General features: G+C 39.4%; 1 protein-coding gene across 13 annotated transcripts; it reads left to right on the forward strand.

Annotated features, from left to right (window-relative positions):
• The first annotated feature begins 2933 nt into the window (after positions 1–2933).
• Positions 2934–121466, forward strand: LOC106054289 (nucleolysin TIAR-like). Of its 13 annotated transcripts, none has more exons than XM_056018327.1 (17): positions 2934–3012; positions 3090–3121; positions 3254–3350; positions 23825–23920; positions 93059–93116; positions 102128–102161; positions 103437–103526; positions 108160–108235; positions 108554–108659; positions 108824–108916; positions 111225–111309; positions 111442–111580; positions 112603–112820; positions 113534–113643; positions 114720–114737; positions 115410–115477; positions 118386–121466. In XM_056018327.1, the coding sequence occupies exons 1-16, from the start codon at positions 3004–3006 to the stop codon at positions 115436–115438; spliced, it is 1290 nt and encodes a 429-aa protein (XP_055874302.1). In that variant the 5' UTR covers positions 2934–3003; the 3' UTR covers positions 115439–115477; positions 118386–121466. The 13 variants fall into 13 exon arrangements, with proteins under 13 accessions (XP_055874302.1, XP_055874309.1, XP_055874303.1 ...); XM_056018334.1 differs by lacking the exons at positions 114720–114737; positions 115410–115477 and adding exons at positions 117197–117229; positions 117387–117413 and having other exon boundaries at positions 2958–3012; XM_056018328.1 differs by lacking the exon at positions 115410–115477 and having other exon boundaries at positions 2958–3012.
• The last annotated feature ends 722 nt before the right edge of the window (positions 121467–122188 follow it).

The raw sequence follows: 122188 nt of genomic DNA on the forward strand, positions 1-122188 counted from the left end.
ATAACATCTATACAAGACATAACATCTATACAAGACATAGCATCTATACAAGACATAACATCTATACAAGAAATAACATCTATACAAGACATAACATCTATACAAGACATAACATCTATACAAGACATAACATCTATACAAGACATAGCATCTATACAAGACATAAATCTATACAAGACATAAATCTATACAAGACAGAACATCTATACAAGACATAGCATTTATACAAGACATAACATCTATACAAGACATAACATCTATACAAGACATAACATCTTTACAAGACATAGCATCTATACAAGACATAGCATCTATACAAGACATAACATCTATACAAGACATAACATCTATACAAGACATAGCATCTATACAAGACATAACATCTATACAAGAAATAACATCTATACAAGACATAACATCTATACAAGACATAACATCTATACAAGACATAACATCTATACAAGACATAGCATCTATACAAGACATAACATCTATACAAGACATAGCATCTATACAAGACATAACATCTATACAAGACATAACATCTATACAAGACATAGCATTTATACAAGACATAACATCTATACAAGACATAACATCTATACAAGACATAACATCTATACAAGACATAGCATCTATACAAGACATAGCATCTATACAAGACATAACATCTATACAAGACATAACATCTATACAAGACATAGCATCTATACAAGACATAACATCTATACAAGAAATAACATCTATACAAGACATAACATCTATACAAGACATAGCATCTATACAAGGCACAACATCTTTACAAGACAACATCTGATGACGACGACTCCCATTAAACTAAATTGATTTTTGGATTTATAAACTTGAATTTGTGTTGTGTAAAAAGAGCATGCATTCTCCTATAATTCAATACCAAACATAACATTTTCTGATAACAAACAAAAAAATTATTGAAGTTTAATCATAACAGGATAGTGAAATACAACTGAGCAAAACGAATAATACTATTGGAATGAGAAAAAAAAATGATTACGGAGAGAAATATTTAAAAAAACAAAACTGGAAAAGATATGGAAAATGAGAGTTCATAATATTTTGCAGCTTGGCAAGTTCTGGTGCTATGTATATATATATATACATATATATATATATATTATCTTCTGAAAGCGAGCAGTTTTTGTTTGTTTGTTTTGTTGATGTTGTTGGCCAGACATACTGAACAATATTTTCATAACAATCAGTTTATTGCATACACATGGATATAAAAAAATATAACAATAATTTAACATTAATATCTCCGCACCATGCGATATCATGCCGAGAGTCGGCCTAACAATACAATAATATCAGCAAGTCTCAGCGCAAATCAAAATAAAAAGCAATGAAAAAACAGAGATAGGGCAAAAATGGGAGAACAATTTTTAAAAAATCCTTATCTTATCTTATATGATACAGACGTTACTTCAAAAATAGAAGATGGGTACGTCCTACGCGTCATGCATTTAGTCATGCATATTAACCAATGACTTAAATTCTCTATCCGGAAGAAATAAAACAAAAAAATAGATAGACAAATAAATGAGAAATGGACCAACTCTCACACAAATTTCAAGAAAAACGATGCCTAATATAAGCTTTCCCGGCATGACCAACATATAACATTTGGTCTCAGAACCGGAGAAACAAAAAAAATAAAAAAATAAATATAAAAGCTAAAAAGTCCCAAGTGAGAATTGCTATTGTGAAGCATCACCAGAGAATGTCGACTATGTTCTTCAAAGCTGCATACCCTATCGAGAGGCCCGAACATGACACTGGCACCAAAAGCTCCACATATATAACAAAAACTATGTGGAGTGCGGCCGCTAGATCAGGAAACCATTGCGTAGTTTTTAGCAGATATATAGGACTTCAACATAAAAATGAGAACAAAGAAGAACTTCAATTTGAGATATCGGCAACACTTTTGTCCCGCACACGTCTTTTGTGTGTGAACATGTAGGGCTGTGGTGGTTGATAGTTTGTATTTCATATCACGTGATATTTGTAGGCCTACTGAAAATACTGCATTTTTATCTGCCTGGGTGGAACACTGGGGGGGGGGGGGGGGGGAGCGGGAGGCTCTTCGGAGTTTGTGTTTTTACATACACTATCTTTGTATTTTTTTTTTCTTTTTTCGGATTTCCCAATGATTATAAACTAAGTTCAAATACTCCCAACTTCATCAAAATTATCTTAATCAATATCACAGTAAATAAACAGATCACATGTAGAATCCAGAAGCGACAAAATCAAACGGAGAGATAGAGAGAGAGAGAGAGAGAGAGAGAGATGAGGGTCGGAGGAGAAGACAAGAAATACATTTTGAATATAACCCTTAAAACTATACTACTAATCAACTGCTCAATAGGCCTACTAAACACAGAGTTATGACCTATTTAGACTAAATTTTAGTTTTATCAGTAGACTTACAACAGATAAGAGTGTGTAATTTTTTTTTTTTGATCCCCACTGTCTCCCGGTAAAAGGAAACAAAAAAAATTACGTTTATCACGAAGAGATCTATCTATCAATGTAAGAAGAATTAAGGATGTTGATTGTTGGACGTTGTGCAGACCACACAACACCGTTGTTACCCGATGCAAATTTTAATATAAAAAGACGCCCACTGAAACAGTTAATCGACTTATAGCATTTTAACTAGATCAAGGTAATACAAATATATACATTTTGATAAAGAATATATAATACAATAATCACATTTAGAAAATATTCTAGATGCCTATATATTCCCTAGTTCCTAATTAGTTGCAACATTAAATCTTGATTTGAAAATATGGATCTTGCTTTGTTAAACTAAAGGATAATGTTTATGGTATTCCCGAAACGCTAATCTACTTTCGAAATCTCTATTGCTCTCGCTGTACCCTCGTTGGGGTCATTCCCATAATACACCTTGCGCAGGCGCAGTTCCCGTTTCGCGTGTATCGAGTCGCCATAATAATGAATCAGGTGTGTTTATTTTCATCTAGTTTATGCTATAAATACTTAAATTATCACATTCTAATTATTTTTATTTTACTTTTCAGAACATGTTTGACGAAAGCAACCCCAGAACACTGTAAGTATTGTCTTACTTTTTAATTTAAAACGTTTATACCGATCACTACTTCCTTAAAACTTTCGTATCTACCCTGTCTTGTTTTTATTTGCTTCTTCCGCTCAGAAATCTAATGTGTTTTTCTCTTTGTAGATACGTTGGAAACCTTAGTGAAAGTGTATCAGAAGAATTCTTACTGGCACTTTTTGGACAGATAGGAAGCTGTAAATGTTGTAAAATCATACATGAGGTAAGAGGGAAGTGATTAGTCTATATTATAAGTGACCCAGCACGATGATTTTATGAATCTAGCATTATCTCCCCTTGTCGATTTTGTTTTCTTCATCATTCATGGCTTAACAAAAAAGGTCTAAATTCAGATCTAGATTCTAAGATCTAGATCTAGTTGTAAACTTAAATTATTTTTTGAATATTAAATAATAACATACACTTGCTATTGGTCACTATTCCCCAATATTTATACTTACACATTTTTGTTTCTGTTAACACTAGATTGTGACTAGAATTTAGTTAGTAGAATCTTAGATTTAGAATTTAGATCTTAGTAATCTATCATTATAACTTACAAGTTGATAAAGTATCATAAAGTATATTGAATATTGAAAATTCTAAATGGACTAGTCCTGATCAGGACTTTATTAGTAGTAGTAGTATAGATTATAAAAATCCTTAGCCTGTTCTAAATGAAACAATATGAATACTTATCATCTACATCTAGACTATATTTGGGCTAAGTCAAGGTCCATTTATATAAATGGAAACTAAAAATAAAACAGACCATCTTTACTTTAATCCATCTTCTCATGAAGCTACTTTCCAGTAGAAACTTTATTGTAAACTTCAGTGAACTTTAGTCCCTTGGTTGTCTTGGCGAGTCTTGACTAGAGATCTAAGAATAATTTTTTGCATGAGAGCTTTGTCATTGGGCTAGCTAGAATTGGGGTTTATTAAAAGTAATAAAAGGAAAATTAAGATTTGTCTGAAATGAAGTGGATAATTAGCCTAGCCTATCTAAAACTAAGTGTTGCTGTTAATTTATTCTGTTGTACTAAAACCAGTGGACATGTTCACTTATTATCCTTTGAAATGGTCCCCTGCTTTAATATTGAGGCAGTCATAATTTTGAATCTTAATTTGATCAACAGTTTATATTGTTTTTGTTTTTTTTCTTGATTGGGATATCTAAATTCTGATCCAAACCGTAAATTTATAGATATTGTTATATTAATTTTTTTTTTGAAATAGGGATTTAAGGTAAAAGATATGGTTTAGTGGTGAAGAATTTTGTAAACATTTATTTTAGGACCTAAGTTTTTGGTTTTAGAAAGTGTTTTGAGGTCTTGGAGGTAAAATCCTTTTTTTTTTTGTTTGTTAAAAAAAAATCTCCTTTACTTTTATATATCAAAATAAACAATCCTATTATTTGGAGCACAATTACACTCAGTAGGATTGTCACATTCACTATAAATTATTTTAACTTTTGTGGCTTCTGAAAACTAAGAGCGTACACATTTTAAAAAAAGTAGAAGTGACAAGTGCTGTTGACGGAGGTGTTATTATTTCTGTTGAGAAGGTCGTTTGTGCTGTGGCTTGAGTTGTTGCTGTTTGTAGTCATGAGTTCTTAAATATGAGTTGTGAATTACACTCATAGTATCAAAATAGGGTATCCTACTGTATGGCACCAGATCTGAGGTGGTGACATACACACTCTCACAACAGTTTAAATAGAACAAGTTAATATGGTCTTTTAGAACACATTTTATTACAAAAAGAAGGGCACAGTCCATGTCTTCGGCTAAAGAAAACACTCAATTTCCTAAGCTTTACTACAAGAGGTCTCTCTTATCCGTTTGTCTGTCTCTAATCTATTTCCGTTCTAAGTTTTTAACGTACCTTCGCATCATTAAAGAAATCCCCTATTAGTCCCAACTTCTCTGTGTCTTACTACAGTAGTAGAACTACCACAGTTATCTTATCTTATATAATACAGACGTTACTTAAAAAAAGAAGATGATTACGTCCTACGCGTCATGCATTTATTCATCTTATATAGTAATTTTTCTTGTGATAGAACGAGACATTCCTGTCCAATGTAACGCAAGAAAAGGTAGCATTAGCTTTGGTGATGGAATAACCAGCCCATTTTCATTTGGCTCGCTTTTCTTCCATAGTTGAGGTCATTGGCTTTTCACTGTTCATAGCCTTCTTTGTCACAATTTCTCTTCACATGGTGTGGTCCTATTTGATTATGTCTTTCTTTAGTTATGTCTTTCCAGTAGTCAACATCCATTTCCACTGCTAAGTGGTTCTATTTGATTAGATCTGCATATTTGGGTGGATTTTGAGTCAGTCTTTCTTGTGCCCATGGCTTGTAGTCTACCTTTATTTCTAGTAAAAAAGGTATAACTAAAAATGAAAACAAATTCAACTAATCTTTATTTTATCATCTCCATAACTCCAGTTCTTACATAATATTGGTTTTAAAATTATATTAGTGTTTTATTTCTGTAGATAATCAAAGTTTTTATAATTTATGGGACAATTTTTATTCTTGTATCGGTTATTTTCCTTATTTTTCCTTTTGTGCACAAGAGTTATGACTTCTTTCTTGCTGCGACTCTTTCCTTGATTTATGTTAGTTACTCTAGAGGAAGGGTTCGTGTTGATTACAATAATCTATTTATGTATTTTGGCATTGCAAATATATAGGTTTAGTCATGTAATCTCCTGTTAGTAGGTTCACCTTTATTGATACCCTTCCTCCTATTTAGAAAAAAAAAACAATTGCGGGTCATAAAATGGTGGTTGAACATTTCTTCTGGTGATGCATTGAAAAAAAAAAAAGATTTCTGTCCTTGGGCCTTTTTTTTTTTTTTTTTTTATTAAGTTTTAATTATTTATACTGTAAAGGAAAAAGATATAATGTGCGTTTTTCTGATGAAAATTTGATATAGGTTTATGTTCATCCTTGTTACTGCCTCCAGTCAGGAATATGTTGGAATTATGATTATTTAATTGCTGAAAATTTAGTGATGTTCATGTAAAATAGTTATCAGTTTCCACTAGACTGGAAATTTGCATAAAAGATTTTTAACATATATTTCTGTTATCAATTTTGCCTTGAGTTGTCAATGTCTGATTCCCTGTTTGGCAGATTTTTTTTTTTTTTCATAGAACATTACACATTAATTATAATATATGCGAAGGTCCTTGAATATCTGGAACAGCTTTAAATTCTGAGTCTCTTTTCACTTACTTCCTAACAAGCTTACATAAATCACATTTCATCTAGATCTACTATTTTATCTTGATTAGTTTTCAATTCTTATCATCTATTTTTTTATATTCTTGTATGCATTTGATGATAAATAATTTTTTTTAACCCTTATGTCTGTTGAAAGTAAAGTATCTCTTTCAGACCATGCAATCTATAAGGCAGATGATGTAAATGTCTGTGTCTGTTGTTTTATAGGATTACAGCATTTCTCAACCTCTTAGGCATACCTATTTTAGTTATATCAAATTTATAAATTTGTATCTAACTATTGATCACAATGAAGAACATAAATTGTTCTTAAGATTGTTATTATTAATCCATTTCATTAAGAAATGTCTTTTCACCTTACAAGTAGATTTGATAAATTGAGATGTGTTTTTGCTTGAGGCTTATCCAATAAGATAAGCCCATAACGCTCTCTTGCATAAAATATTTTAATGTGGTTGTTCTTTGAATAAGTTTGAATTTCTCCAGAAGGATGTAATATCACCATGATTGCTTATTTATCTGAATCCACTATTCAAATCATGATGATCAAGCTCATTACAGAAGTAATTACTTGTGCCCATGAATATCTCTGACACTTCAGGTTTTCAGTTTCCACCTTTACTGACACTTCATTTTGCAATCACTCTGTCTGGCCAAAAAGTTTGTACGTTATTTCTTCGACACCCGATCTCTGATAAATTAAAAATTTTCACAAATATTTCTTTTACCTGACAACACAAGAATAAAAAAAATAACCAATTGGTTAACTATTGGTAATAAATTACTTTTTTTGGTATCTCAAACAAGTGATAGAAGTAGTAATTGACTGAAGCAGTGGTATAAGCTGAATTAGTCCCCTTTATATTACGCTACCGGCTGAGCACAAGTGAACACAAATATGAAATAGAAACAATAGATGACTTTAAAAACTTCCATGTTCATAGAATCTTTGCTAGCAGAGTGGTTACTGCATTGGCTTGAGAAGCCTGAGAAGGCTTTAGCTCACAAGTTCGAATTCAAATCGTTCCCTTTTGTTTGAAAAAAATACATTCAAAAACCGATCAGCCAGTGTAGATGCACAATTTGGAATTAGTTATTTGTTTCATAAATAGTGGAAGCTTTTTATGAATGTAGATTTAGCTTGAAGACATTTGACAGTTCCCTTCGTTATTATTAAACTTTTCACTATCAGCGTTGACTAACTTGTATTGTTGACCTTTTGCCTGTGTTTTCGGATTTCGTCATTTGAATGTTACATCCGTTTGACTTATCTGCATAATACACAGTGTGGAAGTGCCTAACACCCAGATTCCCTGTTTTCTCTCCCCCTTTCCAACTGGTCCAAACAAGTGATCATAGTATATTGGGAAGGCTAATAGCACGAAATTGGGCTAAACATAAACAATAGGTAAAAAAAATATTTCTAATCGCAGATTTATTATTGTTGGTCTAGATCTATTACAAATTTAATTACATGACTGACCCAAACTAATTGATGGACGCTTTTTAAAGAGGTAATGTGTTTGTGTATGTGCTAGAAGGATTCTGTAGCTTAAAATACAGGAAGTGGCTATTCTATCTCACCCCCCTAGCAGGCTAAACAGTGTGGATTGGACTTGAAATGGAGGGTGGATTGGACTTGAAATGGAGGGGTGTTGGGTCAAAAGTAAAGTTTGAGAAACATTGGATTAGTGCATTGTAATGTAGTCATTGAATGATTTGTTGTTTTTTTTTGGCTTTATGGAATAATTATGTATGACGTTAGTGGTAGCGCTTACACAATAAAGTTCATTGTTTTTCATTTAGAAATGTTGATATGATCGTAAAGTGACATTCAGTGCATGGATATAATGGAAGTGTCTTTCATCTAATGTGCTCTCGTTTTAGTTGATGGTAAATTTGGAGCTTGGAATACACACGATATATTACTTTACTAGGAATTGTTGAGCCTTATGACTTTGACTTTATTTTCAGAAATGAGACTATTGTTTTAAAATAAAAGCTTTTCTTCTTGGTATTGCTGAATTTGAAGTTTTAACATTGGTGTAGCTAGTGTTGCTTTGAAGATGAAAATATAGTTTCTAGAACATAGTAGAGAAATTCATTGTTCATTTTGTTGGTCTCCCCTTAAGGAAAAATGTTAAAAGATGATTTTTGTGTAGTCTGTCATGTCTAGATTTAAAGACCTAAAAGCGATAATGATAATCTTATTTACAATTGCTTTTATCAAATTCAAATATGTGCTAGAACTATTTTGGTCTTCTAGAAGCGAACCCTTTTTAAAAAAAATTACAACGAATATGCAAACTTTTTGTTTTTATAAGATAACACACCACTTTGAAACAGGATTAGAAAGTCATATGTATTTGTTATAATAATTGATAGAAGTGGAAATGAGGAATTCTTTTTATGACATTTATTAATTTTTGGGAAATTTTTTTTTTAAAGCAATTTTTATAAAAGGGAGTTTATAGGCTGTCTGTATGTTGTTTAGTGAGCCATTGTTTCTGAAACGGTGCACAACTGCTGCGGATGTGCAGAAAGATTAAAATAACTTTATTGCTAAAAGCCAGTTTATTTTAATAATTCATCATCTCATCAACTGTTTATATCTCAATTTTGTCTATTCATATATTTCTTTGATGACTTCTTCACTTGGATATTCCCAAATGGGTATTGAATCCTTTAGAGGGTGGACAAACTCAGATCCTAAACAAATACATGAGCAGCTTATTGAAATATCCACAAAGATGAAACTTAGAACAAAACAATGTTTGAACTAGTAGACCACAAATTCTGGCTTCAAAAACTTGGATATTCCCAAATGGGTATTAAATCCTTTAGAGGGTGGACAAACTCAGATCCCAAACAAATACATGAGCAGCTTATTGAAATATCCACAAAGAAGAAACTTAGAACAAAACAATGTTTGAACTAGTAGACCACAAATTCTGGTTTCAAAAAGTGTTTCCCATGTTATATCCTGCACTATGGGTCATTGTACAGAAGTTTTTTGACTGCCTTTTTTGGTAAAATTGCCATAATGAACGTCATCATAAATAAAAGAAACGGACTAGAAATGTGTGGTTGCTACTTATAAACATTGAGCCTGACACTCATAAAATCTCATTGACCTCATCATTCAATTTTTTCAAGTTTATTTTAAACAAAACCTTTGGTTTAACAAAAAAGGTTACTTTAAAACTGCTTTAGAGAGTGCTTCTTTAAACATCTGCATACAAGTTGTTTCTGAACTTTTTTTTTAAATGGGACAATTGGTGTGGTGGTGGTAATTAATGTTTCAACCATCTTATAGTTGTAAACATCTGAGATGGCTTAGGTTTGAACACAAGATTTATTTTTTTGAAATGCTCCACTTCTTAAATCAACTAAAAACTATGGCTAGACTCACATTTTTCCAAATGTGAAATCTCTCTTGGAAGATTTGTTATGAATATTTTAGTATAGCCTTGCAAGCTGACTTTTTTTTTAATGGCAGTAATATATTGAGTTGCTACTGCCTGCGTGTTGGTTTTACTGAAGTACTGTGGTGATTAATCAAGCTTGTGGACTTTAATAATTTAAAGTGGACACTGGGCATTGCTAGATAAGAAAGATAGTTTCAGACGTTGGCTTTTTAAAAATAGAAAAAAAATTAGCTGTTACTTTATTCTTTTTTTTTAATGGCTTCATAAATCTGGGTAACAGCTTGTTGGTCCTCAGAGCGTCTTAGGGTTCAGAAATTAATTTTCACCTCACCCCTTCTATCGGCCGACCCCATTGTAGGCTAGATGAAGTGTGGTGATGTTTGTAGGTCAACAGGTGTTACTACTTGACCAAAGTGCCCTGTGGAATAGGACAGATTTTGTTGGATGATAAGGTGTGCGCCTTCTTCTCGTGGTGTATCTCTCGTGTCACCTCGTCCAAGAGATGCAAGGCGCCCTCCCTATCACAGTTGAACGAGTAGGGCACTCCATGCTTTTATCGGAGACAGGGGCGGGACTGAATGTTAAAATCGGCCTTGGCTTTTCTAAATAATGCGGCCCACAACTTCTATGTCATTTGATGGACATCCATTTCTAGGTCTACCTGTCCTCAAATTCATTATGTTACGTTTGATATTGTATCGATATGAATACGCACTGTTAGCTCTATATGTTTATTTGAAATATAGGCCTTATGTTGCTTTTTAATCGCTAAGTGTGTAGGCCCTAAAAGGATGAAGCCTACTAGTAGCACTGTATACGAATGGAGGCTATTACATTATTACTGAAAATATGTTAACTTAAAATAGTATTGCACTGTAGAGTCTGTGAAAGATTTGTATTTAAACACGACGCTCAGATGGCCTTTTTATAAGAGAATATTATAAAACCTTCGATGTGTGCCATAAAGGCATCGATGCGGCTATTTCAGTAGTCCTACCGGGCCAATTAGTGTACCGGTTCACCGGGCATTTGCCCAAATGCCCATATAGCCAGTCCGTCCCTGATCGGAGACGATGTCTCAGCGAACAGGTCGGTTTAGGAAGGGGAAGGGGGGGGGTCACTCACTAGCGTCTCTTCTTTTGTGGATGAACTCACCCTTAGATGGTCGCTAATATAGTTTTTAAAGATTTATATGGCTTCTTTCGGCCATCATCGCACGCTATCTCCTCATTTTGCCTCGACCTTTTGTCCGTTTCGAGTTTCACCGTGCAGGGACAGCTATTACGCTAAGTACGGTGACTCTGCCCGACTATCAAGCGCGCCAAGGCTGATTTAACTTTCGCGTTGTTTCCCTTTATCTCTCAACCCACCACGAGCCCACTTGTACATTCACTTGTGTGCATGCTGTACTGTTAATCAAGTTCTATACGGTAATTGAAACTAACAAAGGAACAGGAGTTGTCTTCGTATCCGCTTTTTATCTGATGAACGAACGCTTATTGACTTTATAGACATGTATTAACGTGGCAGTGATTTCAAAATCTTTTGGTCGGGCCAACAGAAGCAATGTCTTTAATTTTCCCCATTCTTCCCCTCTATTTTTTTGTTACCTTTATTTGTAGATGGTTTTTTTTTTTTTTTTTTTTTTGTTCATCGGTTGTTGCTCTTCCATAGAAATGATTCATTTCTTAATCACCTTGTTATTTACCGTTTTAATGATTGACATTTTGATGCTGGACTGGTGTGCTGTGGCTTAGGTTTGCGCAATTATACTCCCTCTCCCTTTTCACCCCCCCCCCACTCTTCCCTCCCCTATAACTATAATGCGGGCTTACTTTTAGGATACATTTCCTGTTAGGTTGTCCCCCCTTTTATTTTATTTTTATCTTCGGTTCGCGTTCAAGTCTTTTTGATTGTGTGTCGAGTGATAGAAAGTGGATTTCCTCGCAGGATGACTTGCTCTTGATCCTGGCCTTGTGTTTGTCCTTCTTGTCAATATAAACCACCACCCAAACCTTTTTTTTTTCTTTCTGCCTATTTCACTAATATTAGCTTCTTAATTGACGACTTTAATACAGCCCTCACCCCCCCCTCCCGCGCGCTTCTGTCTTCTCTTTAGCAAGCGACGTGACATGTTTAAGCGGGGTCTAACTGGTATGTATGTGTTGATTGACACATGTCTGTGTTCACACGGACGGCTATTGTGTTGCATGCTTGCCTGGCTTTGTGTGTGTGTTAGGTCATTACTGATAGAGGATACAGCGTGTAATTCTAGACACGGTGTTGTGTGTGTAGACCTGGATGTAGTTTGGTGTAAGGTGCCGGCACTACAAATGTAATGGCTGCTCGGCTCTCTCTCGGGAGATTCCTCTCCACGTGGTCATTTAAACTTCCGTGTCGTGGTGACTGCACTCATTAGCCGTGTCGTATGCGTGTGTGTGTGTTTATTTGTGCCGACCGACGTATCATTGCGCTTACGCCGCGGAGGGGAAACGCCTCTCCCCCCCTCCTCTCCCGGCCCTTGTTCCGCCGTATCCTTGAAATGATCTAAGAGGGCTGTGTCATCTCTATCTGGGAGGGGTATAACTGGACCTCTGATACCGTAGTGACTCGATAATTGACTGCGCGTCTCCCCCCCTCCCCTCCTCTCCCACGATCTTTTCCTCACATGTTATTTGGACCAAAGGACCCATGTGTTTCTCTCTCTCTCGTAGTAGTCACGTATTATTAACACATGGCCTGGGCTGTGTAGATGTCATGTTTTGTTCATTCTTAATTGGACTCTAGGAATCGGTCGATTCTATGTAAACCTTTTGTTCAGTGTTCATCTCTAATTAGGCTAAGGGGATCAATCGGTTCTGTGTACATCTCGTCTTTCTAATTTTTAATTGGACGAAGACGTTCTAAGTAACTTTGCTTTTGTTCATTCTTTAATTGGACTAAAAGGCCAAGGGATCAGTCGTTCGAAGTAATATTGCTTTTTTTTTGTTTGTTTTCATTAATTGTTCAGTGTTCGAATCGGTATAGATGTAGATCTCTATGTAGATAAAAGGCTATTTCGAGAACGGACATTGGTTCACGAGTATGCTATCACTTAAAAAAAAAGTGTTTTCGAAGAAATCTAAATATCTGTATTGCGTATTTGTTGACACCAGTTGGTTTCTATTTCCTATCTATCTCCTCCTCACCGTTAGGCTTACGATCTTAGTGTTCTGTTAAACATTTCATTCTGCTCTTTGTTTGTTTTTTTTCTTTCTGAAATTTCGGTAAGATGGCATTTTTGTGTGTGTGTAGTTTCACACAATATACTACACACTAAGATCGGGTTACAAACACACTTGACTTGTGTGCACACACATGCACGCAGATTGAACGCTGACAGTTGAACTCTTTCCCATTAAGTTTCATTATGTCGAGAAAATACACATATTTTATTGACATTTCTGACATATTGTTCGAGGTAGATCAGAAGCAAGAACTGTTCAAGCCGTGCCTCCGTGAGACAGGGCCTTGCGCATTGATAGTATTAAAAAACAACAACAAACAAAAATAAATAAAACGAAATCAATGTTCGGATGTCAGGCTGTGTCCAAATCCGATCATAATTGTAATTAAACTTAATGGAATCTTTTATGGCTGCAATAAGAACTTGAAAGAACAGCGGGGTCATTGTTGATATATCGCTTCATTTGAAAGCAATCAAAAGTTGATGTCAGTAAACAACTCGAAGTTTTGTAAGCCCCTCAGAAATAAATGATGTCCAGCTAAATGTCAGCGTCACAGAAAATTCTGTGTAGACACTTTTCTTCATCACGTTCTTGGCCTGTTTAATATGGGCAGTCTTGATCTTCAAAAGAACTGCACCACGGCTGTCTCATTTGGAACGGAGTAAGGCAGAGTTTCCCAAACTTTTGACCTATGTGTCACCCGTTTATACGTTTTGTAATGTACCCCCCCCCCACTTAAATGTATTAACAGAACATAATAAATGACTATTTAAAAAAAAAAATTGCATAGTTCATGAGGTGCAACGCAAAGCTCAAAGTCTTCCCGTACCCCTGAGGGTTACGCGTACCCCACTTTGGGAAACACTGGTGTAAGGGTTCCCAATCCTGGAGTGCGACCCTGCAATGGAATAGCTGCTAGGCCTAGGTCGATTTTGTTTTATACTAAAGGGTCGTGACTAAAATGGCGAAACTTTTGAAGTGTAGACTCGTTGATGGTCCTCGTAAATGTATTCCCTGGTGTTTTGGTAAAGTGCAGGGGAAGCTAGTTGACATGCCAATCAGATTTTACATTTAGTTCTGCTATTCTGACATCTTAGATTTCATTCTTTTAATTCACGTCGGCTATTTCGACAATTGTTTCGAACCCAGCATCTTAGTACACTTATGTTTTTTTTTAGATTACTATTGTTGCTTTCTTGAGGTGGTATTTGTAATTCTCCAAGTTATTCATAGTTAGTTCAAATATGGCGGGACTCAGTTGTTAAGTGTCAGACAAATTGTAAAAAGTAATGCGCACCAAACTAATTATCAATTATAGGGGAGCTAATTGTGTACATCCATCACAGCAGACGACGTACAAGAAAATGGTTTATTTCAACCAAAATATATGAAATTACATCATCATCATTCGAAATTCAGGGATCAAACCTCCCTAACTTATGGAGATACATAACCATAACAAGTACTTTGGGGCAATGGAAACAAAAGAAAATGCCTTATTTCATAGATTTGCTTGGATATATAGTTCTGTAATTAATTGACCATTCTATTTAAAAAAACAAAACCAAAATAGTATTGCATTATTTCTAAAGATTATTACTTTTCTAAGACAGAAAAGATCCTACATTCGGGGCGACTTCCCTTACAGCTTGAAAAGAGTTACGTACATATCTATCTATCTATCTATCTGTCTGTCTGTCTGTCTGTCTATCTATCTATATATATATATATATATGTACATTTTTCACTACGGTACATTAGACATAATATAGTGGACTACATCCTGCACTCTGTATCATCTAGTTGGGAATATTATTTACATTGCCCAATAGTTATACGGATTGTAGGCAATGTGATCTTTCCTGTCTGTGTATTTACCTGACTTGGAAGACACCTGTTGTAGCAAAGATAGCACGCGACCTGTCTTTGTCTCACCCCGTTGTGTGTGTCGATACCTGGCTGTTGTATTGATTAGTACCGGTGATCTAAAAAGTATAGAAAATGGACCTTGGTTTATTGTCTGCCTTCTTATTAGCAATCTTTTTTTTTTTCAAATTGACATAATGTGCTAGGGTCACTTCCTGGAGCATAGCCCCAAAAATGTTGTCAATGATGGCGTGAAAGGACTAAAAGAGCTGTCTTCTAAACTAGTTTTTCTACTCGAGGAAGTTTTTTACCTTTACAAGCATTTTGTCAAGCACTTAGTCTGTAGGACCGTTGGGGCACCATGCAAGATTCGTTGACCGTCTTTCTCCATTCCTCTCCGTCTTTTGCCTTAGTCAGAACCTCTTTCAGTGGCAGATCCGTCCATTCTTTTACGTTGTTTTCCCATCGCTTTCTCTGTCTGCCTCTTCTTCTTTTTCCCGGTACTGTTCCCTGAAGGAAGGTCTTTGCGAGTTCCGAAGATCTTGTAATATGGCCATAGATATTTAGCTTGCGTGGAAGTTACTTGAAACTAAAATATTTGTCTGTAATTTATGAAAATTGTAGTAGCATTTCTTTTCGTCCATGATTTGATTTTTTTTTTAAATTTAAGATAGGATGGACACGTAGATCAGTCAACTCGGGACTCACCTCGTGTGAATAAAACAATAGTTGAAATGATGAATCCAAAGACATAGGGAGGGCACGTGATCTGCTTGAAGGCGGCTGCTGGGGTCTTGGTGTGTTCGTTACCAGCCCAGCCATTTTTTGTTTTTAATGTACGGGGAACAATTATCTTGTAAATCCCGGGCTGATCGGTTTGGAAGCACAGGTGTTTGAAGAGGCGTTGACATGTGAGTGTGTGTGTGTGTGGTGGGGGGGGGGGCTCACAAGAAAACAAAGTGGCTCAATGTGCGTGGACGTCGGCGCCATCACAATGATTACCAGCGGTTCTAATGCCTGGTCGTTGACAAGATGGTGTACTCTTTAAAAGGTCTCTCTAGATTATTGATAAGATGAACGCTTTTTTTTTTGTTCTTACTGTTCCTGTTCCTTGTAGAATTCGCGCACCTCAGATTTTCTAATGTTATGGGAAACTAGTGATTCTTTACACGAGTTTATATGAATTGCTCCACTGAACACTTAATGCTAACAGCGATTAAAAAAAAAACAACGACCTAATATTTTGTTGATGTCAACCAGTCTTGTAACTGTTGAGACCAGCTTGTCAGCGTGCTCAGGTCTTACCATAGCGCCAATATCTTTCCTTCATTGTGTAGGTAGGCGGCTTTTTTTTTCTTTTTTTTTCCTCATTGTGCATGTTCCCCTGACAATGCGTTCCGCCTCATAAGCCTGTGTGGCAGTTTTGTGACTAAGTCTTTTTTTTTTTCCGGAAATGGGGTGTGGTGTGTCTGCTGAAGGCCGTTCTAGGTGTTCTTAAGTTACGTCATTGTTTCTTCAACTACAATATTGAACCAGTTCTAGCAGCCTCGCGCTGGCCAAACCAAAACTTAGGAAACTTAGCGGTTGCTAGCGTTACTAGCATTAGCGCACGTTCCTGGAGTATTTGTAAGAACCACATTTTTGGAAAGGAAGGTTCTAACGATGTTGGCAGTTTTTTAAAAATGCCAAGACCATAATGGAATGATAAGAAGATAAAATGTCCATATTTGATATCCTTCTTCTCTCTACTAGGGCCCGAAGTGATGTTTCTTTGCTGTGATCATTGAGTGGGGGGTGAGGCAGTGGTGCAGACTATTTCTTCACCCTCATCATTCCTTTAGGGTCACTACAAGAAACAATCATTATTTTTCGTCTATTGTAGGAGATCATTGGTTCATATGTTTCGGATGTTCCTTCAGATTCTGACGATAATTACATCCTAGCCCAAACCTCGCGCAAAACAAAGGGGGGGGGGTGTGGCGGCGGGCAGGGTTTGAACCTAGGACCTTCGAGACAAGCGAACGACCGTCCAGAGCACATACCGCACGAACAGGCAGCCGTGAAGATGGTTATATTACGTTGGATTAATGTCTATAACATTTGGCATTCAGGTCATCAAGATCATGCTATCATTGTGTAATCATCAAACGTAGTTTTATTCTTCATGATTTGTTGAGCTCAAGGAGTTTGTATTTCTCATTTAGGACCTCATTAACACAGTTTGAGAACTTCGGCGTATTAAAAATGCTTTTCTTAAAGTGTGCCTTCAGATAATATTTCAAAGAAGTTGAAGCTGTAATTCCTCCGTCATTCGTTTACACCCACCTGTTACCGTCTTTAGTAGTCGTTGATGGCCTGAACACCTTTTTTTCCTTTGTCCAACGCTAGCTGTGAAAATCGTTCGAATTTTGAAAAGGACCTAAAAGTACGATCGACTGTCCCCACGTGAATGTTTATCTGACGCCACGGGGAGGTGGTGGGGGGGCACTGTGGAGCGCTAGGGTTAGAGAGCGATGGGTCAGTTGTTGCGAACTTCGATCACTTCTAGTCTAGCTTCCATCAACTCTCTGTGGGCATACCCACGTGAACTTGTCCCAGCATCAGCGCGCTCACCTCCCCCAGCACCATGTTTGGGCCAATCAGAAATAAATAACAATGGTTATATCCACTGCTAATCTACGACCCCCCCCCATCCTTTTTTTTCCCATCACCCCGTTTATTATTTCAGTTCCTGGGTCCCGTGTTGCAAGTGTGTCGTCGTTGCATGTGTACTGGTGTGCACTGCTGTGTTTGTGCGCGCGCGCGTATGGTCATATAGGCTCATTTAACTCACACTTAAACCATCGAGTGTACTACTCACGGCATTACTTCCTCTCGCTCTATTTGTGTGTGTGCATTTCAAGCGATCGCTGTCATACCCCCCACAAACCCTCCCCCCTTTTTTTTCTTGTGTAGTGGAGTCGCGGTGAGAACAGTTGTCGGTCCCCCATCAAGGTTTCGCCCACTAGTTTGTGATACATACTTTGTTTATAGTGGATTAACTGTGATACATCTTTAGAAACAGTAGCCATCTATTTCCATGGAGTACAGACCTGCGTACATCTATACAACTCCTGAGGTCCCTTACAGTCTGTATTATGTAAGTATACTCTGGCGACACTGTATTTATCAATTATATTGCATGATCGATTCCCCCCCCCCCCCCCGGTCCTTTATTGTGGTGTGTTTGTTGTGTCTCGTAGTGTTTTACGTGTTGAGACACTAGCATCAGCAGCACCCAAACAAAACGAATCCCTATGCTTACAGGGCGCCCTGAGCCTATCGAGAGGGTGTGGGGGTGTGTGTACAAGGACAAATTTTGTTTACTTGTGTTGGAGTTCTGGCATGCTCGGTGGCCGCTCACGTGGTGCAGCGTCCTCCCCCCCCCCCCCCTCGCACAAGAGGATTCTTGCCATTTCTTGAAAATGTCAATTTGAGCATAATGTCAGGCGAAAATCCCATAATTTGTCTCCACTTTTGTCTTCTAAATGAAAGAATGAAACAAAACAGAAAGTTCTGGCTCAGCCTGGCCGTGTAACAGTTTGAAAAACTAGTTTTCTATTCCAAACTATATTGATTGTTTCAAGTGATGCCAGTTGCCAAATCATATATGATAACTCTGTTTAACTGGTACATGCAACTCTTGAATACCATGATTTGACCCTCTATTGAATGCATCTCAATTTTTGATATGATTTGGAAATTTCTCATTTTATTTTACGCTAAGCCTGCAACTGACATAAATGAAAGTAATGTACTACTCTCCTCTCCCCCCCCCCCCTTTTTTTTTTTTGTTATTAGGTTTAAACTGTAGGATGGCTCACTTAAGTCATGTAGACCAGAGTACAATGAGCATGCTCTTTGATAGCAGCTCTTTATGATGATGGGTTTTTAGCGAATAAGCAACTACTCAATGAAGTCAAACCAAAGTCTAGCATAAGGGGAAAATCTTAAGTTTTTTAATTGAATTCAAAGCTAACAAATGAGTGAAACAAGATCCTATAAGATACTTAGCATCACTCGATCATCTCTAAAAGAAACACAACCTAGACGTGATTCTTATAAGATGGTCACAATATAGATAGCATCACGCTTTAATTTTGATATTTTGTACACGATACAATCGCTAGAAAAATGACAAAACAAAAATATATCACAAGAATGTGTAAATTGTTTCCATAAATGATATAATCACTGGATAAAGGAAATTATAACTAGTTAGATATTGCAAGATAAATATTATCATATAGATAAATATTGCAATGCTGATACAACAACCGCAAGATTATTGATATCTCTCAACAAATGATGTAATGACTACATGGGGGTAGAATCACTATTATCACAAAATAAATTTCACTCCAAAATAAATGTTATTACAGATTGTAGTTCTGTACAAGATAAATTATTGGATAATTGATAGCGCAAGAAACGTTTCTTTTCTTTTAAATAACAACACAGACAAAGAAGAAGAAAACAACACTATTGCAATTGTATTTATTTCCAATGCATTACAACTGATTAGTAACTAGTAATTCTTGTTATCTTGACAAACATTTCTTTCCCCCTTTACACCCACGTGACCATACACACACATTCACGTGTACACACACACACTCTTTCACGTACACACACACACATTCACGTGCACACACACACACTTTCACGTGCACACACACACACTTTCACGTGCACACACACACGCTTTCACATACACACACTTTCACGTACACATATACACACTCTTTTTCACGTGCACACATACACACATACTTTCACGTACACATACACACTTTCACGTGCACACACACACTTTCACGTGCACACACACACACACACACTTTCACGTGCACACACACACACACACTTTCACGTGCACACACACACACACTTTCACGTGCACACACACACGCTTTCACATACACACACTTTCTCGTACACATATACACACTCTTTTTCACGTGCACACATACACACATACTTTCACGTACACAAACACACTTTCACGTGCACGTGCACACACACACACACTTTCACGTGCACACACACACACTTTCACGTGCACACACACACGCTTTCACATACACACACTTTCACGTACACATACACACTTTCACGTGCACACACACACTTTCACGTGCACACACACACTTTCACGTACACACACACACACTTTCACGTGCGCACACACACGCTTTCACATAGACACTTTCACGTACACATATAAACACTCTTTTTCACGTGCAATTATACACACATACTTTCACGTGCACATGCACACTTTCACGTGCACACACTCACTTTCACGTGCACACACACACACACATTCACGTGCACATACACACACACTTTCACGTGCACACACACACACTTTCACATACACACACTTTCTCGTACACATATACACACTCTTTTTCACGTGCACACATACACACATACTTTCACGTGCACACACACACTTTCACGTGCACACACACACACTTTCACGTGCACACACACACACACACACATTCACGTGCACATACACACACACTTTCACGTGCACACACACACACTTTCACATACACACACTTTCTCGTACACATATACACACTCTTTTTCACGTGCACACATACACACATACTTTCACGTGCACACACACACTTTCACGTGCACACACACACACACTTTCACGTGCACACACTTTCACGTACACATATTTACACTCTTTTTCACGTGCACACATACACACATACTTTCACGTACACATACACACTTTCACGTGCACACACACACTTTCACGTGCACACACACACACTTTCACGTGCGCGCACACACACACACTTTCACGTACACACATGATAGAAGGAAACTTAGAATGAAACGGAAATACAAGAATGAAAATGACATTTCTACAGAGCAAAAAAAAACAACAGCAACAAAAAAACGTTCACAATTTGACTGATTTTTTAGTAAAACGCTTAAGGCGTAAAACAAGAAAACGTAAGCGAGAGAAGCAAGAGTATGTGCCAGGTGTGAATAGGTTAAGAGCGTATTCTCTCGACCACCCTGCTAGCGCCTGGAGCTGTGTCATGAGTCAAATCACTCAGATTTGTTGGAAAACGTTTGTCCCGTATCTTGACGGGTAAGGCAGCTAGTTGATCCTTGGGATATTGCATTCTAATATTAGTGTGTTTTTTTTTATAATTTTTATTGTATGTACACGTGTTCGTTGTTGAGTGGTCACTATCCACACCTTGTGATCTTGGGACCGCACAAATCTGTGCCTCAATGTCGTGTTGACAACTCATTAGATCTCTCACCATCTGGTACCTGGGCTTGTTTAACTCATTTACTCTTTGTGAGGGTGCGCGCGTTCGCTGGTGCGGAGGCTCGTTTTGTTAAAAGCCCAATGGCGGGCACGACTGGCAAATGTTATCGCGTCAATACCAGCTATTTGAACTTTCCTTACATTATTCATATAGCACCCAATGTTTGCAGAGTTGATCGATTCACCTTTAAAAGCTAAATGCTAACTTGCCCGAATGTACTGTCAGGCAGTTGTCTAGCGTAACTTTCAATATAGTTTATTCTTTTCATCCAATTAAAAACAACTTTCCATTACACCCTAGCCAACAGGGCTTTTGCAAGAGAAGATTTGAACCTCTCAAGCCCTCACTCAAATTGACTTTGATGATGATTACACCTTTGCCTATTCGGTTAGCATACTGGCCACAACTTTACTGGAAAAGTTTTACGCGAATGTTAATTTCTCAAATTCGGGTTTGGTGAAGACCTGGGTATAAGTAGGACGTGATGGTGATGTTGAAAGAACTTGTGTAATTTATAAGAGCATACAAAGCTACGAGACAGCATACAAAGCTACGAGACAGCATACAAAGCTACGAGACTGCATACAAAGCTACGAGACTGCATACAAAGCTACGAGACAGCATACAAAGCTACGAGACTGCATACAAAGCTACGAGACAGCATACAAAGCTACGAGACTGCATACAAAGCTACGAGACAGCGTATTGTTAGAAATGTTCCTCTTTCATCTTCTTTGGCTTGTCTTTCTACCAAGCCGACCTGGAAGATGTAACAATGGTGCAGCTCGGTGTTGAGTAATTAAGTTATTGTACCTGGTGTTTTGATAGCCATTGATGAAAGGCCCCAGTGTGCTTTGAGAAACGATGTGCTAATGAGGGCTACACGAATGGGAAGCTCTAGCATTAGATGCGTTCGATAGCTGTGTCAAACTAGGTGGCTTAGAATAACACAGTTGGAACAAACTAAAAATAGCTTTAGTCATCCCAAGAATTGTAATTAAAACACAAGTATCTTTTGTTTCACTATGATATAAATATATATATATATATATATATATATATATATATATATATATATATATATATATATATATATATATATATATATATATATAACTGTGTGGTTCTTTCACTGTCCATTACTACCGGTATCCATTTTGCTCAAACTAAACTTAAAATAATATAACTTGATGGTTAAGCTTGATGCTGTTACACCGACCTTCAGTATTCAAAATAGCAACAAGGCACCGACCTATCTCCCACGGTAACAAATACAATCAGACCATTTTTTTAAATGTTGTTTTGAGATAAGCTTAATTGTACACAAGCTACATTGAGAATGATAATTATGAATGAACCTATTGCACGATTTTATTTTTAAAAAGTACAAAATCGCGGTGATACATTTTTAATTGCTGGTTTTAGATTTCCTCTGATACAAAGTGTTGTCTCAGAGAATCATCCCTTGTGAGTCTCTTAAGTCTCAACTTCCCAGATGGGACATAACTTCCTGAATGTGGTATTAAGGAAAGTACTTAAACCAAAAGTAGGGAAAGTAAACGCAAAATAAAAACACGATTTTTGTCCCCTATGCAATTTCATATTGTTTGATACTTTGTATGTTATGTATGAAACTCAAAGGAAGGCCTTTTGTCTTTTTCTCAGTTTTTTACAAGGTTGTTTTTTTTTGTTTTGTTTTTGTTTACTGTAAAGTTGACCGAGTTGATCAAGCTCATTAAAGTTTGTCAACTCGTTGACATTGTGACAGAAGCATAGCTGTCTTAGTTGAACAACCGTTGATTCCTTTCATAATCTGTAATCAGTATGGATGTTTAGGAAATATTTTCAGTGCTAGCGTAGGGAAACTGAAGTTCAACTTGGTGTTAGTTTATATTTGATTGCTCTGGTTCGTAGGTCTACAATTATAAGTAAGATATTTACAATCATTTCAAGTGGAGATAAAATATTTGGCCCCTTCTCCTCTCCTTTGGATATTGAGATTGTTAAAACAGTTAAAAATAAACGATAAATTGTTGACCCCCTCCCCTCTCCTTTGGATATTGAGATTGTTAAAACAGTTAAAAATAAACGATAAAATGTTGACCCCCCTCCCCTCTCCTTTGGATAGTGAGATTGTTAAAACAGTTTAAAATAAACGATAAATTGTTGACCCCCTCCCCTCTCCTTTGGATATTGAGATTGTTAAAACAGTTAAAAATAAACGATAAATTGTTGACACCAAATGGTATGTCTTAATGGAGGTTTCGTGACCGGGGCTTCCATTTTGTTTTCTATATACAGATTACATTGCAACTTTTGTATTGCCTATTACATTTTTCGTGTGTTCATAAAACTACATACTCTCTTAGCACACTGTAGGAATGTTGTTGTGTTTTTTTCTTTTAATAAGTACCTTCGATTAAAAGCCATTGGAAAATACACCAACAAAAAAAAGTGCTGTTATAATTGTGACTAGCATGTAAGTGGCCCCAAGTGACTATGCACATACCCCCCAATTCCCAAATGATTGTGTTAAAACTGACATTGTTTTTAATTGTCCATTTCAGCCCGGTAACGACCCCTATGCCTTTGTAGAATTTATAGATGGTAGCTCGGCGGCAGCTGCGTTGGCCGCCCTCAACAAAAGAATGGTCATGGGAAAGGTAAGTTCAGTGTGTGTGTGCGTGATGAGTAGTCTTTAACACCAATCTACCACAAGATAGGTCTATCTTCCTGACCAATCACTTCTTTACCTTCCAGTCTTTGATAGTAACGCAGATGTATCTTTTGAAATATACTTCAACATCCAGCTGTAATCTCGTCCACATTCGAAATCTATTGACACACTTTGATACACACAGACAGGGCGTGTGTGTTTTGTGTGTCTGTTGCATGTGTGATGATTGTTTCGTCATGGAATCGTTTTGTCTTCTTTGTTGATTAAATCAACGTCTCCCATACTTCCATCAAAGTCACACACACACACAGTTGGTTTAATGTTTTTCACATGTTTGCAAAAATAATGACTATTGACACTTCACAAGAGTATATGTCACGTGTCAATACTTATTATTTATGCGAACATCTTTATCACAAATAGCCGTTTCAATCAAAGAGACAATTGAACAGTTTTTTGCAAACTTCTTGTTGCCGACTTCCTGGCGTAGTTTTTAACCATCCTTGTCTGTTTCCTGTCGCATCAAACTTTAGGTTCTATGTTCAAACAATCTTTTTAGATCAGGATGTGTGTCAACACCTTGTTGACTCTTTTTAGTGTGTACCACCAGTACCAACAGTCTCACCACCATTCAGAAATACAATTTTAATGACTATTATTTCCTCGAGTCCTAATTTTGAGATGTACATACTCTGTCCCACTTTAATGAACGTGTAAGCCTGACCTATATATCAAGCTTGCTTTGTGATAACCCGAGCCACCAAACTACTAGAGATGATGACATTGGTAGAGTAGAAATCCTAAACAAGATGTGACTGTGAAAGATCATTCACTTTGGTCGTACACAATTAGCCGGAGCTCTGATTAAAGACCTTTCTAGAAATTCCCCCCCCCCTTTTTTTTTTCCCACTCCATTCTTTGAAACCTTTAAGCAGCTCGTTGTGACACAGCTTTGGTTGGGCTCTTATTATACTTGAACTAATACAATGCCTGGCATATCCTTTACTTTCAATGTTTCCTGTTTGCGTGTTCTCTCTCACACACTGGAACAGACTTAATGTGCTCTTTTTTTTTTCCATTAGCGTGTTCTGGAGTTTTAATTTTTTTTTTTCTTTTGTAGAATGTTCTGTTTTTTTTTTTTTTTTCTCTTTGAGCAACCGGAATCATGAAACTTGTATTCATTCCTTCAGTTAGGGACCAATCGATACTGGAGACATCGAATTCACCCTGGATGCTATCCATATATGAAAGCACTTAAAAACAACTTTTGTTCAATCCGAAGATGAAATGCAGAATTATTTTAATTCAGTGCAAAAACATATTTTTTGTTGTGTCCTCTGGAAGCTTTTCAACCGATAGGACGAAAAAGGTTATAAAGAAAAAAAACACGTTAAAAATTCTAAATATTGAGTATTCAAACGGCCATTCATTGCCTCCCTTTGAAGACAGTTAATGAAAATAGATTGGATTATGTCCCTTGTCCCATTCATGTCGCTTACCACCTTCTCTCTTGTTAAATAATATCGTTATCATTCCGAGGCGGGGGGAAGAGCGGAGGAGGCTCGCGTTTATGGAAATTTAAACTGAGGAATGAAATGTAATTTAGGAAATATGCTATTTGCATGTCCCATAACTTGATTGATCTGTGCTGGCAATTAAATTATCAGGGATGTTAAATCTTTAGAGCGAAGTCCGGTTCTATCAGGCTGCAATCTTTAAAATCTCTTCCCCCCCCCCCCCCTTTTGAAACCTCCGTTGTGTATATGCTTTTGTTAAGGTTGTAGTGCTCTATATGTCCAGACATTATTAATTTTATAGTTTCAAGGAACAGATATTTATGAGGGGGAGAAAAAAATAGTTAGAGTAGAGGTGAAATGGCTTTGACATTTCAAATGTGATGTTTGTCTGAAAATAATATCACAGTAATCAAAGTTTTCTTATTTTCTATTTTACTGTAATATTTAATGTACCGTTGAGATAGTGTTATAATAGAAAAGTCAGTTGTGCTGCCCACAGTGAGCTTGGATCACTGGTTTTGTTGTTACTTTAAAAAAAAAAGGGGGCTGATACAGTTTCTCTTGCTTTAATGTAAGAATTACACTTGGAATGACTTAATATTGAGGTTGGTACGGACCAAGCAATTGTTTAGCGGGCGATCGCCTCCACCAACTTCCCATTTTCTCCTTTCCAGAGCGTGAAATCAATAGCTGTGTTAGTGACTTGGAGGTATGTCAGTGTGTTGAACCAGAACCCCTGGGAGCTCCTCTGGTTGAGGAATGGCTTGGCTTATGTCGCTAGTAGTAGATGATGAGGCTAGCAAGAGGGCGCAAGGGACGGGAGGAGGGGGGGGGAGCGAATGAGGCGAGTTTGAGCTCTCCTCTAATAATTATACCGATGGGGATTCGGATAAGTGGGGGTGGGTCGGTGGACAGAGTTTGTGTGAAGTTAATGAAATAAAAAAAAAACAAGTTGAATAGGGGAGAGCGCTGGGGGTGGGAAGGAGGGTGTGTAAAATAATGGTTATTGTCTGGAGAAATTCGATTGAATCGTGAGCTAACACTGCATATCATAAGTTGTCTCTAGGGGAGTATCGGTGACACGAGGACTTCCCCCTTGATGTTGGGCTGCTGGACGCCTCTAACCTAGTCAGTACAGAGCACTTGAATCACACTTGCAGGTGATGGCCCTACTGTACGGGCCAAGTCCCAAATGTTATAAGCTCGTTCACATTTATGGCTTTGTTAACCTTTTTTTAAAAAAAAAACAACTTGATAGTTGAAGATGGTGATATCAGAAGTGTTCTTCTGTGGGTCGGAGGTCATTGCTGACAGCAGATAACTTCAGCTGACGGCTTTACTCGGTATCTTTCCTTTTTGACCAGTGGTCAGAAGGCGAAGCTAATTATTAATGATGATTTTTAAAACTCTTATTTAAAACGAGTATTAATCATAATTGTTAAAATTTTGATTATCACCGTTTGCCCTTTACATTGTTTACTCGTTCTATGGACATAGCGGATGCCTATGTTAAATATACCCTTTTTTTTTTTTTTGGTTTGTTGGGCCCCCCCCCCCCCCCCGCCTATTCCGATGGGGAGGGCTGTTGTGTGGGTGGGTGTGAACTGGGCCCTGTCATGAATAATGTGATTTGGGTTGTCAGTGCTGTCCTAGAGCTTGTCTTGATTTAATGTCCCTGAGATTATTACACACATTGTGAGCCGAGTGGCTGATCCCTTCATACAGTCCGGGAGCTGGGCGGCAGAGAACCTCCACATCGAGACTGTCAGGAAGTCTGTTCAATACTACAGGTGCATAGAACAAGAGCTAGGCCTCCCTTTTTTTTCCCTTTGTGGTTCTAGTTTACAGTAGTCCAGGAATGGGTATATCTGAACTATACATAAGATGGAAATGCATATGTAACAAGCTTAATGTCTACATAAAGATCAATCAAATTAATACAGCTCTTGAAAATATGCATAGATTTGACCTACCAGTTATCCTCCATAGTTTGGTTGCCTGAATCAGCTCGGAATTGTTTTATGGGCACTTCTGTTTGTTTTGAACATAAGTAAAGTTAAAAAAGAAACTGTTAGCCCCTTGCCCCCCCCCGACCTATTGAAATGAGCAATGAGTTATAAGAACTGTTTTACAATAAAAAAAAATCAAAGTTTCGAAATGCTTTTAAGATTAAAAAACTTAAAACCAGAACTTAGTGGACTGTTGAGATTTGCCGCCAGTCAGTGCTGGGTATTTTAATAGTAACAAAATCGTTCAATTTTGAAGGTTTTCTAGTCATTGAAAACAAAATAGTGTGGAAGTCTAGGTCTAGATAGTCGCTGCAACTTTACCGTAACATAATGATAATAAATATGACGGCGACAACCCTGCCTAGGTGAATCTGATTTCCTAGTATTTATTCTATTCATTAAAAACAGCTGAACGAAGTCACTTAAAAGAAGTCGACCAATATTTTTTTTTCGTTGCCTAATGATATTGCACTTTTTTTGTAAATTTTGATCTAGAGCGTTGTATAGTACCACCCTTGGGTTGTACACAAATGTATCACGCTACACAGACAACGATGATCTACATTGATAGAACAACGAGTACCTGAGTACATTTTTTTTTTTTTTTGTAATTTGTTCCGGTTCTGTCAACCGCGAATATCTCCGCTTTCCGCTAATTATCATGAACAAGGAAATGATTGGCAATGATCTCTGGAGACGACTTAACGACAATAATAACATGTTAATGACTAAATGCAGTCCAACAACAACAAAAAAAGTGTATTGGGTTACTTTGGTCTTTTTGTTTCCACTCTGGTCTCCCCTCCCAACTATTAGTTCAACTGGCATCACGAACTTATTGAGCGTCTCTGTCTCCACTTAGTTGGTTTTTTTTAAAATCTCCCTTCAAGATGTTTTTGTAGGACGTAGGTAGCTGACATTAGATGTCATTAGATTCTATTACAGCCTGGCTAACGGCATTACTGAGCGAAATTAGCCTTTGACATTTTTTTGTTGTTGTTGTAGTGTTGTTAGTTTGTTTTTAGGTGGAGCTGAAAAAAAAGTGCATGCAACGTTAGTGTCACCGAGTGTGAGAGAGAAAGTTTTAGAAAGTCTTGTGTGCGTTTGGTGCCGTAATATGCAGATCTGTATGAACCAGTTCCATTTCAAGTTCCATTCAGTTATCATCATCACTTTTTGTCGTAGATTTGGTCATATGATATTTCCATGAGTATTTATTTTACACCCAGATTCGATTTCCTAACACGCGCTCATAAGCTTGTCTTTTCTGCGAAATTAACACGCGCTCCAAAATCAATCCATTGTGGATACGTTTGACATCAAGCGTCAAATTGCTCGCCCTTGCACTGTCCTGTAGGCAAGACTTTACCTTAATTCCAAGTGTTTTAATGGCAGTCTGTATACTTACTCCTTATATTGAAAATAAATTGTTCTTATAACATTATTGCATTGACCTCACTGCTGGATGACCATCAGCACTATTGCTCCAGATTATTCTTGTAGTCTTGGGATATTTCGTTCTTGTTCTTGGTAAATAGTTGGCTAATTCTCGTCTTACCGGGAACATTTGGCACTGATCGGGTTAGTGGCTGTTGGTTTCGTGATAGAGAAATGTTTGGTTGACCGAATTAGGTTCTGCTGAGATGTGGCTTAGACACTGCAGAGAACGATCTTCATTATTGCAACTGGACTAACTTTGATTCAACACAGGCCACGGTTTTACATTGTTCTATGTTAAAACATTGTGTAGCATTAAGTGACTGATGTACTTAGCTCTAAATTAGATGTTTGCGCGGAAACATAATGTTGAACTGAAGAAGCATCACATACAGAAGTACAGGAGCTCGAATACAGTTTCTGTACTGATCAGTTTGGTGGTAAATCTAGATCTAAGTTTGGATAGAGTGAATGTGGAAGTTGATCGACATAGGTTGTTATCAAAACAATCTCTCTCTCTCTGTGTGTGGTGGGTGTGCGCGTCTGTGTGTCACAAGCCAGGTCTGAATAGAACAGCAGTAAGCATTCTGTCTCCCGCTGCCACTCAAGAGATAATTGAAACACTACTTGCTGCTATACAGCTTTTAATGTCTATGACATCACACACAATCGATGGGCCTGCCATTTCCCCCCCCCCCCCCCCGGTTTCTTTTCTGTTTTATTTTTTGTTTTGTTTGTTATATTGTATTCTACTGCAAGCCCCACTCTATGCCGTGTCCGTGGCCCTGTCATGCAGTCAGTACTTTCTACTGTTTGTTGGTTTCTTTCTCCAACTGATAATAATAAACCATTCCTTCATCTGTATTCATATCTTCAAACTTTGGATTCCACTCTCTTTTCACTCTACTCTCCCAACAGGTCACTGGTTAAGAGTGTATTGGCCAGTGGTCTTTTGTAATCCCATAAGCCTTTTTTTTTTTGTTGGGTCAGTAGAGGAAGATCATGGCGTGAACCAGTTAACTAACTTAGACGTTTCCAAACGACTGAACTTTTTTCTGTGGTGGGGTTGGGTTCTAGCCATTCTCTTCGCGTTGCTGCCTCGTCTCATATGCTCCACCCTTGGGTCCCCCTTCGGTGACTGTCGGATCGCCCATGTTACCCCCTTTTATCACTGGCTGGACACAATGTGTATGTTTGTCAATTATTCAATAGGGCAGCGTCTTTTGCCCAGCACAGGAGAGAAAGGGGGGAGGGGGGAATAAACCCTGCCTCCACCTCAGTCCCTCCCAACTCTTTCCACTTCTTTTCTTTTTTTTTTTTTGCTGTCATTGTTTTCTTCTTCTCTCTTCCTCTCCTCTTTTCAAACAGAAGGGAAATCAATCAAATTCGCATTGTTTTACGACGTCGCCCAAGTGGAAATTTTATGAGTGCATTGTGGAGACCAGGTCTTCGGCCTCCCTCTCTCGCCCTCCGGTGTCCCACTCGCCCCCCGCCCCCCCCCCCTCCATTTTCCCACTTGGGAATTTTTGTGCTCCACATACGGCTCTGGGCAGATCGATATATATTCCGAGTGGAAAGAATTTGTTATCACAATTGTGAATGTTTACAGAAATGCAGGTCATTGTTGATACCAAGTTCCGTTTTTTTTTTGTTCTCTTCAAATGAAATGAGCTACTTGAGCGCGTGTTTGTGATAGGAAATATGTCAACATGAGCGAAAAAAACCAACATCCGCGCTTTGGGCCACTGTGTGATGGGCAAGTTTTGTAAAGTAAAAGTAGTATTTTTACTTTTCACGAGCAATAAATGTCTTCTTGCAACCAAACTAAATGATGAGCCGCTAATGCAGTCAGCAATGGGTCTCTATGTGCTGTACATCTTTTCACATCATTTTACATTATCCAATTTTAACCATCCAAGTCCCATTTTTGTTTTTTGTTGGAGATTTGGTCTGTTTCAAAGACACCAACAAAGCATTCCTGGGTAATGGTCAGGAAAAGACTATGTCCGTATTTTGTGTATGTGTGTGTGTGGTAACCATTATTAAGTTTCTTGGTGTTTTTTTTTTTTTTTTTTTTTTTACAAAAAACATTTCGAAATAGGCAAACTGTTATATTCTTTTGACTGGTAGTTCACTTTATATACATAAAAATGGGTCTAGATGTGAGCGAATGCTTTATGATGATAAAAATAAAAAAGCTTCAGTTTTCCAGTCACAAAAGCAAACACTGTCTTGTTCTGTCTAATCGCGGATCAGCTTCCTCACTCTTATTTTTTTTCAACCTGTTCAATATTTATTACCTGCGTGTGTGTGTGTGTGTGTGGATGTTTTTCAAAGGGGGGAAACCGATCATCGCGACCCAACATTGATTGATTGGTCAGTCACGATGTGTATTTGTGTTTTGTCATAGATTTAAATGGTGGATCTATAGGGAGGGCTGTTCGATTCCTTTTGTGTCGCTTCCAAGTTGTCATAAGAGTACAGCTAATGTCCGCACCGATGTACGTGACAGTGGCGTAGATAGAGTGGGGGGGGGGGGTGGGAGGGGTGGTCCGATTTTTAAAATCCCCCGGGTCTCCACTTGGGAGGGGGGGGAGGCCAAATTTGTTATTTGCATTAAATATTGCGCCATTATCTCGTGTCATAATGTCGAATGTCAAATTGCAGGGGCCCCTGGAAGAGGTCAAGCCCCCCCCCCCCCCCACCCTTTCGGATCTCTAGCTACGCTACTGGTACGTGAACTGTAGAATGTTGTATCTTTTTGTCTTTCTTCTCGTATCAAGCAGGATCACTTGCGAAGTGTGGTGCAGCTTAATGCAGCTCATCAGCTTTCCCCAACCTTGACCTGTTCTTTCAGTGTCTCGTGTACAACGGTTGGGGCATCATTATCTTTCCGTGTGTTACGATTCAATCTCCTTTCTCTGAGCGTGTAGCTCTGTGCGACACAACCTGGAAGGCCGTATCATTTCCACCACGCGTGTCAAGAGCTGCGAAAAAGTCGAGTTGGCTCGAGCCTTTGAGGCTTCATTGGTTGCTGTGGACAAGCTGTTTCAGAAGGGAAGGGGGGGGGGTGCGGATATGGTCTGCAAGTCGTAGTTTAGGTATCACTGATGTAGACCATTTCTGTCTCCGTCAGTTGTATTCTTTTTCTTAAGGTCTGTCACCGAAACCCCTAGAAGCCAAGGGTTATACTCTCGCCGTCTTATCCATATTTTGATTCTATTGTCTATGCTAAAGTTATCCTGGCGCACTTAAAGTGTAACTTCTCTTTACAGTGTTATCTAATTAAAACGTTAGCCATGCAAATCTGTTTCTCTTTCTCTCTGGTATTTGAAGCGTAGCACATAGATCTATCCATACGCTTGAACTCGCGTTAGCACGTGACTTGAGACGCTGTCAGTCAAATTTGATTCTTGATATACAGCTCTGTCTGCGCACTGCACCGAGTTATTATCGCACACCCTACGCATGTGCTTCAACCCCCCCCCCCCTTCCATCCAGATGGTGACTGTTGGATTGTTTGACCACAGGTGCGATTTTCCTGTGTTCTCGTTGCGAGCCCTTTCAACCTGTTGCTCTCTTGATTCCTATTGATTGAATTCTGTCGCAGGAACAGTTTGGTGTTATTGTTTATGGTGTCAGCTCGAGACCACTTGTGCTGTCGTCCTGGATTGGGACACAGAGGGCTCAGATAACTAATATTCTTGTACATACCGACTCCAGGAGTGTTTACATTACACAAAGAATAAGACCCGCGTGATTAAGAACAATCCTGTGGAAGTGTCTCCTTTGTACGTTTTAGACCAAAGTTGATTGTGTACCGGGAATTTTTTTTAGCTTTTTTTGTCTTTCTCTCTTTCCACTGTCGTCCTGTCTCTCCTTCCTGTCTCCTCTTTTCCCGTCCACTTATCTCTCTAGGTCTTAGTTTTCTTTCCATGTCTCTCCAGCTCTTTATCCACCCCCTTTTTTTTTTCTCTCTCTCTCTGTTTATGTCTTACGCCTACTCACGCAGGCGCGTCGTTTGTGCATATGATTTAAAAAACGTGTGTTGAGCTAGTATAGTCAAAGTAAATTTCCCCCTTTCAGACCTTGCGATCCTTAGGGCAGATGATGTAAAAGTCACCTGTTTCAGTAGGCCACGGTTGACGTGGGTGTCATGTGGCCAGCACAACGGCCAACCGCCTTTACTTATCCCCAACTAATGTCAGGTACCTATTAAGAGCTGGGTGGACTCAGAGGCGCCCTAAAGATCCCGAAATTGAAAATCCCAGTCTTCACCAGCATTCCAACCACTCAGCCACCGCGGCTCTTGTTAACAAAGTTCTAGTTTTTAAGTCTAGGCGTTTATGACCTGGATGGCTGCCTGGTCGTGCGGTTTGCGCGCTGGACTGTCGTTCACATTTATCGATGGTCGAGGGTTCAAACCCTGCCCGCTCCCATCCCCCGTCGTCCTGCGGGAGGTTTGGACTAGGAAGTAATTATCTTCAACTCTGAAGGAACATCCGAAACATGTAAAACATTTTAACAAACATGACCAAGTAGAATGAAAAGAAATTGATGACTAACTATAATTTAGAGCCTCTATGCGCATACGTAAGCATACACTTAGAATAATGTATGCATAAGTGTGCAGTTGGGCCTCGCTATCTACAAAACGCACTTTGACTTTTAGCCTGAAGTGGTTTGTGGTTTATTCAACTGTAACAACATTGATTTCCTACTGAAAACCAGAATCACATCAACAAATGTGTCTAGAATGACTTGTAAGCTGACTATGCCGGTGAGTGTATCGTACTTTCGGTACTTGTTGCACTAGTCACATGCTGGTTTTTCCGAGATGATACACAATTATTCAAGTACTCTCCCCTTGCCCAGAGACGTAGATCTAATTATTGCGTCAATGCAGTCATCAAATCGTAATAAAGACAAATAGTCTTCTGACTTCCAGAATATTGGGGGAAAAAATGGCGGTTGGGGAGGGGGGGTCATGGAAAAGTGAACTATTAAAGAGTTCGTTCTGTAATGCTTTTCAAGACTTTGTCTTTACGATTGTATGGGTAACCCGTGTCTCTTTGATGGCGCCCATCAGTTCAAAGCGCACACCTCTAGATGTACTAACTCCAGCCGGCCCCTCCTATCGCCAGGTTGATCGATTTTTTAATTGAACATTTAAAATGTGTAGAAATAAGAGATATGAATAGATAAATATTCTTATATGATAGTCGTTCCGTGGCCACCTTTTTTTTTTATATGCTTGGGGAAGTGTTGTATTGATTTTTGACAGTGTTCGGTCCGGCTTGACTGGGAGTAACGAATGGAGCCTTTCCTCACTGCAATAAACAGTCGGGGGAAAAAAAAAGTGAATTTTTAGTGTTGAATACTTCAATTATTATTGAACGCATTTCAAAAAAAAAAGCGAGATGGGGCGGGGCTGTGTCGGTGAAGAGTTTACTTTAGAAAATGTTTTTCTCTCTTTCGTTGTTTGTTGTGTTCAGTTGTCACTGACGACTGACAACGTCAAAAGCAGTTATGTGTGTGGGGAATAATTTTATAAGGGCCGCCCGACGATTGGGTTGTGGTGGGTGGGTGGGTAGGGGAGAGGGGAAGCTGTGGTCAAGGCCCTGGTCGAGTTTGATGAATTATAGATAGACCTCGTGTCTTACCTCATGTCTGTCTGGCGTTTATCTGATAGAGAGAGAGAGAGGGAGAGGAGGAGCTGTCTTTGACAGCATGGCATATGATCGTTTTTCTTTTCAATGCTATCTTTTTGTTTGTTAGCTGGAATGGCAGTGCATACCAGACCAGTTGGGACATGAATTTATGGACTGGTGAGGACAGGCTTCTAGAAATGTTGGCGTGTGTAGATGTATATCTTGTCGTTTTGTTTTTACCAAAGTCATAACTGACTCTGCTATGTTAGGTGACCTAAGTAGTGTGGCCGTTATGTTTTTTGATGTTTTTTTAACTTGGTTTGTCGCGTACGTCTAGCTAGGGAGTAAATTCTCACGATCTTTGACGGCGCCGGGCGCGTGGGTCGTAAAGGGGCGAAGAGGTTCAGGGTTCATTGGTGTCCCATTATTAATTGACCTGCATGATTAGACTGAGGCCAATGTGTGCCTGGTGGAAGGATGTTTATGTTGAGTCAGTGTTGATACTTCTTTGATGTGTGAGTTCGTCTCGCACACTTGTCTTTGTTGGTACACATTTCGTCGTTTAAAGCGGAGGTCACGTGCCTAGACTTCCTAAACAGGAAAGTCAAATGAATGATCTCTTTTGTCGCGTTCGCTGCCCCCCCCCCCCCCCCCGGACTATCCCGAGCATCTTTTCCACACAGCTACTTCCGCTTTTGATCGATCACATTGTAGCTAGATGTGGATCTTTATATGAACGGCCGTTAGATGTATGTATTGAAAATCGACGAGTACTGAACATGGATAGAAGAGACAGCAGGTGGTGTATGGCCGTAGTCCATGTTGTCACTTTTATTAACCGTTAGATGTATAGTCATGCAGGTAGTCCAGGTCCATTGAATCTATCACTTAATTGCTGTGTTCTCTTTTCTGTTATCGATTTACAGTCGTTTTAAGATTGGTCATTTTCAATAGATCCAGTCTTTTTTTTGGGGTTGCATAAATTGTATACACGGCTAACTCTTAGTGTTTCGGAAATAGGGTTTTTGACAAGACATGATCTGGCATTTTATCCCAAGTGAATGAGTTTTCCTTCGAGCGTACTGTGCTCATACTGCCTACAACCGAACCTGTGGGTATATTATGTACGAGTTTATCATCTCCGATGTGCCATGGTTAAGCGTGTGTGTGTGTGTGTACCAGGGAGTGCTTGTTATTTAGAATTTACACCAGCTTTTTAAAAACCAATTATATGAAGTGAATTGCCAAAACAACGAATTAGCTGATTGTGTTAGATATTATTTAAACATTTTTGTGTTAAGATAGGGCTTTTACATTTAAAAAAAAAGGAAAAATTGGGTAAGCATGACATCAGAAGCATCATTTACATCCTCTGGTGTAGAGGTATTTCCCTTTGGGACTTATCTCCTCCCCCCCCCCCTTTTTTTTTTTTTCTCAAATGTTTTTTTTTTTTTTTTGTGAGCGATTGACCAGATTGGATGTCGGGTACTATGCGTCCGTGTCCCTCTCTCCCCATTTTATCTTGTCCCATGGGCGACCGGTTATCTTCTCTGACTCTAACCCCTATTCTGCACGCCATACTGACAGAGACAACCCTCTTGCGACTCTTGGCTGGAATTATTATTTTCTCATCCTTCGCCTGGCGCTCCACTGCCCCCCCCCCCCCCCGCCTTTTTTTCACTTGTTCTGTTTCTGTTCTCGGCTTATGTGGACATATGCTTATTTTCCCCCCGCCCTCCCCCCCACTCGCATAGTGAGTGGCCAAGTCTGCCACACTTGTACCCTTGACTTAATGTGTAGTCACCGATGATCCCTGTAAACCTAACCATTTTGTTGTCTACTTTCGTGACATTACCCACAATCAATCATCTATATGGACCAGGGTGGGGACGCCCTTGTCCGTTTTTTTTTTTAATTCAACCCTTATGGTGACCTCTCCGCCCATATCCGTCACCTCCCCGCCCCCCATGGGTCCTGTCGCTGGACATCCGTTTAAATGGTGGTTGCGTGGCGGTCGGGGCTATCTGAAGTTATGGCCACGGACCCAACACGTAAACGTGGGGTTCGACTGGCTTGGCTGGAATCCCTGGGTTTGACAGAAAGCGATGGCCGTGTATGGCAGGCATCAAGCATGAATTGAGCAGGGCGGGGAAAGCTGTGGTAGTTGGCGAGTGAGCAGAATCGATGTTTGCATTCAATGACATCAATAATAGAGTATTTGATTATGCCGGCACTCTTTTTGTGTCTTGTCATTTGCCGTGTCGGTCAGTTTGCGTAATGAAAGCAACTAAGTTTCCAGAGCTCTGGATTGGCTTGATCCAGCGGTCGTTGGCTCGCGCGCGCGTGTGTGTGTGTGTGTGATTGTTTGAGCATCGTTGGACAAAACGTTGGATGCAGCAGTTTGTCTGATGAATTGGTTGAAAGTATTGTTTGGTAGCGGCCCACCGTTACATTTCTCAGTGTGTGTGTGTGTGTGTGAGGCATGCAACATTTTGGCTTCTTTGATGCATGGTGTGTCATGACGTGAGTTCCACTGCTTTTCCATCAGGTTGTAACTTTTATACATCGAGCCTCGGTTTCAACATCTCGTCGGTATTTCCCCCCTCTATCTCCCAGTCCACAATCCTCAATCAAATACTCACCCTCCTCCCCGGTTCAAAGCTACCATCGTCTTGTTTTAGAAAACCTTTTCAATGGTATTGTTTATTGACTCCGACCGACTTTATGGTAAAGAATCATGAAGTATAATTTTGTTTTCTATTAACTTGTATTAACTTTTGAAACACTATTTGCTCAGTTGGGGTTGGGGGAGGTACTATTTGTACTGGATTGGAGGGCACCGACAGCCAGTCACTTTACACCAGGCTCACTGATTGCTACTAGATCAGTCTTTCACTGATTGCTACTGGGCCAGTTTTGGGATTCATTTCTATTTCTAATTTCAACACCCTGAAGCAATTCAAACATTTATTAACAACCACAAAATCTACTGAATAGTTTTCATTACTATTTGCATTTCATTGCGCGCATGAGAGCGAATATCGGAATATCATTTCTATAGAATTTGTCCAATCAACGTGACATAAATCATTGAAATCAATCAATAGCTCCGCATCGACCATTTAACAGATCACAAACAATATCCCTTTGTTGTCTTTCGAGAGAGGGGGGGGGGGGCTGATGGAGCGAAAGTTGTTTTTCCCTCTTACCAACAATTTTTGTTGTTGTGACGTTACCATTTTAATGGTCTGAGTGGTAACTTTCAAAATGGTGCCAATGTTTTCTTTTTATTATTGAATCCTTTTTTTTTAAAGTTCTGATTATGTCTTGTCCAAAATTCCACTATTGTTAAAATTGTTTTTTTTTGTTCGTGTTGGTCAATTCTTGTTACTATGAACATTTTTTCCCCACACCATGTTATGTCATTCAACTTAGCTTTGGTTAGCCGAGCATTGGAATGTCACATATTATAATACAAAGCTGTTATATACTATTAGTCAACTAAGAAAGGTTTTGATGGATTGAATGTTGGACACTAAACTGCGATATGAACAGTCTGTCTTATAGTCTGTCTAGCTCTGATGAGCTCTTCGTGTGTTGGGGCCTGGTTTTTTGTAATCACTTTGAAACAAAATATTTCTAATACCTTTTTATGTCTCAACTGAACTGCAATAACTTGAGGGGGGAGATAAATCAGGCCATTTCACCTACAGAAGTGAGAGAGTGAACAAGGGCGGGGCGGGGGGACGATTTGACCCATCATTTTTCTGACGCCTGGCCCCGAAGCAATAAGCAAAAAGTCATTTGATAGATGATGATGGGTTTAATGTCTCTAGGACCCGAAGGAGGATGCTTGTGGTGGTGGTGAAGGGGGGTGGGGGGGGGGGAAGACGATCTCAGCGATCAGCTCCCTTTATTTTTGGGTCATAGCTACTTGAACCTGTTGAGACAATATCTGCCGTTACTTTTGACGGGAGGCACATTTCTTAGCCTCCTAAGTGTACGGTTCAGTGTGCTAATAGTTACGACGGTAGTGAATAACGAGCGAAGATAAGTTGCCGACTGTCTTGTACGTCTTTTGAAAGACTATTTCTGTTCGGTAAAAAAAAAAAATGGCTGTCTGATAAATTTGCTTAAAAAATAAATAATGGGTTTGAGGGGGGGGGGGCTTAATAATTTAGAATAGGTGAAGCTAGTACCCTTTGAATGTTCCTAACAAGTGGTGACCTGAAAGGTTGCTGGAGAACAATGAGGTAGTTGGAGTTGACTTGGTCACAGTCACTCCAGTGAAAGTTGAACATGTCGTTCTACAGAAGCCCCCTTGCAAGGTAGAACGTACTTCTTCTATCTCATGAACTCATCATGTTGGAGGCGAAGCAACTAAATACAGGAAATAGTTGCACAGGAGGGGAGTGACATGCCATGGTTGAGTGACTGTCACTCAGTGGGCGCCACTGGCTCAATGGAGACAAGGACACTCAAGGACACAGCTGATTCGACAGTCTTGATCTGGGAAGTTCCAGATAAAGAAAACTAGCTCATGTACTAGATGTATTCTAAGTTGTAGCCACGCGGAGACTGTGTTCTTTCTCGATCATGTCTAGGGTTAATCTTCCAAAAAGGCATCTCTTAGATCATTCCCCGAGAGTGCCTTGTATTCCGCTGTGTAGCCACGTCATGAATAATGCACAAGATACAAAACCTTAGTGTCTCTCTCCCTTCAATAAGATGGACGCCACCAACCGATCCGCCATTAAAACAAGAGTAATAAATAGGGCCAGTACTAGGTAATGGACGCCCCTTGGGTGTTATTGAATAATCATAACTCAGCCGTTATCTCGAGCACCGTTCCAGTTGTCTTTTCTTTTAGTCTCGCGTTGCGCATGTCTACCGGCGCGCGCTCATTTCAATAATTAACAATATTCGCGCGGCAGTGAAACAACACCAATAAGTTCTCTCTCTCTCTTGTTTCCGAGTCCCTTTATTATTATTATTATTTGTATGCGGTTCACTCCCTTTCTTTTTCACGCACACTTCTTTTATAGAGGCATCTCTTCCGTTGGAACAGGAGGGCTGGGTAATTATACGGAGTGGTCAACTCATAATTGGGAGAGGGGGGGGGGCTGGCACGGCCGACCGTTTGTTACCACTCATTTCATTATGACTGAAAAGGTTCCCCCCCCCCTCCATTTTCGTTTATGTCATACCTCTCTCTCCCATGCCAGTCCAGGGGACTTTCACCGCTGTTTCGATATCTTGGTGCGGATACCCTATAGGTGCAGGCTCCTAGCATTTACTTCGATTTTTTGTTCTTAAACGTCAGTGTTCTAAGCTTCTTCTTTAGTCGGCCCAGCACACAGTGTAGATCTAGATGCAGGAATGGAATGATCCAAATGAGTATGAACTTACGCACCACGTTTTGACTATTTTTACTTGGCGGCTTCTCCAATGCCCAACAGACTTCCATCTGAAACTACTATAGCATTAGTTTCCACTATTTTCAACGTGTACTGCCTAAAAAAGTCACTGATCATATATCGCCCTCATCCTCAAGCGTCCCAGTATGCAGTGTGTTGTGGTGAATGTGTGTGTGTGTGGTATAAACCAAACGTTGACGACCACATTTCGCTATATCGTGTGTGTTGTACAAAGGGGTGGGGGACAAGCGATGCTCATAATTGCACGGTATCGTGTCTTTGTTTGAGTAGACGTCTGCCTTGGGCTATGATTGTGAAGTTTAACCATAGGAATCGATACCATGGCTTCGTTTTCAAAGTCAATTTCTTATTGTTATTGTAATTATGGCGTCTTGCTTGTTGACCTCGCTACGCCAGGGTCTGTTTCGTAGTGGGATTTCCTTGATCCTCTCCCTCGTCTCTCTTAGATTTGAGCTGTGACTTTTTAGCTTTGGGACTGGATTTTTGGACATAAGCAAACACTTTTACTTAGAGGTTCCGTTATAGACATTTTATGTGCCGAGATGAAGCCATTGCACAATAATGTAGAACCGATTTTGTGACGGACCGCGCAGGAAAAAGTAACAAGAAAAACAAATGTTTGCAACTTCATTAAAAACAAAAAACAATTTCTTCTTTATGTTCAAACAATGTAGTAAACCCTTTTTTTTTGTAGGTTTTTAAAGGTTCGAACTCACGACATTCGCGTTATTAGCTCGACGCTCATTCAAATTAGCTAGCCAACCATACTATAATGTCCTAAATTGTAGCTTGAAATAAAATGCTTCAAGATGTAACTTTTTTTTGTTTTTAACTTGTATGTTGACCAGTTTCTTACCAACTTATGACTTCCTAAGTGCCAGCTAATAATAGGAACTGAACAATAAATGGGGAGGAAAGAGGCTAATTTATTTTTATTTGAACGAAGATTATTATTTAAAAAAAATTACTTCAATTTGTATGCATATTCAATGCATTTGTTTTCCTCTATAAGACCCCATCACTTTTGATAGTTTAGTTATGAATGCAACGAACACCTTGTACAGTGTTTCTTTTACATCCATTATATTTGTTTTGTGCTTTGTTTCCACTTCGTACTCTGTCAATAGACCGTGAGCAAATAGAAGCATTTAGTTCTTGCTTCTGGAGAAGAAAGTCCACGGTTCACTGCTGCGAAACAATTACCGGCCAATCAAGTCAACTCACTTTGTATACTCACCATTTTCTTCCTGTTCTGCTTACTGCACTCACGGGCGCTCAGACATGAAAGCTTGTGTGTTTGTGTGTGTCCATATTAGGTCAGTAGATAGTCGATACATTATGCATCCCTTTCCCATTCAGTGTCCAGATCTTGTGGAGCAGACGTGGTCCCCTGAGATCTCTTGCGAGTTCATTTCCTCCCGAGTAGCAGTACAACCGCAATGAGTGTAGCTTTAAAACGACATAAAGTTACTCAGTGGAAACAATTGGGAGGAGTGGATTCGGGAGGGGGGGGGAAAGCCCGCCAAAAATAATGGTCTACAAAAGTAACAATAATGTGTTATGGTCCTGAGGCTTAGTTAATGGTAATGCATTTTTTTGTATTGCGGTTGTTTCGTCTCTTGTAGGCTGTGAACATTTCAAGCGTATTTCACTTGCGTGAAACTAACATTTTCTTAGGGCAATGCACTCTAATGTAGATTGAAGGTGATGAAAGGTACTGTTTTTGGTCAATTTATGTATTGGGCTGGTCGATGTAATGTAGTGTTGGTCGTTGTTGGTCGTTCTAAGGCTGGCCATAGTTTGGGCATCTTATTTGTTTGTAATAACAACAAGACTGAGGGCACAACGACCTCGGAGAAACAAAAGATTCCACCAAAGAGTTATCTCCGCCCTCACGTAGTGACACTCTTGTAACGAACGACTGCTAGCCGTAACGAGACTGCAAGTACTAAGTGTCAGTTACTTTGACCGTGCGTGTGACACCTTAGTTCTGGCCCCTGCTAATTGTTTGATAATGTTTCCTGCAAGCTGCCCTTCCTCCGTGAATAGAGAAATTCGATACGGGCTAACAATGACAGTGCTGGGCTCTAGAGTTTCAGGGACAATTGACGTTGTCAACGTTACAAGAAAACTTGCAGGCGGAAATGGAGTTTGATTAGAGACCAAATAAATGGTTCCGAGACTTTCTTCCACGTTCGCCGCCAACCTCCCCTCTCCCAACACACACCGAAGAGTATGGCGTTTAACGTGTGGAGCTTTTGGTGACTAAAATGTATATATGATGACGTGTAACAGTGACTAAAATGTCTGTGTATGCGTGTCAGGGAGGACAGCTCTGTTCTATATCACTTTTGTATTCCATTTGCAACATAACAAATTCCTTCTCCGTGGTGGGAATTCTTTTTTTTTTGTATTATTATTAGAATGTCATCGGGAGAATAACTCTACACGTCCACAGGTTTTGTCGACACTTCATAGGGACATTTGCTTTTATCTTCCATCTCGTGCATAACTTTGTTACATTGATTTGTACGATCTAGCGCGCTAGTATTACATGGATGTAAGATTGAACACATAACATTAAAATTTTGGAATTGAAGAATATCTAGAAAGCGAAGTCTTTGTTGTCTAGTGAAGCTTGGGATGTTTTGTTGTCTAGTGAAGCTTGGGATGGTTTGTTGTCTTGTCAGGTTTGGGATGGTTTGTTGTCTAGTGAAGCTTGGGATGGTTTGTTGTCTTGTCAGGTTTGGGATGGTTTGTTGTCTAGTGAGGTTTGGGATGTTTTGTTGTCTTGTGAGGTTTGGGATGGTTTGTTGTCTAGTGAAGTTTGGGATGTTTTGTTGTCTAGTGAAGCTTGGGATGTTTTGTTGTCTAGTGAGGTTTGGGATGTTTTGTTGTCTAGTGAAGTTTGGGATGTTTTGTTGTCTAGTGAAGCTTGGGATGTTTTGTTGTCTAGTGAGGTTTGGGATGGTTTGTTGTCTAGTGAAGCTTGGGATGGTTTGTTGTCTTGTGAGGTTTGGGATGGTTTGTTGTCTAGTGAAGTTTGGGATGTTTTGTTGTCTAGTGAAGCTTGGGATGGTTTGTTGTCTAGTGAAGCTTGGGATGGTTTGTTGTCTAGTGAAGCTTGGGATGGTTTGTTGTCTTGTCAGGTTTGGGATGGTTTGTTGTCTAGTGAAGCTTGGGATGGTTTGTTGTCTTGTGAGGTTTGGGATGGTTTGTTGTCTAGTGAAGTTTGGGATGGTTTGTTGTCTAGTGAGGTTTGGGATGTTTTGTTGTCTTGTGAGGTTTGGGATGGTTTGTTGTCTAGTGAAGTTTGGGATGTTTTGTTGTCTAGTGAAGCATGGGATGTTTTGTTGTCTAGTGAGGTTTGGGATGTTTTGTTGTCTAGTGAAGTTTGGGATGTTTTGTTGTCTAGTGAAGCTTGGGATGTTTTGTTGTCTAGTGAGGTTTGGGATGTTTTGTTGTCTTGTGAGGTTTGGGATGGTTTGTTGTCTAGTGAAGTTTGGGATGTTTTGTTGTCTAGTGAAGCTTGGGATGGTTTGTTGTCTAGTGAAGCTTGGGATGGTTTGTTGTCTAGTGAAGCTTGGGATGGTTTGTTGTCTAGTGAAGTTTGGGTTGTTTTGTTGTCTAGTGAAGCTTGGGATGTTCTGTTGTCTAGTGAAGCTTGGGATGGTTTGTTGTCTAGTGAAGTTTGGGATGTTTTGTTGTCTAGTGAAGCTTGGGATGTTTTGTTGTCTAGTGAAGCTTGGGATGGTTTGTTGTCTAGTGAAGCTTGTAATGTTTTGTTGTCTAGTGAAGCTTGGGATGTTTTGTTGTCTAGTGAAGCTTGGGATGTTTTGTTGTCTAGTGAAGCTTGGGATGTTTTGTTGTCTAGTGAAGCTTGTAATGTTTTGTTGTCTAGTGAAGCTTGGGATGTTTTGTTGTCTAGTGAAGCTTGGGATGGTTTGTTGTCTAGTGAAGCTTGGGATGGTTTGTTGTCTAGTGAAGCTTGGGATGGTTTGTTGTCTAGTGAAGCTTGTAATGTTTTGTTGTCTAGTGAAGCTTGGGATGGTTTGTTGTCTAGTGAAGCTTGGGATGTTTTGTTGTCTAGTGAAGTTTGGTATGTTTTGTTGTCTAGTGAAGCTTGGGTTGTTTTGTTGTCTAGTGAAGCTTGGGATGTTTTGTTGTCTAGTGAAGTTTGGGATGTTTTGTTGTCTAGTGAAGCTTGGGATGTTTTGTTGTCTAGTGAAGCTTGGGATGTTTTGTTGTCTAGTGAAGTTTGGGATGTTTTGTTGTCTAGTGAAGTTTGGGATGTCCTGTTCACGGAGAACGACAAGGTGAATAAGGGATTCTCATCAGTTTAACTTAATATCTGCTCATTGTTAACCTTTTCAAAGTCAAGATTCTGCGTACCTCAATAAAAACGTGCAATTAAGAAATAAATATACAGTGAGATAGAAAAAGAAGGAAAGCAACATGGAGAGGCTTTAGAGTCTATAGTCCTAAGAAATAGATGTTAGAAAAGGGGGAGACATGTGGAACACATGAAACAAAGTCCCAGGACGCTATAAAAAAGAAAATCGGTTTGAACAATTAAATACGAACGGACGGGCTTTGAAATTTGATACTGCAATGCTTAAAAGTGCACAGAAACGATTCAAGCTTTTAAAACTACATAGCTTAGCAACACAGGCTGTTATCTTATATAGACTGGAGAATCCATTTTATGAAAATCCAACTTAAATGCGTACGTTTGTGTACAGTAAAACACTGCACTCAATCTTAATCTTCGGAATCGAAAACATTGCCATTATTAAGTAACAGTGCTCTACTGTGCGTACAAACAATTGAAGTTGAAAAATTGAGAATCTAAAATGATTTGAATCACTGTCAGTAGGTTTGTACACATCCGAATGTGTAATTTGTTAGCGGTGAGAGAGAGAGATATATCCGTGTGGTTGACATAAAGGGACTTCCTTCACTTTCACGCTTTAGGCAAGCTTCAACAAGCCTGGCATCGGACTAGATTCAAGTTTGTTTCAAACGATCAGTAACAGAGAAGCCAGGTCTATGGCGCGCATACTTGTCACCTGCTAAAGTAGGGTGAGTCATTCAGACCCCCCCCCCCCCTTTTTTTTTTAAGTGGGTCTAAACTTATCAGTGGATAGGTTGGCACCCCTCACCCTGCCCGGTTAGCCCGTTTACAGCTGTGGATCTTGACTTGAAATGATTGGGCTCAATCCAAGCAAACGTCAGACAAGGGCAGGTTAATCTTGCAGACATTGACGCTTTCGATTCTTGGTTCGATCCCCTGACACTCCCCTCTCCAATTTTTTTTTAGCCGCGCACTGTCACCGTACTGCATTACCAATGTAAATAAACAGAAAATAAAGCTTAAACAAAATAAGAAAAAGAAGCTTAGACTAAAGAGAAGATCAGGTTTTGATGTGGCTTGAAACTTCGTCCCGTTACTGTCCTGTGAGTGGAGGCCACATGTGATGTGACTTGAAACTTCGTCCCGTTATTGGCCTGTGAGTGGAGGCCACATGTGATGTGACTTGAAACTTCGTCCCGTTACTGTCCTGTGAGTGGAGGCCACATGTGATGTGACTTGAAACTTCGTCCCGTTACTGTCCTGTGAGTGGAGGCAACATGTGATGTGACCTGAAACTTCGTCCCGTTATTGTCCTGTGAGTGGAGGCAACATGTGATGTGACTTGAAACTTCGTCCTGTTATTGTCCTGTGAGTGGAGGCAACATGTGATGTGACCTGAAACTTCGTCCCGTTATTGTCCTGTGAGTGGAGGCAACATGTGATGTGACCTGAAACTTCGTCCCGTTACTGTCCTGTGAGTGGAGGCAACATGTGAAGTGACCTGAAACTTCGTCCCGTTACTGTCCTGTGAGTGGAGAGTGGAGGCAACATGTGATGTGACCTGAAACTTCGTCCCGTTATTGTCCTGTGAGTGGAGGCCACATGTGATGTGACCTGAAACTTCGTCCCGTTATTGTCCTGTGAGTGGAGGCCACATGTGATGTGACTTGAAACCTCGTCCCGTTACTGTCCTGTGAGTGGAGGCAACATGTGATGTGACTTGAAACCTCGTCCCGTTACTGTCCTGTGAGTGGAGGCAACATGTGATGTGACTTGAAACCTCGTCCCGTTACTGTCCTGTGAGTGGAGGCAACATGTGATGTGACCTGAAACTTCGTCCCGTTACTGTCCTGTGAGTGGAGGCAACATGTGATGTGACTTGAAACCTCGTCCCGTTATTGGCCTGTGATTGGAAGCCACGTGTGATTGGGTTGCGTGAAAAGACATTCGTGTATGCACGTGTCTTTGGTAAGGTAGTGCGCGTGCTGGGTAAATGGCAAACTAAGAGGCACTGATGACCAAACTGTAAAAGAAAACACCACAAAATGGAACTAACAAACGGGATTAGCCTATTTGTCAACTCGAAACCACAGAGCAGCACCAGTAGCGCACTATTAGTGTTGTGCATATTCGCTGTGTCGAGTGAATCTTTAATGAAGGTGGCTAGAAGCTACTAATGTGTATTTAACTTTGTTTGGTGGGTAAGATTATGGTGATGGCCTTCGGATATTAACATTTAGTGTATGCGCATGGGTTAATACAGCCGAAAGACAACAGTGGTTCTCCAGTTGTGTCCCATTGCTTGGTTGTGCACGATATCCTGTTTGTGTTTCAGATTTGATTTCAATGAATATCCACACAAAAAAATGTTCAGCTTGTTCTCTTGCGGTACACATCTAGCTCTTGTGTTCACGTCATGCCTGCAGTGGTTCCTAAGTTCTGTACGATCAATTTGAGCTGCCTTAATGTCATTTAACAGCAGCGTCGACTTTGAAAGTATCGTCAGCGAAGTGGCCTTAGGCTCATGATTAAAATGGATATGCTAATCTACTGTGTAATAGCTCTCTTCCCCTGCCTTCCACACCGGTTCAGATTTAATACAGACCTTTCTAAAATGAGTATGTATATATATATATATATATATATATATATATATATATATATATATATATATATATATATATATATATATATATATATATAATCATAATGTGGTGGCATAAACATCAAACGTTTGTTGTACCCGTATCCGGTGAACAGAATACGAAAGTATTGATACATTTTGTAAACAAGTACTAGTTATAGAGAACTGTCTGGTGTGGTACGGAGTGGTCACAGAGTACTGTTGGGTCAACAAATAGCAGGCTATTGTCATGAAGGTACGCCTTAAACGTGGTGATTTCTAGTAGAAATATCGCTGCATTCACCACGGTGATTACGTCACCTCATTTCAAATCAACTTGTAACCGAGAGCTGATTAAGACCTGCACTGCACCAGTTTTGTCTCTTTCGCTTCCTCCCCCCCCCCCTCATTTTTTACCATCCACTTGTCGGTGAACCCATGATATACCGGTTTGACTACTTGCCATTCTGTCAATGAGTGTCGTGATCTGTTACAAGGGCCCAATACGTCTCAGCACACTACACACGCCTCCGTTTGCATTGCATACCAGATGTGCATAAGTCATAAAGAACTCGTGCAAGTTAAAAAAAAAAAAGAAGAAATTGTGTATTTGAAACTTAATTTCGTTTCGATCTCAGGAAGTGGATAAACATTTCAATGTAATGCGGAGGCGAAGAAGATTTCGGATACTTAAAAATAAAAGGGAGCCCGGGAGGAGGGGGGGGGAGAGGGAGTTATTGGGCCCAGCTTAAGTCTTAAAAGATGTTTTTTATGAGAACTGCACAGTTTGGCGTCATCGGCTGATCGAGGTCACGGAGATAGCGGGCGACACTTGGCGAAGCTACACTTTTGTCTTAGAGCTTGATCGGCTGTCGCTCCGCCCCCTATTTCTATGCTGCCCCCCCCCCCTCCACGGATACTTACTTTTATCTTTAAAAAAAAATGTGCATGTGTGCGCGCCTCTTTTACCACATATCGACAATTCATCTACACACCACTCAAAAAGAAACCTGTGTAACGCACAGCCACATCTACGTCCTCGGTGTGCCTGTAATGGCACGTTTTGACGATTGTGTGAACTGGGTCACTCGTGTTGGACGATATGGCCCCCTTTTTCCATTCAAATCGAGTCCCTCCCCGAGTTCTGAAAAGGATATGAATTCATTTAAGTATGCTTAAGTTAGCGTGTATGCCGGCAGAATTTCCGTGCCCGGGGACTGTTCAAATATTGTTTGTTAATATCCAAGTGAAAGCATTGCCGGCTACCTTGCGTGTCTCCTGTATGCATGCATAAAAGTCTCGTGTCAAATGTACAGACCGACACTTAGTATGACTATAAACATGTCATTTAGTGCTCTTTTCATAATTACATGCGCTGGTCGGGACTGCTGGAAAGCGACGTTTTTTTTTTTTTAAATCTTGTTTGTTTGAATGACTAAGTGGTCAATGTCTAGTTGGTCAATGTCTAGTTTGTTGTCTCTGGGCAATAAAAGCATTGAAGAATATGAAATGGTGCTACTTGGAAAGGAAATAACCTTGATATCTATCTATCTATCTATCTATCTATCTATCTATCTATCTATCTATCTATCTATCTATCTATCTATCTATCTATCTATCTATCTATCTATCTATCTATCTATCTATCTATCTATCTATCTATCTATCTATCTATCTATCTATCTATCTATCTATCTATCTATCTATCTATCTATCTATCTATCTATCTATCTATCTATCTATCTATCTATCTATCTATCTATCTATCTCTATCTATCTATCTATCTATCTATCTATATTCCACTTTCAGACCTTGCGATCTATAGGGCAGATGATGTAAAAGTTATGTTTCTGTGGCCCACGGTTAACGAGGGTTTCATGTGGCCAACTCAACGACCAACCGTCTTTACTTTTCCCCAACTAGTGTCAGGTTACCTATTAGAGCTCGGTGGACTCAGATGCGCCCTAAGATTCCGAAATTCCAGGATTTGAACAAGGAACCCCATTTCGGAAGCCAGGCGTTTTAACGCTCAGCCACCACGCTTCCACACATATATACACACACACAATACATTCAGATACACACACACTGCATACAAATACATACACATACATACATAATACATACACATACATATAGCTTTACTTCAAGTCGGAAGATTAGGAGGGAGTGCTGCGTTACTCGTTGCAAAACCTAAACTGTGATCAGCCCCTTTGTCTCCCGGAGTTGAATACTGCCTACAGTTGTGCAAGAGAAGAAAATTGGACTAGAATAGAATAGGACTATGGCTATGATAAGAAATGTCTCTATATATACAACAAATGTGTATGCTGCGTCTGTTGCTGTCATGTGACAAGTCACTTCTAGTGGCGCACCACTTTTGATTTTCAAATAAAAGGTGTGTGTGTGTGTCGCTTTGCGGGTTTTTAACACGTCTCAGGATAAGATCAAAATCTACAAATATAATCTAAGCATGTACAAGTGAGTGGGAAAAAAAAACACACAACTTAATCAGTTATGCTGGACTAACAACCAGTGGGGCTCTGTCTAGGCACTAAAAGTGACTTCTGGTGTGGGGTGTGTTTGTGTTTTCAACACCTGTTGTGTCATTTCTGTGGATTGGTGAACTATTTTTTGTTTAAAGTGTTGACTTTTATTGATCCGTTCTTAGTACCGGTAGTTGTTTTGCTTTTATAGGACACAAAAGGGACGGCGTGTGTAATTTTGCATTTTAATAAGCTTGTTAAGGAAGTGGCTCGTATAATAGAAATAGAACTTTTAATTGTGCGGATCATTTCTGTATAGAAAAAAGATGAGCGCTTGTCTGGCAGAGAGGCACTCGTGTATGTTTTCAAGAGGCCGTCCGCAGTCATCTAACCCAATCATTGGGATCAATACGCTCCAATAATAACCCTGCTGGTATTTTCGGTCTCAAAAGGGATTTGGTTGATAAACTTGTCACTAATGCGTACAATCGTCACGGAATCTGTGGAGTCTCAAACGCGCACTCTGGTTCCCGCGAGACAGATGAAAGAGAAAAAAAAATACGTTTGACACAGCTAGCGCAAGGTGTGTGGGTGTGTGGCTGTGTTGGTTGACACATTGGGTAGTCATAGTTCTCACTGAGAGATTGTAAATAATTCAAATATTCTTTTTGCAGAGTAGATGTAATGCGAATCTATTGTAAAAAAAATAAAACCAGAAGATATTATAAGCCTTAATAAACTCCACGTAGACAACTTCTTGGCTTGGACTGTCAGGACACTGACATGAAACCACTTCAGGGACTAAGATTTAAAATCAGAATTGGTAGCGTACATTTTTAAAATGGTATAAATAAAACCGAAAACTTGAAATCTATACTATTGAGAAATACAAATTTTGACCTAAAATAAAACGAAACAATTTTAAATATTGTGTTTCTTTGGATGAGCGACTAGCTGGGACTTTTAATAATGTAACATATTGTATGACCCCCCCCCCCCACTTCCCTAATACTCGTCTTTCTAATAAACCAAATCGAAGGAGGCCGGATGTCATTGGAGGTTATCAAATGTCTGCCGTTGATCTTGCCGTGCTCACACCTTACCCCGTGCGCGTGTGTGTTGAGACACTCACGCCTGTGTGTTTGTGACCGTGTTTTTTCTGTGTGGATGTTGACACAGAACTACGGTGTCAGGTCCCGAATTTTTTTTTTGTGTTTTTTTTGTTGTTGTTGTTAAATTATTAACAAAACGCTGTTGAAGCTCTGGGGTGAACACCGGCTGCTGATGGTCACAGATGGGGACTCGTTAGCAAGTCTAGTTAGACATCCGTGGCGGTAAATAAATATATCGGCGGGAGTTGGTCACATCGCGTCGACCTTAGCTAGCAATTCATTGTTAATAATTATACAATAGCAGGCACTACACGATGTGTGTTGAGATAATAGTAGATGTGTATCGAGATAATAATAGATGTGCATTGAGATAATAATAGGGGCAGTTGATGCATACAGAATTAATAGTAGTAGTATTTTTTTTTTCTGTACAATTATAGGAACAGCTAGTTGTGTATCGATGTTATAGGCACACCGTGTCGTGTAATGATAACTTAGTCTCTTATAGGCGCTCTAAGCCGTATAGACAACACTCGCTAACTAGTCACTATAGACTTACGCGTTATTCTTATCTCGCGTTCCTGTTTTTTTTTTCTTCTACTTTGCCCCCGCGTCAGGTTTAAAGATAGCACTAGTAGTCACTTAACACAGCACATAATCAGCAATCATAGCGACGCATTAGTAGAAGAAAGTTCAATTACTTGTGGAGAGAAGCGGTGTGTTAGAGCTATCTTCACCTTCTCCCTTTCGCCATAACACTTTCTAGTGTTCAAAGTTTTTAAAAAGAATAAATGTTCCCACCACTGTTACCATCGTGTGTAACTTTTGATTTGAATGACTACACGCTGTCTGTGCGTCGCTAGCGTCGGTCGAACTTGATTGGACATTACTTTGCAGGGAGAAAGGCGCCTATAAGCTAAAGGCTGTTGCCATTTTTTTTTTTTTTCTTCTTCTCCCTCGGAGCGATTGAAAGTTTCTGTTGAGGGCTTTACGTGTGTACATTTATAATTTCTTTTTTTTTACCCCCCCCCCCCCCACCCACGCCTCTCCCATCGCAGCCCTAGCTACACCACAACCTGTAAACGCTGCGGTTGAGAGGACGCCAGGTGGGGGAAAACTTACCTTCACTTGGTCTCACTTCTGAGGGGGGGGGGGGGCCGGCACAGTCACACGGCGTCGTCAGAATTGGGCCCTTTCGATCGCTATTGATCCCGGGACTGTCAAAATTAAAACGTGAACTGAGCCTCGTATTTAGCAGGTGTGTCTCGGTAAATAAAGTGCATTTATTCGGGTCTGTGTGCTCCTGAGAGTCTCGTTCGGCTCGAGTATTTGTGTGTACTTAATAATCGGTGTGTTGTCTAAACAGGATTTACGCTTTGGACTTGAAACGGATTAACTCCACAAGTTGAACAGTTTTGTGTTTAGGACAGCCTCGTGTTAGCGAATGACGACTGGAAGTCACTAACCCTGACCCCCCGTTGAAGTGTTGGAAGGAGACCCATACACCAGTTTGTGTGTTTTCAATGTTAATCCACCTTGGAACTGGCAGTGCATCGCCTTCGTCATCAGTAACCTCGTCTCTGTTGTAAATCCATTGCACTCACCGTCACGCGCGCCGCTCGCTCGACTGATCCAGTTGTTCTTTTCACTTCATTATTGTCATTTGTTTGAATATCGCCCGCCCCCCTTTCCCCCCACGCTCGTGTGGGGCGGTAGATGTTGTTTTGTTACTGCGGTATTCGCGCCGCACGTGTGCTGTAAAGTGGATTTGGAATAGAGCTGAATAAAGCCGTCCCAAGTTGTCGTCAACCAAGGACAGCATCGTTCTGCGTTAAGGCTCGCGTGACCGCCGGATTAAATACGCTGAAGTTTTGTTGGTAGAGCGTGGTGGCGGCGGTGCCATCAACAGGCGACATCAGCAGCAGCAGCAGCAGCTCCATCACAAGAAGGCAGGAACAAAAAGTGTGTCCTCCCCAGCACTTGTTGAGGAGACGGCGAGGGGCTAATCGGCCGTCATTATCGCAGCCATCCCGGCCGGTAGTCTAAGCACCGCGCGCTTACTCCGCACACCGTCCACCATTGCGGTCCATTCCTACCGACGGCTGAGGATGCACCCCTACTACTACGTCCAGTACGTGCCCATCTCCTTGAAACAGGACTTGGTGAGTTTTTGTTTTGTTTTTGTTTTCTACATTGACCATCTTCTCTCTCGTTACCTCCACCTTTTTAAAAACAGCACTATATTACACGCTTTAGTTGAACGCCTCTTGTTCCAAGACTTTCTAGTTTTAATGAAATGCACGTGTTGAATTACCCCCCCCCCTCCCCTCTCTTTTTGTTCCACCCACATTCTCTCACGTGCGTTGCCCCCCCCCCCCTTTTTCACAGGTTCCAGTAGTATGGGCGGTGGTTCAATGTGATAGCTTATTACGTCTTGCTGCTGGTGTCTGAAACATATGTTTACATTTGAATGTTCCTCTTCCAGCTGTCTAATGTAAGCTCGTCTAATAGAGGCTCTATGTGGACAGATGGGAGGAAGTGGTCATGAGCGGCCTGCTATTACATTCAATCACATGATTGCAGTTAAGCTTAGACTTTGACAATCTTCTTATTTTAGTGTATTGGGGGCTGGGGGAGGGATGCGTGCGGAGTGTTTGGGCTAAGCATAGAATAGAAGCTTTCAATATTTGAACATTGTAGACATAATGTTTCATACTCTCTATATCCTCTTCATACAAGATATGTAAGGAGGGGGAATAAGATGGAGAGAAATGAGGAGTATCAAGCTAGGGAGAGAGAGAAACATGTCTATTAATTGCTTGCCTTGAGAGAAAGAGGCAATACTTTGACAACTTTGTACATCAATTTTAACGTTCTTCATTTACCTAATTCTGTCAGAATGTCTGTTCAATACATCATTACATGCACAGACTTGGTATCAAATTGTATAGTGGCATATTGAACGCATCTCGAAACGCGGGTCTTTAGTCTTTGCTCTTCCTTTGAGATGTAATGTAGATTCATGCAACTTGAGTGGGGGGCACCTTTTGTGGTTTTATTCCTGTCATATCTGCCAGTTGTTTGTTTTGAAATAGGACACGTGTGTGTGTGTGTGTATATACATATACACACACGCATACACACTACTACACACCTATATTGTGTAGGTCTGTGTGCTTCATTTTGCTAGGGTTTTTATAATGTTATTCTTCATTAAAATACATTTTTTAATTAATGAAGAACAAAAACATTCTCTAAACCTTTTATGTGTCAACTGTTTATATATATGAGAGGGAGGGAGGGTGGTCGAGACAGAATGTTATTACTGAGTTGTTTTTTTCTGGGTACAGCCTGCTTTGACTAAATGATGTCACGTTGAACATGGGATATCTTGAACTTATAGGATTTCTCCCGTCGTTTTATAACAGAGGTTTACTTTCCTGATTTCGTTCATGGCTCTTGTTACAAAGCTTATACCAACCCACTCTTGTCTCTCCAGTACCCATTTTGAACATGTTATTTCTCCCACACCCAGTCTCGGGTCAAGTTGAAAATTGACACAATTATTCTTTGTACATAACACAAAACCAATTTAAAAATTAACCTTCTTCTTCTTCTTCTTCTTCTTCTTCATCGTTCTCATTGTTATGTTGGAGTGTTCATATGACTAGACCAATACATGAGATGAACTGCGCAGTGGTTTCCAAAATCAGGGAGCTCTCCATATAGTTTTCTTTCTATTGGGGTGATTTGGGGCCAGTGTCTTATACGGGCCTCTTGGTAGAGAGAGCAGTTTTGGAGGACGTGGTCGGCATTCCCTGGTGATACTCCACATGGGCAGATTTCACTGGTTCCAATTTTGAGCTTCCGGTACATGTGTTAAAAATGAACCAATTAGTCAATATTTAATGAGAATATTAACGCAACCGTAGAAAGTGTTTAAGTTGCAACTACTACGCCTTCTTGCATCGTTACTGGTACTCAGTGAGATCTTTGGGGGCCTATATTTACACTTGGTAGGTACCAGACTGGGGGGCTCCAGACCGTTTGACACCCCAGGGCGATTATTTCACCACTAGACTGTTTGCTAAACTTGTATTTAAGATCAGCGCTGATGGTCAAACAGGGGGGCAGGGAGATCATGTGAAGACTTCTGAACTCGTTTGTTAACGTCATGGTGGCTAGGGTCAGACTACTCACTAACTTGCAGTAGCCGGCTGGGTGGAGAGACTGAATTATATTGTCACACATCATTCCAGAAATAGCTAGACTCTAAGAGAGACAGTTTTAGTGTTTTTTTTACAGACTTCATTTCATTTACATTCCATCCCTTTTACAATGTAGTTACTTTTATCCACTGGTAACGACCTGGATTACAATCCTATCAATGAATTCTTGGTACAACGCTAAGGTGTTCCAAGTGCAGCTGACCTCCCCTGCTAGTATTTGCTATGCATTTCAATTATATTATATATAATGTGTAGCTGTATGAACTGCTGCACATTATTATGTGCAGAGCTCAGTACCAATCTTTATATTGCACATTCATCATTCATTCTAGTCATTGATAATACATTAATAAACATATAGGAAACCTTGCTGGACCAAAGTAAAAATAAAGGACGTATGGGACACGAGGCCTTCATCAGTTACAAACACAAAAAAAAAAAAAATAAAAGGCTGAAAACCTGAAATAAGCTTTTAGTTAACTTATTTGTCTGTGGAAGCAGAAATTTTTATTTTTTTTTTGGTTTTATATATTTTTATTGTATTTATAGATATACATTTGTTCAACCTTGCATTAGGTAAATCTTTTTTATGCTGGTCATTATTTGGTCAGCCAGCATAGTATCAGTACATGGTCTATTATTTTATCTCTGCTTGTACCCTATTTTCCTTTGATATTCTGTACATCTTAATATCTCCACTTGTGTCTCCAACCCATATATTTGTGACTCTCATTGTTTCTAACATTAAACTACGAGCAGGGCGCAGCAGAGCAGTTCTAAGAAAAGGTCTTGATGTTAAAGAAAGGAGGTCCACCCTCTGTTCACCCCACATCACCCCTATCTGGCTTTCTATTACAGTGGACCTGGCCCAGTAAGAAATATCTAGGGAGCGAAAGGACGTGACAGCCGGGGAGTCTTGCTCCTGGTGCGTGCGTGCTGTTAGGCAGAGAGGGGGGTGGCGGAGGGGGGGGGGCGTGGTTGTGATTGATTGATGTACCAGAGTCTCAATATCCAAACACGCTTAATTTATTTTTCTCCTTCTCCCGAGTCCTACGTTTGAATATTAAAGAAACATTCGTCATAGAGTCGAAACTGTTGCCTGGTCAGCCTGGACTACCTTGTGCCATTGACATTATGACAGCATCTCTGGTTATTTCTTTCCTCTCTTGGCTCGGTTCATCTTTTTCAACGTCTCGTTATCGTGTAACAATGCCCTGGTCAGAGCATCAGCGTCATCTTCAATGGGAGTTGGCTCTCTTACATACTCGGCTAATAACACTCCCTTTTTGGGTTCCCAGTGCGTTCCATGGTTCAAATAGGCACACTTGCCATTTACGGTTTTGTTGCCTAATTGTTCTGCACAAGCAGTAATTATGTTTCTCGCGCGTATGTGTTTGTGAGCTCGGTTACGTTTGGAGCACTGGCCTAATTTGTTGAAGCGTCATTAAGACGTGACCACTCACCCCCAACATGTGGCCAATACATTATGTTGTTGTGGGGTGATTGGGATGTTTTCACGATAGTTGCTGGTAGGAAACATCACTCATACACATAACACAAAATGCTTTACGTTGGACACAATTTTGGAATGTTGTAGTTGTGATCAAGGCGTTTTTCTTTTTAAAGGAGGCTGGTCTTTACTCTGACACTAACTTGATAATTTACGGAAAAAAACGTGTGCCAATTATTTGTTTGGTTCTAGATGTGTTGGAATTGTGTGCTGTATTATAATGACCATCTAAAAGTGGTTTTTAAAATGAAATAATTTGAATGAGCAAAAACTAAAGATTTTGTCACGGGCCACCAAGAACTCAAACAGTGGGCACACAACTCTCAGGAAATTTGGGGCATTGAGTGGACTGTGACATGGTCAAGCACGCCCTAGAAATGCAGGATCTGTACAAGCTGAAGGGATTGTATGTTTTGATTAGCCGCGAGGAAAGAAAGCCAGGCAGTCGACGGAGGCAGCCACCTGCGATTACATATGCAGTCATGCTTGGGTGAGCTCCGGCCAGATGACTTCATAGTCCGGTCAATGTTCACTCAGAACGAAAACGGTAGAAAATCGAATCTGGTATTTAAACGGGGAAGATAAGGCGGGCGTGTGTGAGTAGAGTGATGTGGGGGGGGGGGTGTGAGAGAGAGAGAGAGAGGTTTAAATGAGCACTGTGTGAGTGAAGTAATTGAAATGTCTGGAACTGGTAAGGGAGGACGTCATGTTGTGTCATTCTGCTGAGGAACTGGGGCGCTAACAGTTTGGGTTACTTTGGTGTATGCACTCTGGCGTCTAATGTCCTGGCAGTGACAGGCGCAATGTATCTGATTGACCTTTTCCAGCCCATTATGTGCATCAATATGTCGGGACGTTACGGTTTTGAACCGATGCCTAGGTGCATATGTATGAGCAGGTTCAAAGCTGTTGGTTACTTCCTCTTTCTAGTTTCCATCTGTTTACGCTTCCCTGAACATGTTGATTTGTACGACACATCTCCATTAGTGTGCTCTGTTCTTCGTTATCCTACACTGGTACAGAACTAGTATAGAGCTACACATGTGTGCTAGTTATTTAAGATTTCCGAAGGTAATCTTGAAACGTTTCACACTGTCCCATGTCATGTTTTCACTGAATAGAAATTTGTTTCATCAAAAAGTCAGGATTACATTTTGTGTGAACAGCTCATTTGAGATTCTGGAGAAGACGTTCAAATGATTGCATGAATAAATGATGCCGTGGAGCTGATGGTGTTATTGTTTCTGGCCTGGCTCCGTAGCATTGGATGAGCCACGATACACATCGCTGGTCATAAAAGCTAGTTATGAATAGAGAATGATGTCACGGCGGTCAAATCATGTGCCTTGAAAACAATAACGTCCAATCCATGACATAGTTTTGTGCTTAAGGTATGTCTACAGAGTAACGAAACGTGCTCCCATAGCATTTAGATCCACAGCTTTAGACGTTGAAATTACCAAAGGCTACCCCGAACTCGCCCATGAAAGATCATAACATCCGTGTCTAACATTAAAACTTGGAGTATTCAATCCTTTTTAAAAACAAAATATATTCTTATCTAATGTGCATGCCTTTTGGGACTTGTGTAGCTGCTGTTGTATCTAGTATAAGCACAACAAAAAAAAAACTAGGAGGTCAATAGTTGCAGTTTAGTTTCGTGATAAGAACATGCCAGACGTGTCACTAAAATGACAGTTTGATCATTTTAGAGTTTTATATACCATTGAAAACCATATCCGCCATTTAGAGTACTTTAGTCGGAAGTTGTCGCTGTTGGTAAGGAAACGTACACTAGCTTACGCGGGCTCTTATCAAAGGATAGATTAGTAAACAATTAAAATGAACGTTACGAAAGAGGTGTACACAGCCAAGCCTAGGTGAAACTTAGATACATGCAAAAGAAACACTTAGATTACCTTTCTGTACACATGGGCACATCTAGATTTTATCTATCAACAAAAGAAAACAGGATTGGATAGCGGAATAGCATCTTTCTTACTGACTTTGTACTAGATAGCTAGGTCAATATATGCTCCTATTAAACACGTATCACGAAACTGTACACACACAGTACTGTATAACTTGACATGGGCGTTTTATGTGTAGGCATCTATCCTGATACATGTAAAGACATTTAAAAAAAACAACACCAACGTGATGTTAACATCATAATAATCTTGTACGGTAAGACTCTTGAAATGACTCCCTTCACCATTCTTACGTTGTAAATGTGTCTTTTGTTTTTGTGTCGGCTTGGAGGGGCATCGCTCACTGTGTTATATGCATCACATTCAAAATAATCCAAAAAAAAAAAAGAAAAAAAGGGGGGGGGGGGGTGAAAGTCGCATCCATTTGGTGTTTGAACTGCTACAGCGTGGTCATCAGAATTTGGTCCACGCCAGAGGCTATTGATCTGGTGTCCCACCAAAGTAATGACCCAGACTGAATGAGAGCAGCAATTCACTTCTTGTCCTACCCCGTCATCACGCGGAGGGCTCTAATGAGGCCCCAGTTTGAGAACTCTGTTTTTTTATTCAATAAGCGCCCCCCCCCTTTTTTTTCCCCTTTCTCCCCGAGCCTCCTTTTCAAATCAATGTGTTGGGAGCCTTGGAAGAATTGTGGCCTGAAACATTTCTCCGGTACTTGTATTGGTTTGTGCTTAGCAGCTTTACCAAACGTATTGTTGTCAGAACTCGCTTCAAGTAGGTCAGATCTTGAACAGTGGAATATACTGCGTGTTACCATATGTTGCCCAATGAAATGGTTTTTTGCTTAATTAAGCTCTGTGTTCAACTCTCTTAAGTATTCATAGTACAACATAATTTTTTTTTTGGTCAACATATGGGATGCTGGTGGCTTGATCCTTGTTGATTTGCTGCTATTCAAAGTGGCCAGCTACAGGTTGGCTATAACCACGAGTGAAATTTTTGGATCGTTTAGGAATGAGTGGCTCACTGGCTATCGATTGGGAGAGGCCCGGGGAGAGAGAGCGGAGTCTCAGTGGTCTTTATATTATTTATGTTTTAGCCACTCGTAATTCACTGATAGACGATAGACTGGAGTTTGATGGTGTTGTCTGGTCAACACTGTCTGGATTCGACTGCCACGTCAATCAGAAGGAGTTGGGGGATGAACGCCAGTGTATTGAGATGTGATACATCTTCCTGGTTATCTTTTTCTATAATGTAATCTACGAAAAGTCCCGAACCAAAAATAAAAACTCTTCCACCCTTAGTGACGGTTTTTTTTTTATGCAGATGATAACATTTTAATCTTGATGATAGAAATACTTGTTTGTGCGTGCGTGTGTGTGTGTGTGTGTGCTTTACTCTTCGGTCCGTTGTATTTAGTCAAAGTACTGTAAATACACTGTACTGACACTTGAATTGAAACACTATCAATGTCTGTTACTGCAGTTCCTGAAGTGCTCTTTCCAAACTCCTAAACCACTCCAGTCTTTACCCTCCACCCCGCTTTGAAAGTGTTGTCCTATTAATTGGTTCCGTTGTTCCCCGTGTATACTCATCTTTAGCATAATCGATAGAAACGTGAGTTGGGGGGGGGGAGGGGGAGGGAGGGGGCATAGCATTCATTCTGCAGTCTGTAGCCTATGCTAAAAGCAATAGTGGCATGTTTCATAACTTGATGTCGCGGCTCTCAGTCGGTGCCAACTCTAGGACCACCTGCTTGTTAACATTATTGGAAAGACGATCTCTTGGATGGGAAGTTATTCATGAGCACAATAGATTTATATGGCACATTATTAGAGGACAATTACATCGCTGTTGGTAACATAATGCATAATTGCAATGTAATAGGTTTACAGAACACAGTATCTGTACTGAGTACTAATCTAAATTTTTTAAGTTTTACTGCATACCGCTTAAACTTTCTTTTTAATTCTGCTAGTATTCAACACAACAGTGACTACTGTAGACACATTCAAAAGTTCTACACTCGAGATAACAGCGGTCTCTCTAGATTCTAGAATATTCACTATTAATCCTATTTACTCCTTACAATTATTCGAACGCATGATGGCACATACCAGCCATTCTATGATATCTAAAATTCCGTGTTTTGAGAATTATGGTACATAAATATATTCCCAGCGGGCCCCAGGAAACAGATGAGGCCCACGGGAGAAAGTTGACATGATATCAGTCAGTTCAATCTTGGCCTTATTCCTCCACTTGATGGACGTTTGGATAGCAATCATCCATTAGGTATTTAATATTGTTTTCTGGGTTTCAGGAACTGAAATAAAAAAGAAAAAGGACAAAGAACTATTTGCTATGTGAAATTGTGAGTTGCCAGAGTTGATGGTGTACCGAAGTTTTGTTCATTCCACTAACCTGTTGACATTAGAATATCATTTATGGTAATTTCCTGGCCTCTCAACTGGTTAGTGTGCAAATAGTCGTCGAGTTTGTATAGGCTGACCTCTTCTTGATAGCCACCTTGTTGCTAGCTGAATTCACTCTGTTCTGTATACTCCACGCATTAAGGATGTGTGTATTTTCTCTGTTTTATTGAATTAATGTCGCTTTTGTATACATGAATTCGTTTAAGAAAATTAGAGCTGCTTGTGTTACGAATTATGCGATTGATTCAATTGATGGCAGTCAATGATTTAGTTCATAGTACGGATACTCTATTTGTGTAACAAATGTCTAGTCATTAAGTCCGGAATTAAGTCTACGTATGGCAGTAACACTAAATATCAGATGGAATTTAATGATAAAATGTGTCTCTATGTTTTTTTTTTTTTGTTTTTTTTTGGGTGGGGGGGGGGGGGTCTAGTTGCTGTGCACGTGCAGTACCACTGTCCAGATGTTGAATAGACTGTACAATTAACCCCACCCCCCTTTTTTATTTGTTCTCGAACTAACGCCAGAATACGTTCCCAGAGTTCGGGTAATATTTTAGTCCTCTATGTCCTCGTAGTCCTCTCTTTCCATATTTCACTACATATGTGTTATTCATGGCCTCACACACGCTGATTGGTGTGTCCTTGTGTTTTGTATTGGTCATTTGTCCTGTTCGCTTCCCATGTCGTGTGTAAACCTCCCCCACCCCCGTGTATTGATTGTGCTTGTATCCCATTCATCTCCCTACCCAGTAGACATGTTGTTCTCTCATTGTTTTCCCGCCCCTCCCGAGGTCAAAGAAAAAGATCACTTAACTGTTAGACGGTTTTTTTTTGTTTTTTTTTGTCAGCTATAGAAAAGCATTTCCTGATTCCGGAGTCTGGCATATGACATTGTCAACTGAAGTGAAAGACTGGGTTGCAGAGGAAAAAAGATTGGATGAGAAATAGAAATAGGGGCGGGGGGGGGGGGACACTGCAATGGTAGCACCACATTTAAAAAAAAAAACAATTCTAGTTATGGTTAAAGTTTGAATCTACGAGTGGGAATTGAGGTTTAAAAAAAAAAAAGCAACGGGGAGGTGGGGGAGATAATGGTTTAAATTTTGTACACGAACTAATCAATACTGCTGGATATGGAATTAATTTTAATAGCCCGTTTTCTGCTGAGTTGATAGCCTCGTAGAGGTCCTTTGTGAGGCTGGGATGTTGGTGCTCCCCGGAGAATGACAGCTAACGTGACATTGGCAGCGTCAGGCAAGATTTAGCTTTTTTGAAGGCAGAGTTTGTTGCACCGTCTTTGATCCCCCCCCCCTTCCAATTCTCTCCAGAATGAGAACTTGCAAATGAATGCCTTAAACATTTATGAAAACTATTTCTCTCTCCCCTCCCGGACAGATCAAACGTCGGCCACATCGTTTACTTCTATTTCTCCCTTCAAATGCATTGACCAAATTTTGTTGAATCTTTTTCTGGCATTAAGTTCAGAGCTGTTGTTTTACTTTGTGGGGTTTTCAAGAATTGTATAGTGCTGCGGATGAGCTATCGCTGAAGTAAAGGCAAAATTAGTCGCTTTCATTACTTATGCGTTTCAAATAATAGTTTTCAAACATGTACACACACGATTCTGTTATATACACAAGATTAAGATTATGCAAACTTGATACACCTAAAATCAAACGTGATGAAATGACCTAAGTCACTACACTCAGCGGCTTGTTTCCTGGGAATCTTCCATCGCCAAAGTCAGCGAACTATATTGAGTGTGTCGCCCATTACGGTAACATATGAATAGTTCAATGCGATCACCTCACATCCTCATTGTTTTTTGTGGCCACATAAACTGCTGAGAATGTAAATATTAAGGTTTTTTTTTAATTTTTCTCCGGGTATTCTAGTCAACTGTGATATATTGCAGCCACTTCATCCTTGTGTACGCTTCAGTTCTTATTTCTTTTAATTTTTGTTTCGTATAGTTTTTTTTTATAATAGGTTGCAAGTGAAAAGACTACAGGATATACATTTTTACTTCTGTATAGAGAAATGCAATGAATATAGATAGAGAGGTATAATTATTATGTACAAAGTACTAGTGCGTGGTTGATAAATATCTAATAAAATCTATCGAGTTTCTACTGACTGCTAAATATCTAGTGTGCTGTGTATCTATCATATTTCTTTAAATGCCTCACTGACAAACGCGCACATACACACCACACACACACACACACGTTGAACCGTTTGCGTTCGATCTCCTAAGTCAACACTGGCGTCATTATTTCACATGGAGGGCGAAAGAATTTCATCTATGTACCCAGGGTATCAGCGAAAGAAATTGACCTAAGTCACGGCATAATCGCCATCCTCTATCCAAGTGTGAGCATGCTGGCCTGCATTGTGTCCCATAGAGATGAGTACAAGAGCTGCGTGTGTTCTCTCATGCGCGCTGTTTCCAGCGAATGTCGGTCTCGGTCGCATGTATGCTGCCTCGTTAAGAGTCTGTACGTTTTGTTTGCCTAAGCAATGCACATACTCATTATTATAGATTTTAAAATGAGCTCAGGAGAGAGGGGGGCGAGACGGCTCTACCGGGAGAGTTTGTTGTCGGATCTGCATGAGCATAAACTATCCCCGGCTTTGTACGGGGGCAATAATCATAGTTTAATTTAGCCCGAGGCTGTCGACTCGATAAGCTAAAGTGAACAGTAGTTGGAGACACGATGTGTGTGTGTGTGTTGACATGATTGCAAATCATGTATAATGTGTTGATTTCATGCGTCACGTGACAGAGGGGTGTGTGTGTGTGACGCTGGGGGTGGGTGGGGGAGGAATACCTTGATGGAGTATTCATAAATCACACAGGTGACAAATGTTCGATCAGTGGCCCAATACATCAAAACCTCCATTTTAGCGAACGATTTTTTTTTTTAAAGATATTTAGTCGGTACCTTTAAGCTGAATGCCATGATGGACCAGGCGTCAATATTAAATAGGGTTGAGCTGAGCTACTTAAACGGTTGCCATGGAGGAGAAAAAAAAAGGGGGGGGGGGTAGGATACATTCTCACCGTTGTTGTTAGATCAGACTGTTCAAGTTCAACTGTGTATTGTAGTTTTGTAATCTAATATTTAATTTACAGTACTGTAAAGGATATATTTAACTCATACATTGGCTTCGTTGATTCTCTCACAGTAACAAGAACTGTTTAACTTCTCCACCGCCAGCCTCTCTCTCTCTCTCTCTCAAACACACACACACACCGCTCATTTAACCCATTTGCCCCAAACGATAGATTAGTTTTAAAGGTGAATCATAGCTCAATCTAAATCCAAAAAGGCTCATTGATATTGATGCTAGGTCTAGAGAGGGGGGCGGGGGGGGGGGAGGGCGGCGGGCGATCAAACGTCAGCTGTTTAGCCTAACGTCATTCTCCCTTTTCCCCAAGACCTTTTCAGCAACTTTCCATCTGTTCCCCAGTGATATTAAGTGGTGTGCATAATTAATTTGTCCACATTGATGTTTGATGTATGAAGCTATGTGATGTAGAGAGGAGCGTGCTCTAACCATGAAACATAAGCTGTGACTGCAGCGTCACCTAACGCGAACAGTTGAAGTTGTGTAGATGGTGGCAAGAACAATAAACCAAAACGTTCATTAACGCAACGGCTAAGATACAGATCGTAGCTTTAGCTTCATATTGACGAGTACAAAGTACTTTTAAATACTGCTTCATATTGACGAGTACAAAGTACTTATCTAAATACTGCTTCATATTGACGAGTACAAATTACTTTTAAATATTGCTTCATATTGACGAGTACAAATTACTTTTAAATACTGCTTCATATTGACGAGTACAAATTACTTTTAAATATTGCTTCATATTGACGAGTACAAATTACTTTTAAATACTGCTTCATATTGACGAGTACTAATTACTTTTAAATACTGCTTCATATTGACGAGTACTAATTACTTTTAAATACTGCTTCATATTGACGAGTACAAAGTACTTCTAAATACTGCTTCATATTGACGAGTACAAAGTACTTTTAAATACTGCTTCATATTGACGAGTACAAATTACTTTTAAATACTGCTTCATATTGACGAGTACAAAGTAATTTTAAATACTGCTTCATATTGACGAGTACAAAGTACTTCTAAATACTATCTTCTGATCGTTTCACCCAATCCTTTCGATTCCCGTTCCTTGTTTGAGATCTCTTGACATGCCAGCACAGGACTTTTTTAATGATATGATTTGTTAATAAATCGTATCTTTACCTTTCTCTTGCCTCGTGCGCCCCCCGCTGCCCTCCCCACTTTTTCCCCCCTTCTCTCCAACACATTCACCTGTTTGGGCCCTCTCCCTATGGTGTGTTGTTCTGACAGCGTTCAAGTTTTGAATACAACTATTTACCTGTTTGAAGTTTTCCAAGTTGTCTCCCGTTTCCGCTCCCTCCCGTGGTATTAACTGCTTTGATTGGTTTTATTCAGCCCATGAGTTCAGCGTGGAGCCTAGCTGTGATAGATTCCATGTTCTATGTCATTGGATATCCGATACATGTGTACAGGGACTTGGTATAATAATAATATAGGGTTAGCACACGGCGTGTAGCAATCTGTTGTATATTACACATGTATGAAATTGTAGTATTAGTAACGTGTACTTTCAATGCTTAATGTTCACTTTAGTGAGGCGTAGTACTCTATTCTCTGGTCTTCAGTCTTTCAGAATAAAAGATATCTTTCGGTGAGGAACTTTGCTGAACTGGTTTGGGGGGTGGGGGTGGGAAATAAAGAGCGAGTGAATGAAAAAGATATCCCCTCCCACCCCAAAACTTTGCTTTTCATTTCTTTAACTGTTGACTGACCTAAATATTGTGAAATAGTTTGTACAGTAAACGGGAAGGGGGACTGTGCATACTCTGATATCCCCCACCCCCAGTCAAGTTATTGACGTTAAAGTCTTGTCCGGGCAGGATATACGGACACTCTGTGGTCCTGCTTCAGTGAAATAAAGACTTTTGTGAAAGTGAATGCAAAAGAAAGTGTCAACGCTTGTAAAAACATGTTGCAGTCACGTGGTGATCAGTCACTTGAAATGGACACATTCAGATGGGATCATTCTAAAATGTCTTGATTTTTGACGAGTGTTTCCAAATGAAGTGATAAATGGTGTATGGTCCGTATAAGAGTTACATATAACATATATCGCAGGTCCGTATAAGAGTTAATACAACATAATCTCGGGTTCATATGAGTTACACGTAACATATATCTCAGGTCCGTATAATACTTACATATAACATACATCTCAGGTCCGTATAATACTTACATATAACATACATCTCAGGTCCGTATAATACTTACATATAACATACATCTCAGGTCCATATAAGAGTTACATATAACATACATCTCAGGCCTGTATAAGAGTTACATATAACATACATCTCAGGTCCATATAAGAGTTACATATAACATACATCTCAGGTCCGTATAAGAGTTACATATAACATACATCTCAGGTCCATATAAGAGTTACATATAACATACATCTCAGGTCCGTATAAGAGTTACATATAACATACATCTCAGGTCCGTATAAGAGTTACATGTAACAAACTTCTTGAACAAAAACTATGGGTTTGAATGAAGAAGAAAAACTCTTCAAAAAACAATGCCGTATATGTTAAGGTCTAAAAATGACACACCACCCTTCTCCTATTAGTATAATAAAAATGTTTCAAATTATCCAAATGTGCATGAATCAGTTTATAACGGGGCGGGGAGCCAACAGTTCACCCATGGACTAATGCAAGCTCTTCAATCAGATTAGTGAAGATAGGATATCTTCGCTTTGATTAGCCCGTGACCTCAGTCTATTAGATATGGCTTTGTTTGTTGGTCATCAAGTCCAGTTTTGAAACGGATGCTGTTGTCCAGTGTAATCTCTGAGGGTCACCAGAACCAACCGATCTCCCAACTTTGGCGGACGTTTGGTCTTGATTTATGATTCATCCCCCACCCCACGCTTTAGGTTATATAAATATCTGGATGTACTTCGCACAGGATCACTCGCCGTTCAAGTGTCCTGACGGCAAAGGTTCAGTAGGTGTCCAGTGTGTAGGGTTGACTAACGTCATGTGTCAGTTTGATGTATGCTGAGAAGGAGAAATAACGACACGCCAGTCCATTAGTGTATTGAAAATCGCCGGCTCCCTACTGAAACAGTCATCACTTTTTTTTTCTGGTCCGACACCCCTCTTTCTCTCTTCCATCTCTGACTTTCTGTTATTTCTCGATCATTCTATCTCCCCCATTCTCTCTAATTCTCTCTCTCTCTCTCTCTCTCTCTCTCTCCCTCCAATTCTCTCTCTCTCTCCTCGCCTAAAGTGAAGAGTTTATTGTTGAGGAGCGCGTGGTCTTAATAGTTGGTTAGATACATTTTTAATAAGGTTACTGTTTTAGTGTGGATCTCTATCTTCGCTGTTGTGAGTTGATTCATTCATTTTTGATGACTCTAGAACCGAGAAAATGTCAACTTTAAAAAAAAAACAATAATATCTCTGTAGTAGTGCCTTAACTTATGGTCTGGTAGCCCAATTGTCCACCCAGGCGTTCTGTCACTTAATAGCTGTGTACGCTTTCTCTCTCTCTCTCTCCTCCCTTCCCCAGCCCCACCTTGTGCGTGTGTGTGTGTTGGACTGCTCTTAATAGAACATATTTAATTACCCCTAGGCCCAGTGACTTAATAACTCAGTGTTTAACGGTTTTGTTTGGCCCGAGGAATGAACAGCTCCCCCCCCCCCCCGTGACATTTGACTCGTGCCCCTTGTCTTTGACACACCAATGGTCTAGAATAATCTTTTATCCGACAACACCAAGTTTGTTTGGAGTCACTTGATAGATGACTAAACACAGTATGTCTTTATGTCTCTTTATATACTGTTTAAAAAGTGACATGTAAGTCTCCAAATTTTTCTAACCTGTTGTTGTCAATCACGTGTATTTTTTTTTTTTTCTGTTTGAAGACATTTTTTTTTGTAGTCATGCATGCCTCTCTATATATCAACATCTAGATTGGTTTGTGGCATTGTGACAATTTAAGTGCTGTGGTTTATACAGCTTCAAGTTCTACCCTCCCCCACCCTTTTTTTTCTCTCTCTCTCTCTCTCTCTCCTCCCTTAGGGCTAGTCCTTGAGATTTGACCTTAGTGCTCAAAAGTACCAATCACGATTAGGTATACGTTTTAGCAAAGATTGCAATATCTAGTAGATTTAGTGATTTAATCCAGGTTCATGATTGTATTTAATACATCTTCACATAAGCAGTGTGGCTATCGTTTTCAATAGTTAGAGGAGAACATGGCTACAACCGGCTCCATAGAGCAACAAAGGCGAGAGCCTTTTTCTATCCGTTTCTCATTATTTATTTACCAGATTGTTTGGAGCTTCTGCTAACTATAGACCGCCAGAGTGGCCTCCCTTGTCCCTACCCACGTGATGGTATTCTGACATTATGACACCCGATGAAACTGTTCGGGACTTTGCGGAGTCGGGATCTAGGTTATATGTGTTCTATTATATATATATATATATATATTTATTTAAGTCATTTTCGTTGTGCCAAATAGTAGGGCTAGGACTAGATAACGAGCTGCCACTCTATTCATCTGAATCATTAACACTCTGCTTCAAGTCAAAACGGGATGCGTTAAAGTGTGCATGTCTTTCGCATTGTCCTAATGCACTGCAAAGTTTTTGTCCTCACACATCTTTATGACCTAGACGTGTTTTAAGCACATGGCAAACCTATCCATTTACCCAAGATAGGCCTCGTCGGCGGAATTTCAATTTGTTTAGAAACTCATCCAGAGCTCGTAAATAATGAATAATCTCTATTAGTGGCCTGACTATGAGATGTGCCCCCCCCCACACTTCCCAGCATGCAACACGGCTACAGAAATGTTGGATAACTTTCATTATTTATACACTTCCTTCTCTTGACTTTATTTTAAAGTGTAACATTTCCACGTTTGATTGGATTGTTTGTGTCTAGAATTTTTTTTTGGGGGGGGGGGGGGGGGGGAGAGCAACAAACAAGTGAAATCACGGACATAATTGCCGAGCATATACAGTTTATTTTTATGTTATCAAGTGCTCTCTACCACCGGCCTGTGTGTTGAAAGCTTTGATCTAACGCGTGTTGTTGTTGTTTTAATTGTAAGCACCAGTTACCTCCTTTAGCACACAACCTGTACGGTTTTAAAACAAGCAATTATTGTTTTGAACAGCTGTCGATTCTCTGAACTCTAGTTAGTTTTTTTTTTTCTTCTGCTGTCCATTTGTTGAATGGGCGTATGAACAAGGTATTATTATACTTACGGGATAATTCGCTTTAAATAAAATAATTTTGGGGGTTACATTAAGCGGCTTTCAAGCAACCTAAAATAATTATAAAATCTGCCTCAGGTCAGATGTATAACGTAATAGTGGACCAGATCGTACCGTGTCGTAGAAACAGCACAGTCAGAAGTAGCTTTGATTGTATCTGGCGTTGTTCGAAGCTTGGCGTCATTCCTTCTGAAACGATGTCCTGCGCACAAAGAATCCGCGGAGCGGTCTCTCTTAGGAAGCACTTCCAATGCAGGAAATAGGAAGCACTGAACATGTAGGGAAGGCGCCCGTTTTCTTCAGTTGTCTTTAAAAACCATCTCTTTTGGTAATTGTGTTTTTAGCTTCACTTAAGAATATTATATATTATCTAAGACTTGGCTACATGTGTTTCTTTACAAACAAACAAAAAATCCTATTGCTCCACTGTTGTTATTGGCAATAGTTTTGTCGACACTTTACAGAGTTGTTTCAATTTCAATTCTCTTCGTTACCTGTTTCACGAAACGTAATGAGGCCACTTTTCATTTGTGTGTGTGTGTGTGCGCGCGCGCGTGCGTGTGTGTTTTAAATTACCTAAAGGTTAAGCTGACACTCAATACATGAACTATAAGTTTAAGTCGGGAGAATGTTTCTCTCTAGGAGCTCCTCCAGTAGCCTAGCTCTTGTAACATTCTTTTCCTGTGAGTCGTTTGTAACCCTAAGTGAATACATCCATGTACTCTTTCACAATTACTCTCCGATGTCAATGGCACCAGATGTCAGCTGATGTCAATACAGACCTCATGATTGTCAATGCTAAAAACTTGTTCTCAGACGTTTTGTTTTTTTTTTTTCTTCTTTACGACACTCGTTGATTTGTTCTCAGTCGATCGCTCTATCTTCTCGTGCCATCTCTCACTCCACGCGGCAGTTCTTCTGTGCCAATCACTTTCCTAAAAGCCTTGTATCATATCAATTGTCACATTGCCTTGTACCATACGTTTTCGCTCAAATGTCATCCAGTAGTCGTAATTGTTGATAACAGAGGACATTGACTGAAAATATTTGACACTTGCAGGCGATTTTTTTTTTTTTTTATCTTAGGAACACTTTTGTTTTTGATGAAGTTCTGGTTAATATATATATATATATTTTTTTTTTGGGGGGGGGGGGGGCAGCTATGTGCGTTGGGGGGGTCCGTTGATAGTTGGTGCCGCCCCTGTATCGATATCAGCGGTGCTCGCTCCACCGCGGTCCCCACAACGGAGGGCACCACACGAGCGCTCCCGGGCAAATGGGTTCTTTGTGTCACGCAAGGTTCGTCAATTATTGATGAAGGCTTTCCCCTCGGGCGGAGGATGATGGCTGGCAGGCGGCTTTCACGGAAAGGTAACAGAGTGGCATTATCTGGGGGGGGGGGGGGGGAGGGCATGGGACCCCACCGCTGGCCTTAACTGGGAAAACTGTTGCGACCCTGCGTCGTATTGTCTCCTGGCATGTCCTTCATCAATTATTACATCTAGCTTACTGTGTTACGCTCCCAGATCCACACAGCAACGGCTATTGTTGTTTTCTTTCAATCATCATTATATAATGAACGCTGGGAAACAGTTGTTCAACACACACACACACATTGTATATCATTTACAAAGAACGTATGTCGATAGCAAGCAGCGAGTAAAAAGGGGGGGGGGAGTTCTGAGAGGATAGCAACATCAGAGAGGAGGGGGGTGCGGGCGGGTTTTAACTGTAGATAAGGAGTGAATGAGAGGTGATAAGCAAGTTTTACCCGTCCCGCAAGCCCATAGAAACCTCGTCAGTAATTTCCCCAGTGACAAAGTCCACACAATTACAGATCTTGCCCAAATTGATTTCTATGTCTTCATAGAGATGCCTGTCCTTTACAGCGTTTCCATTATGCAGCCGACCCCTCCCTCGGAAACCAATTTTCGCATAGACTTGGAATTTGGCTTGGGAAATTAATGCGTGACCATAACTGCTGGACTTTCTTGTCGGGAAATAGCCGCAGTGTCTGATTGGTCCGAGAGTAGATATTTGACCACTAGAAAATAAAATAAATAATGGTGAAAGAGGTGCCATTGAATGATTTTATTTTTGTGTGGAAGTGCCATCTTGGCATGGCTACATTGGATTTACATTGGCATTTAAGACGTGTTCGTTTATCGCAACTAGTGGTCATTATTCTGAAGCAGCAGCGAGGCAGGTCAAGTTGAACCAGAGGAATGCAGTTGAACCAAGTCCCAGCACATTAAGTATACCCATGCGAGCGTGTCGAATAGCCCCCCCACTCTCCGCGTCACCAGCGCTGCTCATTCTGAATGCCAGAGTGCAAGAGGCTGTGCACGAGCCACGGAAATGACAGATCTAAAGATAGCGTCCAGCTGATTCCTGGGTAATCTCTTGATTGTTGGATACGATCTTGTACCTATCGGCTTCACGGTGATCGATTACATTGTAGCTTAGCGGATGAATGCTTCGGGAGCCTTAGCACGAGCCACATTTCAACTACTAACAATTGTTTATATATCGTCATTAGCCAGTGTTATTAACATTGCTTGATATCTCTCTCTCTCTCTCTCTCTCTCTCTCTCTCTCTCTCTCTCTCTCTCTGTGTATGTGTGTGTGAGACGGTGCATAACTTCAAAATGAGATCTGATATTTTTTTTTTCATTTTGATTTGAAATGTAAAATTGAGTTTAGAAAATGTATTTTCTGACCAAATCCCTGGTTCTATTTTGTTCTTCTTTCTATTAACAATCTGGTAAAGCCCAGTGCGCCACTGGCTATTCCGTAAAAATAATTGCTTCGAGTCCAAAGATCGGACATCACAGAAGCGTTGACTTCCTAGACGGACACACGTCGCAGAATGTAAGAGGGGGGGGGGAAATCAATGCTGTTTGTTATTCTAGTATACCAGTCGCTCGATGTTTGATCACAGTCACCCCCCCCCTCTCCCACCCACCACCTGGTGTTCTGGCATCAAAGCTAGCACCCGATAAATGTGATGATCTGTTTACTCAACACCAACTTTGTTAGAAGGGGCAGCGGTTCTTTTCCGTAGTCGGGGCACTATGTACTGGTAAGCTTGCCCAGTGGCTATAACTTTGTGTCTTTATGGGATCCTTGGACAGGGAAGTGCGCTGCGAACACAAACATGACAGTGGATCAAATATAGCAAGTGTGGGCCCAAAACATTAGGCGCGGAGTTATTGCTACGGTATATCAGGCTGGTGTGATTTAGTGGGCCCTCGTGAAGTTGTATGGGAACCACTGTGAACATCGGGCCAGGCAGTTTTTTTTTTCATGAACAAAACTTTGTCTGATGTATCACATTAAGATAGTGAGACCGTCCCGGGGAGAATACTCTAAAGTGGGGAGAGGCTCTTGTCGCGTTAGGCGTTGACTTGAGTTTGATCAGTGACTAGTTTAGTAAACACTTTTTTAAAAGTTTTTTTCTTGATTTCAGTGACGCGGACATTTCAGTTCCAATTTAGTTTTACTTGATGCGGCCTACCGTGTTTGTTCAAAGGTTATTTAAAACTTACTCCGTCTGTCTGTCTGTCTGGTACAAATCTTGTACACATATATCTTCCAATTCTCGGATCAAGTTGAAATTTTGCTTAATTGTCGATGACAATACACGAATAAAAAAATAAATTAGCAAAGTGTTAAATCTACTAGTCGTAATTAATTAATTTTGTTGCATATCTAAGAATAGGTTGTTATCCTTGCAATATTGAGAGAATTGGCAGTGATATTTTTGTTTGTTCTTCCCCTTAGATAAGCTTTGTTTAAAATATTTTCTATATTTGTTTGTTTTTAATATACTGAGCATAATTGTTTGTATTTGCATCTTTCTCGTTATTGTTAAGAGTTTAAACGCCGAGTCACAACTGAATTACCATTTGTTTTGGACCCATGAGATTATTTTTATTGTATAAAAGTTCTCTTGCTTCTGTCATTCGAGACATTGTTCCCTTGCATTGTACGCACTCCCGCAGCAAGATCTCAAATGCACCGCGATTCTAGTTGCAAGCAAACCCTCCCATTCTAATCTTGGTTACATACCGACAGTAGATGCTGGATCTTGTAGTTTGATCTCTGGGCCTCTAAAGATCCTGACATTATCTCTTTTGACAGGCTAGAAGTCATCTCTCCCTCAGACGCGCCACATTGTGATCGCATCATTTGTACATTTATGTGCGGATGCGTGCATTAGCTCCGTAGGATGGCTACCCCCCCCTTCCTCTTCTGCTAGTAATTTGATGTATTTAAAAGACACAGGAAACTTCGACTGGATCAGCCAATCCCCCATCCCCCCACGCCGGCTGTGTGGCTTCGGCTCCCCCCCCCCCCTGATGATTATTATTAATAATTCTAGACTTGCCTGAGACAATGTATAGCCACAATTCCTAGCGACATATGGCCGTCCCTTGAGCACTATAACATCCATTGCGCCATCAATTATAAATATGCGTAGACCACTATTGGCGTTACGGGAGAGCGCTCGGATAAAGGAGAGTTTTAGCACATTCCTTCCGTCACATCAAAGGCAGGTTCACTTCAAATGTTGTAGCATTTATTCTCAAAATAAACAGAAACTTGGGAAACAATTGGATAGAAAAATGGACGTGTGATGTTAATTCTTCTTTCACAAAAAATTGGGAGAGCGTGAGAGAGAGAGCGAGAAGATTTAGTTGAATAAATCTTGTTTATGTATGTTTCGCTCTTGTTTTTTTTTTTTTTGGTACTTTCTTTATTATTTGTTTCGTAAAACTAATTAAATGATTTGTTGATTCTACTTTTAAGATATGTCATAGCTTAGTGCCAGGAGACAAAAAAAACAAACAAAAAACAACCATCTACTCAATTTAAACCTCAAGTCTATCGAATCTTGTTCACATGTCCAATTGATTGCTGGACAATCATATTAAGCCCATTTACCCCTTGCATTCGGTAAAACAAACTTTCGATTGTTTGTGTGTATTCATTAATTAATGAATTAGACCCGCGTGACAAAGACATGCCTATGTCATAACCATCTGTCACCCCGAGAGATGTTTGTTTCTGTGCCTTTTTTTTTGTTTTGTTTTGTGTCGCTTGCTGGAATGTGAGTAACGTCCCTTGCACTAACCGAGTTGATAACCAAGATGGCTTCTTCTATAACATCATACTTGAAGGTTGCAGACCTAATCAAGTGTTTGTCCTGGATTTCCAGGACATTTTGATTTGGCACATGCCGACAGAACTGAACAAATAGATAAATAACAGCTTAGAGAAGAGTATCGTTAGTTCGCTGGATAAACGCTCGCCACAAAAGCTAGTACTAACTGCAAAACAGTACATTCCAACTATGACCATCTGGTCTTACGGTGGTCTGCAAATATAACCGACGTATTTACCTTCGCCCTAATAGCTTGGTCCTCGGCATCGGATCGGGTCCCAGCGCCTTGCTACTCAGTCGTGGGGCGCTCTGGGGGGAAAAGTTCAAAGCGTGAAACATGCTACACAAAATCGATGAACTTCGAAATGTTTTACTTTAATTTATTTTCCGTTTTTTTTTTTTCTAAATGTATTGAATGGTGGAGGAGGAGAAAAAAAGGGGGGGGGGTGTTTCTTTTCATTAGTTGGAATAAAATATCAAAGTAGTTGGGTGTTGAATCGATAACCCAGAATATCACAGGAGTAAGGGATAGGTTCAACGCCGGCTGTTGGTACAGTTAGCACAGCTGGAAGTGGAGTTGTTTTTTTTTTTTTTGTGTTTTTTTTTTTAACATCGAAACAAAACACATAATTAAGCTTTGGGACGGGGAGAGGGGCCAAGATCTGCTAATGTTCGTTTTGTTAGTAATTTATTTGTAAGCTCATTGGCAGTTTAACTAGTTAAAATCTTAGGTTGTTGATGATTTGTTAAGTGCCGCGTTCCAAACTACTTATAGCATTTGAGTTTATATCTTTTTTTTTTTTTTTTTTTTTCAATGTTAGCGACATTCAAAAACATTTGGTCTTGTGGTATTCTCTCTGGACTGTCGTGTCGATGGTCCCGGTTCAAAACCGTTCTGCGGGAGGTCCGAAACATGTTAAACAAATAAAGACACACACAAAAACCGACATCTATGAATTAAATATACCAAGAGACTCGCATTGTCGGGGGGGGGGGGGGTGCTACTCATTGACATAAAGTTTTGGAGACACCAATAGTTAAATGAAATCTTAACACCAGATAAAGACGAGTCTTTGATTTAAACGTTTCACTAACACGTTTGATGACCTTAGTGTAAATGTAGTCCTGATTAGGCTTTGACTTCGCTATTGACTCTTTAGGGGGGAAATTAGGGCACACCAATACTTTCTATATAATCACTTGACTCAAACTGTGCTCGGTGTGTGTGTGTGTGTAAACCATCAGCTGGTCTAACGAGCTGTGTTCTGTTGTACCAGTACATCATCACCATCGCTCATTTCTGCTGGGACTCCCTGTTTTTTTTTTTAAATTCTCCTGGGCCTGGTCATGCTCTGGTTGGTCCTGGTCTCGCTCCCCTGCTTCCTTCTGTGTTGTAATTGGTTTCTGTTGACTTGTGCCATCTCTGGGGAGTTCACTATTGGCCGTTTAGTGGAGCTCCATTGCACGGCCAAGTACAAGTTAGGAGTTAGTGAAACCTGCTCACTGAGTCGAGCTTTAAGTTGACAGTAACCTGGCCCGGGCACAGCTAAGAACGTTGGTTTACATTTAGACTATTGGAAGCGAGTCTTTAAGTCTTTGTTGGCTAACGCATGAACAAGATAGTTCCTACTGCATTTGCTTCGTTTCATTTAATGTATACTACCGTTACTTGGCATTGATCAATGGCCAGGAGAATCTACTAGTCTTGTTTGCTAAGTTCCGTTTACTTGGTATGCAAGTGACTTCTTTTATGCCTTGAAAACAAAACAATTCTTTCACTTACAACTTGTTCAGCCTAATGATCCAGTCTAGACAATCCAACGATGAACACGTGCATAGTTTCCCTTGTCTGTATACAGTTTCACTTCTCTTGAAATCACATTAACAAGATATCTCCGTTATTTAAAGATCGATTAAAGGCCATTTTCCCCCTGGCCCAGCCCACTTCAACAATTCCAAGATTTCTAAACTGGCTTGCTGAGATGTGTTCAAGTGAGCTGTCCACATTTTTTTTTTCCATTTAGTTTTTATTTTGGCCGAAATGGATTGATTTCTTTTAAAATTTGTTTTCGCAGGAATATTTTAAAGGTCTTTTATTATTATTATTATTTATATCTCGTATCCCCAAAATAAATAGAATTGATTCAGAAGCTGCGCACGTTACCCAGAAAGTTCAGTTGTTAGCTCTTCTGATTCAGTTTGTATCTTGTTTATGAATGCTTTTGTAGGCGGCTCTATTTAGTGTTGTAATAGTCGAGGCCAGTACATCTGTGCATTTTCTAAACATGAAGGACTTTATAACGTTAGTGCTCGTGAAACACACAGCAGTTTTTCAGTAGCAACCCAAGCTTTTATAAAAGCAGGGGCGATGTGGCCGATTTTATAGTTAATGTATGGGACTTTTTTAGTGGCTTTTAATGACAAAATTGTTTTCCAATTGTATGTCAAACTGTTGATTCCTGCGGTTAAAAATGTTGTAGCCTTTGTAAGAAATGTTGTATTGAATTTAAAATAATATAGTTAATGGTGAAATAATTTTTTTTATAGTCTTTGTATTGAAAATCTTATTGAAAATAAAACTATTTATTAGTATTAGTGTGCTAAACATTTGTAAATAAGATTGTGTTGCACTGTAAATAAGATTGTATTGTACTGTTCTGCACTTTGTAACTCTGCAGCGTGTATATCTAACATAATTGTGTTGTACTCTGCTTGTGGTCCGTTTCTAGTATCGAACAATGTGTGGACACTAGCACAGAATGAAAGACGCAACTCTGGACTGCTGTCTATTTGTACGGAGTACCGCTTGTTACTCCGCTGACCGTTTGAAGATGTCCTCCAGTCCGGCCTGGAGTAGACCGTGTGTACTATCCCGAGACTCATCTGTGCAGTGTGGATCGATAGCTCCCAGAGAATGTACTCAAAACAAAGGCCGTGTTTCAATGTTGAAATGGATTTGATATCTCCCTTTTTGTTTTCGTCTCTCTCCTTATGACGTCCTGGAAGAGCTGAATACAAGCAAAATACAAGTGACGATACAAGTGATGATACTCCAAATATTATTCCGTTGCTCACGTTCACCACCTCCCCATCTTCTGCAGCTTTCAAAGAACTTCATTTAAAAAAAAAAAAAAACAGAAAAAAAAAAAACTATTTCCTGAGTTGTCGTGCAGTGCAGACGTCTGACAGGGAATTTGACTGGTCATTCCAGTCTAAGGGAAAGAAGAAGAAAAAACTCATCGTTTTTTTTTTTTTTTTCGTCAATGTTATTGAATTGTATGTTCACACAGCTGTCTTTTCCAGAAGTCTTGTTCAACTAGAATCTCGTGACTGGAAGGAAATAAGAATCCAATTCTGAGCCACAGTTTGCCCTAACAAATTTGAGCGCGGAAATCAAACTCTGGCAAAGGACTTTAAACTTTTTTTGGTTTTGTTTTGTTTTACACACACACACGTCGTGGATGTTGCGTTGTTATTGATCAGACACTTCTTCCTGTAAATAACAACATTGTTGACTAGTCAGTACAGTTTCAACCAAACGCAAAAAACAAAAAAATAAACAAAAAAATACCAGAGCCTTGGGAAAAGTTGTATTGTTATCATAAAGGTTTCTGTGGATTAAAAGATCGTTCTGTTTCAGTGCCCATTTTTAGTTCGAGATAATGCGAAGCTTTAAAAGTTACACTGTGTGCTGCATCCAGTGCCGCATTGACAGGCAATACTTTGTTTTCTACTGGTGTCTATCTAGACAGAGCCAGGGATACAACAGCAGGTGCTATTTGTACGAGAGCATTTGTAAGAGTGAGCAACGAAGACACTTGTGTGTTTCCTAGGGTTTCTGAAGTTTGTTGTCCTGACATGGCCCGGATACGTGGGCTGTGTGCGTGATTGCAAGCTTGAGGTGCCACGAATGTATTTGGGGAGCAGAGCAGACAGACATGAACGACTCTTGGGTGTAAGGTTGGGGGGGGGGGGGGAGGTTGAAGACTAAGAGCAAGATGGACTGTGCTTTAATTAGTCCTATTGTTAGGGGGTGTAAGCCGTGATCTTTCATTAGTGAGAGACCGCTGCCCCCCTCCCCCTCTCCCAAGTTTCTACTCTCTGGTCATTTGTTCTCCAACACAAGATCTTCGTTGATTAAGTCTGTGTCCACGCAGTACTTTAAACCTGGTGGTCGTATTGTAGTGACATTACTTCACAGGAGAAGTTGATCAAACTACAGCACATCTGTAAACTCGTCTAGCTCTGTACGTTAGGAGAAGTTGATCAAAATACAGCACGTCTGTAAACCCGTCTAGCTCTGTACATTATGAGAAGTTGATCAAACTACAGCACATCTGTAAACCCGTCTAGCTCTGTACATTATGAGTAGTTGATCAAACTACAGCACGTCTGTAAACCCGTCTAGCTGTGTACTTTAGGAGAAGTTGATCAAACTACAGCACATCTGTAAACTCGTCTAGCTCTGTACGTTAGGAGAAGTTGATCAAACTACAGCACATCTGTAAACTCGTCTAGCTCTGTACTTTAGGAGAAGTTGATCAAAATACAGCACGTCTGTAAACCCGTCTAGCTCTGTACGTTAGGAGAAGTTGATCAAACTACAGCACATCTGTAAACTCTTCTAGCTCTGTACGTTAGGAGAAGTTGATCAAACTACAGCACATCTGTAAACTCGTCTAGCTCTGTACGTTAGGAGAAGTTGATCAAACTACAGCACATCTGTAAACTCGTCTAGCTCTGTACGTTAGGAGAAGTTGATCAAACTACAGCACATCTGTAAACTCATGCTAGTCTAGCTCTGTACGTTAGGAGAAGTTGATCAAACTACAGCGCATTGGTAAACTCATACTAGTCTAGCTCTGTACGTTAGGAGAAGTTGATCAAACTACTGCGCTTCTGTAAACTCATGCTTGTATATAGGTCTAGATCTGTAAGTTCGTTACATAAAAGAAAACAAGGTTGCCATTAGCAAACAAATATAAGAAAAAAAGGGTGTCCGCAGTGTCGAGTAATCCAGCGCAGACCAGTTGATTTCCCTAATGGAGTAACGCTAAACTCCCAAGAAAGACTCCAGGCGCGCGAAGTCCGTCCACCTCGCATTTCTGTCTGGTCTGGGGGTGTCTTGGGAGGGGTGGGAGAGGTTGGCACCACTTGATCCGTGGACTGTCATGGACAATGTCATGTCCATTAACCTGTCGGCCTACAGCTGCCTTTTAAGTGCAAGTAAAAGACAAAGACAGGCGCTCTGTCTTGCCCGCTAACTATAGAGCTTTGCAAATCGTTCACCCAACAAATTAAAAAATGAGAAAAAAAAGTTAGAAAATTCTAGCAATTTTTTAGAACGTCTGCTGCAAGAGTGAAGACACTAAACTAGAGAAAGGGAGAGCACTGAGACTGAGCAGTTTTCAATTACCAAAACTGGGCCTTAGTATTTATCCATATTTCCGGTTTTGCAAACAGGACCATTGGCGGACAACAGTCGCCTCCGTCAGCAGTATAAATCTCCTAAGAGTGTCTGCTCGTATCTGTTTGCATGGGCTCTCTCCCTTTCGCGTGGTTCGTGCCAGGACTCGATTCGCTGCTTTTTATTAGACTGTATATCTGCTGATAAAGACTAGAGTCATTTGGACTTATACCTCCCACCCTTCTGACAATAATGTTTTTTTTTTTTTTTTTTTTAAATCTGAGCGAATAGATCATTAATCATTGCATAAGGAAAGTTCTTGAATATATCGAATTGAGTGAATATACTTACCCCCAGAGCAAAAAATCCAGGAGTCCATAAATTGCAGCCTTGAAAACGTTCGGTGTATATTGAAAGATGAAAGTGTTAAGTCGACAAAATGTGGCGTCTTGGGCTACTGAATTGTGCGCCCTTGGGGAGGTCTGAGGAGGGGTGGGGGTGGAGTCGTGTGATTCCATTACAGAATGATTTCATTGAAGAAGCGGGCATGTCCAGGGCTTGACTCAATTATTGGTTCCACTGGTCAGACAGACATCTAGCCGTGGCCTAGTTCTCCCATCCCGTCACGATTTAGCCTAATCCCGTAAACTGGTCATCTCACTTCTCACTGGACTCTTGGTCACGTGTCGGAGCCAGCAAGCAGTAAATACTTATCAGGCGCCCCCCCCCCCAATCACCCGTCTCTTTCTTTCTCTCTTAACTCCTCAGACTATCTTGTATACTTTTATTCCTCCTCAGTTGTTGACCCCCCCCCCCATTACACCTTTTTTTTTGGGGGGGGGGGGGGGGCTCCCCAAACACCATTGGCTCACGAGATGCGAGGTCTCAGTACGTGATGGCGTCCTCTGTCCTGTGGATTCGTGGCCACGGGTGTTAGCTGCCCACGTGGAAGGGGGTGGGTTGAGGATGATTTAGCTACACACAAAAGTAAATTGTTTTAAATAAATATATTTTTTTTTTGGTTAGTTGTACTGTCTTGAAACAAACGAAGCATTCCATAGTCTGACAGTAAACACTTTTTTTGATTTGTTGATAGTAGCACAAGAAAGTGCCCCAACTCGTTGTATAATCATTGAGAGAGCCTGGCATACTTATAAGGCACTGTAGAGATAGGAAAGTCCAGACCTTGTGATCTCTAGGGGCAGATGATGTCAAGGTCATCTGTTTCTGCGGTTAACGAGGGTTTCATGTGGCCAGCTTAACCACCAGCCGCCCTTATTTTCCCCCAACTAATGTCAGGTACCCATTAGAGCTGGGTGGTCTCTGATGCGCCCTAAAGATCCCGAAAGTTAAAAATCCCTGGCTTCACCCGAGTTCGAACAAGGGACCCCCGGCTCAGAAGCCAATCGCTTTACCACTCAGCCACCGCGCCTCCGTTGTAGAGATAAGTCAAACAAAAATGTTTACAAATAAAAGCATGCTGTCTGCATTGCATTCAATCTGGTTTTCTTTTTCTCTCTATCTCATCGCTCCCTCCCCCCCCCACTCTCTCTCTCTCATCGCTCCCCCCCCCCTCTCTCTCTCTCTCTCACACACACACACGTGTTTCAATATTGTTTTCTCATATTTTTGCCCTCCATCTCTCCTCATCCTCTCTCTCTCTCTCGTGAATATTTGATTTCTTTCAGTGGCGAAACTTGCCGCCCAGCACTCCCCTCTGGAGAGTCGCTTTGATGGAGACAGTAGAACTAACCTCGGACTGTCCGGGACACCAAAGTCAAAAGATAGAGTAAGATTCTCGCTCTCTAGACAGGTCGTGTGCATCAAAAAGATCGATGAAGCCAAACGTCCCGCCCTCCGTCTCTCCCCAAGCACCTCGTTGGCCCAGACCATAAATCCTTTAATTTCTGGCTGTGGAGACTGTCCTGGAATGAAGAACTGAAGGCAGTTAATGCATGTTTGTGCTATGACGGAGAGGGAGGTGGGGGGGGGGGTCGATTGCTAATAGATCTTGAGTATTTTTCTTTCAACCCCCCCCCCTCTCCTCCCAACCAAAGCGTAAAGATGAGGGTGGAAGGTATGAAAATAAAACTCAACTCATCCTGGGAGTTTACCTCATTGAAAACAGACCGTCTCCAAACCTGGAGTTGTGCCGGACTTGTCAAAGTTCTGCATGGACTAGGCGCTAGTTGTGGAGAGCCTACTTTTCTCGCAAACTGAACGATTGATGTTGTTGAGGTTTAATGGAATCGCTCTTTAGTGAAATCGTCTTTGTTTCGGTGCTAATCTTTTACATTCCTGGTTTTTTTAAATCAAGATAAACTTACAGAGCTGGACATTTTCGTAATTATTTGTCCTTCGCCTTGGCTACTTCTGCGCTGTAAACTGTTACTTTGTTTTCTAGTGTGCTCCGGTCGTTGGAACCTATTTGAATTACAATTATTATGAAATGTTTATGTCCTTCGAACTGATGCACCTTTGATTTATGTTGTTCCTCGGTCGGATGATTTGAGTCGTCCGTGTCTCTCTCGTGGCGTTGTGTGTTGCTGGTTTGTGGCATGACGTCATGGTGCCCAGAAGATTGATTCCATTTAGACAATGTATTTAGGCGCGGCGCGAGCTTCGAACAGAATCATTGGTCTGTGGGCTTCTGTCACTTGGAAGCTGTGTGCGTGTGTGTTTATTACGGAGAGGCCCCCTCCTCCTCCTTTTTTTTTTTGGTCTCTCGACATTAACGCAGGCGTGGAATCGTTCAGTTGGAATAATACCAGGGGGGGTTGTGGAAGAATTGGGGCGAAGCTGGATTGGGGCAAATCAACTTGGGGTGGTGTTTGTTTGCGCCTCCCGCTCCCCACGGGTGCTAGTGTGTTTGGAATGCTCGTGAAAATAAATATCTGGATAGATGGAGAAGTGAGCTACCGAGTTCGAGGGTTAGGATGACACGCATGTTCGCATTGTAGACTTTCATTGATCTCTTCTGCGCTCGATATTTGAACATCGTATCTTATCCACAGTTTAATTATTAAAACCAACGTAACTGGTAACTTGTCGTGTGACCGTCTCTCTCTCTCTCTCTCTCTCTCTCAATTCTCTCTCATTGAAACTCATTTCACGTGCTTGTCAGCACGCCATGCTGTCGCTCTCTTCCCCCCCCCCCCCACTGTCCCCTTTAGTTCTTCACCTGGGATCACGAACAGTGGCATTCGGGGGGCCAAACTCGTGGCATATTGTCATGTCCTGGCAGCGTGGCGCCCTCCTCCCACACACACCTTGATCTTCACGCCCTACCGGCCCCCCTCTTGGATTGGGTTACCGCTGTGTGAGTGCAAATGCTCTAATTGAATTTGGCCCGGCTCACAATCTGATCAGATGACTCTTGTAATCAATGAGCGGATGTGAGCGCCCAAATCCCTCGCTCCCAGACGAGCCTCGCAATCAAGAACATCTTTTGGAATTATTCTGTTCTCTCTCTCCCCCCCCCCCCCTGCCCCCCACATTTTATCAAGTAGCCCCTTCACTCCCTCTTGTTTTACTGTTGCACCCCCTCCATTGTTTTATTGTTGCCTCTATCAAGAAGCTCCCCCCCCCTCTCTGGTGTTGTACTGTTGCTGCTACAAAGCACCCCCTCCATTGTTTTACTGTTGCCCCATCTCTCATGTTTTACTGTTGGTCATTAGAAATATCCCCCCTCCTTATTTTTTTGTCTTCTTGTACTATTGCCAGTACAAGTAGAGCCCTCCTTTATCATTTGGCCCATTCAGTTTTAGTACTCACTGTGTTGGGTTAGTCAACATGTTGTGTCTTAACTATTCTACACCGGCATCTCATATCAATAGTATCAAATCAATAGTATCAATATCAATAGTATCAATATCAATAGTATCAATATCAATAGTATCAATATCAATAGTATCAATATCAATAGTATCAATATCAATAGTATCAATATCAATAGTATCAATATCAATAGTATCAATATCAATAGTATCAATATCAATAGTATCAATATCAATAGTATCAATATCAATAGTATCAATATCAATAGTATCAATATCAATAGTGTCAATATCAATAGTGTCAATATCAATAGTGTCAATATCAATAGTGTCAATATCAATAGTGTCAATATCAATAGTGTCAAATCAATAGTGTCAATATCAATAGTGTCAATATCAATAGTGTCAATATCAATAGTGTCAAATCAATAGTATCAATATCAATAGTGTCAATATCAATAGTGTCAAATCAATAGTGTCAATATCAATAGTATCAATATCAATAGTATCAATATCAATAGTATCAATATCAATAGTTACAGCGACGAAGAACAATGAAACAAAAACCCCTTTTCAAAGTGAATTCTAGTCTTCTAGGGGCATTCTAGGATTAAAATGTGTCTAGTCCAAGTAACGCCTAGACGTTTTTATCGTCCGAAATAAAGAGTTAATGAAATCGATACAGTGTATCAAGTGATGCCACGTTTCTCCCTCAAAAGTTACGGTCTGCCGACTTTTTCGGTACACGGACCAAAGGTTTGGAACTCACTCCCCATTGATCTCAGACAGACAACATGCTACACTACATTCAAGAAGAACATTAAAAATCAGTTCAAAACCTTTTTTTTTTTTTTTTTTTAGATAGCTTGTCATTTTAGCTCTCGTGTTTATGTTTGTAATGTTTTCACAGCGCCTTGAACCTGCATTATGTTTGTTAACAGCGCTCTATACATTAAATTATTATTATTATCAGTACATACTTTTTTTTTTTTTGTTGGTTTTATTTACATTGTGGCTATCTGTTGTTCTGGCTAGTTTTCTTTGAATGTGGTCATTATTTCTCCGTTTCAGTGTTTAATTGAATTATCATGTGAACGAAGCCTACACCTCTATTTATCAATCACACTATGGGGGGGGGGGGGGGACATTGATACACCACCGTGTCACCAAGACCTTCTTGGGTTTCACAAATTTTTTTTTTATTTGGCACATTCTTGAAGAAGAAGAAGAAGAAAAAAAAATGTCTGCTAGGAAACTAAGGCAACGCTATTAATGATGCCGTAATTGATGTTTTGAGTGGAACAATCTAGTTTGAACTTGTTTCGTGTCCGGATGAGCTCAAACCCATCCAAACACACACACGCACGCACAATCTTTGGGATGAAGTGATGGCAGCCCCCCCCCCCCCCTGCAAGTCAACCGCCTCCAATGTCCTAGTAGAGATGCAACTGACGTGCGACCATTGTTGGTGTCCGCAGCTTGGACAATGCTCCAAGCGTTAATTGTTAATGAACATTCTTTTAGTTTTACCACTTTTGGATGCTGCCCCCCCCCCCCCCCCGGGCATCTATTAAACATTGGAGACTACACATCCATGTATTGATTATATCAAACCCTGGTCCGTACAATCAATTGATCTATCTCAAAACATTTTTTTCCCTTCTGTTTTCCTTTGTTCCCACCTTCTCCCCGCGACGTTCCATATCAATGTCTGCCATTTTTTTTTGTTCTCTCCCCTCGTTCTATAGGACGTGTCCTTTGATAAACTTCGTTTAAAGGAAGGTCTTTTATTGTTCTATCTAATCCATCGCTAATCGAGTTGTAGGCGATCGATGCGTCCACTCTCTATTGACAAAAAGTTTTTAAGTTTGGGATAGTTTCAGTTTAGCGTTATTCCCCTTTTCGTTTGTCCTGACACACGTTTGTCTCGTGTTGACACTTGGCAGAGACACACTTCTTGGCGCCTCCTTTATATTTTTTGTTTGTTTGTTAAAGATGTAATTGGTATTAATATGACATAAGGAGAATCGTAAATATCTCTTTTTTTTTTTTCAATTACTTTTTTTTTTTGCTAAGCGCTTAGTTCATGTTAGGGAGGTGGTGTCTAATTTCTAGCAGCCTCTTGTGTTCAGCAAACGCAACGCTAGTCGAGATTCGAACTCGCACCCCGCTTCATAGGAAGCCTAGCGTTTTTTTTACCCCCACCCAACGACACATCGCACTCATTTACATATTTGTATTCTTATTTCGCCCCCCCCCCTTTCCGTCCCTTTTTTAGAACTGGCATCAGCAACTTGCGCCACCGTTCGACCCCCTCCCCCACCCCTCTCCTTTACTATATGCGTTGGCACATATGAAATCATTAATCATTTAGAATGTGCTCACATATGTATCACCCAACTGATCGGTCTTCTTCACACTGACTGACTCTGTTCTAGGCTACAAGAATTATTGCCCAATAATAGTATTGCCACAGCGTGGAATATGGGCCAAGGCGTAACTTGTTTTTCATTGGGGGTGGGGGGTGAGGAAGTTAGTTTTGTGCATGTCGGACTTACAAGGTCAATGCTAAGCTTGCCTCTTAGATGAAGGCCATGTCTTACTGATGGGTGTAGAAAAATCAAACTAGGATTAGGCCCGACCTTAAGCATTTTTTTTTGGTGGGAAATAATAGCAACAAAAGATATATCAATTTCTTGTACGTACTTCTGAAGATAAAGGCCATGTCTGACTGATGGGGTGTAAACACACTTTGCACCTTGATCTCCAATAGTCGGTTGTGATCTTTAGCTTTTCAAAAGCTCCACTTCTTGTGGTGTTTTAAACTTTGAACTCTTTAAATGAGAAGTAAACTAAATGAAAATTGGTCAAATGTAAGAGGTCAGAGACAAAATGTGAAGACTGGGTTAGTGAGTTTAAAAAAACAACTCAAGCTGTAAATTTTGAGAGATTCAGCAAGTTTGACTTGAGTGCACATGATGTCATTTTGGTGTCAGTGTTTCTGTTGTTTTCATGACATAGATGTTGATGTCAGCTTACATGTCTGTTGTTGTCTTTTCCAACGCAACACACTTGACCTAACCTGGTCAGCCATTGAAACCTGTCACAAAACTTGTGTTTGTCTAGATGTCACATTAAAAGAAGTTTGCTCCTTCGTGGGACTCCCGGTAACGCTGTGCTGCTTTCATCCTCGTGTGTAGCCACAGACTTGGCGGCTCTGCTTTCTCTTCTTTCTTTCCCTCTCAGCTCCTCTCTAGTTACAATAACCAATCAGAAAGCGCATGTTCTACCTAAGAGAAGGATCCTAATTGAATGAAACAGACGTTCTTTGTCACACACACACACACACGCGCGCGCGCACAGAGGCTGAGTAGACATACAGCAGTTGTAAGTGAGCGCATTTTGGTCAGTGCTGCTCACTGATCGATGGCTGAATTCACTTGGTCAGTCACTTTACTCCCTCTCTCCCCTCAGCACTAACTCTAGAGGTCAAGAATTGCTCCCCCCCCCCCACACCAAAGCCTCTTTTATTTGTCCCGAGTTGTCTTTTGTTTGGGGAGTCTAATCCCGAGTAGTTTTGAAATAGTACATTTGGAATTGTTTCCATTTTACTGCCAATTATCATTTTAGAATCGAACTCCTGGTCGACGAAATATAGTTGAGTCTTTTCTTAAAGAGAGATTGTTTTTTTTTTAAAAGGAGGAGGGGTGGGGATAAGACTTTAATTTTCACAATTTTGTATAGAGAGGCAATGTTGATTTTTGTCCCTCGTGCTTGTTGGCCGTGTGCAGACATGTCCGAATGGGTAGTAGGTCTGTGCGCCATCTGTCCAGAAAAAAAAGCTTGTGTGGTGACGTGGTCATTTTGTTTTTAAAATTAAAGACTTACTTTTGTCAAGAAATGATTTTCCCATTGGCATGACTGAAAAGGAAGCACAGAAGAGCATACAATTAGTGTGTGCATACTCGATAGCGTTGGGTAGCTTTACGTGGACAAGACATGTGTTGAAATATGGAGGTTTGGCCCTTCAATTGTTCACAGCTCTAATACTAATAAACTAGTTTAGTCTAGCGTAAAAAAAACAACATCTACTGCGGTTTGGTTTTCAATTCTCCAAGCTCAGTAACGTAGGGCGTAAGATCTATTCCAGTTGATCCTCTCTTTAAAGTTCTTTGGTAATTATAAATAGAGCATCGATTTTTAGTTTGGACAACTAGAATGTGAAGGTCTGGGCTACAGGCATTCTGAACCCAAAGAGTTTTGTTCAACGGTGGAGAGTTATATTCTTTGACCAAATCCTTTCGAACAATGCATCGGCGATGGGTTCATTGCTCTACCCTGCTAGGTGATTAATTAGCACACAGCTGCCTTTTATTTTGATTGCTAATCAATAACTCTGTTTGGCTCTCTACACATAGGAGAGAGGGGCATCAATGAACAGTTTTATCTGTTCCAACACTAGCCTGCTCTTTTTTTGTTTTACTTTATGGTTTACCATTTTGTTATGTACGATAGCCTGTCCTTTAGTTATGTATGATAGCCTGTCCTTTAGTTATGTATGATAGCCTGTCCTTTACTTATGTATGATAGCCTGTCCTTTAGTTATGCATGATAGCCTGTCCTTTAGTTATGTACGATAGCCTGTCATTTAGTTATGTATGATAGCCTGTCTTTAGTTATGTACGATATCCTGTCCTTTAGTTATGTATGATAGCCCGTCCTTTAGTTATGTATGATAGCCTGTCCTTTAGTTATTTATGATAGCCTATCCTTTAGTTATGTATGATAATTTGTTTTCTCTGTATGATATCCTGCTCTTTTGTTATGTATGATAGTCTTCTATTTTGCGTGGTGTTTAATACATTGTGATGTGTTAAAATGGTTTTACCTTCTAGTTTGTTTCCTGTATCAATACATGGTATATTTGTAGGTAAATAGCTCTTGTAATTTTTATTAGCTAACAACTGTTGTGTGCCCTGTTGACGTGTGTTGTGTATGTTCCTTGTTTACGTGTGTTGTGTGAGTCTGTTCCTTGTTTACGTGTGTTGTGTGAGTCTGTTCCAATACGTGTGTTGAGTCTGTTCCTTGTTGACGTGTATTACGTGTCTGTTCCTTGTTTACGTGTGTTGTGTGAGTCTGTTCCTTGTTTACGTGTGTTGTGTGAGTCTGTTCATTGTTTACGTGTGTTGTGTGAGTCTGTTCCATGTTTACGTGTGTTGTGTGAGTCTGTTCCTTGTTGACGTGTGTTGTGTGTCTGTTCCTTGTTACGTGTGTTGTGTGTCTGTTCCTTGTTTACGTGTGTTGTGTGTCTGTTTCTTGTTGACGTGTGCTTTGAGATGACACGAGTCTGTTCCTTGTTTACGTGTGCTATGAGATGACACGAGTCTGTTCCTTGTTTACGTGTGCTTTGAGATGACACGAGTCTGTTCCTTGTTTACGTGTGCTATGAGATGACACGAGTCTGTTCCTTGTTTACGTGTGCTTTGAGATGACACGAGTCTGTTCCTTGTTTACGTGTGCTATGAGATGACACGAGTCTGTTCCTTGTTTACGTGTGCTATGAGATGACACGAGTCTGTTCCTTGTTTACGTGTGCTATGAGATGACACGAGTCTGTTCCTTGTTTACGAGTGTGCTATTAGTGAGATAAATTGGACTGCTACTTGTTTACATGTGTACTGTGAGATAGCACAGGCCTGTTTCCTTGTACACAGCTAGACTCACAGAAACGGTTTTATCCTAAAAAGATTGCTTTGTAAAGAACTCTTCACATTTTGACTGATCGATCTCCCTAACCCTCGGGGAATGAACAAGTCTTTGAAACGTTGCTTTATTCCATCAGTTCTCAACCTCCCAGTCCAGAAATTGTCTATTACAAAAACACAAGCCGTGGCTCTGTCTCTAACAACGTAGTGACTGGCATTGAAGCTGGACATCACATTTCAAACATCTTCATTCATCTGTTTAGCTCGTAAAGTTAGCAATGCTTCTTGCAATATATTTTAGTAGCTACAGAATTAGCTCTACACGTACAGTAGAAGCTGAATCCCCCAAACACCTGTCTACAATGGCAAAGTGCTATGAATGCAGTATAAGGGGAATCATTGACTGGTATTTTCTTTTCTTTCGTAGCTTTAGTTCTTTTGAAAGTTTTTCTTAGTTTGACAAAAAAGAAAAAAAACACACACACACACACAGAACGTGCCAGGATGTGGACAGTTGTGAAGATAGGTTGCTCCATCCAATTCATGTCTTCAACTCTTGGGGGTAGTGGTGGCGGTGGGGGGGAATATAGTTTCCAATGATTTTAACGCTAGACATTATTTAAAGACATTTTCGGGCAGCTGGATTGTAGAACCAGTGGTGAGTAGTAACAGTTGTACAAATGCATGTAGAGTAACTGAAGCTTTAGATATTCAAAAAAAAAAAAAAAAAAACAACCCAGTGCCAATTAGCGCCCACACCGTTTTGTTTCTTGACATTGTACTGCCTCCAATGGCAGGATGAAACAAGATTTAGGTCCGAACAAAAAATGTGAGACACGGCAAAGAAGAGAAAAAAAGGTTGAATGTTTGTGTGTGTGTGAGAAGTGTAATGACTGGGTTAGTTGAACGGCCAAATCTTTCACAGGCTGAGGAGAATTGTGTCATTAAGCCTAGTCTGCTGTTCAATTCCGACACAATACGGAAGGCCTCTGGACTTGTTAGCACGGCTTGCCTGCTTGCCCGGAAATGGGGAAATGAATGAGAAAAGAGAACAGTCGGACGTTCTTAGGAAAGAGGGAGGGGGGGCTGGCGCGGCGGGGGATTGTTTTTTTTTTACCCCCTCTATTTTAAAATTTCATCTTCGAATGCAACTTAGTGCGACTACAAACTGTGGGGAGGAGTAAGAGAGGGGGGGGATATGTGCGTGCGTACTTCTCAGGCTTGGTGATTGTGTTCTGCTGGTGCTCAAAGCTCCACGCCTGCCGTCCAGGAGCAGAGCTTAAAGAGTGGAATGAACCACTTCCCTCACACACGGCAGGGTGTCAAATAACAACAGAATGTTCAGTTTATTGCTCGTAATAATTAAAGGTGATAGGGAACTGAGGCTAAATGTGGTCTTGAGATGGTCTCTTTAAAAAAGTCAGGGTTTCAAGGCAGTTTGGTTCTTGATCTGGGGTCTCCAAATTATCGTTTATGGCTTCCCCGACTGAGACATTGTTCTAGAACAAATAAGGAAAAACTGACACGCAAACACACAGACATCAACTCCAGAATCCTATACTCAAACCTTGTATCACAAACATTACTTTCTCTGGCCCAACTCACCAAGAAGGCTACATACAAACCTTGTATCACAAACATTACTTTCTCTGGCCCAACTCACCAAGTAGGCTACATACAAACCTTGTATCACAAACATTACTTTCTCTGGCCCAACTCACCAAGAAGGCTACATGCAAACCTTGTATCACAAACATTACTTTCTCTGGCCCAACTCACCAAGAAGGCTACATGCAAACCTTGTATCACAAACATTACTTTCTCTGGCCCAACTCACCAAGAAGGCTACATGCAAACCTTGTATCACAAACATTACCTTCTCTGGTCTCACTATATTCCAGTAACTTAGACGGCTTCAGCCAAGTTGTCGATTGACAGCTCCAGGCGTTCATCCACTCCTGTTTGGCTTCAATGTCAGATTTACTAGTCGCTATTTGCCGCCTTTCTTCCATACACAAGTCAAATCGTTAGCGACAGTTTCGTCAAAAGACCATAGCGATCTCTTCACTTGATTAGTTGCTCAATTAATGCTGGTTGGTCTGACCTTTCCATGCGTCTGCCTGACCTTAGTTATACACATACACACACACACACGCGCGCGCAGTTTGACTTTCTTGTCCTTGTCGGGAGGGTGGACGTTTGTCGTTGTTATTGGTGACCAATGTGGGGGGGGGGGGGTGACATTCCAAGACGAGGGCACGGTGTTAGATGAAGGCCAACACAAAAAAAAAAAAAAAAAAAGTCTTGTAGCAGACGACTGGGCGGAGTCACTGGAGAAAGTTCAAGATTTTTCTTTTTGGGTTAAATTTGGTGTTGGAATTTGACTCACGAGTAACCTCCTCTTGCCTGCTCGTCTTCTTCCACCCTCCACGCTTCCCCTTCACATTAAAGATCAGGATATTATCTTAGGGTCTGTCCTGTACCGCTGGGGAAAGAGGGGGGGGGGAGTAATATCTGGGTCAAGATGGATCGATTAATTCGATCAACTGTCCGCCAATGACGTAACTATTAAGAGTTTCGTTATGGGGGATTGGGGGGGGTGGAGTGGGGTCAGGAAGCATGTGGTCTGGGGGAATTGTGTTGACACTTTGGAGGTCAGTGACGTCAGTTTGAGTCGTATTCCTAACCTTCTAGTAAGTGACCTAGTCACGTGTCTCTGTGTCCCTGGTGTAGGGGCACTGTCAATTAGTAGGTGGGTTCAAAGAGCTGACCTAAAGCATGGCTGGTCCTGTTTGACTGATGTGTTAGATAAGATTGGTCCTGTTTGACTGATGTGTTAGATGGCATAATTGGTACTGCTTGTCTGTTATGTGTTAGATGTCATGGTTGATCCTGCTTGACTGATGTATTAGATGACATCGCTGGTCCTGCTTGACTGGTGTATTAGATGCGCTGGCTGGTCCTGCTTGACTGATGTATTAGATGCCCTGGCTGGTCCTGCTTGACTGATGTATTAGATGCGCTGGCTGGTCCTGCTTGACTGATGTATTAGATGCCCTGGCTGGTCCTGCTTGACTGATGTATTAGATGCCATGGCTGGTCCTGCTTGACTGATGTATTAGATGCCATGGCTGGTCCTGCTTGACTGATATGTTAGGGTATTGTATAACTACAACTCTTGTCACCTATGTCTTGCTTGACAGATGTATTAGATGCCATGGCTGGTCCTGCTTGACTGATATGTTAGGGTATTGTATAACTACAACTCTTGTCACCTATGTCCTGCTTGACATATATGTTAGGGTATTGTATAACTACAACTCTTGTCATCTAGGTCTTGCTTGACAGATATGTTAGGGTATTGTATAACTACAACTCTTGTCATCTATGTCTTGCTTGACAGATGTGTTTGATGACATGGTTGGCTGTCAGCATGTCACTCACTGTGGAAAATATAAGTACACCCAGATAAACCCAGCCCGCATGAGACTTGATGCTCAACTCATTAGTATCTCTAAAAAAAATCGTCTGATGTTCTTGTTAGTCTGCTTCGCACCCCTGTGACACATCTCGTGTGTGTGTGTGTGTGTGTTGTGACACATCTCGTGTGTGTGTGTGTGTGGGGGGTCAAAGTAAAATAGAGCTGACTGCTTCTCTCGGGAACTACAACTGAGGGAGCAATGGAAGATTTATTTCTTGTTGGGACTTGAATGTATTCTTAGGGCCATATTGAATTAACTGCAAGCCAGTGCTTTAGGAGACATTGGCTTGGTGAAACTTGGTGAATGAAATGAAATTCTCCACCCGCCCCCCCCCCCCCCACCAAACCACCACCCATACTTCCTACATTACACACACACAAGCAACTTTTAAGTCTTTGAACCTGTTTGTAGATGTGTTGGTCTAACTGTTTTGTTTATTTCTGCAGGAGATGAAGGTGAATTGGGCAGCGTCTCCAAGTACGGCACCGAAACAGGACACTAGCAGTAAGTACACCTAAGTCAATAATAATAAAACAGGCTGGGAGGGGGGGGGAGGGGGGAGTTACTTGATGTGATTACGGTCTACGTTGTATCTTGTCCATGGTCTAGAAGTCTTGTTTTGTTGTCTCCAGTATTCCAACTGACGTTTGATTCTGTGTCTCTGATTTTCAAACAAAAATGTTCATTGGATCATTGTTCAGTTGTATAAGCTTTTAGAAAGTGTGGGCTTAATATCACGACACACTGAACAGCTCCATGGTCTGGATAGCTTCAGATAATTTAGTTTTAGTGCCCTAAACTACCTGGACTTTTGAATGACACTTCGCCACGTCCTTACGCGTTGAGCATGTGTGCGTGACACAAAATAGAGCAGTGAGATTCATAACAAACGAATATTCACACTTAACCAGAGTAACACCTTTAGTAAAATCACTAAATTTAGAAAGCCTTCAGGACAGAAGGCTCAAAAGTAAAGTAGCAACTATGCATAAAACACTGAACCATAATCTTCAAACGCAAAAACAAAATTTAATAAAATACTCAGAAAGATACAAAGATAAGGGCACATCTCTCGCCCCATATGCTAGGACAAATTTGTACAAACACTCCTTCTTCCCTAGTGCTATTAGAGCATGGAATGGGGTTGCCTGAGTTAGCCAGGAAAACCAGTGACTTGGCAGAATTTAAGTCATTGGTTAATATGCATTACTAAATGCATGACGCGTAGGACGTAATCATCTTCTTTTTTGAAGTAACGTCTGTATTATCTAAGATAAGATAAGATAATGCAGTTTACTCAAGACCGGTGATCGGATAAAAATACTCGTCGTTTATTCCCTTAGGTGATCGGATAAAAATACTCGTCGTTTATTCCCTTAGAAGTCCATTGTGTAGGTTCTTAAAATTAGCGGGATCGTTCGGCAAGTAGATCTACCTCAGAATAGAAAAAATGTTCCATACCAAGTAACCCTCGCCTAAGCTTCCCCCCACCCCCTTTTTTTTCCCTGCCAAAAAAAAATAAATCCTTTTATAATAAACCCATGAGCGCTTCTGTGTTGTATTAATCAAGTCTTCCCAGCCTGCCTGCAACAAAGTCCTCATTTCCCTTGGATTCACACACACCCCCTTCCCGACAACTATCCCGTCATGCTCCTGGCCTAAATGTACATAGGGATTCAGTCTGGGGGGACGAGAGCAGAACTGACGAGATTGGGGGAGGGAGGGGTGTACAAATATGAAATATGGTCAGTTTCCAAGACACACAAAATGGCATTCTGATGCTTTGAAGCGCTTTCTAATTAGTCTGGCATCGGGTCAGCGCGGACCCCACCACGAGATTGCCTCGACTATTTTGTTTGCGCTGGTGTTAATTGATTCGGGGGGAAGGGAGGGAACAATCAGCTCAAATTATACAAACTCAAGCTCAGCCTCCCGCCCCCCCCCCCTCTTCTCCGCCCCTGAATGGTGGGATAAACATTTGTGTTGTGGGGCGTCACTGACATAGGCTGCATCGCAACAAAGTGTGGGATGTCACTGATATAGGCTGCTATTCTACCAAGTGTCAGCGAAAAGCTACATTGCTACAAAGTATCACTCACATAGGCTACGTCGCTACAGGGTGTGGGATGTCACTGATATAGGCTGCTATTCTACCAAGTGTCAGCGAAAAGCTACATTGCTACAAAGTATCACTCACATAGGCTACGTCGCTACAGGGTGTGGGGTGTCACTGATATAGGCTGCTATGCTTCAAAGTGTTGGATTGGGTTCACAGCCTACATCGCTACAACGTATGGGGTGTCACTGACATAAGCTACCTTGCTACGACGTTGAATGTCACTTAGGGCCTATATTCTTCAATGGCTTAAAAGTTGTTCTCTAAATTTCACTTCCAAGGATAGAAAAACTAATTTTCTGTCAATGTTACGTTTATAATTTGAACGGATTTATTTTTTTTTTTTGGTAAATGTCACTTTGACATATCAATGAAAGGGATTTTATGTTTATGTTGTAAATGTTACTTATAGAAGGAAATAATTTAAAAATACTTTTTATTTAAAAAAAAAGACCATACCTTCTTTCAACGATCTGTAGAACGATTGTTTAACAATAACTAATGAATGTTAGATTAAAAGAACCATGTGACATTTTTACCCCCGCCCCCGAACAGAATACTGGTTAGATCTACTGCAGTTTATAATATTCCAGTGATAGGCTTTTAGATTTATACTTAGAAGACATGCGCCAAATTGTCCTGAACATGTAATTATGAAACTCTTGAATCAATAAAGCCTTACACTCGGAAATTCCCGAAAGCGATAGTCCTTTCAAAAATGTTTGATCTAGACCTAGATGTGGTCTTAAGCCAAACATATATATATTTTTTTTACTTGAAATGGTATAACGGTCAAACTCGAGTTTTCCCAATGTGGCCAACGAGCTAGTAATTCTTTTCTCAGCGATGTGCTGTTAAATTTAAAGGAAAATCGTTGGAGCCTTTTTGAGAACAGCGTCCAGGTTTCACCCTCTGCCCGCCCACCGTCCATGAAGTTCTGACCTGTACCAAGGTAGCTTTTGTAAATAAATATCACTTTTGACTGAGAGGATATCTTTCTGTGTCACGAGGCATCAACTAGTCAATGAAGATACGTTTCTTACAGTCTGGCTCCAAGATAATGTTGAGACGATTGATTTAGTTTTATACTTATAGCAGGACAGTTTGAGATGATTGTTCTCTGTGATCGTCATTAGTACCACATTTGTGCACTGCCCTATGTTTGGCTAAAGATTTGTCTGTAGGCCTGTATGCTGCATTAAGAAGTTTTTCTTCACTATCGAACCAATTACCTTAATTAATGATGTTGGTTTGTTGTGTTGTTGTTTTTTTTGGTCCTACAAATCAGACAAAAGCATTTTTTTAAACATTTCGAATCAAAAATGAAATATGGAAGAACTTCAGTAGCTAGTTCATTCAAACATGTTTCACTTAGTAAATAGCCGCCAGTATGAAGTAACTTGTGCTTATGTTGATTTCGAACTGTTCTACTCTGCATGTTTGTCTTTTGAATGTCTCATTGTGCTTACCTGACAAATAAAAAGCTTGGTTTCACTAAAGACAAGGATATGCATTGCAAAACAGAGAGATTATAATGATTTGGAGATTTGGACTCCTGGCAGGCTGTGACTCATGGTTGGAAGATTGTTTTTTTAATTTTTTTTTTTAAATTTAATTACTTTTACAAAGTGCATCTTTCATGCCTATAGCATGCCCAGTGCGCTATCGTCCCTTTGGTGGACCAGTTGGTGCGAGAATGTTTTCGTACTACTTTTAGGGGCTCAGTAAACACAACTTTGCTCAAGTCTGGATTCGAACTTGAGCCCCCCTTGTCAGGTGGCAAAGCCGTAGCCAAGCGGTATCTGGCCACTCAGCCACAGGTGCCACACATTACAACAAGACGTTCTCCCAGAATGCCACCGAACTCTGAATCCTACGTGCAACGAACTGATGCCATCGAAATAAGTTTGTTTGTTTTTTTTTTTTTAATGTCCGTCTCAAACGTGAGTGCGTTTTATGCCTAAAGTGACGTCCAGGCAAGCTGTGATCCATGATTTGGTGAGTGAATGATTCCAGGCAGCTCGTGTGTGTGTGTGTTAGGTAGCCGGTCAATTCCTCCAGTGACACTTGTGACGTCATTACTCGGTTCTGTTTTGAGTGGCTGCACAGCCTGAGAGGATGTAGGTCTCTACGGCCAATACCAATGCGCAATGACTTCACTTCACATACACGTTGCATGTCATTGCATACAATTTATAAAATTTAATATAAATACTTGATAGGAGGCCTCAAATGTTATTTCTGTCATTTTGTTTTAGATAATATGGACCGTCCTTCAATGGTTGCTTTCGTTCTCTTTGTGGTTTGTTCAAATCTGATTGTCACCATTATTTTACACGCGCGCACACGATGTAGACTGGTATGCATATAGGACCTTGTTGACTGGTCAAGTACTATCTACATATATGACGTCCCCTGGTACCTCGGTCCTTGGAGTTAGAGCCCTTGGTCTCCCTGGAAGTTAAGAAACTGGTGCTCGTGCCGATTCGGTGGAGAGACTGCACGTTCTTCGCTAAGATTGACGGCAGCCATCTTGCAGAGGAGTGGAACCCTGAGAGATGGGATTACCTCTCTTTACTCTGTGTGTGTGAGTGTGTATTTTTTTTTCATTTACACACCGGGGGGGGGGGGGGACTGTAAAGGGAGACGATCGCGTCTGAATGAAATGAAGTAAGTGGCTCACACATGGCTTTAATATGCTCATTCCTTACCAGAGTTTGAAGATCAATACAAGGGGAGAGAATCTTCACCTCGGTCATCTCGCACTTCAGCCCGACCTTCTGTCCGTCTTGTGTCTTGGCGCCCGGCCCCCCCCCCATCTGATTGATAACCTTTTCTGTGATCAGGCGCCGTGAGAAATGTTTTTTTTTTAAACGTCACCCCGTGTTGGAAGGAAAGAAAATATTTCTTTTCAAATAAAACATGTATCGACCTTATTGTGGCGTCATTTAGTAAACATACCACAGCTACGCCAAAAACACGCTGGCACTAGATCATTGAGACAAAGTGTCAATACACACACACAACACTAGAGACACCCTACACCTGTGTGTTACAAATCAGGCTATTAAACAGGAAGCAGTATTTGGTTCTATTTTCCCAACACAATTTGGAAATGTTTATTCTGCGCTTGAACTAATTGTGCTCACGACGGAACAGTTTCTTGTTAACTTGAGTTTCGTGGGCACATTTTGAACAGAATGAGATAAACGGCTCTACTGTTAACGCGTTGAAATTTTTTGCATTCGTTGACTACCTTGATACCGTCATGAGTTGTGTCATTAAGAACCGGTCAAACTGTTTTACTTGTACACGATAGCCTGCTCTTGAGACCACGTCATGTATTCACGCTAGCTGTTCATCAGTCAATCATGTTTAATTATCTCTATAAATAATTGGTGTGTGTGGGGGGGGGGGGGAATAGAATTCGATGACTTCAATCTAAGGCCCAAGTGTTTTGGAAAAGAAGACTCGCTGTCCACATGTGTTGAGGTGGGAGAACACACAGTCGCATGCAAAGGTTCTTAGATTTTTTTCTCTCTCTCTCTTTCTTTCTTTCTCGAGGTGTTTCATTTTCCAAGGCTTGAAGAAAAAGTTTCAACTGGAGATCATCTGTTCCATTGCTTTCCCCTTCTGGTTGGCCAGTTTGTTGTTTGCGTGTTGTCCAAGATAGATTTGACCACTCCCTTGTATCACATTATCATTACAGGATTTACATTCACTCAGCCCCACTCCCTTCCCCTCCACCCCTTAGGGGACATTTCCATAAACTCCTCCCTCCTCTCTCTCTCTCTCTTTTTTTCAGCCGTTAGTTGTTTTTTTTTTTCTTTCTAAATGTGGCTTTGGGGTTCTAGTGCGATCAGCACGTGAATGTCAAACACTAAGGGAAAGACAACACGGGACTTACTGGACTGGGCATTTGTTCTCGGTAACGAATTAGTCCAAGACTTTCGCTCATGGTTTCTGAAATCATTTGATAGGATTTGTGTACGTGACGTTGTCCCGTATATGACCTGTGTTCAAAATGTTATATCCATATCTCAATATTGCTCAGGCATTTTTGGCCATATATATTTATATTTATATATATATATATAATCAATATCCCTTTCCATTTCAGAGTCGAAATTGAGAGAACTCCCAGAACGAATGTCATATAACTAAATTAATCTTGAATCCCCCCTCCCCCCTTTTTTTTCTCTCTCTCTCTCAAACGGTGGTGTTTTTTTTTTTTTGTTTTTTTTTTTGTACGAGCGTTTTTGTTTTAGCCATGTGAGTTCAACATTTTGGAAGAAGAAAAAAAAGTGACCCTCTAGATCTATGGCTTTTCTTTTATGTTTCCCAGGTTGCACATTAAGACTTTGATCCGGCGCAACCTTTGGGGGTGCAAAGGGCGCGTGGGGGGGGGGGTAGATGTCTATACTAAGCCGCATTCAGCTTAGCTTAGTTGAACTATCAGGGGCGCTTGTGTTTCCCTTATTGACTAAAAAGCGAAAGTAAAGGTCTGAATTGGCCGCCAGGGGGAGCCGAAGTTGTGTATGGAGATTGTTTTACGTGGTGCTCAGTGTAAGTCAACACAGCGCCATATTGTTTTCGTAATCAGGTCAGGATCTATGTTCATAAAGACACTCCTGCTGTAGCTTGGTAATGACTGTACACAATCTTTGATTGACTGGAGCAAGTTAACTTTTGATTTTTAATCACCCGACCTCTCGAGCGCCCTTTTTTTTTTTTTTTAAATCACCCCCCCCCCCAATCCCTCTAACCTTGCCTTCTCCCCTAACTTATAAAAGCGTCCCGCCCCTCCTTTCTTTTATATATATGGAAAGTGAAAGTACTTGAACTTTGATCAACTTTAGTTAAAGCGTGCCCTGGAGGTAATCTTCTCCTTGTCAATGTTTGGGTAATGTGTCGTCTGTCAAATTTACTGGACATCATTCCTTTAGGCGGGGGGACACACACACATGCAGGTGTCCCACATGCGCATACATACACACAGGCATACTAGTCAGATGGGTTAGAACTAACTGCTGGATGCCTTGAAATGAAGTACCATGTAGTAAATGATATCAATAGTTGTAAGCTTAGACCTGTCTTCAAGTCTGGACCTACACAAAGGTATCCAAAATCAATTGAAAATCAAATAAAAGTTATTGACGATGCAAGTGACAAATGCAAAACAAAACAACTACTGTCCCTTACTGACATATAACCATTGTATTCCTTTTCCAGATAGAGTTAAGGGAATTATTCTTGGTACCATTATGCAACCATTCTATTCCTTTATAGATAGACTTAATGGACACGACTCTTAGTACCATCATGTAACCATTCTATTCCTTTATAGATAGACTTAGGGGACACGACTCTTAGTACCATCATGTAACCATTCTATTCCTTTATAGATAGACTTAGGGGACACGACTCTTAGTACCATCATGTAACCATTCTATTCCTTTGTAGATAGACTTAGGGGACACGACTCTTAGTACCGTCATGTAACCATTCTATTCCTTTATAGATAGACTTAGGGGACACGACTCTTAGTACCATCATGTAACCATTCTGATCCTTTATAGATAGACTTAGGGGACACGACTCTTAGTACCATCATGTAACCATTCTGATCCTTTATAGATAGACTTAGGGGACACGACTCTTAGTACCATCATGTAACCATTCTATTCCTTTCCATGACTCGTTATTTTCACTATAGGACCATGACCTTGCCTCGGTATAACCTTTACAAGTAGAGTTAAGGGACTTGATTCTTACTATCATGTAATCATTGTACTCATCTGCAACTAGAAGCTCATCTTTAATTGCTGCTCAAGTGAGTAACAAGTAGCTATGGGAGATTACAAAATGCAAACAACCTTTGGAGGGGGGGCTGTTTGTATGTAATAACATGCATAAGTCATCATTCACAGACCATAATAAGAGACATGACTTTGGAAGTTCACAGGAACAGATGTAGCACATAAAGCCCACAAAGGGACAGGATGAAAAATTTTTTATTTATATGTACTTAAGCATTTGTTATGTCACTTGAAAGTCCACACTTGTGTTCATGGACTTGAGCTGGATCAACCCATGAATACAAAACATGGGGCATCAGTCTCTCTCTCCTCAGCAGGTCTGATGATGCCTAGTAACTGCATTTGAAGACAAAACTTGGAATCACCTATCATGAAACAAACAAAAAAAGCCTGTGAGGCTGTAATAGGGTCCTAGGAGGGAAAAGTTAGGGAGGGGGAGGCAGTCAGTATGAAGAAATAAGCAAGGGTGTTAATTGCTGACAATTTATGGAGAATCTTCCCCCCCCCCCCCCCTTTTTTTTTAAAGTCACATGTTATGCCTAAACTCTGGAAATATATCACTGCTGGACAGCCTATTAGCAAGGGAGTTAATAAAAAAACTGTTTAGCTGATTGAGCTTGTGGACATTTACCTCCCCTTGCCTGCTACGGCTAGACAATGAAATAAATAGAGGAATCGAAAAAAGAAGAAGCTGATGGTCAAAGTAAATTCTTTTCCTTTTTGTACTCAACATACTTGAGGCAGCATTTGTGTTTCAACAGTCATTTCTCCAGTAATGGTGACCTAACAATACCAAGCCATCTCTCTATTAATGGTGACCTGACAATACAGAAAGAACTGTTATTGATTGTTGACCGATTTAAATATTCTTTCAGTCCATACTTTCCCCACATGCTAAAATATAATAATACAGAACTGACTTGACTATTTGGTGTGTTGCTTTCAGAAAAGTCTAAATTATTTCTGTTGTGTGTTTTTAGCATTAGGCAGAATATGAGTTGGCACTGAACGATACAGGCTTTGTCTAAGCCATACTACAACTCTTAAATAATATTGTTTGATGGAGACCTTCGCTCCAATATTGTTATCAACTTTTATTCCCAATGGTTAAGTTGTGCTTTGGTAGCTATTCATCTGTTATGTATGAATGTGATTCATTTTCTAAGGTGCTGCCATCGTTTGTCTTTCTAGTTGTTTGTTTTGTGGTGGCTCCTTTGATGGTTTGGGTTTTTATTTTATAGATATAACCCATGACAAGCTAACCATTGCCATCTTTTGTAATGTACCTTATGCATTTAGGGTGGTCATACTAATTATTTAATATATTTAAAGGCCATCGTCATTATGGAGTAAACTTTGAAAAGATTGATTGTAATGCACTAGGATTACATTCAGTTTTATTTTCAAACATTAAGCAACCCCGTTGGGGGGGAAAAAAAAAGGAAAGATTCCAATTAATTATTTTTTTCCAGCACATTCCAAGTATTTGTTCCCTCCCCATCTTTCTGAGTGTTTTATATTAGATGAGAATCCATACCTTGTTTGAATGTTCTCTCTGACTAAGATTGACTATCTTCCAGGTTATCATCGACCAGATTGGAAGAATGGCGTCAAAGTTAAGTCCGAGTCATTTCTTACCCTTTTAGTTTCTTCTTCATTGTGTACATTTATGTATTCATTTGTTTTGTATTGGGCCCCTAAAAATAAAATCAAACTTGAACAGATAAAATAAAGCAGACCGCAGACAATAGCTAGACACAAATAGAGACTGTGTGAAGTATCCCAATGGACTGGTTGATAGACTACTTTGTGCAGACAACTTGACCTATGAACCCCATAATTCATCTGTGCATTTTGAATACTTACAGATATTGTTTCTCTGGGAAGTATTTGGTTTAAGGCTGAGCTAAGCCCCAAAAGAATTGTTTATTTGAAAGATACACTCGGGCGTTTCACATATATTTAAAATACAAACAATTAAAGCGGTGGGACCAATGTTTGCCATGTTGGTAACTTCATCTTAGCTATGAATTAGTGATTGAAGCTAATAGGTATCTGTAATTAAAATGTAATGCTATTACCACAAAATCACTACTTCTATGTCTGAGAGTTGAGCCTACAGGACATAATAGACACAATCTATTTGGTTAGGCTGTTCTCTTTTCTCTGACTTGGAAGCTGATCATATTTGAAATACATTGCAATTTCTGTATAACTATACATATTATATACAAGTTTGTATGACTAATTATATAGCCAGAATGTATAATACCACATAAAGAAATTAAATTTGGGTCATGGTGACTTTCTTTGGTTTACCCTGACCATTCCATTGATGTCATTGACCTTCAGATTTTAGCAGTTACTTTTAAGAGCTAAAACCCTCAGCTCCTCAAAGTTGAAAGAGGGGGAGGGGCTGGTGAATGATAAAATGAAGCAATGGTAACATAGGGAACGATAAATAGTAAAAAAAGAGTAAAAATGAAATAAAACTGTAGATTTACAAGAGATAGGTAGCATCCAATTCTAAACTATTTGAATTGTTCAGAGTTTATTCCATTAATCTCTACATAAAAACTTATTTAAGCTTGGTAGAATGCCATCAACCCAGTCTATTTCTTTAACAGTAATCCGTTGGATAGTTGTTTAGTATACATTTTTTTCTGTCTTGAGGTTGCAATATTTTGTGCAACATATTTGTTACAGAACATATAGTGTCGACATGTATATAGCGTAACAGAGATGGAACAGAGCCGTAGGGATGTTGCTGTTAGAGCAACATGCTGTAAGAACACTTTCTATCAGGGGACTTAGCTTAGCCTTGAAACATGCTCTAAAACATGCTGTTGTACTGTATGAATAATTCTTGAATTTATTTTTATTTTTTCCAGAACATTTTCATGTTTTTGTAGGGGACCTCAGTGCAGACATTGAACAGCATCAGTTGAGGGATGCCTTCGCTGCCTATGGAGAGATCTCGTAAGTTGAGCCTATTCCACAGCGTGTCTTGTCTTTGGCTGTAGACTTTATAATCAGGTTGAGGCTGTCTTTGTCATCATGGTCTTCTATTATTAGCTGCGAAATACTGATAGTGTGATTTCAATTTACAGACATACCTTAAAAAAAAAAAATTACTGCATCACCCTGTTTGTGCTTAAGATTGAGATTTTAATTTCTTGGCAATTGATTTTTTGTCACGAATTGAAGCAAATAATTCCAAGCTTCAATTGCTCTTATAAAAGCTCTTAAATGTATTACTTCTGTACTTTGGAATAAGAAGCAGATTGTTTCTTTGTATCTTTCAATTTAAAAAAAAAAATGTGTTATTGTCTCTAATTTACTGCGTACAGTGCCTTATGAATATTTGCTGCTTAACTTCTGTGACGGTTCTCTAAATTCAGTGATTTTTACTCCGTTTAATTGCAAATATTTTACTTGTGATACATTTTTCTGGGCACCATGGTCTTCCTCAGTTTGTCTTTTTTTTTCTTCTAAAATTCCATTTGTCCCGGACATTATTGCTCCACTAATTCGCAGATTTCCTGACGTCGAGATTATTTAGTCTGAAAGTTTCATTTCCAGAATTCACTTTAGCTTAGAGAAGAGCCAGATGTAGATACACATCTAACTTAGGCTGATAAATGATTATAAAGAGTTACTTTAGTGGACAAGAGAGACAATTCCAGTAGATCTTTCATTACGAGTGTAACAAAACTAAAAAAAAATGGAAATGATTACTTTTTTTAAAAAATTACTACGGTCTATTCTGTGGCTAAATGGAAATATATGTTAGTGCTTCAGGCTTGACAGCAAATACGACAAACACTTTAGGTGACAGGAAATTGTTTGAACCAGTTTCTGAAACTATCCTGCCTAGAGAGCTGTCATTACCATTTGAGCACAAGCAACAGAATCTACTCACCTGGGACCACTGACCTCCCTGGGTGCCTATTAAAAATCATGGAAGAAGAGAATGAAAAGCGATAATGGACAAATAGAGCCTGTTAATCAATAGTTAGTTTGCCATGTGAACATCCAGACATACCCTCTTAAATAAAACACAGCGTCCCCAACTGAAAAAAAAGTAATTGTGATAATACCATTCATTATTATGATTGATTTTTATGATTGAACTCTTGCGTCTGTGAATGATGGTTTCGCTCAATCAATACTATCAAGAAGTTGACTTCATAGCAAATAATCAATGGTCTTGTCATAACAAGAAATGTTTTACAAAAAAAAAATGATTTCCTCCTGGGTATTGCCTTATCTTTTTTCATAAGTTTTATCCTTCCTGTTCCCCCCCCCCCCCCTCTACTCTATTCCATCCCCGAGACGAGATGGCTTGCGTTGTTCTGCTCTGTCTCTCTACACCATTTTTTCTTATCCTCTCTCTCTTTCTCTCTCTCTCTCTCCTCTTTTGATCACAGCCAGGAAAATAAAATTAACCAAAAAACAATTCTAATCATGAGGAGGATGTTTTATAAATGGAGGCAAGACTTACCAAGTGGATCAAATAGTAATGGACCACTTTTTTTTTCTCTCTCTCTCTCTCTGAAGTAATGCAAACGGATGGTAGAAACTATTAACTGTGGCTGGTGCCCGGTGTTCACGACTGCATGCCAAGTGAGTCCCTAGACCCTGCGAGGGGAGAAGAGAGGGGGACAGCATAATACTCAGCTGGCCAATGGATATTATCAAGCTTTTTGGAAAGTCACTGGGGAAATAATCATCAGGATGAAATAGCTGTGTTATGGAGAAGATCAAGTCGAACAATAAATAGATGTGAAATAAAAGAACTTGAAGCATTAGCTTGGCTGAGAAAACCAATTTGTTTATAATTGCATCAAAATGTACATAGATCTGTTCCAATTTGTTTGCAATATTTATATTTACAGGCTTATGTCATTTTTATGATAATTTTGTCCGGATCGGAGGATGCTAACAAGAAAGTTTTCTAGAAACCTTATCACTAATGCATGGGCTCTTATAGGGCTGTAAGCTGATTAAAAATGAATGATGAGTGTAAAATGTTGACTTCGGTGTTGAGCCATATTAGGTCACGCTGGCCTTTGCTTGTTATGCCTGGCCACTGCACATTGTCTATCTCAAAGCTGTAGAATGTTTTGTAGAAAATAAAACCAGAATGTTGTTTTCAGCTTAGTTCATAGTCTGGTCTGTTTTTTGGCTTGGTGCTGACCTATTAGTTCATCAGTTTTTTGTGGGTGTTTTGTCTCGAGCTCTTGTGTTTTTGCTTCATAAGCTCTGTCTTGTGTTTTTGTTTGTCCTTTTGTCCCGGGTCTTATTGTGTTACTTTGGGACATAGCTCTTCTTGTTTTTTGACCTTTGGCTCGTGTTTATGTTGAAGCACGTATACAGCCGATTGACTAGGGTGCTGTCCGACGTCTAGCTCACCCTCGTATTGACATTATTAAAATAGAACGTTTAGGCTATCATATCAGTCATTGATATGTTTCTTTTCTCTTTAATGTATACCTATATATAAATGCATCTTTTTTTTTTTGTTTAGTAATAGAGGAGAAGGTTTAGGGAACAACTATTTAGTCATTCTGTTGTCATTTGTTTAACTCCCCTTGTTTTCCTACCTATTCAGATGGCAGACTTGAGAATCCCTTTGACACTAGGGGCTGTGCAGTGTAATGCCTTTTCTATTGTTTCCCTCATTTTTTAGTTGTTTTTTATTTATTTATTTTTTTTAATTTACTACTCCACCTGCATACACTTTTTTTCTACATTTTTTACATGGCAATATTTTTTGACAAATTGTCATTTTTTTTTAATCTACTTTTACCATCATATTTTTTCTACAACTTTAACAAGATTTTTTTTTTTCTTGACATTTTTATTGAGACATTATGTCAGTACATGTTTGGCTTTAGGTTTTTACAACATGCTGATACTTTTGTTTCCATTTTTATCTCAACTTAGCGTGAGTTATGTTTTCCTTACATTGAATCTAGGCCATTGCTTTTTGACACACAAATATTTTACAGTGGCATGCTTTGTTGTGTAAAGTTCATTAAATTTGATTTGAGCAGTTGAATAAATCAAATCTAAAGGATTTGTACTTTTTTTTAAATACAAATACAATTTTTGTCTAGTATAATTTTTCTTCTGTCCTGCAATTATATATATATATATATTATTATTTTTTAAAGTTTCCTAGTTTTTTGTTTGTTTCCCCCATTTAACTTCTGGGGGTCAAAAGTATTTGCCAGCTTAGTAGACCATCAGAACTCTTGTACAGTAGCTAACAATGACTAGTGCTAGGGATTTAGTGACTTGAGGGTTAGGGTTAGTATTTCAGTGTAATTGTGTGGTAACTGATATCTGTTGATTTAGTGGTATTTTTATTTTGACTCGTCTAGCCATTTCTAGAAAACTCTCATTCAATTTTTTTTTTTTTTTTTGTAATGTAGAAGATAAGAATGTAATATTTAGAAGGCTAGTCATTTTCAAGCAAATTCACTAGTAAGCAAAATGTAGAAATAAAGAAGCCCGTAAGCATGTTGAAGGCTAAGTCACATTATTTTGTAATCATTACTTTCAAATGTACATTCTGTAATTGGGCTTGATCTGCCCACGTTTCCAATACAATCACTCAACAAAAGCCCGCCAGTACAAAAGGGAACATTAGAATTGATATACATAACATTTGGGTTTTATTTACTCCTGTGTTGATTTGTCTTCTTTTTTTTTTACTCCAATATATAGATATATTTACATATATATATATATATATATTTTTCTATGACTTCCATTCTGCTTTTGTTGCCTTCATGAAATATGCTTGTGATGTAGTCTACCCACATGGAAAGATCCAGTTGTTGCTACCTTAATCTTGCCAAATTATTTAGTTGGCCACTTTTCTTGTGCCTCATTTTGATGTGCACGTTTGGATTCCCAGGCACACGTTGTGAATTAAATTTTAGACTAAAAAGAACATTCGCTAAAATACTTTTTTTGTCCCCCCCCCCCCCTCCCAAAGTTGTAACCTAATTTGTTCAGTAGCAAGAATTTAATGGATTAACAAAGTGATAATAACTACACACATACAGCATCTCTAAAACGTTTTTATAAACTATTTCCCATAAACACATAGTCCAGTCGTTTGTTCATGTTAATTAATTAACCTTGGGCAAGGCTGTTTCTTTTCTAACACTTTTTACTTAGTTCAATTTTTTTTTTTTTTTTAATTTCATACTTTTATTTTATATTTGCTTTAGCAGGAACTCTCTTTAAGATATTTCTTTTCTCGTTTGTGGGATTTCCTTGTTGTTATTTATAGAATAGTTCTACCGTAGAGAGATCTGGAGTTTGTGCATAAATAGAATGGCTTAGAGAGAACCGATGGCATGTTAGAATATTGATACTGTTTAGAGAACTGGACTTTGTGTTATAATTTCTTGGGTGGGGCGAACTGGATATATTAAAAAGAATTTCCACTATAGGCTGAACTGAGATTTCATTGCAATGTTCCTACACTAAAGAGAACTGTGGATGTATTTAGAAAATATTACATTTGTAGAGAAAACTCAAATGTGTGTACTTGACTTTTTTAACTGCATTATCTACATATCTTCTTTCTCAGAGATTGTAAAATCATACGTGACCCAGCCACAATGAAATCCAGAGGTTATGGCTTTGTCTCATATGTAAATAAACAGGTAATGACATAACTTTGTAGGGCTTGAGTTCTTATGTTTATGAGGGAGGAGGAGGAGTTTGTCCAGCTGTAACCCTTCGATTGTAGATACATGATTAATTGCTTAACTTGTTCAAAACATAAAAGCTTACCATTAGCTTACATACCTACATTTAATCATTATTATAGGAAGAAATTGATATTAATTTTTTTTTTAACTGAAACTAAGAATTATTTTTTTCACTTGTTTGTCAAAATAGGAAATGAAGGGTTAAAATATCTTGCTGTTTCTTAAAACCATAGTAAATGTCTATATTTTGAAATTGCTATCTTCATTCAGGATGCAGAGGCTGCCATAAACCAGATGAATAATCAGTGGTTAGGAACTCGGCCAATACGAACCAATTGGGCTACAAGAAAGCCACCGGCACCTGTAGTCAAAGAAAGTAAGGCACTCCCCTTCATCTGATTATATTTTGTTCCTGGTAGAATTAATTTTTTCGTCTTTTTCCTAATACTAATTGTGTCTTCAAGCTTATTTTATAATCTCTCATTTTTAAGCTTTATCTTCAAATAGCTTTAGTAAGTAAGGTTTGTTTGTGATTTTCAGATGCTAAGCCATTGATTTATGATGAAGTATTTGGCCAATCCAGTCCAACTAATTGTACAGTCTACTGTGGAGGTGTTACTACTGGCCTGACAGGTAAATTGTGCCTTGTAGCCAACATGTCAATTAACACATGCAAGCAATGCTTGTAGCACTATAATTATGGACACTTTTGTGGTTAAGATTTTTTTTTAAATAATTATGTGCATGAGCTGCTTAAGTTGACATCTGTATGTGGAAATAAGTCTACCCTAAACTTTCTGCATAACCAGATGTTTATGAAAAAAATTACATGCAATTTTAACTATTTGACAATATTGTTGGCTATCACACGTTTAATAAGGTTTCAGTGGATCTTGATAGCAAAACAAGCACTCAGTTTTGATCTCTTGGGACTTGTCAGAAACAATTTATAGTTATCCTTTTTTTTTTATTTGAGCCGATATAAGGTTGAGAACCACTGCTGGATTTGATACAGACATCCCAAGACTCCTATATCACAACCCTAAACCAGGGCAGGGGGAAGAAGGGGAGGAGAGTCTATTACCACCACCACTGGTCATAAATTATTGAAGCTCACACCCTACAAAAACAGGGGAAATAACCTTTTTTTTTTCAATTACTCAATCTTTGCTAGTGCCTTGTTCTCCCTGTGTTGGTCTGAGTTAGAGATAGGCTTACTGTCACTAATAATCTCCCCCTAGCCCTTCTTTTAATACTAGAGGCTAGTTGGACAGTGAGATGTTGTCCTGTATACTAAAATAGGCCCCATGTCTAGTCTACTGCATGGCATTGTTTACTTTTTTTAAACAGCATTTTTTTTTTGTATTAAAACTGGTAAATACTGTTAGAGTGAGGGGGGGGGGACAAAATGAGGGGGATACATGCTTTGTGGACTTAGACTAGACCTATTACTTATTCTGTTGGCAGTAGCCTTGCCTTTGCTGGAGGCAGTCATTGAGTTTCTTACTCTGTACAATGTGATTACAATTAGACAAGTTGACACCCTTGATCTCCCTGACAATAAATCTCCTGCTAACTTGATTTCTTTGTCCCGCTGGCTTTAATGCAATGCTCATTAAGGGGGCAGGTAATTTTTACTTTCCAGTCAGGAGATAAAAAAGATGTTTTTAGCTGGAGCAAAAACTGTTAGGAAGGTTTAGTGGGGAAAAAGGGGGGGGGGGGAAATGAAGGTAGCTGACTGGTATTTGAATGAGAGCTCTTGGGTGAAGAGGGAAGGGAGGACACTCACATTACACACAAAAAAAAAAAAAAGATAAAAAAATCAATGATTCTAGAGCTCTGTGTCTTTAGGGATTTGAATACAATTTGATTATGTGGCTAAGATGAAGTAGTGGGGGAAGCCAGTGTTGTTGTGGCTGAGTTCAAATATTATTGTGGGCATTCACTTCAATTTGCTTAGTTCTTCAGTTGTTTTTTTTTTTACTGGGCTGGGTAGGAAACTGAGAACAAAAGAAGGAAGGGGGGGGGGGGGTGGAGACGGTTAGGATTTACATTGAGATGAATCAAGAGATTTATCTTGAGGTCAGATATTGGTCACAGTAATGTTAATTACAGAATTTTTTTCATCCTTGTTTTTTATAAAGTCTAGATTCTCTGCTGATGTTATATTTATATATATGTCTCCTTCTGTCTCGGAAGACAATGGATGCGCCCAGATGTATTCTATACTATATTCTTGTTGCAATCTCTAATTTTGTTGTATTCTATAATGTTGCAGTAATCTCTTCTGTTGGTCTATATTATGATATTGCTCAAAATGTATTCTCAGGGCCGGTCATAACAATTGCGGGGCCCTTTGCGAAATGGATTTGCGCGAGGCCTAGTTTGTGTAGGGATAAGGATAATAAGTGAAAATTAAGATTTTGTATTAGAAAATAAATTCGTCTTTCCATTTTATTCATTCTTTACTACATACAAAATCATGATCAAATTAAAAAAAAAATCGCTTTTGATTTTTTAAAAAGATATCAAGATAGATTTAAATCTATATTTATATGCCAGTGACTCTTATAGTAAAAAAAAAAAAATAAATAATGGAACTTCCGGTTTTGGTTAAAATTCGCCCTATTATTACATTTTTATTAAATGAAAGCTTTTTATATCGCGCGTCAAATAGTTGTTTTCTATATTAAATGACACACCAAAATGACAATTTTGTCTATTTTTCCTGGATATTTCCATGAGTTTTCAGGAGATAAAGAATTAGTGTGGGGCCTTTGAAAGTGGGGGGTGGTTGCAGTGGCCTATGGCCGGCCCTGCCTATTCTATGATGTATCATCATATAATCTAAAATGTATCATCCTGCATTCTATGATGTATCATCATGTATTCTATGATGTATCATCCTGCAATCACTAATGTATATTTGTGTTGGTTACAGAGGAACTAATGAGGAAAACATTTGCACCTTATGGCACCATTCAAGAAGTGAGAGTTTTTAAAGACAAGGGTTATGCCTTTATAAGGTATTCAATCGTCTCTACTGGCTAATCTATCTGTTTCATATTATCTAGACAACATTGTTTTAGTTCACTTCACACATTTGTTCTCTGTATGTGTATGTACTGACACAATTGCTTATACTTATTATTTTGTAGGTTCAGCTCAAAAGAAGCAGCCACACAGGCCATCTGTGCCGTCCATGGTACCACTGTCAGTGATCAACCGGTCAAATGCTCTTGGGGCAAAGAGTCCAATGACTCCAATCCTTCCAGTCAACAGTCAACATCCAGCAGTGTAAGTTTCAGTTAAGCAAATCTTTTTATGTAGGTAGCTACTCACTCTTTGAGACAGTCATCATGCCAGTTGCTACTCACCCAAGTTTTAGTCATTGTACAAGTGGCCCACATAGCCCTATAATAGTATAGACATCTTGGGTATTCTTGTTGTTAGCACGGCTTACACCAGTGAGGAATGTCCTCTCCTTGTCAGAGTGAGTTCCTAGTTCTCACTTGAGTGGCCAGCTTCTCTTGACCTGCTGGCTCAACCTCCTTTCCCATTTTCCCATTAATTGTAAGGTGGCTACTTGGAGGTCGAGCTCTTTAGAAAGACCGGTTCTGGTAACTGTGTTACATTGTCAAGATTTTATGGAAAATGGAAAGAGAAAAAAGGAGTTGCAGCCCTTTGGCATTGTTTTTTTTTTTAGGGACGATAATGAATATACAGTTAATGATACCTTTTTATATAAAAAAAGTAAAAGCAAAGTATCATTTTTAGACCTTGCTACCTCTAGGGCAGATGATATAAAGGTGATCAGTTTCAATAGCTAATGTTAAACAAGGATATCATGTGGCCACCACAGCGAACAACGTACTTTCCCCAACTAATGTTGGGACCAATTAGAGTTGAGTGGACTCAGGGGCATTCTTAAAATCATGAAATTCAAAATCCCAGTTATCGCAGAGCTTCAAATCTGAGACCCCCCCCCCACCCCACCAAACCCCTAGATTCTGAAGCCACCACACACACCCCATATTTAATGAGCCCTAATGAGTTTCTTTATTTAGAAGCTATCCATATGAAAAAATTGTATTGTTTGTAAATAGATAACGGAAATTAAATACTAATTTTTAAAAAAACATTTTTCATTTTCTATATTGAAGAAATGTTAGTTTGAATAGATTGTGTTGCTAGCATGTATGTATAGATTATTGGATGAGCTTGTTGCTAGATGTATGGTGGGGGAGTGTAGATTATTGAATGAGTTTGTTGTTTATGTGGTGTTAATCTTTTTGTTTTTCTCTCTCTCTCTCTCTCAGCCTCCAGTAGTTATGCTACCCTCACAGCAGCAACAGCCTATTGCAGCCACGCCAGCTGCTAATCCCTATGGCCAATTCTATAACATGGGATATTACCAGGGCACTCCATATGCAGCCACTGCCCCCACATACCAGGGCACCGTACCTGCGCAGGCCACCCAATACATTCCTGCTGCACATGGCCAGTGGCCAGGGTACTCAAGCTATCAAGCCTATGGGTAAGTCGAAGTATTTCAAAGATTTTAAAAATTGCTGTACAAGCTGTTTACATCACCCACCTGCATGTTGTATAGCACTAGACTCAGATTGTTTATCTGAGTCTTTAGCTTCAAAAGGAAAGGTCTCAGTCCTAATGAGATTAAGAACATTGAAAAGTAAAGCAATAGTTGAAAAGGGTTTCTACTACATCAACAGAGATCCTGTGGCGTATATGCAAATGTTTTCTCAGCAGCAAATAAATCTGCTCATGCATTAACTAATTCAGCTGAGGAACAATACAAAATCCTGTTTCAAAAACAAAAATATGCTTATGTAGTTGTCAAATACTAGTCCTTCAAATACATGCTGCTCATTAATTTGCTTTGTTGTTCCATGAAAGTTGCCTTAAAATTTGTTTTTAAGTTTTAAACTTTTTTTTTTTTCAGTATTAACACTAGTTAATGAATTCTAATACTGATCAACTATTTAAACACTGAAACACAACTCGGGGCGCAGGCTAAAATAAAATATTTTTAAAAAATTATAAAAATGTAAAATTAGCCCATCAGAATAAAACACTACTAAAAGAAGTAAAACCCCCCAAAAAAGTTCTAAGCCAACTCTTCTATACAGTTGATATTTAAGTTTTGATACTTCTATTCAGTTGATATAAAGAGTTGAAAACGTTGACTCTGGCCAATCTAATCAAACCTAATGTGTGTCTGTATTCCAGGAGCATGAATATCCCCATGAGCCAATATGCAGGCATCCAGGTCCAGCCTGGTCAACAGCAACAGTTCACTGGACAAGGCCAGGGCATGGTCGGCTACCCCATGGCGCAGGGTGAGAGTGACAATTTACCTATACCAGACTCATAGATCAGTGAAATGGCCGCAGGTCATCCAGACCAATTGACTAAAACCTTTTGGCTTTGAAAACAACGTTTCTTTGTTCTACATTTATTTAATGCACTTTAAAAAAAAGAAAGAAAAAAAAAGACACCCATTTCTAAATAACAAGATAACCGAAGTGTGACACCCCCCCACCCCCACAGCTTGCTGGACATGAAGTGTGAGCCCAGCTTGCTGGACATGTTACTTAACCACTAAATGAAACGTGTTAACTTAAGAGTGTCTCTACTTGCCACGTAATTAGCTTGCATTGAATGTTTCCTAAATTTTTTTTCTTCATTGTTCTTTTTCCATTTTTTTTATCACCATTTAGAATGTACTTCCATAAGCTTCTTAGGTAGAAATATTTTTAACATTTAGTTTCAAAAAAATCAGGAGTTACAAATGAACCATTAGAAAGTTTAGCTTTTTTTTTTTTAAAGATAATTTTTATGTGTGTGTGTGTGTGCTTTTTGCCTGCTTCATGTATTGTGGCAAGTAGAGACATCTTAGACTTGTCATTTTGAAAATCATGTCATTAGAAAGTCAATTTGTAGGAAATTTCAAATTTGTCAGATATTACGCACAAAAAAAAAAAAAAATTTGTCTAGTTAAATATACAAATTTCCGATAGTTATGATAGATTTTTTGTTTTGTTAAAAAAAAAAGTTTGTAGCCAATCTCATTTATTGTTAGATAAAAAAAAAATAGATTTGGCTCAATGATCTTTTGTAATTTACATCTGAATAAAAACACAAATTCTTATAAACTTATCAAAGTGCAGCAACCATTCCAGAAGCTTATGAATTCATCAGCTTCTTCTTGTTTTTTTCAATACAAAAGCAAATCCAAATTTTGTTTAATCCTGGAGTATATAAAAAGAAATGCAGAATAATTTATTCCCCCATCCTCCCAAAAAATCCCAGTTGACTTGAAGTCTCATAAGTAAACATCAGAACTTCCTTGTTGTCATCATCTCATACACTACCATTGATGTTAATTATTTCTCTCTTTTTTTTTTTTTACTAGGAGATAGTGACAATTATGGTATTTTTTTTTTTTTTTGTTTCATTGTTTTCCTTTGATTTCCACATTTATTTTTTTTTAAAACCATCATTTTACAGGATTTTATTTTCCATTTTTAAAAGAAATCGTTTTCCTTTTTTAATTAAGTTTTTTTTTTCTTTACATATTTTTTTTTTTTTTTTTTCGACTTTGTTGCTTTTGTTTCCCTTCAATTTGATGTGGCATAAATAATGTTCCCATGTTTATACCGTTCTTCAAGTAAAGCTTTTTTTTTAAAGTCAATAATTTGATAGGAAGTACATTAATAAAATCTGACGACTTCCTTTTGAATTGCCACACTGCATAGTAAACTCTGAAAAGGGATGGTTTTAAGGAATTATTCACAAAAACTGCTCATAAAATCTTATTTGGACAGTCCTTTCGTCCTGTTGTTTTTGTCGTTGGCCTTTGGAGCTTCATCAGACTGTCTGTCATTTTTGTGAGTGAAAGAAAACTTGTATCATCATTTGTCACCTCTTGTCATTTCAACTAATCTACATTGTTCTGGTATTAAAATCCTTCAATTTAATCATAAGCTCACATATCTAAAAAAAAATTTTAAGAAGTCTATTGTTATTGTGGAGACCGTCCCCATCTTAAAATGGCACCATTGATATAACCTTGATCATTTCTCTGTCTTGTCTGGCCATGTAGATGAATCAGATTCCTATGTTGAAGGATGATGATGGCGGTTGCCTTTTGTTAAACCATAGGTATTATAGGTATGTAAGACAGTCGGTGGTATATTTTGACGCAGCCTGCTGTGATGCACAAAGCTGCTTATTTCCTGTTGTAGTTGAAACACAAAACTTTTTTTTTTCCAAAGTGCTTTGTTTGTTTGTTGCCAGCTTTTTCCACAGCAGATTGTTCTCAAAGTGTGCCACTAGGGATCGCATGTGACTACTATTTGCCAGTTTGTCTACTCAGTAACCTTAACACATGTTTGTTATCACACTGAGTGTGTGTGTGTGACAGCCTTGGCATTAGAGGGACATTTATGCTTGACCGAAAACGTTTTTGTATTCAACTAACTAGAGGTCACGTGTACTTTCTCTCTCTCTCTCTATCTCTCAATAATCTGCTCTTGAAAATGTGTAACCCAGCTCTTTTAGAGACAGTTTTGTTGTGTGTGTGTGTGTGTCGCTACTATTTAACAATGTCCGTAGTTGTGTTCACACATAATATGCTGAAACATGTTCGGGGAGTGCACCCCTGATTTATGTTACCATAGAAACAACTTTATATATATATATATGTATGTATTTGATAATAACTATTTGTACACTGTTTAACTCTCTCTTCTCTGTACTACATATATTATACTCTAGCCAATAGTACTACCTGTGTGTTGACCCTGGGCATGGGACAATATTCTGTTGGATTTTACATTGCGATGAAGAAGTCTGGGCTATTTATCTACAAAGAAATAAATTCAAATAGTCATGCAATATTATACTATTAGTTACATAAAAGAGTAATTTGACCTAAATTTTTTTTTTATCAATTTAAGATTTAAATAATAATCTCAGTTATTTAGCATCAATGAATATTTAATGTTTTAATTACCTTATTATTGTAGATGGCTTAGATAAACTAGTACGGTATGATAATAATTTCTTGACTTCTAGTTGTATGATATTTGAACACCTTACCTAAGAATACAAAATAATCATTATTAAATTTTAATTGGACTTGATGTTTATAGACCAGCAGAAAATATTTTCTTTATTCTTGTAATGAACAACAAAAAACTATTTCCATATAAATTCAAAAGTATTTGGGGGATGGAGTGCCATGTCTGTGGACATGTTGTCATTATCACAGGTGTAGAAGACACTTTAAGTTTTTTTGAAACCTTTGTGATCTTTTGTTATCAAAGATTGATGTTCTGATAACAAGTTTAAAAAAAAAAAAAAAGGCCAAATCACTGATCTAAGCTTGGTATAGGGGCATTTTTTTTTTATTTATATATTTTTTTCTTTTATTTTTTTCCTTTTTATATCACTTCCTCCTGGTAGATGTAGCTAATGCTTGGATCTGCTAGTTGTAGAGAATTTCAGTTGCTTCCCTTATCACTTTCTCACTCTTGTCTTGTAATAGCTTATTCTCTAGTAATAACACATGTACTATCATTAAATAATACTTTTTTAAATTGACATTTGATTGGGAGGGAGGAGCTATCCTTTCCCTCACCCTACCCTTGTTTTCTTTCCAAGTCTGGCCTCATCATGCCCAGTTTTTATGTTTGGGTTGATCTCTTTCCATAATTTTCTTGTCAGACCTTCATTAAAAGAAACAACTTCTGACCTACGAGTAGTTGAAGCATTAAAAGATTTTATACCCAGTACGATCATTGTCTTCCGTTGTATGGCGGAATCATTTTTTTTTTAAATGTTTAAACTCCTCCCTTTTGTTGTCAACCTTCTCCATTGTATTCACAGGTCTCCCTGATAACTAGGTCAAAGAAGAAGAAAGTAGGTCACTTAACTGGCTTTAACTTCCAAACACTATTTCAATGTCTTTAACTACTTGGCAAATAGTAAAAAAAAAAAAAAAGTTTTAAAAGCTTCAACTACTTAATAGCTCCAACTATTCTTCCATCCCAGTCTAACAGATGTTTTCAATCAACAGATTCTATTCCTATTCTAGTGCGATGGTGTGAGTTCATTTCTTCCTGCATGTTACCCATCACTTCGGCTTTTTTTTTTACAAGTTTTTTTTGTGTGTGTGGTTAGCATGCATATTCAATTAACATTTTATGATTTATATTTTTTTTAATACATTTGTTACCATTCAATATCCTAGGTTTGTATATTTATGTAAATAATTCAAGATTAAAAATAAAGTTTAATTAATGTCATAGTTGGTATGTTGGGTGTTCCAACCAGTTGGCTAGAGCTTAGAGATCCAAGTTTTAAGCAAAGTAGTTTTAAAGCTCATTTTGGGCTGGATAAAAGGAAAAAAAGAGGGGGGGTGGAGCTCCATAAAAATGTTTATTAAAACACTGTTAATAACAAAAACAATTAGGCCTACTAGTTGAGACTAAACTCTTGACTTATGTTTCCATGACACAAAGTTGTACTCACTACTGTTGAATTGTTGTTTTAACTTACACTAACCATCAATATCTAGTTCAGTAAGTAATAGGGATGAAATATTCAGGACTATCACTGGGGCTGTAAAGTGGTTTTAGGCATTGAACTTTCTCTGAGAATTGACAGTGAAATGAACTTGTTTTAGCCAACACGTTTAGCTAGTTTAGTGGACCAATGCTGAAAAGAGTCGAAGCAAACATTTGTTTGGATTTGTCTTTGAACCTTTTTCCTATACTCCCATCAAATCATTCAACTAGTTAGATCAAGGGGAGATCAATGCTTACTGACTTTATTCTCAATGTATAATAAACCTTCTCACTTTGAGTTCACCTCCCGACCCGGCACCTTGTTTGTCAGAGAAAATAATGGACCAAAATGATCTTTTCAGTAATGTGACCATTCACTAAACATAGCCCACTACTTAATGTGATAAAGCCTTAACGTAGCAATATCAATAAGCCCATGAAACTTACATTATTAATAAAAGGCTGGACTATTTGGCTCAACTGTTTCTATTGTTTGTTTTTTTTCACAGGCTTTCAGCCGGCCCAGTAACCTTTATTTAAAATTGTAGATGAAACATTGGACAGGAGACCACAATCAAGTTTTTTTTTTTTTTTTTAAATAAATGAAGAGAAAGAAAATTTAAATACCAGAAGAAATATCAAGACTCACATCAACTAGGCATGGACATGTTCCCACAGTGCAGAAACCTGTTGAGACTAGTGAAGACATTATGTGTATGGTGTAGTGAACAAGTGTTTCTGAATGCCATTCCAAGACTCATACACCTAGAAACTGCTGCCATGAGACTTTATCATTCACATGGTCTTGTGTTTTGGCATTCAAGTGACCAACATAGTAGTTAGTAGTGTTTGTTGGTTTCATCCCCTCCCTCCCCCCCACCTACCCCCCCCCCCCCCCCTGCCTCCCCCCTTTTTTTTTCCTTCTCAGACAAACTATGCTCATTGGATATGTGTCAGAATGTGTTTGATCCATGTTACTATTATCATTACAAATGTTGACTGTGAGGCTTATTACATAATTAATTGTTCAAATGTCTGTCCTAATTGTGTCTCTTGTTTATACACACATATATATATAAATATATTATAAATGAAAAACATTTCTTTGTCAAATGTACATTAAAGATTGTGTCCACTGGGAAGGAAAAAAAACTGTATTAGCTGACTGTGTACTAAGTTAGTGTCTTGTTTTGTTCAATTGCTAATGAAAGGGGGACAAAAAACTACAAAGATAGAAACCAATTTAAAACTGTTTCTGCTTGCTGATGCTGTATTCAATGTAGCAAGCACAGGAATCGTGGTTTGGTTTTGTTGTTATTTACATTGATTCTATTGTGAATGTTGTATCCAATTCCTAAGTTGGAAAGGTAGACTACTAGAATGTATTGTCTAATTAAGTTGTAGGTCTGTGGTCATTCCTTTAGCTCTTAGATTTATGTTCTTGCATGGTGGTCTCCAGACAGATGAGAGAGAGTGTGTGACGAATGCTTTGTACAGAAAGTAGGATCACTGAAGTCTTTAATTATACCCAGTGGTCAGACCTTTTGAGAATTTCCTCCATTCTTCAACTGTAACTTTATTGAGCTGTTCATGTCGAAGTGAATATGTACCCTTGAATAAATTGTTTCTTATTCATTGATAGACCAACATTGATTTGAGTCTCAAGTTTGTAAGTTCTAATTACATTTTTTTTTTGTAACAAATTTTTGAAAAGAAAAAAAAAACAACAGACTCAAATTTGTATTGTTTCCTTCTGGAATAGTTCAAGCTCTTAATGTCATTGTGTATGTCATAAGGCAGTTCCAAGTTGACCAAGTGTTTTTTGTTTTAATCAACTTAGAAGAGGAAATTCTCAAAATTATCTATTTTATAAAAATAAAAAAAAAATGTGAAAAAAAAAAAAATGGTTTTGGGCTGTTACTGTTACTATTCTATGCCTATGTGTCTGTGCAGGATGGATTGAAGTGAGTCTCTATGTTTTGTGTAATGTTGATGCCTTGAAACCATTCTCTCATTAATGTGTCATTCTCAAAACCTATCTGAAATTTCTCTAACCAGATAGTTGGCGTTACCGTACCTCCACGGTAGAATGCTAAAGTTTAGTAGCTGTCCTCACATTTTGATGTAGCAATGCCCTAATACAAAACCTACAAGTCTGTGAAAAATTTTAGTGTCTAAAAGAAATAATCAAATGCGAAATTCTTTAACAGTGTAGATAACTCTAAAATTGACTAATCTGAATTTGAAAGTCTTTAATAGAACACCCAAAATGGTGATTCCTCTCAGTTAGTGGTTTCTCTGTTCTATAGTTCCCAGGTCTGGGCTAGCTTTCACACATCCCCCCAGAAGTATTTAATGAAGTGCTTTTATTAACAATTATTGAAAGTGATCTCATTGATTCCACTTAAGTTCCAGCACTTCCCACTAATGAGGTCCCATTATGACATGGCTAGAGAAAATCATCCAGGCCTTGTGTAACAAGAGTTGTCTTCTCATTGTCAATGGATGAATCTTTCTTCATGCCCAAGTCTCATGAGTAGTGAAATACCTTGCCATTTGCTGAAGTTCCAAGTATTGTCAAGTTACTTCCTTGGAGATGTAGACCTTGGTCTAGCACATTTTGTCTAGCTGCTAGCACTTTGATTATATGCAACAATTTGTCTTTTTCTTTAGCTTTGAAAGTTTGTAATTTCTAAATGCTCTGTAGGTTTCCACACTGTTATATTGTCATTTAATAGCAATCGTGAACTAACAACAGGCCACATGTGGAAGCTCTAGACTTAGGTACCTCTCCTCATAGTTCTAAAAGGTGAACCCTTTTTTTTTTTTTTTTCCATGAGAACATTATTGAGGTATTTGATCATGTGTACATATGCAGATAACTTCATGGCATGATGTCAACATTACATATATCATGTAGTGGATATTATATCCATACCTTTGTCATCCATGTATACACCATGTGTGATGGACCCTAGGTCTGTTCCTGTCATCCATGTATCCTTCCCTCTTCTACTCCTCCGTCATCTCTTTCCATGCGGCCATTGAGACACCTCCTCCTCCGACTCAACCCTACATTCAAAGTACCATAAGTTTTATTGTTTTGTGTTAGTTTTGTCCAAAGTTAAAGCCACACACACATACAAAAATATATGCAGGTACCTGTCTTGGTATGTTGTCTTTATGTTAACACCCCTAGTTTGTTTGGCCCCGCCCTCTAGTTCACCACCTCAAAGCTGATTGGTTCAACTGCTAGGAAGTAGATGGCCTTTCCCCCTCTTGTTAGAGCCAATAGAGAGAATACCTTGGTTAATTATTAATAGCACTGCAATCACTGGGGGAGTGAACTCCATGTTGTGTGTATAGAGTGATGGGCTCCCTGTCAGTTGTTTTCTTAAGTTAGCCTACTTGCTGTTGAGACTGTGAACTTGCTCTACTAGATAAAATAAAGACATTGATGGCTGGCATGAATGATATCTCACCTATGTTTCAAGCAAGTGATGAGTAAGGATCCTATAATGTCATTGTGGTTTTGACATGGGAATGTCATTGTATATGTAAATAAAAAAAAATCATTTTTCCACAGTCAAGCTTGTTTGACTTATAAATCTATACAGTTGTTTTGTGTGATACTGGTATTTACTAATGGATGTCTTTTATGTAATGATTTACTAGTGGGTGATTATTCAGCTGGGAACACATGTATAGCTACTATTATCTCTATTATGCTGTGGCATATACTTCATTTGAAGTGCCATAGAATGGAGCGACTGCAACTTTTTAAGAGCTAGGTTTACACATTAGCAATAGAAATCACTGAATAATTTGGATATTATTAAAATGTTACCCACTTTTATGGTATACATGCAACATGAAGCTCTTCAAAATCAAAACTAGCAGCTGGGAAAAAGGAGCACTCACATGGAGAGAGCATAGCCTGGTGATTACATATGCCCAACCTGTGACCACAACTGTGTATCAAGGATTGGCCTCTTTAGTCACACAAGAAGTTGCAAAGGGAATTCATTGTCTTTGAAGATGTAAAATGCCACAGATTGATTAATATGGAGAGTATTCGAGGCCAAATGTTCTAGAAGGCCTGCGATGTCGCAACCTGTGGGGAAAGAAGACTTGTGATGTGGCGAGCTATTGGTCTCCACTACACACAGGATAAGATGTTTCAAGTCAGTGTTGAGGCCTACTTTACATATGGTCTCTGAGTATTTCATATTTTATTTACATGTCATTAAGTGTTTGCCAAATACCATATTTCTCAGCAGTTTTCCTAATTTAGCACATCTTTTGTTTTTTT

This window comes from Biomphalaria glabrata, chromosome 1, assembly GCF_947242115.1.
Source record: "Biomphalaria glabrata chromosome 1, xgBioGlab47.1, whole genome shotgun sequence".
Lineage (NCBI taxonomy): Eukaryota > Metazoa > Mollusca > Gastropoda > Planorbidae > Biomphalaria > Biomphalaria glabrata.

Bases quoted from the DNA above. Each gene is read 5' to 3' on its own strand.
- LOC106054289 (XM_056018327.1), top strand. The intron at 23,921-93,058 runs GTAAGTTCAGTG...TTATTTCTGCAG, and splicing joins AAAGAATGGTCATGGGAAAG to GAGATGAAGGTGAATTGGGC. The intron at 108,917-111,224 runs GTAAATTGTGCC...TGTTGGTTACAG, and splicing joins TGTTACTACTGGCCTGACAG to AGGAACTAATGAGGAAAACA.